A 144,179-nucleotide genomic window follows, 5' to 3' on the forward strand; every position below is an offset into this window, starting at 1 on the left:
TTTCAGGCCAGCAGCACTGGCAGGACTTACACTGTAAACCTGGTCATAAGCCCATGACTGGGGAGGTTCTTGGTCCTAGGTGAGAAGCTACCACTCATGTTTTGGAAAGTAAACAGGTCTCAAACAGTCCTCTAAAAATTCGTTTATACCCACAGATTAGTATTACCCTCAGCCTTGGTTACCGAAGCTTCTCTTTGCGGTGACTGGCACTGAATGCAGAGACTCCTAATGGGTCAAAGAGATAAGAATGAGCGGTTGCCAATGCTTAATCATAACGGACATTTAAACCACTCCCTCCACGGCTCAGGGAGTGAGAAAGAAGAGGATGCGGAAAGAGCGGGACATCCAGGTCACGCTACAATCCATCAGTGATGAAAGGAGCTCATGAGGCTTTTTCCTGGGGAGCTACAGGCAGCCAATGCCTCATTAATGAAGGGATCATATTCCTGAGGGGAAGCCATGGCAAAGTTGTCCTTGTTCAAGTAAATAACCCCAATGCAAGCGCGGGAAGCATCTGTACAGATAAACAGTGGACTAAGGAAGTGGAATTAGGAGGAAGTAGGGAACTTGTAGGAAAGAACGGGCTTGGTGGGGAAGGAAGGCTAAAAGATGATACTGGTCGAAGTACTGTGTGTGTGCACGCGCATGTAAAACTGGAAAAGTCTTTAGCTCCTCTGATGACTGTTAACCTTGATCAGACTCGGGCCACACAATGTTACTGTTTTTCATCTTTTTCCTTTTGTTTGAACCTTCTAAGGAGAAAGCTTAAAACACTTAGATTTATTTTTCTGCTCAGCAATATTAAGCAGCTTATTTAGATTCAAAAACCTCTGCTAGCGCTGGCGTTTTGATCCCCTCCATCCATCACATGCAGACAAATGTTCCTCTACAGCAGCCCAGCTAATTTTTCAAGCTCCTGGTGACACACAGTCGGTATCTCAGTTCCTAACGAATCCTTGCCTGCAAGTCCCATTGTTCGCTGCTTCTGCTTTTCTTAGGATCTCTGATGTCTTGGAAATCAGTGTTTCATATTTTGTCAAAGTCAAGAAGGTGACACAGTTAGTAGTAACACTTTCTTCAGTTTATGACTTGTTCTTATGGAAATTAGTCTCTCTTCCTCTGCTCGAATATGCAACCCTTTATCTGCATACAGAGAGTTCAGCAGAGTCACGGATATTTAAAAATCAATTGACTGGATATGAAAAAATATATGCATATATATGTATAAATAAATACATAAATCTAAGTTTGAAATCATTTTTTTCTTAGCCCAAGGCATAGCTTTTACCGGCATCCCTTCACTAAAATTTCTTTTCAAACTGTTCATCACACGGTTTAAAAGATTAGTGACCTAAAAGCACTCTTACTACAGAGGTCTATTGCGGCTGCTCCTTCTCTCAGTCTCTCTAATCCCAGTGGGGCCACTATGGCTTCCTAGAAGTCCTGGTGCCTCCATTAATCTAACCTGTGAATTTCTACTCAGTTTTCTAATACTGATTTCCTCCCATGTTTAAGATTTCTCAGTTACTAGGTTTTTGTTACAAAAGTTGTATTTTTTTTTTGTTAAAATACAAGAAAATACAAATAAGAAAATTAAAATGAAGAGCTTCCAGGATGTTCACACCCCCAATCCCCTATGAATATGAGTATAAATTACTGTATATTTGCTTAGAGCCTTCTTGGCTTTTGAGGGACACCCCATGAGGCCTCTACCCTAAAAAAAGAACTGCAGGCAAGTGAGGAAAGCAGGGAGCAGCAGAGGTGGTCCCCCTCAGCCCTCAACAGGCACATACAAATGACATTACACAGGCGACAACCGGGCAGGTCGCACCTAGGAATATAGATGTATAGACATGTGGATACACGCATGCAGCATAAGGGAATAAAAGGCCAGGGGGTTGGAGTGGAGCATGAAAGGGGATATGGAAGGGTTTAGAGGAAAGGGAGGGAGAAATGCTGTGGTTAAATTATAGCACCAAGGGAACAAACTTAAAAATAGTGACTAAGCTATCTATCACACATTACCTACCACATGCTCAATTTTATAAATTCACTTGTTGTTAGACAAGCAGTTTAAAACCACATTTCACAAAGAACACAGGCCACTGAAGATTTTTTTTTTTTTATTAAAGAAGAGGGGGAAAACGATCACTAATTCTAAGCAGAAAAAAAAAATGCTTAAAAGCTTTTAAGTGAAAACGCTGGCCAATGGCATGTCATTTGCCTATAACAGAAAGTCCCTGCTAAAGAGACTCCGCCCCCCATTAATTTTTATACGTGACCAAACTGCTTCCACCCAACTTTCTCCGACCTCCTCTGTTCTCCAGCTGATGTCATTCAGGCGTCACCATCTGCACTTGCTGCCCTGCTTCCTGCTCTTCATGTTCTTAATTACCTAGGATGGAGCCACTGAGAATGGAGAGGGCTTCCTATGTGAATAAGTGAAAGTAGCTAAGGCCACACTGAATACCCAGGGGACTGCGAACCACTTTGGTTTTATTTAGAGGCTTTTGTTTCTGATCAGGCTCCAGTTCCCTGCTGGGTATAGGCAATTACATCTGTCTTTCAGTGATGAAAAACTAATTTGCTTATGCCTAAAGTGTACTTTACTGTCTGTTGTAGTTGGGCAAACTAGGAAGAGCTGTCAGAATATTTAGTAACCAAGAGTTCAAATGTCCTCTTTTCCTCTTCCACCTCAACAATACAACAAAGGTTAGTTCTAGATAATTGTGAGGAAACCTTTACTCCTGTGATGAATTTCAGTGGCAACAGCCCTTTGTAATAATTGTATGTGTCCCCAGTTAAGCAGAATATGGGAAGTCTGTGTTACATAGGAAAAGTACCAAGGCAAGATGGAGGAACCAGAGGCTGTGCTTGAAGTGTTTATAAAAAGATAGAGAGATAAAGAGAGTATGTTCTGTGGGTGTGTGGAGAGGTATGGGGGAAGGGGATGTCTCAGCGGGCCCATGAAGAGGCATCTCTTCCCCCTGAGGGACCAGTCACACACCGGTATAGTATAGAATAGAGTTTATTGAGGGCATGGGGAGGGGAGCCAGGAGGGTAGTAGAGGCAGAGAGAGAGAGAGAGAGAGAGAGAGAGAGAGAGAGAGAGAGAGAGAGAGAGAGAGAAAGGCAGAGGAGTAGAGAAGTAGAGGCTGGCCATGACCACGCGGAGAGAAAGGAAGAGGGGGAGGGGACAGAGAGAGAGGCAGGAGAGTAAGAGTAAGAGATTAAGAGAGAGGGTAAGAGAGTGGAGGGGGCAAGCAGCCCCTTTTATAGTGGACCAGGCCTACCTGGCTGTTGCTAGGTAACTGTGGGGAGGAGGATACCTGGCTGTTGCCAGGTAACTGTGGAGGTGGAGTTTAGACAGAATATTAACAGTGCTCTGCCATAAAACCCATGTGAGGCCTAGTTATACCATAGCTCTACAAGGAGCGGTGGACAAGAGCAGTGTGTGTGGTGTTAACACAATTCCTTTCCCTTTGGCCACCATAAGCAGTAGGCATGTACCTGCCCCTGTGTGTCTGAGCTTGTGTCTGTATAAAACAAAGTCATTCGAGAAGGGAAAGAACATGCCATTGTTAAAAAGCATTGTATATGTGACAAGAAACTGGATTGGCAGGGACCCTGAGCACAGCTGCTATGCTATCTTATAGCAGGATACTTATTCTGCTACATTGTATTCACAATGGAGCTCGGTGATTAGGCAGTAGAAGAGGAGGTGGAGCTGGGAGAGAAAGAGAGGAAGGGGAGGGGAGAAAAGGAGCAAGGGGAAGGGAGAAAGAGGAAGGGGAAGGGAGAAAGAGGAAGGGGAAGGGAGAAAGAGGAAGGGGAAGGGAGAAAGAGGAAGGGGAGGAGAAGAAGGGGGCTATCAGCCATAGAGAACCACGGATGGGTCGAAAGCTGTCCTGGGCAGCAACTTCTATCAAAAGGTTAGATATTGGGTAACAACTCTAATTGTGTGGGCATCTTGTTGATTGAGCATTTCTAAATATCCTTTAGATAATCAAAAGCTTTAAGAGTCTCATTTCTACCTGGTACTGTGAGAATGGCAGATATTGGGGTTTAGCAGAGCTTTGTGGATGAAGCATGGGGGATTGGAGGAGCCATCCCCCACTGTGGCATCTCATGGGTGCCAGGGCCTGTGCATCTATCTAGCCATAGCCAGGGTCAGAGCTGAAAATCAGTGGGAACATGGTGGCTGCCCAGAAACAAGCCAGATTGGGTGCCATTTTCTAAATATCTCCCCTATACTATCTATAGGGTAAAACTGGACAGAAGGCTTCACTCTCACGAACACCTGGATTGGGTGACAAGTTTTCATTCTTCCACATGCATCTGTATCTCATTTTCACTTACACATCCTGGAAGGGAGTTCCTAGTGCCTTCTCTTTACAGGGCAGAACTGCTCTTCCATGAGACATGGATTCTCACTCTCGTAAAGATTTCCTTCCTGCACTTGCCCTACTCCCTGCATTATTGCTCCTCGCATCATCACCACCATATATGAGGCTGCAGTAATAGATCTGTTTAAATAAACCATCTCTACTGTCATCTACCCAATCAGAAGCACAAGGTTCAGGAGGTCATAGGTCCTAAAGGTGATAGTCTGCTATTTCTATTTTGTAAAATGATCATGTTGTCACACTACCTTTTAAGTACTTAACGTTTATAAGCAGTTTGGGCTGTCGACCTCAGTCAGAGAAATGTTTTTTTTTTTTTTTTTTTTTGTTGTTGTTGTTGTTTTTTTTTTTTAAAGTCAGTGGACATTCAACCGGCCAAGGTGATGAGAACAAATGACCGTGAGAACTTAGTCCTAAGCAGGACATCTGTGTCACTATCTCCAAAGCTCTGGGAATATTTTGGAAGTGGAAAGGAGGGGACAGCTGGAGGATGAGATGGAATGCTATCTTCCTGGCATGACATGGCTGTTGCTCTCATGAGCTCACAATAGCTGCCACTACCTGTAGAGGACCTTCCAGTCCAAATTCCAGGAAGGACTGGTGTGGGGGTGGGGCGACAACCTGAAGAGCTACTGGAAACTGGTGGTTCTTTGGGTGTGGAAGAGTCATTTTCTTTTTGGTTGTGGTCACTGTAAGTTGCTCCTTCTCCAGTGGATGGCCCAACACCCATGCATACAGAAGACTCAGAAGTTCATAAAAAATAAGAGGACAGCAGGGGGGGGGGCAGCAAAAGGTATTGGGAAGGAGGGAGGATATAATCAAAACACATGTGAGAAATTCTCAAAGAATAAAAGCATAAGAAACAAATGAATGTTTCAATGAAATGCAAGAGGAGAGATACCCTATGGGAAATGTGCTTATGCACCTTACACAAATACTTATGGATATTATATTAATACTATAGTAGTAAATACTCACCAGAACAGTTTAATTATAGATTACTGTCACATTAAAAGTAAACTATAAAATGCAAAATTAGTAGTAATTTCTACCTTGATGGAAATTCTCAAATGTAGACTGGTAATCGATTTTGCAAACTGAAAAAGCAAACTGCCTTACAGGTTAATAAGTCACTTTGCTGCTTTGCCAGAATATAGTTCTAGCTCTCACAGAAAAGACCTTCCTCTGACCCCAAAATACAGCTGTTAGGATACATCTTAGTTCACATAGTTTGCAGATGTAATTGGAGGTTCCTGCCAAAATTACTTCACTAAAACTAAGGATATGGAAACAAACTAACCTGGTTTTTGGACTCTAGTGCTTACTCCATTTTGCAGAACACACACACACACACACACACACACACACACACACACACACACACACACTTCAAGCTAATCAGTATCAAGTTTTCTTAGCATATTATCAAACTCTCTAGCTCACCAAGAAACTCTATGTGATCTTCCAATAGCTGAGCTCTTCAGTCACCTGGGATTTCAATTGTTAAAACTAGTTTGTTGTTCAGCTTTAAATTTGATATTCTGAAAGGGCCCTAGCATACATCCCACCCCTTCCTCTTCAAGCATCTTCCACACAGTCACTATCTGAATCTTCTACAGAAAATCTAGCAACATCGGACAGGCCACGTCCGACTGTGACATCACCACACCTAACCTGAATCTTTCAATGCCCTCTACAAGAGCAGCTTTTCTTTTACCCAGAGTTCCCTGCTCAGTAAATCCGAGACTGGACAGAACAGATGACTGCCACTTCGTTACTCACGTGGGATTTTCCATCTCCAGCATTCCTTCTTCTTACTGCCTTATTACAGCGATGCTTCTCCAGTGACAACAACCGAAAATGACTGTCCCATGCCCAAATAACCACCAAAGGAGTCAATAATCTATGAAGCTCTAAATCTCAAATTCATGAGACCGGCAAAGAATTTGGTTTGAAATCTGGGCAGTCTAGAGCAGAGCTGGCCAGCTGGGCACTAGCAGGAGCACTGGTTGCTTTCTTCTGAATACAGATGTGGTGTCAGCTGTTCCATGCTCCTGCTGCCCTCACTTCCTGACATGGAGGATTGTGATGTGTCCACGGAGGACACAGCATCGGAAAAGAAATGAAGGCAGAGAGGAAGCCTGAGAGCAGCCTATGCTAACAAAGAAAACACAGGCCAGCTGCAGATAAGAGAGAAAGTGTCTCAAAAAGCTAAGCATAAAAACAAAACACTAAAAAACAAACAAAAAAAAAAAAAAAACAAAAAAGGAAAACAGAGAGTTAAAAAGAACATTTATATTCGTCTTTATGCAGATACATTTTCAAGAGGAAATAGCCAAGGTTAGGACAGTACTAGTATATTAAGTTTTAAAAGCACAAACCTAATTTTTAAAACGAAGTTTAAAAGGTTGTTTGGGACCTAGGAGGAAGGACAGGTACCGAGTGTGAAGGCACGGCTGGCTCTGAAGACAGTGGCTGTAGGTGGGAGGTGGTAGGCTGCCATCAGATCTGGCTTACTGCACAAAACATTAGGCAGTGGGGAAGCAGTCTTGGTAGAGCCAGGCCCAGGCAAGTCTTACTCAGCAGTGTTTGCCTGTACCGAACCCTATTAGTGCAAAATCATTTCCTGAGCACTGTTTGATGGCCGCTTCTTTCCATACATGTTGTGTTTGTAAAGACCAGTAAGATGACACAATTTTATCTGTCAATGAATTCCAAAATGCTCTGTAGATTACAGCCAGAGCCCAGTATCTGACCTTACTCACTTGTTTACATGTTTGTGGGAGGCTTGGTTTCGTTTGCAACAGCAGACATGAGGAGTCCAAATTTCTTAAGGCTGAAGATATTTACCATGACAGTTGCCAACCAGAGACAGGAGACATAAAAATGGAAACAACCAACTCACCAACATGCTAAATATAACGCTGTGGAGGCCTTGTTCAGAAGTTAACTCATTATCAACAGAGCCAGTCAGAGAAGACTGGAGAAAGAGCCGTCAAGGGCTCTGAAAAGCACACAAGGGTTAAGATGTCTGACCACAAAAATTGGCACTGACATATAGAGGAAAGGAGAAAGGGCACCTGGCCAATCACTTTAGGCACAGATTTAATGGTGATTTAAAAGATCTTTTCCTCTTTATCGTTTTTCTAATCTGTATAAGTGCTTCATACAAACAGTAATGATAAAGATAATATGTGGTAAGAATCTAAGGGACACTGTCTCCCTTAACTGTGCGCCTGCTTCACAGCTGGGAGAAATACCATTAATGGAATTCTCAGAAACTGTGCAGTAATGCAACCTTTATAGATCCCGTTATTTGATGTTTACTATTTACTGGGTCTTAAACATGAACACTCACTTTCCTGACAAGGTTGCGTGACCGCAATGTGGGAGGTACATTTGAGGGACTTTATCATTGTAGATGTTCATTTTTTTTTCAATATTCTTCAGAAAAAAAGCTAGACAGATTGGTGGGAATTCTAGTCTTGAAAGGTAAACATTACTTTGCTTAGATCAGAAAGGATGCATTACATGCTTGAGCTATTCCAAATCTGCACAGAAAAAAAAAATTATTGGGACAGCAAGATAGCTCACTGAGTAAAGAGATGTTTGCCATGACTCCTGACCACCTGAGTTTGCTCCCTGGAGCACAGTAGGTGGAAGAAGAGACATACTCCTAAAAGTTGTCCTCTAACCTCCACATAGTACTGCAGCATGCTGCCCCCACCTCCCCAAGCACACTAATAAAGGTAAAAACCTTGTATCAATTACTGCAGAATGGTAACATATAGTGTCACACGAATGTCAGAGAGCCTCTTACTGTATCTCCAATCATGCCACACTTTCACCTTCCACTTTACATGTTCAAAACCCAGGAGTGCAGTGAGCTACAATTTACAGAACAAAACCCCTGATATGCATAGTTCTAAGAAGTGTTCTTGAAATGTTGCCCCCAACTCAAGGCACTCCCTGACTGTGTGCCTCTCCATTTGTCTATAGGCAGAAGCAACTGCTCTGTAACTGGTCCCATTGACTTTGTACACACAACTCTGCCACTCCCTGCAGAGTCACTCAGCGCTGCCTGACAGGTCACAGGCCACAAGGCCAGGGCTGGGACGATGTGCACCACTGAGTCCTGCTTTCTCATCCCCTGCCCACAGAAGCTCTCTAAAACAACAATGCTTCAACTGTAAGAAGAATGTACGATAGTGTATAAAACTCGGAAATGTAAAAGCAAAATAGTATGTAAATTAGGCAGAACAAATGAACAAAAATAAGGATAAGTAGAAAGAGGAAGAAAGAAAGAGAGGAGGAAAACTCATCTTTAAAACTGAGGAATTTGTGCTGTCCTTATGGAAAAGGAAAACAAAGCGTATCAGACTCAGGCTAAAATGCTTTACTGTTTCATAATAGAACTTCCCCAGAATTCCTAAATCATATACATAATCCTTTTTTCATCTTTATACATTATAAAACAAATATATACAGTGATTTTTAGCTGGCCCAGAAGTCGTTATGTAGCTGAGGATGGCTTCAAAAATGTGTCACTCTTCACACTATGGAATTACAGATTGAGCGACTACGCCCTACTCTATAGCAGCATCCACGGACACAAAGCTTGGGCACGATGTAACTTCTGGACACCTTCTCTTCCTTGTTCCTTCTCTAATCTCCGTAAGACACAGCAGTGGCTTCTTGTGTGTTTTCTTACTGAACCAGGCAACACGATGGGCCAAATCCACTTTCATTTTCTCCAGTACTATCAAAATTAAAAACAAACAAAAATATTTTAGTTTTCTGTTTATGAAGAAAAATTAAACAACAATCAATAAAAGGTTTACTGAACCTCCCAAGGGGATCAGGACTGAAGTGACTGTGTATGGCGTTCCTGAGGCTTGCTGGGGAGTCAGTTATGTGAGAAAATGTTTGAAGGAAGAGTTGTAAGCACAAGACCAAGGTGACGAATTATTATGTAGGAGAAAAAAAAAGAAGCTCAACCAAGTACAGAAAGGCAAACCATCCTAAGTTACACTACAAATAGTACGCTTAGCTCTTAGTGCCCCGCTCTGCCAATAACAGGCCAGCTGCTATTTCTTCCAGAATGTAAATGCTGAATTCTGCATTGGTCTGAAAACCAAACCTAAAGCAATCATAAAAGAACAAAGCCAGCAAACAGCTGAGTCCAAGATGGGCGCATCCAGTACCATCCACACCCCTCATGTCTTTAGCACCTATGAACTCCATCTCGTGGTAAAATGACAGAGAAATCTTACTGTCAAGAGTTACAGTGTGCAGACACCTACTACCAAGATTCCTATTGAATTTAATCTGATACAAGTTAAATTATCGACTTGAGTGAGAATATGGTAAACTGTTTATTTTATGCTAATGAAATAAATAATTTACATTTTCAGAAGCAATTTAAATATTTTCATTAAAGGATCCATCAAACAAACTCTCTAAAGGATGGTCCTTGATACACACAAAATTACAATGCAAGAAGCAGGTTAAGTTCAATGGGTAACACTGGCAGATGTTTCAGACCCAGCAGGGAGGCCCTGACACTCTGCAACTCAACTGCTTTATTTCCTTTTTACTTATTCATTTTACATCCTGTTCACTGCCCCCTTCCAGGTCACCTCCTCTCTTCCCACCTTCCCCCTCTCCTTCTCCTCTGAGTGGGTGGGGACTCTCTCTAGGTACCCCTGTACCTGGCACTTAAAAAGTCTTGTTAGGGCTGGGCGCTTCCACTGGGACCAGACAAGGCAGCCCAGCTAGAAGAACAATCTCTAGAGTCCTCTCAAGCAGGAGACTCACTCCCAGCACAGCCTAGGTGAGATGCTGGTTGGGGTCAGGGAGACTTCAGGGAGGGACTGTCACAAGACCTACAAAGTTCCTTTAAAAGGCTTTCATGTGATAAATATTGAACATGCTGATAAAAGACAAACTATAAAGGACCTATACTGACATACTAACAGTCTGAAGATCCTGGAAGCATTTCAGAAATAAAATTCCCATGCATGTTTATGTATGTTTTTATGTGCGTGTGTGAGAAAAATCCTGTGACTGAACAGATGGTCTCAAATGTTTCTTAAACACTTCAAAAGTGTCTGACTATGGGGGAAAAAAATAAAGAAAACTAAGCATGAGAGTTGGCTCCAAGCATTCAGCTCCCAACTCCTGAAGAACTATTTTAAAAAGGGCCAAAGCTACATTACAGAGCCACAGTAATAAACACAGCATGGCACTGTCAGAAAACAGACACAGAGACCAATGGAATAGAGCAGAGGACTCATTCAAACCCAAGCAGCTACATCCACCTAGGTTTGATGTTGTTGATGTTGTTTGGTTGTTTTTAAGGTGCCAAAAATATACATTGGAAGAAAAAAAAAAGGGGGGGGGGGGGCCAAAGCAAGGCCAGGCCTGAGGCTCAGGGACACTGCAAAAGCAGGAACAGAATCAAAGAGTTCCTTGTGAGACTGTCTCCTAGTAATATCAGAAGTCATACCTAAAACTTCTTACCAGTAACAGTCCTTACCTGAGCTCATTTTCTCTCCTGGACAGACATTAGCTGGTGCTTGGCCTTTTAATCTAAGCTGGCTTCACCAGAGAAATTGTTAGGACCAAATGCCACCAAAGTTCTCCAGGCCTTTGGGACCATACCTGGGCAAACTTATGGATCTGCTCCACCACCGCAGCGAACAGTGCATGGACGCTCTCGTCGATCAGACTCTGCATGTAGTGCACGGCCTCCTCATCCGACAGGTCCAGACGGAACTTGTCCTGAACCTGGAGAGAGCCAGAGACAACAGCAACTTCTTTAATGAGACAAGTCAGGAATGTGCTCTGAAGAGACAGAGTAAGATGGACACAGACATCATTAAGATGTCATGTCAAGAGTTATGCCCATGAGGAGCTCTGAATGCCTCTCTTCCAATCAGACACTGATTCCTTTTGAAAACAGAATGCTATTACTTTACTACACCAGCTCAAGACCTACTGTGTAACAGAAATAGAGACGACAAGGTGGGAGCATATTACATTATCACCCTGGCCTGCATACACCATTATGGTCACAGTGCACAGCAACTACATCAATCACTGGTAAAATAACAGGTCTTCTAAAAAAGCCTTGACCACAGCAGCCCTTGGATCTTGGCAAGGATTATGTCAATGGGTCTATAATGTCCAAAGATGGGATTGTGGGTTTTTAAAATTGATACTTTAAGGTACTGCTCATTTTCCATAGCATTCAGTACCAGAAGAATGAAGCATACGCATGCATGTGTGTACATGTACCTGCGTTTTTCCTAAAACATAAAAGCCAGTGACTGAAAAACTATTTTGGCTAAAACCTGTGTATACAGTCTACAAGGTCTCTTATTTGACTTTATTATGGTGCTGCTAAAGACAACATCTATCTTCAGAAGCCAAGGATGCTGAAAGTTGCCATAGAAACTGGTAAAGAGGTGTGTGTTTCCAGATAGTCTTATGCCCTGCACACAATCACTGCACGTTACTCTTCTATTATAAATAACTCACATATACTCCTTCAACATAGAATGGGAGAAAGTAAGATTTCCAAGTAGATACAACTACTTAATTTTATATTTTCATTTATTTTGACAGCACTGTACAGTCATCAGATTTGCCCTCCATTGCCTGCTTAGCTGCCACCCACTCCTGTAAACTGCCCTCCTCTTCCCAGCTAGGACCCTAATCTTGCTTCTACTTCCCTATGCTTTCTGTTTCTTTGGTTTGAATATTGGTGCCTCACTGAATTTATTAGGTTTGCTTGTACAAAGAAAGGCAAGGAGCTATTCATGAGACTTAACTACCCACAGACACAGCACATTGCAACATGGAGGCATGCCATGTGATTTGATTCCACAGCCCAGGAGAGAGAGGCAAAAGGAAAGCAGATGCGAAATTCAGGGACAGTCTGGCACTTTGGAGGGCTGATCTGGCTCTCCTTGAGTTTGAGTCTCTGCCCTTCAGATTTTTCTGTGGCAGAATATCTGACAACATTGGTACTCTTTCAAGAACATTAAAAATAATCAGAAAGCAAAAGGATCAAAATAAAACTCTAGCCTACCTTATCAAACTTGCATACTTAAGTACTTCCATGAAGAAAATGTATAATTGGCATAAAATGCTCTTTACGAAATATGAAACATTTTCTTTAAAGAGAAACCTCTCACGTGCAGTCAGTCAGCATTGCTCTCCCTGGCTGGTGCTAGGCCACCTGTCATTGCCCTCTGGCTTTGCAAGAGTCTGCTAATTCATCAAACCATAGCCTATAGCCTCTCTCCTTTGTCTATGTAACTTCCACAAACGGCCTTGACACAGCACTTGCTGTTCTGGCTGTGGAAGTTAACTAACACATACGGGGCCACACTTGCAGCTCTGGTTTTCCTCTGGTCCTTGGTCTTCCTTTCTAGCTTTTCTGATGGACTCACATGCCCAGTCATGCACTCAAGCATGTGCACATGTGCAGCAGCAACTGCAGGGATGGCACCTGTCCACCTCAGTGTGCTTCCACTCACTGCTTCTGTGTTCTCCGGCTTTGTGTCACATTTGCCTATCTGTTAACATACACAGTCTAGATGGTATGGAATAGAGACTATAAATTCTGTTGTACTGATGTGAAGGTTCATTCTAGTGGGCAGGCAGGTAAACTGGCTGAGGTTAATTGAACACTAAGGACTGATGAACACTTGGCTTAGTTTTGATATATTTACTTCTATCAACTCAAACAACCTGAAAATTGCCTAGTTGTAAACTGAAAATTTTACCTACTGCTTCATAACAACTCTGCTTATGTTTGTGCTAGAAGCCCAGTTCTGTTTATTTGTACCTTGTCTTGTAAGTGCCACTTGCATGCTTGGTCACTGTTGTGATCTAACAGTCAGTCCAGGGGTTATGTCAGAACATGGAAAAGACATCTGTACATTCAGAGTGTTTCCTCATTCTGGGACTGCTGGCACTGCTTGGTTCCTGAAAATCTACTTGTGACCTGTACCACAGCAGATCCATTCAACCACTTATTTGCAAGAAACAAGCAACCTCTCTAAAACAGTCACTTTGTCAGCAACAACATTTCTGCAGTGGATAATTACCCTTTGAGCAGTCTATGTTACCACTACCAGATGCTCAAATGCTCTAAAAGTATAAGTGAACCAAAATAGGCTCAGTTATGCGCCACATAGACATACTAGTCAACAATGGGCCACACACCTAACAGTGTCTCCAGTAACTGTAACACTGCTTCCAAATGAAATGGTCAGAAGGAGGCAAAGCACAGGACATAATTAAGCCTGGGGCCCCCATTTGCTTTTGAATTATACAGTTACCCTGCAACGTGATACAGTTAACGGCCTAGCTCCTTTACATGCAAGTGCTATGCACACAACTCTCTCTAAATGATTCACTTAGCAAGTTCAAAAGCATTCCACTCCTCCACTCCCACTAACCTGCAAGCAATATGTACAAGCAATTTCTGAGCAATGGTATAACTTTCCCTGTTTCTACTAACAATAAGACTTAGTCTTTTATTTATAGAGAACAATTTATTAAATGTGAATATAATAAAATACATAGATTAGTTAAAAGTTTTTGTACCATACCAGAATTAGCCTGTTTGACACATTCAATCACACACACACACACACACACACACACACACACACACACACTCTCTCTCTCTCTCTCTCTCTCTCTCTCTCTCTCTCTCTCTCTCTAAGTTTACAGGAAATTTCCCCAATAAAGCTCTAAAACACATTTTCATATTAAGAAGCATAGTGGTTTTGTTTAAACTAAGTATTTGTTTAGTGTTCAATTTTACACAAGGTAATATAGAAAGACCTTTGTTTAAACTACCAATGTTCAAGATTTCTCACACATAGCAGCTTTCAATTAAAAGCAATGTAGACTTTCCTCATTAACTTCTTCCTATTTAGAAAGGTAGATTAAGAAACACAATTGTTTCATTCAGATGAAAGGACATGTTTTAACTTATTTTCTTGCCGAGTTCATTTATTTGTGCCATATTAGAATACAACCCAAAATTCCTTAGTGTAACAGAAAAGGATTTAAAGAGTATCTTTAAAAAAACAGAGGAAAACCAAATCCCCACCAAACCATGGCTTCAGAAGAGCCAGTGCTTGAAACTGCTTACACAGACATAAGCTGTTGTACCAGCCAGCCAAACTCCCTCAAACTGCAAGGGAATCTGAGCTGCCGAGCCTACAGGCTGATCCAGCAGGAGCCATGGACAATCTTACAGGAATCCAGGGTAATTTAATTTTAAAGGTCATCTCAAATACAGTCATCTGTTTATAGCTTCTCGTAATACATATAATTTCTTTGTTTTAAAGTTTAGCAGGAAATCAATTTAAAAAATGTCTCCATTAAATCCTCCAATAGAAAACAGTACCTTAAATTCTGGAATAGGCTTGGCATCGGAATTTAGAGGTTTCTCTTTAATTACTGCAATAAAGGGAACAGGGATGACAAGGCACCACTGTTAAGCGGCCATGCTTATATGCAGATCCATTAATATCTTCACTTTGGTGCCTTCCCCCTCCAACTCTCTTAAACAACTATACATCTGAAAAGCTAGGAAGATTAAAACTCCTAGAAGACAAGATCATCTTTTTCAACCTACCATCCCTAGTCACAAAGCTGAAGCCTGTTAGGGAGTACATGTTTTGTCTAAGTGATGTACACATCTGTTGTAAGAAGTCTGATTTCAGTGCTGCAGGCTTATGAAAAGTCTCCTCCCAATTTCCTTATCAAGGCTTTGTATCTCCTTCCCCAGTGGGCCTGTTCTTGGCCACAGCTAACATCACCACCATTACTGGCAGCTCAGGGTGCTGCCCCACCGTCTTCTCTCAGCTGTATCATCCACCATCATCTAGTGAGTTGGACTGAATGCACTGTGTCATGTTTGTGGTCAGTTTCTCTGAGTACAAGGCAGTTTCCCTGGCACAGGGAAATGGGTTCTACTAATCTCTACAAAACACCAGGATGACCTCACAAACAAGTCAGCACTGCAGGGAGTGAGGAAGAGAATGAGAAAAGCCATGCTCATTTCAGAAAAGCTGATCTACAGACGTCAGGTTCTTAACACAGGCCAAACAGACAGTGAATACAATGGTTTTTATGTACTTTTAATTTTTTTGTTTGTTTTGCTTTGTTTTTCCAGACAGGGTTTCTCTGTGTAGCCCTGGCTGTCCTGGAACTCACTCTGTAGACCAGGCTGGCCTTGAACTCAGAAATCCGCCTGCCTCTGCCTCCCAAGTGCTGGGATTAAAGACTACCACCACTGCCCGGCTATACTTTTAGTTTTTAATTTTCTTACTTTTTTCCTTTTTAAGATTTTTGTTTTGTTACATGACCCACATGGCATAGAATTTGCTATGTAACCCAGGCTGGCTCGGAACTCAAATCCCCTTGCCCCAGCTTTCTCGTGTGCACGTGTGTTCGTTTGCCTGTCTACTTATTTAGCACACTCCCACATCTGTGTGTGATATGTGTATGGGTGTGACTGTGGAAGTCAGAGGATAACTTCTGAACATCAACTTTTGCCTTCTATCATTTAGGTTTTAGGGATCAAATTCAGGTCAATAGGCTTGGTGGCAAATACCTTTACCTATTCAACTTCCTTGCTATACCAAAAGTATTTTTTCATATGATTTCAGTACTTCCCATACATTTTAATATTTATAAAGAAACATATTACGCTAATGTAATCAACTAATAGGATCTATTTACTCATTGCTGGAATTTAATTCACTAAGCTTTGGTTATATTAATAATAAAATACTTAATTTCATCAAAATAATTATTATTTATTAAACTGACAATCTTTATTCGAAGTAATTGGCCTGGAAGAATTATGACAGCTTTGAGTGAGCTGTTCCTATGACTGAGCTTTGTTTGACACACTGACCCATGGCTACCAGGTATCCTGTTTATAGCTGACGATGGTATGCTAACAGGCAGGGGAAGCTTCAGGGCAGTAACCTTTGTAGCACTGCCTATGAAACCACTGTCTAATCCCTGTCTGATAAACACTGCCTGAACCTCATAGATGACCTCTGAACATCCACACTCAGGGAAGAGTGGCCATGATGGAGATCATGAAAACCAGCTTGAAAGACATCACCAACGAGATAGTTAACAGAGCAGACCCAAACAGAACACGGAGTCACCTGAAGCTGCTGCAGTCATCCTTCACAGCTCAACAGTTTCCATGAATCAATTATATTTCCTGATGGGTAGCCTTTATCAGTAAAGCAAAAATAAAAGGACCAAAAAAAACCCAAAAAACCCCCCAAAACAAACAAACAAAAAAACCCAGACATACTCAGTTTATCTCCTCTGAAACAAAAAGAAATTCCACTAAATAGTGCTGACTGGGTAAAGGGGAAAATGGAAAGGCCAGTGTGCCATCTGCCTGAATAAAACAGGAGCCCTTCAAGGGTTTATTTCATTAAATAACTAAATAAAATACTGCCATTCAAACTCTTCTTAGCCTGCAACCTAAGGAAAGAGCTGATCTCCTTCCGGTTCATTTAGAGCTGAACTTAATTCTCCACAGTCCACTCGATTAGACACAGGATCTGTTGATGTCAGTCTCTACTTTCAAATCCGGAGCACCTCTATCTTAGAGAATGCTACTGTCTTTCAGAGATTTTATTGCTCTATGACTTAATGTGCTGCATAGTCTTTCTCTGAAGTTGAATACTGACATGGTCCATCATTTTTTTGCCTTTGGATACACAAAGCACTATTCCGTCAGCTCTTATCAGAAGCTACTACCAGAAATCACATTAAAGGAAAGGCTTCAAATCCATGTCCTTTCCTCCCATTCCTGCTCAAAGTCTAGTAAGACAGCTAGCTGACTGACTGCCACTCACATGTGGCGGCTTCCCCTTGTCATCTCTACAGGTTGTTTACAAAGAAAACAAAAACCAGGACTCTACAGTGACCCAGTAAAGTCCAAAGCAGAGGGACATATGGGACTATGGAAGAGACAGTTTCATCTACATGATACGGCATCCTTAACATGTTCCACCTGCGTCCACCAAGTCAGGCAGCTTGTTGGCAATGGTAAAGGGAGAGCTACCCACATGTGTACAGAGATGAGAGAACTGAGCAGGATTGCCAAAAAAATGAGAGTTTGCCATTCTGAAATGTGAATAAAAGTACAGAGAGGACTGACTCTTCCTTTAATATTAGTCTATGGCAGTGTTTCTCAATCTGTGGCTCAGGACCTCTATCTGCAAAATATCAGATATTTATATTAGAATTCATCATAGTAGGGAAATTACCGTGGTTGGAGGTCACCACGACATGAGGAACTGTACTTAAGGGCTGTAGTATCTGGAAGGTTGAGACCCACTAGTCCAAGGGCTGGGACAAAAAGAAGGCATGCGCTGTTAAAGACTTTACCCATTTTTATACGTGAAATGTGAACTGGGTTACATACAAAAAGAAGTCAAAATTACCTTTTTGACAGTTTTATCTGGCTCAAGAGCAATATCTGGAATATTTGCATCAACCATCAAGGAGAACAAGTTCAAAATCAGATTCGAATACCTAAAAGGGCAAGAAAGAAAAATTAAATTAATGAGTTAGAATTTTAGGTTTCTTTTCCTTATCAAGAACACCCCCAAAAGTGGTGACAACTGTAACTTTATGATTATTATTAATTCAAAGGAAAAGACAGTATGAGTAAACACACACTCGTTACTGTGCTTGCTGAAGTCATTGTTCCATTCTATGGAGTCACTCATGAGTGACTCGTGGGATGATGTTATTTCCCTGACATTGATTTAGCCCTTGATAAATGACAACCTAGTCATAGAAAGCAGACACTTGTCATCAAAAATAACAGATCTTCAGTGTTACAAAATTCTAGTTGAACTGAGAGTATATTCCTCTTTGTTCTTTATAAAGAATATGCTTTCTGAAAATGAGAGGAATGCCATTTTTAAATAAAAACTCTACAAGTGTATTCCATGGTATGAGACCTAGAAACTAGAAATTGTATAATATGAAGACTTCCACTTTTCCTTGAGACAACTGGTGTAGTTACCCACAATGTCATTATCTAGTGATGTTTCCAGTACGGAATGCAAACCTCAGCTCTACATTAATAACTTGTTTCTATTTTCTCACTCGACCAATGCTTCACCACTACTTTATTTTTTTTTAATTGGATATTTTATTTACATTTCAGATGTTATCCCCTTTCCCCCCCACCAGGAACCCCCTATCCCATCCCCCTTCCTCCTGCTTCTATAAGGATGTGCCCCTAGCCACACACCCACTCCCACCTACCCACCGGAGAATTTCCCCACACTGGAGCATCCAGCCTTCACGGGACCAAGGACCTTCTCTCCCACCTATGCCTGAAAAGGCCATCCTCCCCTATATATACAGCTGGAGCCATGGGTCCATCCCTATGTGCTCCCAGGCTCCACCAGCACTTTGTAAAGCACACAGATTTCCTTCTGCTTTCAGTGAGAATCTTCTTCCTCCAGCTATCAGTCTGTAACCTCTTGTCTGCCCTCTTGCTCAGGGCAACCTGGCTCATGACTAATCACCTAAAGACTCCACCTAAAATTCTATAGAACCCTCCAGGAGTGCCACCGTGTGAACAAAACCTTAACACATGGCTCTTTGTGGGATAGACAAAATTGAAAGATCTATCAAAACCCTACAGCTAACATCATTCTTAATTTCAAAGGACTAAATACTGTCGTAGGGTCCAAGGCAAAAATGTCTATTCTCACTGCTCTCATTTAGTTTAGCTGCTCTAGCAAACAAAACCAAGCAAGAGAAATAAATACATACAAATCAAAAATCAGACTGCTATTTGTGGATGCTGTAACACTATAAGAAAGAACGTGGTGAGGTTAGAGGCACAGGCCCTGTAGGCTGGCCACACCAGCCTGTTTCATGCGCTCGGAGGGAATGTAGGCATGTCTTACAATAGGATTTCTGCTGCACTAGGAAAATTCCTTTTGCACAGTTAGGTAGGAAATAGCAACAGAATCCCATGATCCTGTAACTTTTGACTAACCACCAGAGCTCTGTTCACGTTCAAGTACATGTTTTATTTTTCTCCTGATATAAGTCATCCAGTCTTTTTAATCAAACCATGATGAAAGACGGAAGAGTGACACTGAAGACGAAAGGAGTGAGATCAACCTTCTTCAAAGCAGTGTGAGCCATAAGGCAGTGAGAACAAAAGGAAACTTCTGGATGCTCCTTGAACAGCACCCAAAGCTGAGCTGGACAAAGTGCTAGAGAAGGAAGAGGCTGGAGTATCATGACTGTCCCTAAGGCAGGGCTGTGGCTGCCATGCTCCTTTCTACTGCCTCCTGCAGAGAGGAGGGAGGGAAGCTCCTCTTGGTCAGCCAACTCTCACACTCATAAAACGTCAGCAGCTCAACATGTGACAATTCGTGGGCAAGCAAACTATCCTGGGATGCTGACGTTTTATTCTATGTAGCAAATGTGTATTTCAAAACCACCATTATGTCTTTCTGAGAAAGATATGTCGGTAAGCAAACTTCCACAGGCAGCTGTGGCGTGCCGTAGCTCTGGCATCCCTTACCTTCGAAGGTGGAGGAAGGCTGTGTAACATTGTTTTCTGAACTCTTGGTACTGCTCACTCTGTGTACCACCCATCCCTTCCACCATCTCCTTGTTCAGCTTCATTGGAGGAGGAAGGGGCTTGGGATCTCGGCCCAAAATATACCCGAAATCTATATGGAAGAGTTTGCCTGGGTGTGAACAAGAAACTCAGTCATTTCCACAGTAGTTATCACTGTAAACCAGGAAGGAGATACTGTATATAATTTATCAGAATGCCTTTCTGAGAAAGATTAATTAGTTCATTAAATTATTCTATACCTTCAAATATGCCCCGCAAAGCACAGTGTAGTTCAATTCTTGGACATAAAACAAAACAAATAAAACAAGCTTAAAACTATCCCAATTCATATTAATTCAAAAAATAAAATTTCATGTTTAGAATTGCAGAATCAAGGAGCAAACATCCAAATAACTCTGAAAAGAATCAGCAGCAGCAAAGTCAGAAGAAATTGTCTTGAGTATTAAGCTCAGGCAAACTGCTCTTTCTGTCATGGATAACTGTCTATATTCCTAACTTGAAACCCTGACTGTTATGAAACTATTACTATAAAAAAAATCCTTCAAATTTCAAGTTATATGGTTGGCTTTGTCTACCTGATCCCTAGCTGTAGACTGGGAACACCATACTCAGGACTGCCAAGAGCTGTAATTCCTCTAACAAAAGTCTTACACTGTCTCAGAGCAGACACACAGGAATGGGATCATCCCACCTAGTGGAAACCATGAAGCATCTAGTGATTTATATGTTGCATGAAGCAAGGATACTCAAGACTAAATTTAGGGCAGAGCCTTGGGACTCAGTGCTGGTAATTTCTGCCTTAGCACAGCTTGTAGTATACAGCAAGCACCGACTACTGACTGAAGGAATCAACTGGCTTAAAGAGCTGACTAAAACCTTCTCTAGGGCATCCTACCCACTCTGACATGCAATCCATTATGACTGTTTCATGTGGAAATGCATCAAGAGCACCAGCCTTGCCTCAGTGCACTGAATTTACTGCTCGTGAGCACAAGGGACCCTGTGCAAGCCAATATTCCACACTGATTCCTGGTCAAGATGTTGGCCATGCCTTCCTGTTCACTGCTTTTCCTGAGTGCTGTTACAGTCATCGTGTATAGTGCATATATGTGTACATCACAGTCACTGCACACTGATACACACAGTCACTGCGGTTATATATACATTGTGAATATCACATAAGTGCATTCTCCCTGGAAGATGTGCAACAGCAATGGACACAGAACCTTTATGTCAACTATAATGGACAAGTACCTCAGATGTAGAATCAAAAGAGAACATACAGTACCTGGCACTCAGTAAATACTCGAAAGACCAGTTGCCACTATCATTCTAACACACACACACACACACACACACACACACACACACACACACACACACAGAGATTGTCAATAAAAACTACCAAACCAACCAACAAACAAAAAACCCTTAAGGCAGGAGTGATTAAAGTCTTAACTTGTTCTGTAAAGGAGGAAACAATTTAAAATGATAGGATTTATTTAAAATTAAATCAGGCCATTTACCATGCAATAATCAAGTCTCTTCAAGTAGCTCATAAATATTTAAGCATTTCAAATAACATGTAAAAATTAAACTCTGAACTCCTCTCAAAAATAACTCTTGAGGCTGGCACGCTGATCAGCAGGGAAAGTATTTGCTGGCAGGCTGCTGATCTGAGTTTCATCTCTGAGGCCCACATGGCAGAAGGGAGAACAGACTCCAGCAATCTATTCTCTGACCTTCACAGGCATTGTCAGCCAATAAATAAATAAATGATAATAAAATGTTAATAACAACCAATTTAAAGATGTCTGAGAGTCTAGAGTTGATTGTACCTGAGATTACAGATGACAGATATTAGTTACAGATATAGAGATGCCACCCCCCTTTCTGTAACTTTTAGGCATCTGTGATATTCTTGGCCCAGGGAGCGGAATTATTAGAAGGTGTGGCCCTGTAGGAGTAGGTGTGTCACTGTGGGTGTGGACTTTAAAAATCTCATCCTAGCTGCCTGGAAGCCAGTATTCTGCTAGCAGCCTTCAGATGAATATGTAGAATTCTCAGCTCTTCCTGCACCATGCCTGCCTGGATGCTGCCATGCTCCCGTCTTGGCAATAATGGACTGAACCTCTAGAGAAACCTGTAAGACAGCCCAATTAAATGCTGTCCATATAAGAGTTGCTTTGGTCATGGTAACTGTTCACAGCAGTAAAACCCTAACTAAGACAGCATCTTTATGAGAACAAACTAAATGATTAATTAAACTGGACATTTTCAGGTAAAAGAGTAAGGGAAATATGCCTGAACAGCTCAGCTGCAAACACCAAGTCTGAGAAACAACCTCACAGCATAGGGAGCAGGCCAGGGAGGAGTGGATGTTTGTCCTAACTACGGAAAGGCTCACAGAACAAACAGCTCACAGTGAAACAGTTAACACAGAAAAGCAAGCTTCTCTTTTATTGAGTCATCACCCTACGCCTTTCCATAAATAAAGAAATGGTCAAATTATACAGGAACTGATTCGTTTTTTTAATGGCTATTTTTTGTATAAATGGTCCAGTGAGAGAACAGCGTTACAGACCAAGACACCCAGATATCCAGATATCACCAGAGAAGGGAGTGTGCTTTGTTCCAAAGACAGCTTTGGCAACAGCAGAACATACTTGTCCTAAGCAGTTGCTACCACACTAAAAATAGACTATACTAAAACATGCTCACTCACCTTTCTCCCCTACTCTACTTACAATGAGCTAATATTCTATTGTTACTATCCTGAAACTTGGGAAATCTCTACCAGGAATTCTCAATGTATCTGTTTTGCATTTATTAAGACCTCTTAATTCTGGTTATAGTCCAGACAATGGTAAATGCTGCTGATACAGGAAATTTTCTTCTAGACGCTGGAGAGTTATTAGAAGATGTTTTGAATGCCTCTCTTCCCTTCCTTGATCCTGTATTAAACAGATAACTGAGTTCATCTGAATGCCACGGTACTGCTTACTGCTTTGCTATGCCTTATGATTTCTGGGTCTAGGGTTTTATTTACAGCTCAACCATTCTAGATGTTTCCAGCTAATGATACTGACAAAATGGCTAGCTATCCAGATGCTCCTTCAATTATAATGATTACAACTCTGCAAACATACCACGAAATGAAAATGTGAGTAGTAAAATAATTCACTCCCTGAACCCAGCCGGCCAGCCCCACACTCTGGCAGCCACCCATTCTACAGAGGACCAGCTGTTTAGTCCCAGGATCACACAGATGTCTGCGAGCTGTGGCTTTTTGTGCTGCCCAGAAGATGAAGAGAATCATACAACTATACATTCAAAAATGTATTTTTTTTAATGGCTATACATCACCTATGTATAGCCATTAAAAAAAATGGTCAGAGACAGTTTGCATTTTGAAATCACTCAGCAGCATCTGAACAGTGGATCTATAGGAGCTCACGTGGCAGACACCTGAGCATCTTCATAGGGGAAGGACAGCCCAAATCCACCCCCAGTCACACTGTGGATGGCACAAGGTTTCAATGGTATATTCATTGACTCATTAATGTTATTAGAGTCAATTTATTAGTTTATAATATTTTTAATAATAGATGTTTTATAATTATGTCAAACTACTTACACAAGACATCAATATCAAGTTTGTGATATTCATTTCCACTTGAGACACAAACAACTCTCAGGATTGAAAAACATGTTTTTAGAAGCTAGGATTTGGTGGTAGAGTATATGCATAGAGATTTAAAGACTCAAGGCTTAAGTCCAGCACCAAAACAGACACCGCCTAATAAGAAACCTAAAATGGACTTACTTTCCCTCTCATTATGATAAAAGGATTTGGAAAATTCTTAAATATGCCTATTTTTCAAACAATATGACAATCAGCTGCAAAATATGGAATCTGAAACCTGTCCAGCTCAATGAAATAGCATGTTTCTGAAGCCTTTACAATCCAAGGGCATAGGGCATCAGGATAAGGATGTCACAGCTTTCCCTCAAAGTGCTGTTCTCTGCCTATCTAAGCTGAATATGTCCAGGCACTCTGTTCTTATGCTAACTGTGCTACCTAGGAGGGGGAAGAGATGGGATGCGTACAGTACTAAAGACTGTCTTGAGTCACAGAAACATGGATGTGTTCATGGTGTCCTTTCTCCTAGGCCTCACAGCGGAGGTGTCCAAAAATCAGGTGCCCAACCTGATTTTTCCTCGTCAACAAAGTCTTGGTTTGTCTAAGAAGCACCTCATCCAATTTCTTCATTTCTTTACAGGATTACTGGAATTCCAAGGTCTGCTGTTTATCACTGCTTGTAAATGAAGGCTATATTATTATCCTTCTTGTAAGGAAATTCACAGAATGAGGTTACGACTCAATTGCAAGGGTCATATGGCTCTAACAGGGAAACCGTTGTTAAGGTTTACAAGTTCAAAGAGCCAAGTATTTTTATGAGGCTATTAATTTTAAGAAAATTTAAAAAGTGCACCTTATAAAGTAAAAAAAAAATCAAGAAATTCAAGAAGCGTGGTCATAACCACCCACAAGCAAGTGGTAAAGTGTGTACAAAGAAAACTAGTCACCCACAGTAATTATCTCCTCTGTCCTGTAAGACAGTGAATGAGGCGCTAGGGAAATGGGGTTGAGTGACATCACTGATTTGTTGTCGTTCTTGTACAGACATTAATAAACATTTGCTGCCAGACAACCTGAAAGTCATTCTCACTTTGTTCCACTCTGCTTGACATCCCGCTCTCTGTCCGTCTTCTGCAGTTCCCTGCTCTGAAAACTCTAACCTCCTAAGATCCTGTATAATCCCAACTCTATGACTGCCCCTCACTCTGCTTCATAGTTAGTTCAGCTTCTTTCTGTAGACAACCATTTTATCAGTTTCCCCTTAATTCCTTTATTTCTTTCCTATGTGACTATACCTTTCTTGTCGTTTTATTGGTAAAATCAGAAACAAAGATGTAGCCCACCATAGTAATGAACCTCAGGCTCAGGCCAGCTGCAAGCCCACCACAGCCAATGTAGCAAGACCAATGCTTGTTACACGGAGTCTCAGACACAGCTAAAGCCAAGGAACCACTTTTGCAGTAATGGCTTCCTAACAAAGGGTTGGATACAGAAATCCAAATCAGTACAGACATCCCAATTATCTGCTAATCATTTCCCCTTCAACTTGAGCTTCTTATAAAAAGCAAGAAGATTAAACTAAGGAAACCATGAGTAGCAAGGATAGCATACCTGACTCTACAATCAAGTTCCACTCCAGAAAAATATAACCTTAAAATCATACTGTACCTCGAAAAAGAAAAATTAAACACTCCACTTGTTTTGAAATACTGAAGTGTACCTTATCTGATACATAGAAACTATCACACTAAATATTATCAGATTAAATATTTTTCTCATAAGCCATAAAGCTCTTATTAAAGCATCATTCAAAAAATGCAGCAGATAAAAGGAAATAGTAAATATATCAGGTAATTTCTTATCTTTAAAATTATGCATCCAACTACTAGTTAGTTTGAGCCAAAAGGGCATTCTTAGCTCAGTCAGAACACAGCTCACCCCGGAGGGGAGTCCACAGTGCTCATGGTACCTGCAGCACACGTGGACCACGCTACCCCCTCACACAAGCACACACACAGAAGGTTCTTAGCTCACTGTGTTCAGCTGAGAGGCACAGATTAGGTTAAGGAGCCCAGAGTCCTGAGAGTTTTATTTCAGAGACATAACCTGCACTGTTATGTCAGCTTTTTCTTTTCTTCTTCAGAATTTTTTAACAAAGTTAATTACACATAAAACTAAAGAATGATAAAAAAAATCAGGACAGGAGATGTTCTGAGTAACTGTCCCTTTAGGTCAGCAGTGACCAGTGTTAACTGAGCTTTCTAACAGAAGCCTCCAAGCAGATGCAAAGGCACCACTGGCTTCTCAGAAGTGGACAGGCTGGTTGAGGATCTGCAGGTATGTTCCCATTTAGTCAAGATCCCTAGCATCCAGGGTTCGTCTCTGTGCTTTTATTACATTATATATCATAAGCAACAAAGGCATTCTTCAGTTACTTTGATTACTTGCCTCTAGTTTCTAGAAATAAAAACGATTCATCAAAATACTATAAAGTCAAGCCATATTTAATTTATCCCCATGACAATTTCTCCCACAGACTCATGTTTGAATGCTTGATCCTCAGTTAGAACTGTCTGGAAAGGATCAGGAGGTGTGGCCTTGCTGGAGGAGGTCTGTCCACATGGTTAGGCTTTGAAGTTTCAAAAGCCCGTGCCAAGCCACTCCCTCTCTGCTGCCTGCAGATCAAGATGTAATAAGCTCTTGGCTCCAGTGCCATGCCTGCCTGCCACCATGCTCCCTGCCATGATGGCTCTGGACTAAAACCCTCTGAAACTACTAGCAAGCCCCAATTTAAATGCTTTCTTTTCTAAAAGCTGCTTTGGTCATGTTGTTTCATCAGAGCAATAGAGCAACAACTAAAACAAGTCCTACCATGACTGGTTACCCTGACTAAACTATGCTTCATCCATAGGCATCAACTCTGAATAACAAAAGTCCTCTTTTCAATCTTATGCCAATTTAAATTTGTAGCTTTCTGTTCTCTTCAGGATGGTATAATTCAGTAATAAATGAAACTCCATTCTAACCTATTAAAACAAAACGACCTCCCCCCTCCTAAAAAAAAAAAAAAAAAAAAAAAATCCCTTATAATTGAGGCCTTATACTACAAGGTCTTCTGATAACAACTTTCAATTTAATGGTGGATACATGGTGACCCCTGCTGCACAACTAAGGAAATAGCACACTAGTGAAAAGTACTCAAACCAAGAAATGAAATTTAGGGATGAATCTCAACTCAGACTTTTGGTTTCAGCACATTGCCTTTAAACATACATTTAAATTTCCACTTTAAGTGAACCACCTATTCCACACATGCCTAGAGTCCACAGCTAGTTCTTCCTGGCCCATCTATATTCCCTAGGACATCTGTGAATTGAATCTGAAGCCTCTGGCCTCTCCTGTCAGATGACAGAAGGCCTATGACTATGCACAGCACAGCCACTGTCATCGGCAGAGCATCTGCCTGACCTTAGCTCTGCTGGAATGAGAACAGAAGCAGAGACAGTCTGCATCAGTTGTTGAAAGACAGCAGCTACACAGAGAACCCAAAGTTCTGATCTTCTAATATGATCCATGTTCAGGGCACAATGGACCAAAAATAAACAAAGCAAGAGGATCAAAATGAGGCATTTTAGAATAAAACAACTGAAAAATACTTCCTGCAGTGAACCAATAGGCAGAATTCACTTTGTAAAGACTCAGCTATGACATACTTATAGATAATATAACATGAAATTGTCTTGAAACATTACCACCTGCGCCCTAATCTGATAATTTTGAAAGCAGTTTTATGATATTCTTTTAAAATTTTTTTTATTAAATTAATTAACTAGTTAAGTAATTAATTAAAATAGGATCTCACTGTAGAGCAGGCAGGGTTTGCACTTACTCTTCAGTCAGGTGGCTGGCCTTGCTGTCCCAGTGCAGGGAACACAGGTGTGAGTTACCAAGCTCAGCTGGACTTATGTTTGCCAATATTTATTTTTTAATTAATTTCTCTAATAAAGGATACTTAAAAATGCTTACTTCACAATGTAGCTGGATAAAATAATCACCAGACAGATGAATAAAACAAACAAACAAACAAACAAACAAACAAATCAACCATAGTCTTTAGAAAGGAAAAGAATGTTCTTCACATTTCAAAGAAGTCTGGTATCTAAAGCACTTGAAGCACTTTCTAGTGGAAACTGATACATGCTTAAAACTGTAAAAATTCATAATCTGATTTCTAAACCACTGAAACTTAGGTCAATAAATAAAATAAATAATTAATTAAAATAAAATAAAACATTCAAACAAAAAACCCAATCAGGTAGGTGACTATCCTCTCCGAATTAACTTTTAAAATTAACACATCCCAGAGTGACCACTTCACATAATACAACAGGAAAAGGTGCATTATACTACCAAAACTTGCTATTTTATTTCAAGTTTTTTTCCTCTGAGTTTTCTTCTAGGGGTTTCATGTCTTTCTTTATTATTAATTAAGTCTTTTCTTACAGTATATTTTGACATATCATCCTCTTTTTCTTCCCAGGTCCTCCTTCCTCCTTACCTTACTGCCCACTCAATTTCATGTTTTCTTCTCTCATTTTCACAAGAGACGAAACCAGAAAATCAATAAGGAAAAAAATACCAAAAAAAAAAAATACCAAAAAAAAAAAAAAAAAAAAAAAAAAAAAAAAAAAAGGCACATAAAAGAAAAAAACATAGATAGGCATCATGTGATGCGGTGTTAGCAAGATAATTGCCTTGCATTGCACATGGCTGTAAGACAGCTCAAGCCAGGAGTGCCGGCATCCCTGTGGTTCTGGAAGAAAGCTACAGAAGAGACACATGAGAGCTTCTTCTCATGAGAATGCTCTCAAACCCATCATGGCGGTTTACATGAGCCAAGAGCCTCTGTGACAACCAGAGTGTCCTCTGGGCTTGTCTACTAGAGACACCCACCATCTGGCCTTGACAGGAACATGGCAGCCAAGACATAAATTCAATCACAAATAAGTTTCACATGCAATAATTCAAAATGAGTATGTGAAATCCCATTTATAGTATATAAGTTAACATGGTTTAGTATATTAATAATTGGTCAGAATACATCCAACTATTCCATTATGTTCTTGCTATCATAATTAGAGAAATGCTAAAAGGCAGAAAAATATCTTCCTATAAGAAAAATGGCTTTAAATGGTAATTTGAAACCTAGTTTCTGTAAAAGACTAAGGAAACTTTGATTACTTAAAGAAAGGACTACAGGGAAGAGCAGAGATGATTAACTCTATTGCTCCAACCTGCCTTCCTGTTCTCTTAGCTAAGTGTACCTGCCGCTCTACAGGCATGCTGCCAGCTGACAGACAAGGCCCCTGTTCCCACAGCCCTGCTCCCTAACTGGGGATGATTGATCAGTATCCAGTAAGGACCACTGCATCTAGCAGGTATTTAAAACATATCTGCTGATGTAAACAAACACCTTCAATCAACATCAAAAGGACAAACTGAAGTACGTACAGAGTGGCAGAGGACAAGGCGGATGTCAGACAACTGCAGGTCTGCTAAGAACATCCTAATTCAGCTCAGACATAACCAAAGTATGCTCTATAAAGACCGGAGCAAAGAACTTTCTGGAAAGAGGGCACTTGCCTGGAGGCAGCAGTGATTTGACATGTAGACAGAGGTAAGCATGGGAGATTTTATGTTGGTGGCTTCAATAAGAGACAGTGAAAATGCAGAGCTGGCATGTTACTGATGGGTACTGGAAATGAGGAACAGACTTACTAACAAGGGGGAGGCGTGAGGTGGAGCCAGGAGAGACAGTAGCAGGCTTCAGGGATTGGGAAGGAAGGGAGAACAAGGCCACAGGGAGGTATCACAGAAGGGAGCAGCTGGCATACATGGCTATTCCAAGCTGAAGCAAGGGACAGCAGTGAGTTCCTGAACTTCAGGTTCAGAAACTGCATTTAAGAATCCTGATAAGGTCAGGTGGGTGGTGGAACCTGGAATCCTAGTGCTTGGGAGGCGGAGGAAGGAAGACTTCTAAGATCAAACAGACAGATGAGTTAATAAGTTGGCAGGAAGAAGGGAGAAAGGAATGGCTATTCCTTGTCCTCCACGGGGAGAGAAAACCCCGAGACAGAGATAGCTGCAAAAGTGAGGGAACATGCAGGAGCAGGAGAAGGAATAGTTTAGCCTGAGAGGCTCCTAAGAGCCTGGCTGCCTACATGCAAGCTGTTCTCTGCACAGAGGCTCCCTCTGAACGTGCTCTTACTCAAGCAGGGCTTCCCCCTAAGTGTCCTTCCAGTGCCACATTTCAAGGGACCCAAGGAAAATCTTGGGTCAGTGAGATGGCTCAGCAGTTAAAGGCGCTTTCCACCTGGGCCCAGTGACTTGGATCCCCTGGACCACATGGTAGGCAGAGAACTGGTTCTCGACAGTTGTCTCTGACATCCATCCATATATGTTATATCTGGAACATGTGCAATAACATGCACATACACATACAGAAATGAAGTGAATTAAACATTTTAAGAGAACCTATACTTTACCAATAACTGTGCAATTCATTTTGTTAATAGGTTGATTCTAGAATAAAAGAAAAATCATCAGTACAAAAATACATCTTCTATCAACTTGTTACCTGTCTTTGTTAACAGCAGGTTATCCAGGTGGCGGTCTCCGACCCCCAGAATGTATGTAATCACACAGTATCCAGCTGGAAAACAACCACAGTTGGGAAAGATACACTTAGCACCTAGGCTGCACACTGACCACAAGAGTGATAAGTGCTATTTTAATTTCTACATGGCTTTTACTGTCTCCAATATCCTCACTAAGTTAAGGAAACTGCAGCCTCCCTGACGGTTATATCCTGAACACTAGAGAAATTAGTATTTGCAACAACAACAAATCTTCAAGATTTTTTGTCAAATTATCAGGTTTTTCAGTAATGTAAGCTTCATGAACCCTAACTGAAATTCTCATCTAGAACTTGTCACTGAAATGGATATGCCACTGGTGACTATCTAAATAAATACATGTAAGGTAAACTGTCAATCACCCCAGAATGTACAATTAGCTTATCTGGCCAATACTCTAGCTTAGTATCATCTCTTTTTAATCCCTCCTTTAAAACTATCATTATAAAATACTACCTTAAAGAAAAGAGAATCAGTGCTCCCGAGTACAAGCTGCACAGTGACTGACACACAGGAAGTTATAAAGAAACCCCAAAGCACGGCTGTCCTACTTCCTTCTGAGAACAAACACCTTCCAAGGCCCCAAGAGTCCCTCTCCAAGCAGGACTGTTAGATCTGCTCAGCATTAGTAAGAGTATTGTTGCTGACTAAGGTTTTCCACATACATTAGTTAATGATAAAGAAAGGGTCAAAACAGGAACCTTCAGCGGGAACTAATCAGCTCTCACATGGGGGAGCAGTGAGCTGAGTGAGGGAGCCTGTGCCCACTGTGACTGACAGTAGTCAGACTGGCATCATTACCATTTCACAAGTCCATGGATTCCTTTTACCACCTACACCTTTTACTTTTTCTCTTATAAAACACTTCAATCTTAACATGTTGTAATTATGAATTAATATAGCAACATCAGTATGGCCAGCTTTTCTTCACTCATATACACCCACAGAAAAACAGCCCAAAACACTTACCACAGCTTTTAACATAAGTGTCCATGACCTCTGCACTGATGCCATTGGGTCCAGTCTCACTTGGGGCATATTTCCTGAAAAAGTTCTGCAAACATATAATACGCAAGTTTACAACATTTAAACAAGTATTACCTAATCATGAGCAATGGCCAAGTGACTAGTTTATAGTTGAGGCTATAAACACAGCAATGGCAGGGCTTAGTAATACATGCTGTTGCAAGAGCCTAGAGACCTTTTGGTTACTTCCTTCCCATTCATAGTTAACCCCTTTGTACCGGGAGCCTTAAGCACACAACCGGACTTGGACAGTCAGTAGCACACTTGAGGCCCAGGCTTGTGTTCTGAGCTTTCTGACACGGCCCGAGTGTGTGGAAAGATCAGTATCTAGAATATATGAGTGAGTCGTATGCATTGATCAACACGCAAACAACCCCAGAGGAACACTACCATGAGAAGGAGCACTTCTCAGGAGCTCTGCCACATGTATCTTCAAATGCTCAACCTTGTAAGCAATCAGGGAAAGACAGGAAAGTTACACTGAGATCCTGATAGCTAGAAATGTTAGTCAGAAGTGTGCCAGACCTTCCTGATAGGTACTGTTATGCTCATGGGGATGGAGACAGAAAAGGTAAAACTACAGTGAAAGCAAACTTTAAATTCAATAGAATCTGAAAATAAATGACATGTGAACTGCTAAGCTACCCACAAGCACCAGCTGTGGCTGGACTCAGCAGAGGAAATCTTTCCTGAAGCAAACTGTCCTCACAGGCAGCACACATGAGCAACACCATTACTGACTGAGAGCTAAGGGAACCTCAGACACACACGACCCGTGTGGCCACAGGGAAAGGGCACACAGCAGGATCGGATGGAAAAATGCCACAAAGTGGTGCAGAAGACAATTCTTTCTTCTAAGGGACGAAATAAACATATTTCCCCCACAAGACCTCTAAAATTAAAAAGAAAAATAGAAAAAAATTCCCCAAATTAAAAATTTGCCACAATATGGGCACAATTGTACAAAGGATGTCTAAGGACAACATTTGGTGTAAACTTGTTTTAAGAATGAACATTGAAAATAACTAAAAATGTGCATCAATTAATGGCTAAATAAATGACAGTATATCTGCATGCTGGAGCAGAATCCAACTATAAGCTTTAGTCTATGTGGGATTAGTTAATGTGCTATGGATACTGAGACCGCTGTGTGCCACCTACAGTTAGTTCTACGGCTGGAGCGTCCCAATGACTAACAGCATAACCTCCAACTACAAAGTACTCTTATGTCTGAAGAAAATAAAGGCTTGCAGAAAGAAGAAAAAGGAGACTTGAATTTACCAGGGTCCTTCCTCATCAGTTGTGAGGATCACAAAATGACATCCTTACCTGAATGCTTCCCTCTGTGTCTAGAACTTCGGCGACGGGAACTGACTGTATGAACTGCATGAAGCCTACATGGAAAGAAACATTAGTCCATTGAACACTACACTAGGCACACCCAGGCCCATCAGGAAGGCCGATGCCCTGCAGTCCACCTGGGCTGGCTAGCCAGAGAAGCCAAGGCTCTGTTGGGCAAACCTTGCCCCACAGTGATACAATCTTCTGTCTACAGAGCAAGGTCTGTAGCAACTGTGCTAATTTTATGTTGGTCACAGAATTACTAGGCAACTTTTTTCAATTAGTTTGATTTATTTATGTTTCTCTAGGAGTGTTTCTATCCAGCACAAAGAACTATATTTCTTAAACCTAGCAACCTTCCATAACTTTAAAACAAATAGGAATTAACAACAGTAAAAATGTAAAAAATCACTCTAAGAAATGTGGAGTTCTGTCCACTTACTCCACCTCTTATTATCTCCTGAAAGGCAGAGAAGGGCCATGCAAACTCCTTAGACTACCAACAAACACCAACAGCAGCAGCAGCAGCAGCAGCAGCAGCAGCAGCAGCAGCAGCAGCAGCAGCAACAGCAACAACAACAAACCAAAACCCAGACCCAGAAGGCTGGAGCACACAACAGTGAGAGTTAGAATAGGGCTGGTCAACGTGGGATGAGAAGAGCATAAAACAACAAACACGTAAATCTGAGTGAGTGACAGCATCTCTGGATTTGGCAAACATGGCCCATATTCAGTGGCCCTGACACCTTGTGGGCAAAGAGCATCCCTGCAGAGTACAAGAGGGAAAAGTCTGGAACCACTCACTTCAACAGGCATTTGTTAGCTTTCTATACTGTAGTATAAACTGGCACACACGCAAGAAAAGATGCTTTTCTCCAAATGTATAACTTAAAGTTCAAGTTTTACTGGAATTAACATTATAAATGAGAGGACACCATAAAGCTGAGGAGGGAGACCCAAGTTAGACAGGAATCAAAAGCCACAACATAATTGGACCATGTTTTTAAGAAGCGGTGCAGTGACAGGTGAAGCTTTATAGGAAATGAAGGGTCAGATACAGATCCCAACATCTTAAATCCCAGTCTGAATGAGCCTTAGAGAAACGCAACGGTTTCTAACCAAAGCCTATGAGGGGCACAAGCTAAGGAACAGCTGGACACAGCTGCAGGAGCTTGTCAGCAATCCACAACTCAGTTCAGTAGCCTCCTCTTTATCTTTGTCCCAAGAGCAAACAAAGGCTAGAAATAAAGTGCTGCAGAAAAGCAAAGGGGCACAAACCCCTTACCTGTACTTTCAGAATCTCACTCCCAGGAGAGACTGAGAGGAGGACAGCTCCAAACAGGCATGGGAGAGGAAGGGAGGCTAAGTAAAGCATGTAGGAAGTGAATGCAGTTCAGTACCACGAAGACCTACAGTGTGATGTGTGTGCTCAAACGGTACACACTGTAAATGCAGCCCACTACACACTTGCCAAGTGGCTTTGTGGTTCATAGTCTTTCTGGGCCACAGAAACTCTCAATGTACTGTGCAGGCAGCTGTGGGACAATCCTATGAACTACAGTCAATCGGAAGACAGGGAGACGCGTTACTCGGATGTACATGTGCAAGTATCTTCCCAACACACCCTGTATCACTGTAAACAGCAAAGGGGGAGGAGAAGCAGGGCAGGGAAGACAAGGGAAATAGAAGAAGATGAAAGAAGAAATGAATGAAATAGTGCGAACAAGGAGAAGGGGGACAGAACAGGGGGAGGGAGATGGGAAGGACAACCCAACAAGTCTTCAGTTCTCCGAATAAGCTCACTCATGCTCTAACTTTCTTAATTTTTCAATTTAAAAGGCAAAGTTACTGACCGGGTCTGAAGAAGGGCGATCATGATGCAAAGGGAACTCACCATGTTTCGTACTAGTGGCTAACACCTTGTAAGGGGTCAACTTCAAATCCAGGTTTTCTTTCCGTAACAGCTTTTGATTGAAAGATAAAATACATGAAATGAATGTAATGCCATCGGAAGCAGGCTTGTGGACACACACCACTGCACAGTCATACAATAAAGACAGGAGCAATCTTAAGGGCAACACACTAACTCTCAGAGTCAGAATGAGCTCATTTGTTTGGGTGATAAGATACATTTTATCTATTTTGAATCTGTCATACTGTCAGTAAACGTCACTATTATTCCTAATGCTTCACGCTGACCTTCCGAGACAGAAAGTGCCATGAAAGGTGGAAACAAAGACAAAGGAGAACTACCTTTCTCTAAAAGCCAGAGACAGGAATGGCATTTAGCAAAAATATAACTCAGTTTATTACTAAATCTGACGATACTATGAAACTTTGGGGAAAAATGGTGTACGGCCATGTGCAATCCTACTTGCATTAGAGCCACTCTGCAGTGACAACAAGCTTGGTCAAGGTCAGTGGAGACGGCTGAGCTTTGCAGCATTGTAAGTAAAGGACACAAATGCTTCTGGGTCTGTGAACGTGGACATGCTACACTGTAGTTCTAAAGTGTAGTTCCCTGCCAGCATAGACTTGTGTTCACCTTGTCCATGAGGGAGATGATCTGAAGAATAAGCTGATCTTGACGCAAGTCATCTCCATGCTTGAAAATAACTGGGTACTTGCCTCCATCTTCTGTCTTAAAGAACAGCTGGGCAGGCATAAGAGCACTCTGCAAAAGAAAGACACTGACTGAAACTGGGATGGGAGTTAATGAATGAAGATCTACCACATACAGAAGGAAATACCGCCTCTCAGCTACCCACACAGATACAAAGGACCTTAAGCAATGAGCTGGCTGTCAGAACGAAAAGCAGGGTACCATGCAAGGAACTGTGAGTGAGGCGACAGCCCGGCTTTGGAATCAGACCAGAATGCAGAGGAATGCCATGCTGCCAGGTAGCAGCAGAGTGACCTGTGGAGAGTCTTCAAGCTGTTCCCTCCTCTGTGAACCAAGGTTACCCCTCTACTAAGACAGTAGAAAGCCTTGAGGCCCAAGCCTGACACCTGTGGGTCTAACACTGGATACATGTTCACCATGTTTTTTTGGTTCCAGGGACTTTCTGAAACAAAAAGGTCAAAGAATGCCATTCCAAAACAGGCAGATGAAAGTCACTAATGCTGTGTTTTAATGGCAATTACATACCATTAAGTTTGTATCTTTGGGGCTCAAAATCATGTTAAGTTGAGATTGCAAATATCTTTGAACCTTATTCTGAAATAGTTATTTGCTTTTTCTTTAGAATTTTCTCTTGGTTATGTAAAACATCTAGATTAGGTTAGCCATATGCCCAAATCTCTTAAATGAGAGAATCGTGTAACACCTCGCATCAAAAGGATCCTTTTGCGACCTCATCACACCTGACTGGCCCTTTGGGTTTGGTTTATCCCGAGCGAGCGAATGCAGTTTGCACACTGTGTTTCAAGCTCCTAGCGGAATGTAAGGAGAAAGCCACATGTGTACTACAGGGTATAAAATCAGTATTTAAGTTGAAGATTGTAAATTATTCATGAATTTCAAAACCAATCAGATGAGCTGAAAGAAATACTTAAAATCTAAGAAAATTGAAAGGCTATAGCTGTAGCTCACTGTCAGAGCACCTCGCCACCATGCTGCTTAAGACACACATAAGAGACTCAAACTTAAAGGCCACTTCTGGGCAACACAGTGACAATCATACTTAACTTTAAAAAAAAAAAAAAAAAACAAGGAAAGAAAGAAACAATAAAAACTCTTAAGCAATTAAAAAACATTTTGAAACAATAGATGCTACTGGTATGGTTATGCTGTGTGCTGAAGCTCTTGTCATCTGTGTGAGCTCAGCTGTACAGGATGCTCTGGCACACAGGCAGTGCACTCTCACGGCGGTAGTTCTGCTCTGACTGGACACAGTGGAGACCCATCACACTCACCTTGAACAGGGTAGCTGTTTCAGGGATGATTCCCCTGATTTTCACCTGGGGCTCTAATGGCAATGGGATCAGCTCCACATCTGATAAGTTCATTTTTTCATTATCTCCAAGCAATGCCTGAAGTCTCTCATTCTAGAATGAATTAGAAAGGAGTAATGAGGCGGAAGTGAAAGATCATTCCAAGCATTAATATAACAGCATAAAACTGATTCTATTAACATCACTTGCAAAGCACAAAAAAGTACCTGAAAAACTACAGCAACAAGGCCCTGCCCTCCACCCAAGAGACAACCAAGGAAGTCACTAGGACAACCCTCACCCTTCACAAGGCAGTTTCTGATGTCTGGGTCTGGAGGTTCTGTTAGTCTATGGTTCTTGTAGGGAGTCCTGTCAGACCATGGCATTTAATGTCTTTTAAGACAGACAGACAGACACAGACACACACACAGACACACACAGACACACACACACACATTTATATAAATATGCTTATACATATACTTATATATGTTGAATGTAATTTGAGGTAAGTATAAAAGAATATGGTTCCTAAGACCAATATAGTCAACTAACCTGGACCCTTGGGGTTCTCAGAGTCTCAATCACCAACCACTGGCCCTAGGCCTCCCTGCTCATATGTAGCAGATGTGCAGCTTGCTCTTCATGTGGGTCCCAAGCAACTGTAACAAGGGCTATCCCAAAACCTGTATGTGGGATATATTCTTCTAGGTGGACTGCCTTGTCTGGCCTCAGTGGGAGAAGAAGCTTCTAGCCTCACAAGAGACTTGAAATGCCAGGATTGGGGGGAGAGGATACCCAGGGAGCCACACCCACTCAGAGAAGAAGAGAAGAGGAAGATGGGGAAGGATTGTACAAGGAGTGTCTGACAGAGGAGCTGTGAGTGGGATGTGAAGGGAATAAGTAAAAATAATAATAAAAAAAGGAATATGGTTTCTAGAGGCTTTGTCAAACATCTTGCTGTCCTCTGCCCTACTGCTGGAGACACCACACACTTAGGACACAGGACTCACCTTGAGGCTGGATCTGACCTAAAAGCTCTTTCCTGAGGTCTAGCTTTCATGCTTTCAGGAAATACAATGCAAGCTGCCAAGGGAGGGAAGCAATTAAGCAGTTCCTGCCTCACTGTGACACCTATGGGCCACAATCACCAGCATGGCAAGACGTGCACAGAGCTCCAAGAAGCTGCATTCACCCAACAACAGCAACAACTGTCATCCACTGGGACTTAAAGCCTACTCCAAAGGACAGAAACCTAACCAACTTCCTGGGAATAGTGAGGTCATCGATCTTAGAAAATGATCTACGATCTCCACTTTGCTAAGCCAGCATAATTCCTTACTACATTCCAAGTCTTTTCCTTTTACCCACAGAAGTCCACCCCTCAAAGCTTCCCATTCTAGAAAACAGAGGCCACTACAGAAAATCACAACTGGATACAATGCATCGCTCAACTGACTGTGGGGAGCCCGGCCCCAATGGATACATGTACATCAAGATGCTTCTGCATCTTGGCTCAGTGAATGTAGCTGAAAGGGGGATAAAAGAAGTGTAAGGATCAATATCAGGTGTTGGAACACAGTCCAAAAATGGACTCACGTGAAAAGAGTTCCAGTACTTGTGAGAAAACGCCAAAACCTGGCAAGAGACCTGTAAGCTCATTTTCTTCAAAACAAGCAATTGTTCTTGAAATGTGTTTCACATTCCTCCAGCTGTAGCGGATAGGAGTGAGTTTACTTCACATCACTCTACTCACTATTGTTTTTTGTTGCTATCCAATTATGCTTCTATGGAAAAACATGTGACCGCCACATGCTGTTGATCATTGTGGTTGTACAGAGCTTAAAATCATGAGAACCCCACCCATGTGACCTTCTTAACTCTCAGAGCATAAAGTCATCTGAGGCTCTGAGTTCAGTTGGCTACTGCATGAGACTTGAGTCTGCATCCTTCATCAGCTCCGTTCTCCCAGGCCCCACTGCGTCTATAGCTAGAGCTGTAACACCAGGGGGTCTGCCGTACAACAGTCTGTATAAATAAGTGGTTGTATAAATAAGACAGAAACTGAAGCAATATCAATGGATATGTTAACATGGAAGGGGAAAAACAAGATCACAAGGTCCCAGGCCTAGACACAGAACTATAGGCAATTAATTATTTACTGGTGGGAGGAGAATTAGTTTCCTAAGAATGAGCCCCCTTATTGGTTCTGTCCAATGCAGAGTGGCCAGCCCTATGCACCACCAGAGATATGTGTATATGTAACACTTGAGTGTGGGTTGGGTATGAGGGGATCAAGGGAGGGCAATTGGGAGAGCCTAGAGGGAAGCAAGGGAAGAGGGAAGTGATATAATTCTACTAGAGTTAAAAATGTTTGCATAACAAAGTACAAGAGTATGTAAAGAAGCAACAATCGTTTATAAATAATCCACTTTTCAATAGCAATAGCATGCCTTCAAGAAGAACCTCCTTATGTGTTGATGATAATATTTAAAACAGTGGCAGTCAATCTGGCTTGTTCTTATGGGGCCACCATGTTCCCGACTAGACAAGGCCTGAGGCCAAGAGTGGCAGCATGCTCTTGCAGCTGCTCAGCTCTGACCACGGCTCAGGCCAGCCAGAAGCACCGGCCCTGGCACCCATGAGACACCAGTGTGGGAGATGGCTCTGCCAATCTCCCACGCTGTCTCCACAAAGCTTGGCTGAGCCCAGATAATACCCTCCATCCAGTGGTACCTGGTAAATGAAGACTCTTAATATTTAATGGCTATCCAATTGGTACATATATTTGGTAATGCTCAATTAACAAGATGTCCACACAATTAGCGTTGTTACCCAATACCTAACCTAGATATTATAACTACCTTAGACTGCTAGAGACACGAGCACATCCTCAGCCATCTCCTCCTGCTCCCCAGTTCCTCCCTCCCTTCTTCCTCACTCCTCTTCTTCCTCCTCTTAAGACTTGACTCAACTCTTAAACTGTCTTATCTTTGATCTTATATATCTATATCCCTCAGATGGGTTGTAGTCTTTGACAAAAGCCACCAAGGAAACATCTGTCTATGATTATCTTACTGGATTAGGAGAAGGGAAGACACCATGTCCTTCATATCATTAAAGTTATGGCCCAGAAAAAATAACATTTGCAGAGGAGAAGCCTAGCTATTTTGTTTATTATGTGGAAGTTTCCCACTTACAAGAAAGACGGCTGCTAGCCAGAGCATACATAAAAGCAGACTGGTTCTGCAAGGTACCATTGTTCTCTGGTCCACTGTTTTCTCAAAATGTTCATGTAAATGACCTTATGTCTCTAAACAACTAAGATTCTAGGATAAAAGACAGCAATGCAGTGTAGATGAAACTGTGCTTTGGGACAAATAGTTCCAAAACTTACTAGAGTTATAACATTAGACCAAGTAATCCCTCAATCCTCTAAACCTGCCATTTAGTGCCACCTTATGTTAACGTGTTAACTTACAAAACAGGATCCCACATCATCAGTGCTCTGGGCTCATGCAACTGTAACTACCTATGAGAAGTTCATATACAGCCAGGCACTGTGGCTCATGGCTTTAAACTTAGGACTCAAGACGGGGAGGCCGGAGGATGAATTCACGGCTACAGAGCATAGAAGAAACTGTCCCTAAAAAGGAAGCAAACAATGTACATTTGTGTAATATGACAACCCAACAAGACAACGTCAGCACTCAGGATCGCAGGATGGGACGTCACTGTCAGACCCGTGGCCTACCTTCTTCTTGCGGTTCCCACTTTCTCGCTGCACTGCCTTCATCAGATGTACCAGGCGATCTACAAAGGTCTGTTGTGCCGCCAGCAGGGAGCGCATGACTCTCACGGACTTGTCACCCTAAGGGAGCAAAGTGAGGACAATCAGCTATGCTCTCACAGTGGGGGTTCTTTCCTTTCCTCTTCTAAACTGCAAAAAGAAACTGAAAAATATTGTGTATCTTGACTCAGAAGTAACGAGAAACCTGCTGTCTAGGGTAATCACAACCAACAGATTAGGGTAGAAAATTACCTGGGTCCTGAGCAATTGTTAGTGTATATGACCATGTGACAGAACAAGATTTATTCACTCTAAAATACTTCTACTTGCTAAAAAGATCCCAATTCCAAAGCTTCAAGTGGAAATCTTCTTGAAAAACAAATACCCAAATGCAGCAAACATTTGCTGACCAAATGTTTTAGCAAACAGATATCACATGCAGTAATTCCCAGTTCATACAATATTACATAATATACTTTCTAGTTTGTTCTTCACAGTTGCCTGAAAAGTGCAGTGGAGAAAATGGTATCATCCCATTTAAAACACTTAAGCTCAGAGAGAGAGCAAGGCCGTAATGGGGTGAGATCCAGGTCTCATCTGTTTGTTAGCCTGACACTGCTCCAGGACCTGTACACAAGCTTTGTCTAAAAATATTTGTCAAGCTGTAGTTTAGCTTTTTAAAGAGTTCAAAAAGGAAACAGCAGATGCAGTAAAAAGATACCAGGAAATAGCTCAGTAGCACTGTCAACTGTTTTTCTCTGCTCTTGCGCCCTCTGCTGGCCAGACACAGTCACTGCTCTAGAGAAGCAAAAGCAGCAGAAAATGGCCCTGTAAGATGTTATTGAAGTCAGGTAAAATATCTACAAGAGAATTATTACTACTGAGACTAGATGAAAAAGAAAGGTCAGAAAAGTAAAATTAAGGGAGCAGGGATTTACTCATTGTTTGGTTAATGTAGTATCTATTTAATAAAGAGCAAAAAATCTGAAATAACAATTCACCTATGGGTATCAAACAAAGAGGCCATAATACACAGTAGATAATGAGTAACTATGTTCCAATTATTTATTTATAAACATTGAATTTGGGATTTCAAATAATTTTCATGTGTCACAAACATCAATCTCTTTCTTATTTAAAACATAGATTTGTTTTTATTTGAGTGTTTTGTCTGCATGTAAATCTGTACACCACAGGCATGCCTGGTGCCCATGAAGGCTAGAAGGGTGTCAGATCCCCTAAACTGAACCTATAGACTGTTGTGAGCTGTTGTGTGAATGTTGGGAATTGAACCCAGGTCCTTTGGAAGAGCAGCCAGTGCTTGTAACCACTGAGCCAGCTCCCCAGCTCCCTCTTTACTTTTTTTCTCAGCTGGTAAGATTACTGAAGGAAGAACCAGCCAGATCCCGCCACGCAGGTGTAGTGTCTTAGTACCTTGAGCAAGGCTTGGCTGAATCGCCTCATGACATTCAGGTACATCTCGTGAGTCTTTGGGTCCCTCTGCTGGGTGTCCTGATCTTCACACTCCACTATCACATACCTTCAAAAACAACTGGGGTTAAGACGCTTGGAAGGTAAGAGAAACTCAGATTCATCTTGTCTTGTACTTGCATGGTTTCATAGAATAGATCAACACCTGGTTAAACGAGTTAGGGGTAGCAGACACCTTTCAGCTCCATGCTACCCAGGGATAGCATCAATCTGCAAGGCTCCACGTTTTTCTGTGATGCCTTGGAACCATGTTCCACTATGTTATGAAATACCCGGAAAGAGTAATGCCTTCCTTTTTCCTTTGTCAATCAAATTTGCATATCCACCAAGTAACTGCACAACACACTTATTACTCTCCCGTATCACACTTAGCACAATAAAAGGTGTTCTTACTTTGAAAATTTCTCTGGAGCTACTTTTTTTTTTTTTTGACATATTTTTGCAAGATGACTAAAGGTTTAAATTGAGTTTTTTATTTTCAATCCATTCTACCTATTTCTCAAAAACCCAAATAAAACCTTCAACGCTTCTATTCTAAAAGTTGTTTTAGACAGTTAATAAAATTGTTTTCCTAAATCTGAATTTCTTGAATGATTATAAACATCACACATATTTAAATAAGCTGAGGTAAGAAGTAATTTAATACATGTTTTGAAATGTTTTGATAGTAACAAACCATCACACATATCATAGATGCAGTAAATTAAAAAGTAGAACCCCTATGGCACTTAATATTTCTTACTTTTCTATTTATTATGTAAGACTTACTATTTCTTACTTCTCTCTTGTTTACTAATGCTAAACTATAAAGAAACTTTAAATCACTTTCAGTGGGCCCTGATAAACACATTTCCATCAACCTTCTTGTTTATCAACAGTGAACTTGGAGAGAAGAGGCATGGTGGGCAAGTCTAGTTCTAGCACTTGGGAGGCAGAGTACTTACTGCTGGCCTGGGTTACATGAGACCCTGACTCAAAACAGTGAAAAACGGGAGAGTGTATGTACTTCTCAGGATAGCACTTCTGGTTGACTCAGGGTTGCCATGTCAGAATCCAAATATTCACACTCTCCCTCCCGACCCTACACCCCATTGTGTGCGTGTGTACGTACATGCATGAGCGCATGTGTTACTGCATGTGTGCATGCCATTGTGTGAGTGTGTATATGAATGTACACAAATACGTTCAGGAACACGTGTATGTACTAGCAGACATGCATTTGTACGTATATGTGCTCCTGCCTAAGGAGGTCAGAGGTTGATTCTGACCTCTTTAAAAATGAATTTCTCACTGAACTTGGAGCTCACCAATTTGTTAGGAAAACTGGCTGCTGAACTTCAGGCCTTTTCCTCTCTTCATCCCCAAGGATGGCAGTTACAGGTGTCCTCCACTCGCCTGGCTTTCTATGTCAGTACTGGGGATCCAAACTTCCGGCTAAGGAGCAGATGCCCTGCCCTCTGAGCATCTTGTCAGCCCTGGAAGAATTCTATTCTGCCAAGCTTACTCAACTCTACTCCAACTCCAAAAACCACAAGAAACGTAGAAACCGCTTAACTGATAACACTTGTCAGCTGGCTGGTCACATACACAGACTGTTATCCTTTATACATACTATGACTGCAGGAGTCCATTCAGCCACCCAGAGGAGCACTCGTGTTTTCTCCTTCACTCTACCCTCAGCAGGCTCATGCCTGGTGGGAGTACATGAGCTTTCTTGCTGACTGACTTCAATGCCATTGATTTAGGCAAAATCTCAAGAATGGTAATTCTACAATATGAATTTATGTATCTTTTGTTTGTGTAAGGTGTAGTTTCCATTTTATTACATAGCTCAGTTTCATATTTATCCACAGTGATTTTCAAGCCCCAGAACCTTTAAAAAAGACAGTGCAGTATTTTAAAATAATGTATATAAAATCAAACCTTTCTTTAATTACTGAATGTTCTGTCAATAAATCCCTCACAGCTTTAGGATGAAAATTTTCACATAGTAAATAAAATACAAAATCTCAATATAAAATCTCAAAAGTGAAGCTGGACACTTATGTCTCCATCACATGGGTAAAAGGGCTGAGGCACGGCACAGCCAAATCAGAGAGCAGAAGCCTCGGCTAACACACCCATGTGGGCACTGTGTTCTCTGCTGACTCACACACCCAGACCCGTGCTCCACCTGTGGTCCTCCACCTGTCCCTAACATGCCTGTGCTCGGTCACTCAGTGCGGCCTGTTAATTGTCTCTTCTAAATGCACATGATGGCTCTGCACCAGCCGGACTGCCACTATGGGAATTCCACACTAGGGTCCCACTTCTTTAACTCCAACAAGAACATTCTTATTCCTTAACTTCACAACACTCATATTCTCTTTAAAATACCATAACTGTCCTACCTACAATAGCAGAAACATCATCATTCCCCCTTTCAACTACGTCAAATAGCTGTGCTTACCCAAGCTCGAGGCTCCATCCACATCTCTGGATACGTGCTCCTACTCTGGGCAGGCCAGTCCTCTCTGATGCTGCTAAGCACCAACTTTCTGATTTGGCAAATATGGCAGCGTACGCTAAAGACACTTTTCTTTCCTGTCTCTTCATCCTCCCATCCTCTCTCCACTCACAGAAAGTCTATGCACCTTGCTCCTGGACTTCCTCTATAAGTGGGATCCTCCAGGCAGTGGTACTGACAATAGCTCCCCGTCTGTCAGCGATCCTCATGTTCAGTTCTTAGCATTGACGGACATGCCATACCTCAAATGCTTTCAGAAACTGCGGTGTATCTGACGTGACCTTATAGACAGATAACTGCTCCAAAATAGGTAGGTGTTATTTTCTTTCCTGTCCCAAGCTAAGCTATACCACAGCAGCAGATGTGCTTGAGGCCTGGAATTTCCAGGAAAGTGCTGTGAGGAATTGAACCTGATCTAGGTATAGTACATCATTTCTCAACAAGAGTGTAAATTAAAAATTAATAAAGGTATGAAGGACTAGAGATGCTTCTGGAACATCTACAACCACCACTGGACACATGACTGTCTTAAATTAGAATGAATGCCAATTCCCCAGGTATTGTGATGACGCATGCCTATAATCCTTTCACTTTGGGAGGCTGACACAGGTGCAACTTGACTCCTCGACCAGCACAGATTTTAACATAAGACCTAGTCTCAAGAAATAACAAAAGCAATAACAAATCAGATTAGACTCAAACTTCAGTGTTTCCTCCCAGGTACCGAGGGCAGAGAAACAGCTCTGAGGATCACTTAAACAAGGCTAGAGGACGGCTCTGTTCTAGAGGACCGAGCCAGGACACAAACAAGAAAACCCCCATCTTCTATTATGGTATTTCAGAATGCACAGTCACATGAGAACTGCACATAAGACTGTCAGAACAAGAGTGTTTGCAAGCTTCACAATCATTGTTATCACGCTAACCTAAGCCTGGCTGCTTATGCGGCCCCCCCCCCCACACACACAAACTGTATGTGCTGTTTCTTTTCCTATGCACGTAAGTAGCAAACTCACTCACAAATGAGCATGACCACGTCCTCAGAGCATACCACTTGATTCAGCAGCCCCTAACTTCAGTGTTAAATATATACTACAGCTACAGAAGCTTCCAGGGCTTGAAGATGCAGGGTGATCTCCATAATTAAACACATTTCTAGTACTTCAAGCCAATGTTCTGCTGAATAAGAAATGAGCCATCTAAAACACACGGGCATTATCTCCATGGCCAGATGAGGACCAAAAGATCCGGAGTATAAGCATTTCACACTCGGCTTCTCACACCCATACACTAGTCTACAGAGCCTGCATGCTGTTTCCTGGAGAGCTGTCATCTGAAGGGAAAATGTGACAACTTATCCAGTACTCAACATAAGATGACACCAGTAGGCTCACTCTTCTGTGACAATTTCATTTAGTGGTGTAACTAACATTCACGACTTTGAAAGGTCTTAGGACTTAGAGAAAACACGTCACAGCATCCATAGTTGACTTTCACTTTCAACACACGTAAGGACGATGAAAATATAAAACTGCATAGACTTATACATTCTGATGCCAGCATTTTACAGACTAGAGGCAGAACTCCCCTCTGTGTATTAAAACATGGGCGCTATCCATTTTAAAGGGGTTGTATGCATAGTTATCAGCCCCTCAAGGATTTAGGGATAGCAAAAATATTACTGAAATTACTGGAAAGGGAGGAAAAATGGCAAAATAAACCTAGGGTGTTCAGAAGAAAACAGCATGATGAATTAAATGTAAAATTACTTATTTTAAGTGACTGAACTTTAAATTCATTTGTTAGAACAGCTGGAAGCTTAGGGAAGCTCTCCATCCTCAGAGACTTGGCTCACGTTCACAGGAAGCTAGATCACTTTAGGAAAACTTAGAAATAATTTCTCATATAATTACCATACACTCTATAAAATAGGAGTATCAAAGCCAAGCATCACTATCAATGTTTTTTTCCACTAATGAATATTTCTAAATATGTAGCATGCACAATGGAAAGAACAGTTAGCCTTCCAAAACTGGAGAGACTGTGCAGTGCATCAGAGACAGCGTAGGGAACCCCACAGAGGCCGGGTCAAGTGGAAAATGGGGCTGTCTATGTTTTATGCTCCCTGCAATTTTTACCTCGTTTAGTCTTTGACTATTTACTTAGCTTTTCACAAGGAAATGTTTTTTCTGTAATAGTGCGAACAGAAATACACTAAAGAATTCAGATAGGAACGCAAAAACCATTAACTGTAGGTTTCTATTAAATCAAAATAGCAATTTGGCAATATGAGGATTTGTAAGTAAACTCTTAGAAGGAAAACTGGTACTTAAAGCTAACCAGAGTGTTCTTTAATGCATTTTCAAGGGCATCCTAATCTTTATGTGGGGGAATATGTTTTTACAAATATTACATTCAACTACTGAAGTAGACACATGGAGATACTTTGCTTCTAGCAGTTCAGCCCCTGGGCGTGTGGAAAACACACAGGTTCAGTGGAGACCATGACTGATGTCATTAAAGTAATCAATACCAGTTTTTTCTAGTGGTAGAGCAAACCATAGAGGCTTCAACAACACTGTTTCTACAGACCGGGCATCTGTGTTCTCTATGAGTGCTCAGACTCCCTTCCTTTTTGAGAAAGGAAACATCAGGCTTTTCAGACCTAGTCTGAAATAACATGCACTTTTAGTACTTTAAAAACAGCAAAATGCCTTATGATTATTAAAAAAATAAGGAATTTTCAGAATGAACGTCCATTAATTTGTGCCATTTAAGTTAAGGCCATAAATTGAGTATAAGACGAAGTCAGAAATCATTTCATAGTTAACTGAGGTCTCCAGAAGGCTCACCCAGCAGGCTGTGCCCTAAGATCCTCTGCAAAAGTGAACAGGACTCACTTGTCAGTATATAATCCCAGTGATTTTCCCACTCATTCAATGTACTCAATACTATGGCCACACTTCCTACTACCTTGGTACAGGAAGTGGCCTCTTTGTACCTTTGCTTTGCATTGTATTCATGTAAACCATCATGGCTATCCTTGTCTCCTGTAACTACACAGGGAAGAGGAAATGGTGACTCAGACTGCTCTAGAAATGGCAGACAGTCTATTGTAACCGGGGCTGACAAGTTCAGTTACAGCATCCTTCTGCCTCAGCCTTTTCATCTTTAAAATGAGAGAACATCATTTTAATTTCAATTTTCTATTTTTGTAGGATTCTAGTTGTCTGGTAAATAATGTAAAATACACTCTTGCAAAGTTATAAAGTGTTATATACTACTTAAGTAGCAGAAAAGGAAAACCGACCGACCTGGGGAGAGGGATCATAGTCATTTACATCTTAGCTCTTGAAAAACTCGTGTTAGAAAGACTACGATGACACTGACTTCTGTGACCACAGCTGGCAAACAGAGGCAGGAGCACTGCACCGAGGCACTTGGTGATGGCCTTCATCTTAAATCATCTGTGCTTACAGCATAAGAAATATAGTTCAAATGGGTGATACAAAACAAAATTATTTTCACATACCAGTATAAATAATTAGCCAGTGTTGAGTTCTTACAGGCTCTTGATATCAAGAAGGTACATAGATCTTGCTGAAAAAATTAAAAGAAAGAAATATCACCATCTGTTATTAACAGAAAGAAAACAATGAGAGATCCTAAGCTGGACCAGTTTTCATCTGAAGTTACAGCTGCATCCAATCCAATCCATCCATCCATCCATCCATCATCCACCTCTCCCATCCATCCTACAATCCACCCACTGTACCAAACTGACTACAAACTAAGACAGCACATAGAGGATATGGAGTTCCCGGTTCTCTTCACCAGGATATCAGGTGACTGAGAAAGACAACTTGAAGGTGCCGATACCTTGTAGGATACTGTTACTTTTCTGAGGCTGCCTAAGAGGAAGGGAGGGTCATCACTCAGAAGGATCCCCACCTTTCTATTAAGGTTTAGATTATCTGAACTCTGTGAGTACCAGTCAGCCTAGAAAATGTTAGTTTATCAGTCACAAGAAAAATGTCAGGAGGACATTAAAAGCTGTTCAACCGACAGCTGAAAGCCAGGTGGTAAGGAGGGTGAGCCTGGTCCTGTCTCATGACCAGGTGTTCCCAGAGAAGCTAAGGCTGCCAAGCTCTCTATCTCAATTATTTCATCAGCTTTAAGAAAAGCCATGTGATGACCTGCAGGCCCGACACCAATGACTGCCTACTTCCCCCTCTGACCTCAGCTCTTCCACGCTCATGTCCTCAACACGCACACAAGACCTGGTGCATCTTTTCAGATAACTACTAGTCTAGGAGAACTGTTCCCTTCAAAAATGAGTCTACCAGTCTATATGAATTAAAAACACCTGCTTAGTATATGATTCTATAGAAACATACATTTTTATAGTACAATCACAAATACTGATAACTGCACTAACATTCATTAATATATTAAAATGAACATCCTACTCCCTAATAGAATATTTAAACATAATTTATTTTTAAATAACATCTAAGCCCACTTATATGCCCAGAACACCAATAAAATAAATGGAGCAATATCCAGCACATTAAGTGAGGGTAAACATCATAACCATGCACCATAACCCATTACTGAACAAAGTTACAATGGTTTATTAATCAAACCAAGGTCTTAAAGACCAACATAGAAAGCTTACTGACAGCACCAATTCCACCGAAATCTTGAAAAGCTTTTTACTCACCTCTAGATTTTCCCCATCAGAAACTTCCTTTGATTTAGATGCAGGAGGAGGAGAGGCCACCGGAGGAAGAGGGTTGGTTATAATTTGAGAGCTGAAAACATAATATGAGAGATAACCCACATGTAAAATCCTGTGTAGTCATTTTTATCTGCAAGTAAGGAGCTGCTATTGCCATCCTGATTGATTGTTGTTGTTTTGTTTGTTTGTTTTTTGATGTGTATATAACAAGCCCTGGCTGTCCTGGACTTGCTTTGTTGACCAGAACTCTGTCTCCTAAGTGCTGGGATTGAAGGTGTGCGCCACCACACCAGCCTGTTATCCTGACTTTTGAGATGAGAAAGCAGAGCCATGTAAACAAATATGTAACATAGGAAGTTTGCATAACTAGGAGAAGGCAGGCCTAAGACGGTATCACAGGTCTTCTAAGGAGGCAGTGGGCAGGAGACTGAACTCTAGTAATCTATGCATACATGTACACACATGTGGTACGTGTGGGGAGAAAGGCAGAAGTCAACAGTACAAAGGGAAAGGAGGCTAACATGACAACAGAGAAGTTGTTAAAAATAATCTTCCCTGGATGGCCATACCTATCTATTTCTGCAGAAGTGACTCCAGAATTTGACAGACTTTCTGACACTGAAGCTTGACTATCCTTCTTGGTAGGTTCCAAACCGTTCTTTATGTCATCAAAGTTTTCATATTTCAGAGCCTGGACCAGCTGCAGTAAGTACATCAGCAAATCCTAGAAATAAATGAAGTAAGAAGAGACACACTTATTTCCAGCAGTCAGGAAAAACACATGACTTCGGCTTCTTCCATTTGTTGCCTTTGGCACGACATGAAGCTACTGAGCTGCTGGGTGCACCCTTGTGTCCTTATTTATAAAAAGACCAGGACAGCAAATATTGGAGAAACCATCACAATCATAAAGCAAGTTAGTCAAAGAAAGGGAGTAGAGAGTGTGCAGGCCACAGTAAGTGGCCAGTGGGTGATTTCTGTTAAGTAGGGTTGTCTGAACAGCAGAACAGAAAAGTGGAGAAGTTAGGAGGGAGGTTGAGATGGTTGCCACAGAGAAAACTAAGGGGTTAAAGAAGGGCCTTGTTAACAGCACATCATCAAATACACCCCATGTCTACGACTGCTGGAGAATACACTTCACATCTTCAAAAGAATTTCTGTCTCAGGATATCCTTTCTGAAACAACTTTTGTTCTTCTTTTCCTTAAAAACTCTTAAAAGCTCAAAAGCTCTATAACCTGGAGCCCTTCTCCTTCTTTTCTCCTCTTCTTCCTCCTCCTCCAATTACTCTCTGAGATATCCCACAGACCCCTCTAAAGCCCCTGGCTCCCACTACCACACCCCACTATCCTTCTTTTCAAACAAGCACATGGGAGAGACTGTGAGCAGATGCTAACCCTCTGGTTAAAGAAAGGGCTTGAGCCGGGCGGTGGTGGTGCACGCCTTTAATCCCAGCACTTGGGAGGCAGAGGCAGGTGGATTTCTGAGTTCGAGGCCAGCCTGGTCTACAGAGTGAGTTCCAGGACAGCCAGGACTACACAGAGAAACCCTGTCTCGAAAAACAAAAAACAAAAACAAACAAAAAACCCCCCAAAAAACAAAGAAAGGGCTTGAAACACCAGTATCTCAGTTTGAGTCCCTCTGCTGCTCTCTGGCGGTCAGTAGGAGCTTGGAGCTAAACACAACAAGAAGTCGTTCTTCGTCTGAATGTTCTCTAACGTGAAGCCTCCAAGTCTAGGGCTTGCGAGGGAATGCCGAGTGTCTCTAACGTGAAGCCTCCAAGTCTAGGGCTTGCGAGGGAATGCCGAGTGTCTCTAACGTGAAGCCTCCAAGTCTAGGGCTTGCGAGGGAATGCCGAGTGTCTCTAACGTGAAGCCTCCAAGTCTAGGGCTTGCGAGGGAATGCCGAGTGTCTCTAACGTGAAGCCTCCAAGTCTAGGGCTTGCGAGGGAATGCCGAGTGTCTCTAACGTGAAGCCTCCAAGTCTAGGGCTTGCGAGGGAATGCCGAGTGTCTCTATAGATGTAGTAATGTGCTCTTTTCCAGCACTATTAAGGAAATGCTAAAAACAAAAAGTTATTTTTAAAAAGAAAATGTTTTCCAATGATGGACAAGAATCAGCCAGTGAAGCGGAAGAACTGCTTCTCACTGAACTGCCCAGGAAAGAGCGAGCAGGAAAATGCCCCTCCTTTAAGTCCCGTATCCCCATCGAATTGCTGGACATTTGGTAGTGCACATTCAAACAACACATTTTTTTCAACTGTATGAAAATAAATTAATGCTAATACTAAGTAAGCCATCTGCTCTCTCATTATGCTGAAAAATAAAGTCCCCAAGCAGGGTGTGTGTGTGTGTGTGTATAAAATCAGATTTCTACCTAAGTCCATGCAATAGAAATTTCCCTGGAGCAAGGATACGTGTAGTGCTCACCACCTTCCCCAAAGTGTACTGCATGTTCAGAAAGCCAGGCTGTGTTAGAGGCAGTCTCTGTGCTTGCAGACAGACATCACTGTCCGTGCATGTACAATTCTGGCTTCCCACACTCTGCTGCTGTGACCTGCCTGTACTCATGCTGTGCACTCTCTGGAATAAAACAGCTTTGCTTCAGTGTCTCAAACACATTCCACACTCAATTCCTATGCACAACTTCTCTGTGTGAACCACATAAGAGTAAGAATCAACACTCTACCATTCCTAAATAGAATCATTAAAAACAACTAAACTCATAAAGGAATTAAGAGACTTATATTACAATTACATGAATGGTAAAGCCCTAGGAAAATACATCACAATGCAGATTAACATGATAGGAACAAGAGACAAAGGTGATCAAGGAGCTTTCCTGGTTTACACTCACACACTCAGAACACAAGCCTACAGAAAAAGAACCATTTTGCAAACAATAAGAATTAAATGAAATGACCATTAAACATACATCAGATGGAAGACACTAAAAGTGTTCTCATAAAAGTGAAAGCAAGGCTGAGCTGGGACATGATTTGTCCTTGGCTGCAATGAGAGGAGAGCAATAGAGAAAAAGAGGCATAGCTTTCCCAGTATCGCCTTATACCCGGGAGATCTGAGAGCCCAGGAAGTATGTATAAGAACCAGAAAGAGACACAGTGAGGGGATAAAAAATAGGCTTTTACCTAATGAACGATAAATGTGTGAATACATTGTAATAGTAACAACACAACTGTCAGATATAATTTAATCTATAAACTACATAGAACTTTGTAAGAGACCTAAGTATAAAATCATAGTGCCAGGCAAAAAGGCTCAACTTCATAAAGCTGTTGTCTCTTATGTTGACTTAAGTTTAAGATTCTTGTAAAGGTTTCATAAAACTACAGCTATTCTAAACACTGTGGAAGGAATTAATGTCCAGAAGTTAGACCTGCCTGTCCAAAAGGGCAGTTGTAGTTACCAATCGCCAATGGTTTCATTACTCATGTCAACATGAGGCCAGAACACCAAACAATAGCACGAAGAATGTGTCCTCACATAGAACAATGCTACACCTCAACTTCCATGGGAATGAAAGCTCTGGACTCAGGACTTCACCCAATGATTCCCTTAAATGCCCTTTCTAATTAACAGGCAATAAACATTAGTATTTTCTTCAGTCTGTATGTCATTCTAGCAAGTCATGCATCCTAAGGAAGTGAACATGGAAAACCCAACTCACAGCCAGCCGGTAAGAGAAAAAGCACATCCAATTTAGTTATCCAATCCAGTTTAGTTATCCAAAACTAAATGGAGAGGCCTGAAATTATATATACACAAAAATATAACATTCTACAGACAGAGCACACACATAACACACATATATGCATATACAGATAACAATTAATGAAGAACAAGGCCATGAATTTGAAAGAGAGCACGGAGGTGTAAATGGGTGTCAGGGGTGTCCCTAGTCATCCACTAGAGAGGAGATTGTGATGGAGACTGTGTTTTATGGCCCAATGGGTTAGCATAAACTAGTAAGTCATATTTAAGAATACACTCACTCTATAAAACAAGAAAAATTGCCAGGTTAGTCCACCTCACTGGAATTACTAAGGCAAAGTCTAACAATACCTGTGTCAACTAATGTTCCTCTGCAGTGCTAGGTGCATACGGACACTCAGCATGAAAGTTACAATTACTGTGGGTACCCAGAGGATGCAAGACTATCTTGGGATATTTTACAACTGCCAGCAACTAACGTTTAAGGCAGGGGTTGAAAGAGAGTGATGGCCATGCACCTCTGGGCTTCAAGAGCTTACAGGCTCTGCAGGGCTACGACTAATGTGGCCTCTTGTATACTGAGTTGGAACGGATCTGAATTACTCCCTTGCTGTGCTGCATTAGAGCATTTTGCATTAGAACCCCTTTCTCCAGACAGAGGAACAGAAGCTCTAGTGCCAGTGGAAGGCCCTGGGAGAGAAAACCATCACGTGACAGCCTGAATGCACTTCCTCTCACAGCAGCCCTGGCAGAAATACTGTCAGTGCTTCTGGAGACCTATCTAGTCTGTCTGCATGTAACAATAGTTCTCCACCTATGGATTGGGACCCTTTGGGAGTTCAGTGGTCTTTTTACAGGGAATGAGGGGTCTTTTCACAGAAATCTTACATATCAGGTATTTACACTATGATTCTTAACAGCACATTACAATTATGAAGTAGCAACAAAAATATTTTTATGGGTGGGTCACTACAACATGAGGAACTGTAGCAGAGGCACAGTGTTAGGAAGACTGAGACCCACTGGTCTATATACTCCCTCAGAAAATCTTGTATCTCTCACAGCACACACATGCAGGAGTCTCTAACCAGTGATTAGTCTTAGACTAGGTACTTTAAATGTACGGTAGAACAGTCAACAGGGGGAATGTACCTCGTCATCGGCCTGCCTCAGGCGGGCCACAGCATAGCGCCTCACGGTTGGGTTGGTGTAATGAGAGGAGAGCAGCTCCAGGGAATCCTCTACATCCATTGGCTTCCACTTTCCCAGAAGTTCCAGTGCCTGCTTGGCCTCCTGGGGCAGGTCCCAGTTAACACACTTCAAGAACTTTGTCAGAGCCTAGAGTCAGAAAAGATTTAATAGTTAGGAACTATATCCTATTGCCAAGTCAAAGACCTCTGGTAAAGGCAGAGGTCTAGTTGGCCTTGACAGAAGAATCTTGGTCCTAGAGCAGCAGTGCAGAACAACAACAACAACAAAACCAAACAAAAAAACAAAAAACAAAAACAAAAACAAAAAACAGGAAAAAACCAACAACATCAGAACAAAAAAACCAAAAACCTTCCCTGTAACTTTATATTTTCCAAGATAAAAAAAAATTGCAGAACACAATAAATTTTTTTAATCTGTTTTTCTAGTTTTAAAATATTGGTGGCCTCAAGACAAGGGAACAGGTGAGGCAAGTCCCATGGACATTAACATGCCTTGGACAAAACTTAGCTCTGTAATACCAACAGTGTTAAAGGAAACCACAACAAGCCATGGTGAGATCCCATCACTGGTCTCGTTGGTATCTGGTAAGGGTCAGTTCCTTAGCTTTGGTACACACACTCTAAAAGATAAAACAGACACCAGGATGCCTCTCTAAGAAGCAACTCCTTAAAGAGACATTCAGTTAAAACAAAAACCAAAGATAAAAATTCAAAACACTCAAAACCAAACTGCAAGAGAGCTAGGTACAGAATGAGCAATTTGTGTGGCAGACAGCAGGATTTTTCTAGAGGCTTACTTCTCGGCAATACCATGTCCTCAAGTGTGAACATGGCTGCTTGGCAGAGGCCAAGTGCTGACATCACAAACAATACACAACTGACTTCAGAAAAGCACACTCCGTATTTCCTCACACTAAACCCTAAAGCCAGGTCTCCTGGCAGCACCCCAGGCAAAATGTAAAGCCCTTTTTATTCTGTCATTTACAAAGTAGCTCATAAAGAAAGATAGCTCTAATTCTTTCAAACTCTTTCAACAAAATTCTACACTCAATTCTTCTAGAAGTGCCCATTCCATAAGCACAAGGAACTTAGGATGGGAGGTGAAGACAAAAGGATCCCTGCGGCTCCATGGCCAACCAGTGTAGCCAGTGGGTATCTTTCAAGTTCACTGAAAGACCCTGGCTCAAAAAACAAGATGAAGAACAATCAAGGAAGACACCTAAGTTTGAAAATCATCGGCCTGTTCATACACACACACACTCAACACCTGCTCACAAAATACACACACACACACACACACACACACACACACACACACAGAGAGAGAGAGAGAGAGAGAGCAGTATGAAGACAGACCACTATCTCACTCCTTAAACCAAGCAGACAGCATCGTTCTATACCTAGGAACACTCTCTCCCAAACCCAAATCATTACTAGACCCCAACAGTGCTTTTCTAAATCCATTCCCAACCACTGTCAGTTCTTCCGAAGTTCCCCTTATGCTGATTCCTGTAATGCCACAGATCTCAAGTCTGAAAGGCTACCAAACAGTTTAACACTTTGCTTTTCATGGTTTCAGACAAACTCTTACAAGTTCAAAGGTAGAACGTGAACTTGGCAGAAATTATTAGGAGTAATTGACCTATGCCAGCCTTGCCAGGAAGGGATACAAGCAAGATTTATGCTATTCAAAACAGCAATCTTATTGACAGATCATATAATATATCCAGCCACCATGGAAAGCAGAACAGTGGTCCCTCAGAAACCTTGGAGGAGATCTACCTCAAGATGCATTTAAATCACTCTTGAGCATATACCCAAAGGATTCTACATCCGACTACACAGATATCTGCTCATCCATGCTCATGGCTGTTCAATTCATAATAGACAGAAATTGGACACAGATATCTGCTGGTGGATATCTAGGATTGGATATCCTAGATATCCACCAGCAGAGGAATGGATAAGGAAAATGTGATACATTTCCATAATAAGAGTTTTATTCAGCTGTTAAAAAATCATGAAATTCACAGATAAATAGATGAAGCCAGATAAAATTATCCTGAGTGAGGTAACCCACACCCCAAAAGACAAATATAGTATGTATTCTCTTATATGTGGCAAGCCTTTGGAGGTGTGCTACAATCCATATAACCACAGAAGCTGGGTTCAGAGTATGGGATTAGGTGCAGAGATAGCAGGAAGACTAGATTAAATGGGTAGGAGGAGGGGATGGTGGGTAGTAAAAGAGGGCATGTGGGGAGGGGCAGCTAACAGTGAGAGTCATTTAGGGGTCATATGATAACCTACTACAGTGAAAGAACCTATACATATATGTGCATATATACATGTACATGTATTTATGAGAATGAAAGAAATCTAAATGGAAATCTAAATGATGGAGGAGACATTGCCCAACTAGACAGCTTTCCTAAGCAAGTGAAACTTCCAGTGCCAAGAATTGGTAACAACAGGAAGAGTCAAAGAGGACCCAGGAAAACACTAAACAGTGCAGGCACTTGCCAAAGCTTGGTTGTTTTCCAAAATCTAAAGATAAGGCCCTACTGCTGAAGACAGTACTCACTGAGCATGGAGAAGCCAAGCTGGTACCTAACTGGAGACTTCAACTGTGCTGACTAGTGTTCATGGTACTGGAAGGCACTTTGCATGCTACCAGAGGAGAAAGATAAAACACCAACCCAGCTACAAACCCTGTGATCTACAATGACCTGCCTGGATGGTACCCTGGTGTAATAGTGACAGGCCTGTGGGAGTGACCAACCACTATCTCTTTGGATTTAAGCTCACTCCACAAGATAGAAGCCATGCCTGATACTGCTTGGGTCATTAAGAACCTGACACTAGATAGGTCATAGGCCTAGGGGAAAACCAAAGTGACTCCTAATGGCATTCTGTTATACCCAGAGATCAGTGTCTCTCAATCAGTATCAGTCACCATCGTCTTCGCATGGAGAATGTGAAGAGTGAGAGTACTCAGCCCTAAATGTGGATGTCTTCATCAAAGCCCTCCCTTTAGGGCTCAGGGAACCCTATGGAAGAGGTGGAGGAAACACCGTAAGAGCCAGAGGGGATGGGTAACACCAAGGAAATGTAATGAAAATTGCAAGTATCATTTCCTAATAACTAAAATCCACTAAATTGTCTCTAGAGCCTTCCTGAGATTAGAAATGAGAACTTCTCCAGGACCCAAGAGGCCATCCTGATGTGAGACACAGACTGAAAGGAGGCTCTGCATCAGTGAGGGCTGCATCCGCACAGGACACATGGGCTGCCAAGTGATGACTACTCCTGACACGTCAAGGCCAATTTACACTGGTTTGCTCAAGAGCCCTTCCTGCACATTAAAAATACTATTTATTCTCCGCGAGTTATATAAGATCCTTCTGGTCTGAGAACTGCGGCTCCATCAGCATCTTTGAAGACAACAGGACACCTGCCACACAGTTTTAATCATTGACATTCATCTAGAAGGGACTGAACTCAGTGGGAAGTACCTTCTAAGATAAATGATTTACCTTACAAGCCTTTCCATTGAAGGAAGGCCTCTGTAAGGCTGCCCTAGACTTTGGTGCTGTGCATCCTTGAATTAAAGTCTCCATCTTCCCATGCAGATTACATGACCTCAGCATTCAAGCCATGATTTCTTTGACCACACAACTCTTCAGTTAGCACAGCAGAGTTGTAACTAATACACGCTCTACAGAATACGAATCACAGCCCCCATGCTGCTGAGGAGGAAGAGCAAACACTCAGAAGCTGGAGTAACATAAAACCCTCCTTCCCCTTCCATAGATATAAGGATAACAGTGAAGACTCATCCACGAAGGGCTTCCCAAACCATCAATAAATGAAACAAGACAAACGCTGAAGAGCTTGAAATGATCCCTAACTTCATTTTTACCTTTACCTTAGAAAAGTAAACTAAACCAAGTAGAGCACATTACGAGACTGCAGTACACTGATTCACTTCCCAGCACGAGATGACAGTTTCCTGATGCAAAGCTTTCCTAATGCATCTCTGCTCTGCCTCCAATGTGCCCAGAAACCCGCTGCAAATCTTCTATGTTCTCGTCTCTAGATCTTCTAAAGCATGAATGTGAGCATCTCAAGAAGGAGCATGATAGTTCTGAGGCTCTGCACTGAATCCTGATCTGTGTGACAGTAATGTACATGTGCGCAGTGGGTTTGCGGTGGATTTAAAGGTCCCTAGCAATCATCAGCTGTTTAAGAATGCATGTGGTGCACATACCTCCATGCAGGTCAAATGGTCATATACATAAAGTAAAATAAATGAATCTGTTTCTTTAAAATAAATCTTCAGCCCTCACTCTAAGAATACTTCAAGAATGACAAGATACATAACATTCATTATCAAGGAATCATCCAATATCAAGTAGGAAAACTTGAGCTTCAGTCTGTCAAATGACTGGCCTGCAGTTAAAGCTGCTGAGTGCTAACAGTTTAGACACAACAACAAATCGTCAGACTAGAGGCTAGTTCTGGTAATACATCACAATTCTCCCTCCGGAAACCCCGCCCTCCACCTTCCTTATCAAAGGTGCAGTTCTCGTCTCCATCCTGCTAACCAGCTGCCTGACAGTGTAGTAACTCAATTTCCACATTATAAGTCACACTGTTCCTCAATCTCCAAGGTCTGAAGAATTCACAAGCTTGTAATCAGTATAACTGCATTCCTAATCACCCAGGAATGAAGAGGCGAAGAGGGTAAGAAAGAAAGGACTCAAGTTTACTCTGCACACTCTTTGGAACAGGGGCTGTGCTGTCTCATCTAGAATGGTAACCCATCTCCATTAGAACAAGAAGAAATGAAGTACACTGCTCTCTCCTGTGCAATGGATACAAACTGCAGAGATAGAAACTGAACCCAAATCTGCCTTCACGATTCACTCAGACATTTTCTAGGAGTTGACACAGAGGAATACGTGTCTGTGTACACACGTTGTCAACACCAGTGTTCCAGTAAACTGCTAGGTAGCAAGTCTGCTTGACCATCACTGCATTTCTAGTGTAATTTTACTTTCCTTTAATCATTTGTACAAAAGGCTGTAAGTAAATTTGATGCATAAACTATTCAAAAGACCCACCTTTTCTTGATTAGTAAGATAATATCTAAATTTCCAAACAAGATCTTGTTCTTCATAGGTAAGCTGCTTGGTTGGTGGGTAACTCACAATAATCTAAAATAAAAGAAAAAGAATTAGATTTGTCAAACATACACTTAATACATATTTCCATTTCATATAATATTTCATTGGCTTAATATTTCTATAACACAATTATTACACAAGCTGAGAGAAGGCACATAGAGCCACTTAGGGCAAAATATGTGCTGAGGCATCCATTCACAAAGCAACTCATTAGGGCATGCAGGGAACAATAAGATGGCCATGCTCCGTATGAACACATGACTTCAGAGCTTATTGAATTCAACTAGACAGAAAGGAAGCCAAAGTGGCAATGTCCTTCACCATAAAATCAGGGGAAACAAAATGAGTCCTCCTCTTGTCAAATTAGCACACAATTCTTAGTGCTTACATGCCAGTCTTTTTAAGGAACACTTCATAGCTCATTTCTAAGAACACCAAACTGAAAATATTTACAGTTTTCTAGTTATGTCTCCACAGAGACAGAATTATTAAAAGTCTCAAAGTGATTAAAAAAACAAAACAAAACAAAAACAAAAACAAAACCGGTTATTCTGCAGACAGCAGGAAACTTTTGAAAGCATGAAGTTACATAATTCAGCAAACTCTGAGATGAAGTTACTGGCTATACTAAAATGTCCATTGGCTGTTCTTATCCAGGCTGCACGTTCTCTTACATTTAGCTGATCTCTTGTGGTAGCGTTGGGTTTGAGATCGTGGTCAGACGGTCCGCTTCTTAAACTCCGAGCAAGCTTGTGGTGTTTGCTCTCCACTAAATTCTCCTTGAAATTATTTAGACATACAGAGAATGTAAACCTTACAAGAGGGAAGCTGCAATAGTCACAAACTGCAAAGTCCTTCCTCTAAGCCATGTTAAGATGTCTGATGTTTGAGTCACTCAGGTGCCACTTCAGTCCCAAGGACCCACGACAAGGCTGTGAAACTACATGAGTGAAGCTCCAGTAGCAGATGCACACAACTCCCTCCCAGCTTCCTCAGGCTCCCACACACCCAGATCCTTAGATCCTCCAAGTATCCTCACTTTCACTCCAGTATCTCCTCACCAGGCAAAACCTCCCAGGCACTCCGGACCCATGACGTCACTGCAGACACTTCTGCATTAGTCAGACCTCACTTTTAAGATGCCAGTGTTGCTTATCAGCAGCCACTGAATCTAATCCCCAGTAGCTGGAGAGCACTTGTTACAAGTGAACATGTCAGGATATGTTGGGTGTATGTATTACAATGTTAAAACGTATTACATGGGTTTAAGTTGTGTTCATTCTAGAGAACAGTGTGTTCTTAAAAGCTTTGTAAAGCAGCTTACCATTGACATTTGAGGATCAGGAACTTTCACTAACTCAAAACTTGTTAAAATTGGAGATGATTCGTCACCATCCTAGAATACATTGCAGGGTTTAAAAGATAAAAAAGGAAGACATTTCTCCAAATGGTAAGTGGACATAATATGATAAAATGCTAATCTATTTAAATTCAACTTTTAAAACATCACTTTTTGTTTTGTTAAGAATTTTCTTGTCTTCTTTCAATTTCACATTTATTTTTTTACCTCTATTACAAATAAAATCTTTGGAAAATAAGTAGAAAAAGTTTATTATAGTTGTAAAGATATGAAGTCTGGAAACAAATAGTTTGTTTTTTATTGTTTGTGGCTGGCTACAATTTTTAAGTCTTGGTTTATTATGGCAGAGGATAAGAAAACAATCCGCTCTTCAACCTAACTTAGTCCAGGTGTTGCTAGTAGGACTAGTCTCTAGTGTGGGTCACATTTCTGGCCGTCAGAGATTCCAGCAACACCACATCTCAGGGGACAAAACAAGCCCTCACAGGGACAAGAGCATAACACTAATTCTTGATATGTGCTAAGAATTAAAGCTGCCTTATCTTGCTGGTGTCATCAACCCTGAAGAATGAGCTTTTGTTTTTAATCCAACTCAGTCTAATAAATGTCTCTGCCAAATTACTGCAGGAGGCTAATTATGATCAAAGCTCGTCCCCTGTGACTGTGTACCTAGCACTGCTAGAGTTCTGCTGTCCTCAGATTACTGCATCCTCACTATAGATATACAACAAAATCAGGAGCAACTGAAAAAGCACTCCGATGTAACTCAGTAACTGAGCCTTACCCGAAACAACAAATTCCCACAGCTGTTGTATAACTGGCTTGTTCTCGGTCACAACACCAGAAAACACATTTATCAGCCCAACTGTGGCAGCTCATCTTCACTAAGGCTATGTGTCACAGAAGACAGGTGACAAGAAAGTCTGCTTCCATTAGACTGTGCCGCACTGACCCAGCAATCCTTACACTAAGTGTAAATATGACAGGGTGGGTAGGCAGGCATTAATTCATGGGCAACTACCTAGAAGGGGTAACCTTTCAAAATTTCTAAAAATGATTCCAATTTCTACTCTGTTATTATTTCCTCTATTGCATATGCTGCCTTTCAAAAGGTCCCTCACAATGTTTGAAAGTTTTACCCAATTACCAGTTTCTTCACACAGAAGCCCCATTCGAGTAGCAGTGTGGCTTTAGTAAACATGTACAGCACAAAACAGGTCATTTAAAAATACACGGTGAGAAGTTTGCTCAGTCACCTTTTCCTTTCTTTTTGACTCCTGCTTTCTAATAAACTCATACACAGTGTTAACTAGCCTACATCCCTGTCTTCCCGTCTTTCTCATGCACAGAAGGCCAAAATAAGTTAACTTATCCTAATCCTGCACTAAAGCGGAAATAAACGATGGAGGGAAGAAGTAAGAGCAGTAGCTGAGAAGGATCACACAGTAATCAATACCAGGGCAAATCTAAATCCTCTCTTGTCAAAATCATTCACTTAGCCATCTGTAAACTATACAGGCCCAAGTCACTGGAGGCAGCGTTAATAAATGACACCAACATGCAAATGAGCTACTTCTAATGAACAAGGGAGCTATGTGTAAACTGACTGTGTGCTACCAGTGCTCATCTCGTGTTACATACACTAACTCTGTTCTCACCTGATGCAATTTAAACACTATTTCCATAATATTGAAAGAAACTCTACTTAGGAGGTTTCAAACAAGTATACATTACCTATATAAGTATTCTGCATCATTTAAAGGAAACCCTTTCAACCTGAATTTAAAGCAAATAATTTGAAATAGCTACATTCAGAACACTGAGCTATTCTTCCTATAATGAGCAAACATGAACAATACAGGACTGTTACTTCAGTATAGTAAAAACATTGTCTCAAAACTTTGAATAAACTATATACAAGCATGTCAACAACGGCTTTCATAAGCAAAGACACACATATAATTCCAACATACTGTGTACATGTTAAATAACAGACACCTGAACTTACAGAGTCTTGTCAACAAAACATTATAATTTCCTATTTATTGTACAAATGGATAACTGTAAATAATGCTATTACTTTAGTGTCATACTCACGGATTTGCAGACCAATTTTAATCAGAATGTTTTAATCACTCGCATACTAACTGAATTTTGTGCCCAGACCTACATGAGCCAAATGTGCTGCAGCTGTGTGGTGTGGTTGTGTATGCAGAAGCTGAAAGCCGCTGGTTCTGCAACCACACCATGTGTCTAAGCAGGAAGAGCAGTCATTGGCAGGCCGGCCCTTGAGAGCAGAAAGCACAGAGCCCCAAGGAGAATACCTTTTCATAGTAAACAATGCCGTACTCCTTGTCATCGCACTTGACACAGCGAAACTCAACCATCAAGTACATGAAATTAGAGCTTCGTTTCTCACTCTGAAAAAGAAAAATAGAGATATAAATGATGACTTTCAAACTTTCTTAAATAAGGTCTTCACCAAAATTCAGCAATATATGAATCAATCAACTACTACTTAAAATATAACTCTTGTTACTATCCACATGCAATAGTCACACAGCACCGCTGTTTTATCTAGAAGGGATGTTACTCCACAGACCATCTCTAGACTCAATAAAACATCTGGCTTACTCAGCACCTTAGATTTCATGATTTTAAAACTTGAGTTTTGAGAACTAATTTATTTCAAAAAAAAAAAAAAGATGACAGTTTGTACTTGTATCAACGTTCAGCAATTTCACCTTTAAGTTACATAACTAATTCATTTCAGGAATTATGATACATATAGGAAAGTAGTCTTTTTTTTTTTTTTTAAAGTTTGTAACCAAAAGTAAGAGGTTTAAGTAATTTTAATAAAACTTCCACAATTTCTGAATGTAGCAGCTTTTATCAGGACCCCTCTTCTAGCCTCCGCTGTCACTGCATGCATACAGTGCACAGACATATAAGCAAGCACAACACCAAGGCCACTTAAATTGTTCAGCTCCATAAAGTGCCATCTACTGTGAAAAGCAGAGAGGAAGGGCAACACAGCCAAGATGGGAAAGCATGCCCAATGCTATCTCTACACACAAAGCACTGACATGGAAGAAAGCATATGTGTTCTGAATGAACTATTTTTCTAATGGAACTATTATTAAAAGTGCACAAGCTAAGTCTTCCAGTAGTCCGTGTTGTGAACATGTGACTACATTTAGAAAGGATAGCAACTGTACAATCAATATAGGTGTTATGCACGGCCAGATTAATTTAAGACAAGAATGATGGGGTGTCACACTCAGTCTCCAACGTCTTTCTCTCGACTCCCTCTCCTCCTCCCCTGCTAAGAACCCATGGAGGGTTTAAGTCATGTGATGTATACACCACAGTGGTAATCATCAGCTAGAGAGTGATACTTTCCTCTCGGAATTTGATTCATAAAGTTGTTTTCATTCTCAAGACACAAATTCTTACATCAAACCTTGGGTATGCTTAAAACAAATCTACAAAATACAACCAGCTTTAGCAAATACAACTTTTTAAAAGACTCAATGAGGTCATCTTTTAATTAAATATTTATAATGGCTCAATACACAAGGTCAAAAAAGGGTACATTATGTATAATGGAGTCCTTACTGAGGTTACACCACCCAGGGAGTAGTAAACGAAGCACTGAAACAGAGGTGTGGGCTGGACAGAGCAGTTTTTAAAGAGGGCACATGGTGACCTCAGAGAGGAGACTATTGCTGATGGAGACTCAGCAAACAGTCACAGGAACTTGACCAACATGGCAATACACATGAGGCACTGAGCCGTCACATATGGTAAGTAGGTAGCCCTGCTAATGGTTCAAATGACATCAACACTTAAAAGGCCAGGTTTATTGCTTATTAATATAAAATTCAAAGTAACTGAAGGAAGCCCATGTCTAACAGACAGCTGACAATAAAAAATTATTTTTTAAAAAAGAATGTTAGCTTAGTAACCTTCAGAATGTATTCCTGATGTATGAAAGGAAGCAACTCACCTCATTTATCATTTCTATCTCTCTAAATGTTAGTCTGTCCAACCAATCCACTTTCACCATGTGTCCTTGCCGATGAGCCTTGGTAAGCTGCAGAAAAGTACAACAGGGTTAATCTCAACACAGATCCAACAGAAGGAAGCAGGACAGCAACCACTCAACCCTGCTGTGAAAATTAGGTGTTTGTAATTCTATGCATCCAAGGCATTTTAGGCCACAGTGGGAGAACTCCCCATCGGCCTCACAGGATGGGTCACTCACTGTACACAGGACATTAAAAATAATTCTAACACTACTTAAGACAATATAATATACATGTATGCTTATATTTGGAGCCTACTCTCGAGATATCTAATCAAGTATATACAAATACTTCAAATTCTAAAATGACCCAAGATTCAAAAACACTTTTGGATTTTAAAGATCTAAGCTGAAAGATGCCGAGCCTATAATATCACCTCTACATAAGCCCTTCTGCACATCCAAGTCCACATTCACAGTGGTCCCACACATCAGATTACACACGTGAAGCAATCCTATACATCCAAGTCTACATATAAATCTACATAGCTAGGACATCACGTTCAACATGTGAAACACTCCTACACTTCAGATTCCCACAGAGAAAGCACTATTACAAATCAAAACTATACCAGAATAAGAAACCAAGCAAGAGGCAAACCTTTTTCTAAAACTGAAAATCATTTAAAAAAAAAAAAAAGTTTTAAAATCAAGCCTGCAGTCTCGCCAAGAGCAGAATGAAGTCCTCCCCCAGTGTTATTTGCATGTCTTACAATTCTTATGTTTTGACGATCATAGATGAAATTACAGTAAGAATAGATAGAGCCTCTAAGGAATAACACATCCTCTTTCCTCTAGTCTTCCCACTTTTAATGTAACATGCTGAAAAAATGACTTATACAAAGGTAATTCTTGGGGACCAATAAATCACCACTTTAAGGTTTACGTACACACACATGAATGTTGTCTTATTTTAGGAAACAATGATAAAGGATTTAAATTTCTAACATTGCTGATATTTGACTTCACTGAAGTCTTACACACTAATCTTGGCCTAGTTTCAGAAATTACATCATACTGTTTTTATCAATTCATAGAGAAATCACCACCAACTGCAAGGGCCTCGGATTAGAATTCAACGTGTTCCTGACGGTGCATATTTTAAACATCAGCTTTACTTGCTTATCAAAGTCCCTTTCAACAAATTCCTAAAATGAAGCAAAGCTGGGCATCCAAACCTTCTATGAGCCCATCTCTTAGCTCATCGATTTCCTCTCCCCACCCATGCCATGGCAGTACTCCAGTAAGAACAGCAAATGCACCATGAATTAGTACCCCACTCAGAACTGAGAGCTGAAGCCACCAGCACTCTTTGTCTTGACAACATCACACCCACGAGTCCACAGTATTTCAGAAATTAAATGTGTTATTAACCTCATGCAAAACATTTCAGGTTCTGGGGCTAAAAAGATAGCCCAGTGGTTAAGAACATTTGCAGCAATTGCAGAGGATCAGGGTTCAGTTCCCAGAACTCACAGAGTAACTATCATCTGTAACTCCAGTTCCAAGGGACTCAATGCCCTCCTCTGGTTTCTGTAAGCAACGACCCTACATGTGGTGCATTTCTATGTACGCAGGTAAAACATTCATCCATATAGAACAAAACTTTTTAAAAAGTTTGAGGCCCACTGTAATACAAAAATACTACTGAAGAAAGAACCATCTTGCTTTGTATCCTGACGTGGAAACTGAAGTAGATTTCCTTCTTCTCCATTATGCACTGGGAACTTTCTGCAGCCTCTACAGCAGCTGCATTTATGTTGTGACTAATACATGTCACTCCCTACACATGCCAGGCCCTTTTTTCCCTCTTAGCTGTATACCAAATATGACCTTTCTCAATCTTCTGACCAGCTAACACAGAAGCAAAACTAAATGTGATAAAGCCACCACAGAGGCCAGGTGTAAATTACCTTCCAGACCTCAATTGTGGGAGCTGCTTAGTAAGTACTAGGCCATATACACTGTAAAATGCTGCAAACAGAAACAGCGGGCATGGCTGTATGCGTCATCAGAGAAATATAATGATGAATTCCAATGTGAATGGGAAATCAAGAGCTATTTGCATATGTTACAATGACTATTCAATAGCTGCCTATATTATATCTTGATATTTAAAAAAAATTCTAGATATTTCTCAGCTTAGTTACAGAAGTTCTGCAGAACTGAAATAGTTGCCACTACAAATGGCTTCTGGGCATTTACCGATTTCCCTATAGTATAAAGTAAGCCCAGTCAGAGGTTTATACCATTCACTTCATTATTTCCCATGGTCTGAAGAAACTGCCCTCTTGAGAGACACATGGCTAGATCTGGAGCAACCAGTATGGCTTCTGTGAAGGTTGCACATCATGGTGGGAATGGTGGGTGTGTCTAAAGTCTGAAGAATTATAGCAATTGCCTTAGTTACTTTTCTATGCTGTGCTAAAATACAATGACCAAGGTGACTTATACAAGAAAACATTTAATTTGAGCTTTAATTGGGTTTCAGAGAGTTAGACTTCATGATGGTGGAGCAAGACCATGGCTGCAAACCCCTCAGAGCTTACATTTTGATCTGTAAGTAGGAGTCAGAGAGAGGTAACTAGAAATGATGTGGGCTTCTGAGATCTCCACACCTGCCCCAAATGACACCCTGTCAGACAAGGCACTCCTTAGTCCTCTTCAAACAGTCCCACTCACTGAGGACCAAGGATTCACATATATGAGACCATGGGCGAGCGATCTCACACAAACCACAGCAGCAATTACTGTATTTCTATTTTTTATCATTATCATTTAGAAGACATCTAAATAGGTAAATGAATCAACATGGGTCTCTTTCCACAACTGAAATGCTAGGGCCAGGAATGTATGTTACTATCTGTAGAACAATGGATTTCTCTGTGAGCTCTGTTAACCAATAATAACTTTCCTCTGTAAGATAAGCATTTTAAGAAAACAACTGTTGAGCTTGCTCATGTGATTAAAGTCCATCCCTACAGGGAACAGGCAGTGAGATTATCTGTAGTGCATTTATTAGTGTATATAATGACGTCTCAACTGTTTATCTCTTGGGACTAACTTTCTAACAGTACTTTCAATTGGTTCTTTTCTGTGTCCACACATTGCTTAAGAATGTGGTATCCTTTGTAAGTAACATCTAAACTGCATTAGGTCCTCATGTAGGTAGAGATTTGTCATCCTTTCAACTGTTATTGTCCCACTGTGGGTCACTGAATGATCTAGATTGTCACTCAGACAGTTTTCATTCTTTCAATTATTATGTCCCAGTGTGCTGTCAGGTAATGATCTAGACTATAACTGAGACAGCTGTCACATTTCAACTGTTAAAGCCCATTATGTGGTCACTGAATGATCTAGATTATAACTGAGGAGTTTGATTGAAAGCACTCTGCCTTGCGGTCAGTTCTTTTATAAGTTCCTATGTTGTGATGTGAAGAGCATGTGCAGTCCAGGAAAGTACAGACAGCAGGTAAGAACATACGCACCCTCTCTCAGTCTACAACCCACATGCAGGCAGCAGACGTCAGGACAGTTATTTAGTTCATCTCGTCTTGTCTGTGCATCACTTTCACCTTCTGTCCTCTGGTTCCTGTTGCAGTAAGCCTGAGATCCAGACCTCAGCCTCTATCCTCTCTACAATCCACAGGGACCAGATGCTGCTGTGAAGTTCCACGGCTTTCCTCCTGTCTGCTTCAATGCTCAGCTCCCCATACCTTCAATGCACATGGACCAAGAAACACATTCCATCTACTTGATACCGTCTCTTTGCCTCCTCTTAATCAAACTGGCAGAAAGGAAAGCACACTGCGATGGCATCAAGCGGAGCTGTAAAATGAGAAGCAGGCAGTGGAGAGCATGCTCTGCACTAACCTTTCAAGTCCAAAGACACAGATTCAATATAAATCAAAGGCCAGAGCCCAGTGGTCAGATCCAAAGCCCTAGGAGGGCGAGCAACCTATCATAAAATTCTTACACTGGCAAGCTGAAAAACAACACTGACGGGAGCAGTGTAGACACTGGCCATCACTACCAAGAGGCTGGTCCAGACTGTGAAAGTTAACAGTCTTTAAGTCTGGTCTCTTACTATGTTCACATATCAGCTGAAACAGAAGTAAGCACTAGTTGAAAACGTTTAGAGATGGAGGAAAAAAAAAAAAAGGACAATAAGCAAGATGCAGGAACTAGATTTTAATACATATATTTTTTTCTGTACCTTATTAAAACTCTTGGAAATCCAAATTATAAAAAATGAGACCCAGCTGGGCAGTGGTGGCACATTCCTTTAATCCCAGCACTTGGGAGGCAGAGGCAGGTGGATTTCTGAGTTCGAGGCCAACACGGTCTACAGAGTGAGTTCTAGGACAGCCAGGGCTACACAGAGAAACCCTGTCTCAAAAAACAAAAACAAAAACAAACAAACAAGAGAGAGAGAGAGAGAGAGAGAGAGAGAGAGCCAGCCATGGGGCTGGAGAAATGGCTGCTCTGCCAGAAGTCCTGAGTTCAATTCCCAGCAACCACATGGTGGCTCATAACCATCTGTAATGGGATCCCCCTTCTGGTGTGTCTGAAGATAACTACAATGTACTTAAATACATTAAAAACAAAACAAAACAAAAACAACAATAACAAGCAAACAAAAAAACAAAAAGGAGACTTAAGCTGAGCAAATACAATGTTATCGCCTCTTCTCATAGCTATCGTTCCTCAAAGAAAAATTAGGCAGGTTTATAAAAGAGTCTACATCATTAGAAAGATGTATTCCTTTCAAACCACACTGAAAGAACTGTTTTTAAAGAGATAAACTTGGAAAGCAGGCTTTCAGATGTTACTTATTCATACTGTAGTCAGAATGTAACTTCCACAGCTAAGTAACGATTAAGTCCAGCTTGGAGGTGACACTTGCTGTTTAATAATTAATTACTCAGCACCATCTTTTCATGGGCTCTTTAAGTGGTTGGTCTTCATTTCACAGTCCCATTATCCTTAGGCAGCCAGTCTGATAATATGTTCTTCTGACCCTTAAACTGAGTCTTTCAAATTTTAGTAGACCACAGACTATAGATGAGATGATTCTAATAAAATATCTATTAATTGTTTAAGTCATAGAAAGTAGCTAAATCAAAGCTCACTCCTGACAGACTCTTAAAGAGAGGACAGACATAAGAGAAGTTTGTGAACTGTCCTGTACACCCAGTAAGAACACAAGCAAGACCTAGAAATCAGTAGCTGAAATGCATCTTTATTCATTTGGAGAGGGAAAGTAAGCTCAAAAGAGTATACCAGACCTATGACACCTTTTTCACTTAAAAGAGCATTACACAAAATAGATATGCTATGAAAATACCAGAGACTCACATTTCCAAACCTGATGCAAGTCTAGACAAAAGGCCACACGGAACGTGATTCCAAGCATACAGAGTGCACAGACAGAAAGTAGCCCGCAGCCATCAGAAGTGCAGGGCGGGTGGACTGAGGAATGACTACTGACTACATGAAGCTTTTAGAGGTAAAAATATCCTAAAGTCATATAGCAAGGAAGATTATAAATGCTATAGATCGTACACCTTTCAAGAGTGAAGACACGTGAATCATATCTCAAAACTGCTACTAAGGTGAATTTAAATGGACAAGACAAGCCGTAGGATTCACAACATCAAGGACCTAGGATCCGCTCTGCTCAGAGCTCTGCTTGTCTTTGAAGCCCATGTACCTTGGCAAGGCGGCTCATCTGATCTTCTGAGAGCGTGCTGCTTGTTCTGCCGGGAGTTCGTGTGGGTTCAGAGCCATCTGCCTCGACGTTAGGCCAGACTTTCAAGTCATGCATTCCTTGGCGAAACATTCTACAGTAAGAAAAGACCAGAGTAGAAGTGAACTAAGTCAGTTCAGCATAAGGAAGTGTGTGTCATGCACACCTGCTAGGCTGAGACCCTCACAGTTTGTTCGACAATGAGCTACACTGCTAAAACCACAAGCCTCTCCAGGCCACGAATTTCTCCCTTAGGGAATGAGAGACGTCTATAAAAATGATCTACAACCCAATGTACCTGTTATCACTCTTGAGGGAACTCCTTGCTGGGCAGACTTAGGAAAGTATGCACCTCTCTCTTACATGGTTCTAGTGGCAAACCAAGGTAAAATTCAGAGCATAAGTGGGCAGTCACCACAGAAACTCGGTGTCTGCAAGGCAGCTAGACAGAACAGATGACTTCCCCAGTCACACCGATAAGAGGCTCATTTCAGTTAGTTTGCCAGTCTATATAAACCAACACCTCCTGATAAAATGAGGCCACCATCAAGGCAGAAATGCACATAAACAGCTGGAAAGCACACGAGGGCCCAGAGACGACGCTCCTACACCCTCCTTCCAGGAAGAGTGCCAACTCAACAAGGCCAATCAAAAGGGACCCCAGTGAATATCCACTGTTGTTCTGAGGAAAATGGTGTCTGCTGTTTGGAGAACAGCACTCAACAACCACTTCAGCAGATATCTTAGAATAGCAGACACTGCATTTTTAGCCAATAGAATAATCCCATAAGTACAGGATGGAAATCAAAACTGTTAGTTACATAATTTGTCTATAAGCCTGTCTGGTCTGAGTAACAGCTGTATCACCTATAGCATGTGTAGCTGTGACCGTGAATAAATAATGTGACTCCTTGGTTATATCAGTTTTCTCATTATTAAAAATATATTTTCTTAAAGGTTATTACAAAAACACACACATGCAACCTCTTGTAAAGTTTCCTTTCTTTTAAAATCAAATAGATCAGACAGCATAGAGGCAGGAGGATTACAGATTCTAGACAAACACAGGCAATCTAATGAGACCTTGTCTCAAATAAAACAAAACAAAACAAAGAACAGAGCAACCTTAGAGCAGTCTCTAAGGAACTGGGGACAGTGAGGTAACTAACATCACTCTTAAAAATGTGTGTTCACACACACACACCTCACAAAAGGACACAATGTCCCTTCCTTCTGTCTACCTCTCCATTCCTCAGTGAGTACTCTGGCTGAAGTGAACTAAACACAAACAACCAGAGATGGCAGGAGGTCAGCTTACTAAATGATTTATGCAACCTGGGATACATCAGAGACCTTTAGAGTACTGGTGATGATCAAGTGATCACACCCCTTTCTCTGGACACTAACGGCAACTTGCCAAAAATTACACAGGCCCCAGGTAGCGAGGCAGGCAATGTACAGAGCCTTGCATCCACGTGGGCAAACAGATTAACAGGCAAACAGATGACACAGAAGAGCAGCACAGCAGGCCCTCCTTCAGCTCCATCAGAGTCCCGATACCTGCTACCACTGGCTGGCAGGGCCATGCCACTGTGGCAGCCACTGCCATGACGTCAGAATTCACCTGCCATTTGCCTACGGTCCTACCGACCCAAGTAATGACCAACCAGCTCTTAAGCTACTTAGAAATCTCCAGAGCTAGATGTTCAAGTTAAGGAGCATTTGCTGCAGCAGAGTCACTTCTTCAGGCTACTCTAGTAAGTACATACCAGGATCCTTCGGAAGAGGCCACTGATGACACTGTATTGCTAAAGAAAACTATGGCCCCAGCAGTGTTTCCCCAAGTCACAGAACTGTGGTAGCACAGGCCATGGATAAACAACATGGACAGATTTTTCCAAGCTTTAAATATCTTAGTTCATTTCCAGCAAACAAATTTCACTCCTAATTGGTACTACCAACTTCTTGGAGATCTCTGTATTTAATTTATCTTTCAGGCACACTTTCTACTTCCTTTGAGTGGGAAGCAAAAAAAAAAAAAAAAAATTCAATGAGCTACACAAAGAATGACAGACATGCTTTGCCTGGGTTCAGTGAGTCTGCCTGATCCTCTGCTCCATGGACCTTCCCCTAATCCCAGATTTAGCCCAGGTCAAACATCCAGTGTCCTATACTCTCCAGCATCTGTCAGGACCCGCCTACTCTGCCCACAACCTCCAGGCCCATCCCACAAAAACTAAGCCACTGCCCCCAGCAGAAGCCATGGGGTTAGGCCGCTGGCTGGCCTGCTCCTCCCGGCACATTTCTTTTCTTTTCTTTTTTTCTTTTTTTTCTTTTTTTTTTTTTTTTTTTTGGTTTTTCGAGACAGGGTTTCTCTGTGTAGTCCTGGCTGTCCTGGAACTTACTCTGTAGACCAGGCTGGCCTCGAACTCAGAAATCCACCTGCCTCTGCCTCCCAAGTGCTGGGATTAAAGGCGTGCGCCACCACTGCCCGGCCCCGGCACATTTCTTAGTCTGTTTTGTGACATAGCTCTACAGTGAGCCAACACAGGTACTATTAGTAAATAAAATATTCCCTAGGCTTATGAAATATACTTAGATGATCACCATAAACCATGAAGTATATATGATTTCATTTTACAGGAGAAGAAACAGAGACTATTCACTACCTTCCCCTAGGAGACCAGATACTGAAAAAGAAAAAGATCTGATCTAGGTAACTATCTCAACCTCCCTCCCTCACACTCCACTACCTTACTATGTTGCTTTTCTTAGGTTCAGCATATAATGAGAGAATTCTTTTAAATTATCAGAGAAGACGGATTATGTAAAGTAGTCGAGACATGTATAAAAGACAAGCTTTTGTGGTTGAAGTTAGTACATAATGAATAACTCTGTCCACAAAAGTTTATAGATTTAAATATAAAGGAATAAAAGTGTAAATCCAATCTAGTGCGTGTATATATATACACACATATATATATGTGTGTGTGTGTGTACACATGTATGTACATATATACATATATACATACATGTTTGTATAAAAGAACCAACCAAAAAATAAGAAACATAGTATTTTGAAAGTAACTGTTTAACATAGTACACAAATAGACAATTTACTTCATATACAAACATTCCTTAGACATCACTAAGAAATGAAGAGATAGAAAAAAGGCACTTTTAGCTGAGCATGGTGGTACTTGCCTTTAATCCTGAAATTCAGGATGCGGAGACAGGCAGGTCTTTATGACTTCAAGCCCAGACTGATTTATACAATGAGTTCTAGGCCAGCCAGGGCTACACAGTCAGATCCTGTCTTAGCAACATCAAAAAAAGATTGTTGTGTGAAAATTGTATTTAAAAAGAAAATGGGCAAAAGATACCATTGAAGTCATTTACAGAAAATAGTGAAGAAACCTATTAAAATGATAACTCTCATTTACAACTAATGATGTGTAAATGAACACGTTTGAACCTTAAAACAAACAAAAATTAAGGCAGCATCTGGCAGCAGCCAGCCAGTGACAGCAGTGACCACATTCCACCAGAAGGCATTACAGCTTTCAGTTTCACGATCTGCAGCCCAGGTTCTCACTCCTACAAACTCCATCTTTCTAACAGAACCGACATTAGCACTCTCTTAAAGGTAGAATAATACAAAGTGTGTTTCTTTTCTTTTAGCTGCTGTGATGGTTAACTGATTGTCAACTTTGTAAGATGTAGAGCCTCCTAAGAGACAAACCTTGGGACGTGTGTTGAGGCAGTGTCTAAAATTGGATTAACTCCCATGACCCATCCTAATGTAGGCAGCAACGCTCTCCAAGCCGGCACCCCGGACAATGACGACATGAACAGAGGGAAAGCAAACTGCTGACCTCTGTTTCTGACTGCAGCTGCCATGGGACCAGCTGCCTCACTCTACAGCCATGCCCTCCCCACCCATGAACCCTTCAACCTGTGATCCCCTCAGGTTCTACTGTCATCAATTTGTCACTGATTTAGCAATGAAAAAAAAAAGTAGCTAATGCAGTGTATCCTGTACAAAATTCACTCAGATCCAACCTCAAAAATGTGCACTAGTAGGCAGAATGCTTACCCATATTTTCCAAAGAGTGACACGGTTGTTCCTCCCACCGGCACAGCTCTTCCCGGTCCATACACATCCCATATAGTCAAGGCCACTTGGGCGTTCCTTGGCAGGTCAGGGTACTTCACAGGGAGTTTCAGCCACTCATTCCAACTATGAGAACAAAGTCATCAGAATACATACATATATCTTTCTTTCAAATTAACCCATAAAAGACGGTTCAGACAGATGAGAAGGCTCTAAAAAGATTAGGTTTATATGCTAAAAAATAATGTGAAAACCCTTCAATTTTGTTTGATCAAATAAAAAAATATGAACTTTGAATTTTGCTCATGAAAAGTAACAGGTATGTGAAGACATTTAATCAGGACACTCAAAGTGAGCAGTATGACATATGCCTATAATTCCAGAATTTAACATCAAGCAGGATTATTATTGTTAGGTCAAGACCAACCTAGAGAGCTTCAGGAGTTTGTTTTAAGTGCAGCTCAGGCTATAAAATGATACCAAAAAACAGAAAAAAAAAGTTATAATATCACTATGATGTATGGGAACAGAACAGCAGAAAATAAAAATAAGCAAATCAGGAAATATATTTAAACTTTTAAACCAAACTGTTGTTTTCTCTAACAACTCTCCAGAACACAACTTTACACTATGAAAATAACCAAATCATATTGCAATTATAAAATGATCAATTATGTTATGTTAATGCATTCCTGAGATAATAAAACAACACTCAAATAACAATAACCTCATGAGCCAAAACCAACTTGCTTTTCTAACACTTGGAAAGCACCAACTTGCACATCTGTTTTATCTCATCAAGTTTGTTTTTCATTAAATTTTTTTTACAATATAGTTAGATCATTGCACTTCGACTTATTTCACTGGCACTGATGACACTTAGCTGTTAGCACTTAATGCTCCCTAAGAATGTCTGCAAATAACTTGCTAATGTGTGTTTGTTCAGAATACAGAAATAACCAGCGATTTCTTATGCTATACTCATTTTTGTAATATTCTTCTGCATTTGAAATGGGCTCACTTGATAATTTCCACTCCTTCGAGTACATGGCTTTTAATATTCCAAAAGAATCCCACACAAAACCATGAATACCCAAAAGGCAGACAGAATTCTATTTACTGGTGCTTACCCTCAAAGCAACGTAGCTGTAGAGCAAATACACACATCAATAAGAAACAACAGAATTTTCAAAGACAACGAAAATGTATTTATTGCAGCTGCAAATTCTGAAACTCCAGGAAAATGAGAGATGTCATCAATTCTGATTAGAAGCAAAACATTATCAAGTCTTTTTTTTCTATAAAGTTCTTTAAGAAACCAAATTGCATGTTTAAGAGATGCTTCAGATAAGCAAATTACTACTCACATGACAAAACAGACTGAAAAGGAAATACTGAACAGTGTTATTATTTGCAGATGAAGAAACCACAGCAGTTGACAGACATGGAGTCAACTAACATGAGGTAAAGCTAAAGAGCAAAACTACTGTCAATATCCAAATTAATCTGTGGAAGTTTTTATCTTGCTTACATTCTGAGAGACAGTACCTTGATCCTTTCCTCAAGTCTTCTGGTCTTTAACTCCTGGTCCCAAGATCTCCTTAAATCAAAGCAACTACAGTTCAACCTGTTTTACAAGCTGCTCTCTAGAGGGAAGTGGTCTTTCAGCTAACACATGGAGAAACTACTCTAGACATTCCAACATCTATGAAAGGATCAATTCAAACGCCAAAGGCTGTGCGTTCTCAGCATCATTTTGTCATCCTCCTTCCCATCCATCAGTGCTTGCCCAATCCCTGATAATCCCTCTGCAGATTACAAAACCTGAATCTGGATACTGGAATCCCACCATGAGCCCCGTGGACTTAATTCTCTGGACAGATGAATACACTTTGAAATGGAAATTATTGAATTAATATCCACCTCCACCCTGTCTCTCTTTCAAATGTTTTAGAAAAGATGTCATCTAAACAGTTTAAAAAGTTTAAGGGGCTGGGGCTATACCTCAGTGGTAGAGTGCCTACCTAGCATTCACAAGTTGTGAGTTCAATCTCCAGCACTGTGTAGGAAAAGAAAAAACAAAACAAAAAAAAACCTGCCTAAAGGACAGTAACAACAACAAATCTCTTCATTTGAATTACAGAAAACTAAAAACAAGACCTTGCGTTCTCTGTGCACATCTACATTAATTGTGATTAAGGTCATAGAACAACGTTCAGGAGACAGTTCTCTCCTTCCAAAATGTAAAGTCCAGGCACAGAACTCAGGCTGTCAGGTTTGACGGACAGTGCCTTTATTCACTGAGCCATATTCTCCTTCACTATGAGATCTTACGGAAGGACATGACGGAACAGGATGTATTAAGACAGACTTGGATACGTGTGGGGTGAATTCCTTATTACTAGAACTCACACAGGTCACAATCAGACATTTAGACACTAGTACCTCATAGTTTCTCTAAATATATTATCTAAAAAAAGGATATGCAAAAATTAACAGAGCAAGAAGTTCTTTTATGAAGTAACTTTTTTCCAGTTTACAGACTACTTCTGGTAGGTAATGAGGTATACAGGACGATGGAAGTGTGAAATGTTTAAGTGTAAAGTGTTTATCCATTATTTCATTTTAGGAGTTAGGCAATAGTTACACCTTACAGATACTAACAGCAGACCGTACAAAACCTGTTAAATTTTCCTTTAGTTTCCGTCTATTTTTTTTAAATGCCTACTTTCTTGTTACATACTCCAAATATTTTTCTCAAATCTATTTTCTACAGTTGTCTTAGATCTTTTAGTGATCAATACGGTTAGGTTTTACCTTTGTTTGATAATTTTACAACCTTGTGAGCATATAACAGCATAAACAATGAATCAAAGATTTTGTAAATGAGAAGAGAAGTTGTCTTTGTTCTAAATTCATTTTGTCAGTGTAAGGAACAGAAAATATTTTTTTTTTATTTACCAAAAAAGAAAATGATATTCACCAAAGGCACTAAGACAATGACCTTCTACACTTAAATATATTTTAAACTGGAGAACTCCAGTCCACTGTTTTAGATGTGATGCTGATACTACAGTAATATTTCTGCTTTGTTTTGCTTATTTTGCTTTTTGAGTCAGTGTCTGACTATGTAAACCAGGCCTTAAATTTACAGAGCTCCACCTGCCACTACCTTCTGAGTGCTGAGATCAAAGTCATTAATCACCAATGCCTAGCCATATTAATTTTCGATATACTTGTACAGCTGAAATTTTCCAGAATAAAACGTATTAAATAAATGTATGTGTATGTGCGTTGTGTAGATATAAATATTTATACATAGCTGACACCAAAAAGAAACTATAGAAATCCTACTATTGAAAAACAAATTTGGATGTATTAGACTAGTACAGTTCAAGTTCCCTCTCTCTGAAAAGCCTTCCCAGATTTAGAATGCTATACCAATATATAAACAGCATGTAGGATCAATGACAGGGTGAGTGTGCACATGGCTATGCTTTGTCTTCCATACGCTGTGAGCACATATCATTCCTTATGGGCACATGCTCGGAGTGGGAGAGACAACTCAGCAACATAATTGCTGCTCTTGCAGATGACCTGCATTCAGTTCCCAGGACCCACACGATAGCTTGGTCAAGTAAAATACTGACACAGACATAAAAGCAAAAAATAGCAGACATCTAAGCATCTGTTAGCCTACATGATTGTGAATTAAAACTGACTAAACTTTAAAATGCCCCATAAAGTCTATTAGATAAGAAGTATCAGGACATTAGATCAAGGATCCATAATATACAAATATACATATATACACACATATATATGTATACATATATGTATACGTATACATATATATGTGTGTGCATATATATATATATATATATATATATATATATATATATATATATATACCTTTTCTGAACTTATAAGATCCACTTCTAAAGAACCAAATAACAGGTTGTCCATTTCAAACCAAACCATGACAGACAGACAGAGTCCAGACACGGTTCTGTTCTCCTTTATGTTGTAAATGAGTAAAGTATTTCCTTTTCAAAATGTCAAACATGAAGTCACTACTACATAAATACAACTATGTGTACATGTGTAATATGTACTTCCAACAGTCTACCTAATGTTTATAGTAATCCCTGAAAAACTGTCTCTACTTATAACATTAGTAAGGCAATGAAAAGTCACTCTAGAATCTTTCATATGGTAAATAAAAAACCAAACCAAACCAAACAGTAACAACAAACCCCATGCCCCCAAAACAACTTACTTCCATCTTGTACTAAAGGCCTTGTAGGATGTTCTGACTGGTAAGGCCAGAGGCTTCCCTTCAGCAAACACTTGACAAGTCACATAGAGATCAGAGCATGTCTCTTGGTAGAGCCCGGAAAACTTTAACATCGGATCTTCTAGGACAGCTTTGTAGCTCTTCTGTTCTCTCTTCCCTTCCAAGCTCCCTCTGAAAGCACAGACACAAAGTTTACTTTAACATACACAGAGAGATATAAAGAGCTAATAAGCTGATTCTCTGTTAAAATAGCCATAAACTACCCAATAATGCCTTTCTATTTTTAAAAGTAACGTCACTTTTATATATGATAAAAAATTCTGAAAATCTTAACATTGCTAAACTCATTTTATCTTCATTAAAGATGTCTCTTCTTTGGGCTTCTTCATTTTAAGCCCTGTTGTCCTCTTGATCCCGGCCTTAAGACTAGCTTTCCTGATTCTAGCACTTGGGAGGCAGAGGTAGGCTGATCTTTGAGTTCAAGTTCATCCTAGTCTACAAAGACAGTTCCAGGAAAGCCGGGGTTACACAGAAAAACCCTGTCTCTAATAAACAAAGTAAAATAAATACTGATTTCAAATTGTCAACTTATTTACCTAGCCTTAGCTGGGGATTACAACCCCATAGGAAGACACTATCAACTAACTGGACCACCAGAGTTCCCAGGGACTAAGCCACCAACCGAAGAGTATACATGAAGGGAGCCATGGCTTCAGATACATATGTAGTAGTGGATGGCCTTATCTGATATCAGTGGGAGAGGAGGGCCTTGGTCTTATGGAGGTTTGATGCCCCAGTGTAGGGGGATGCTGGAGTGAGTGGGTGGAGGTGCACCCTGTCTTTTTTTTTTTTTTTTTTTTTAAAGAAAAAAAAAACTGCCTGTGTTCCTTTTTTGTAAAAGAGAAAATTTTACTTTTGCTTGGGTATATATATATATATATATATATATATATATATATATATATTTTACTTTTTTTCCCGTACTATATAGGCATACTATCTCACTATTTCATAATACAAAAAAAGATACTGTTTTAAGCCATACTGGAATATGCATGGACACTGTCAAAGAAGCAGGAGCATTTCTTGGGCATCAATATTATACCAGAAATCTAATTTATGCTTTTAAAGACCACATTCTCATTTGATAAAGGAAGATGCTGAAACTCAGAGATCACACTCATTACCTGAGATAGAAAAGTTAACAGCTGAGAATGTGGAGCAGAGCAAGGAGTCCAAAGTCACCTGTCTTCCCACCATAAGAAGTGTCCAGCGTGGCCTCTCAGTCTCTTACACAGATGCCTGAAGTAAGCCTAATTAATGGCATGTAGGAGACAGTAGCAAAGGAAGAAAAGAATAGCACACACAATGTGTTCTCTCCAGGTAGGAGTCTGAAGTGCTCACCAGCAAGAAGGCTCTCACCAAGAACAGCCCTCAAATTTCTCTCCCTATCCCTGAAAAATGGCACCGGTCAGTTCTGACATTATAGAAACTACACAGCAAAACTGCTCTTGTCTGGAAGGGTGAGCGTCCCTACTTACGCAAAAGCTTCTGCTATTCTGAAGTCAGCATCTCTGGGAACTCTTCTTTCCCACTGGGATTCTCATTTCAAGACGCCATGCTCTTGATCTTTATTTTAAACCTTTATTTTGAAGGTCTTACTAAAAAGTCTCTTCCTCCCATCTTCTTGATTCCCTCTGTAAATGACACGGCCTCCCACTCCCTCTCAATGTCTCTACCTTTCAAATGTCAAACTGTCCAAAAGTTCGTGTCCTGTGTAATTAAAGCTGCACCCATGTGCTCAGTTATCCCACCTTCACGATTTCCGAACTCCCTTCCACTTTCCCAGCCCTGCTCTAAAGAAAACACCTTCATTTTCTTCCTCTCATTTAGGCGAGGAAATTTGTTTCCAATGGCTTTTCTGGGTAAAATTAGATCGCAGCTTTCCCACAAAAACGGAAAATGCAAACTGCTCCGCATCCCTGGCGGGGCTTCCGTGCGGGTGATTCTCTTCAAAGAGCAGCCCCTCTCCCGAGGAACCCCCGCCCCTCGCCGCCCTGCTTCCCCGCTCAGCTCTCACATCTTCAGCTGCACGTTGATGTCCAGGTCACAGCTGTAGATGTAGTGAAACTTCTCCGCCTCCCCCATGACCAGCTCGGGAGACGAGACGCCACAGTGACAGACCCGTAAGGGAAGACACCAGGAAGAATCTGCCGCTGCCTCAAAACATGAAAACTTCCTGTTCCGCCCCTCCGCCCGGAACCGAGCAATCCCCGCTCGCAACGAAAGCAAACGCGACGGAACAACCCCTGGGCGGGCTGCTGTACGCATGTGCAAATGGAGCCCAGCCATCTTGCTTAAGGGCAAACGAGGAGCCAGGAAGCATGGTTTATATGGTTACATTCCAGTCTTCCTGCTTTGACAAAACTTTGTATTTTTCTTTTTCTTCTTTGTTTGAGGTTGGGGGAATTCGGCTGAAAATTAATGTAATAACGTTCACATGGTGCAATCCAAATAAAGAAGAAGCACAACATTATTTTGGCCAATTTATATTTGATTATTAATTGGCCGTTTCCAGCAGAAGTCCTTTTTGTGTCATGAAAAGGATAAAAAAATAAAGGACTAGACAAACACTGAGAAAGACCTGAGTTTCATTTTGGCACTACCAATATTTCTGTTTCAGTGCTTCGTATTGGGTATATTCTGACCAAATGTGTAGTTCGGCACAAAACTCTACAGCTCTTGCTAGAAACTGAAAATAACTGAAATTCGATTCCCCCCTCTCCCGCCCCCTCCCCCCCCCCCCCCCCCCCCCCCCCCCCCCACCCCGGGCGGGTTTCTCTGTGTAGTCCTGGCTGTCCTGGAACTCACTCTGTAGACCAGGCTGGCCTCGAACTCAGAAATCTGCTTGCCTCTGCCTCCCGAGTGCTGGGGTTAAAAGCGTGCACCACCACTGCCCGGCTTGAAATTTGATTTTTGAATCATCTGAGTGTCTGTAAGTTATTCTTGTAACATTTAACATGCTCTAACAATTTGCTCTCCATTTACAATGGTACTTAGAAATTCTTTGAAAGCAATTATAATTTGACATACGTTTCTTTTTTTCTGTCCCTTCAGAGTCTTAATAAACTGACTTTAATAAGTCCAATTTACTATATTTAGAGGTTATTCGCTTTCTGGATGTTTTTCAATTTTGTTCTCTCTCTCTCTCTCTCTCTCTCTCTCTCTTTCTCTCTCTCTCTCTCCTCTCTCAAAACACACACACACACACACACACACGAAGTACAGATATAAAATTTACCCTTCAGGAAGCTGGTTTTCTCCTTCCACTTGTGGGTGGGTTCTGGGGATAAGAACTCAGGTTGTGAGGCTGGTAGGAAATGCCTTTACCTACTGAACCATATTGCTGGTCGTGTATAATAAATACCACATTTTAAAACAAAACCCCCAACTTCATGTTATTTAAATTTTTGAGTGATAAGATTAAAAAACAAAAAAGTTTGAGAGAAATGGAATGAATTAAACAAAAAGAACAATCTGACTTTTGTCTACATATAACTGTTAGCATTGTCTAAACTCCACCCCCAAAGTTAGGTGGCAGCAACCAGGTAGGCCTGGCCCTCTGTAAAAGGGGCTGCTTGCCTCCTCCTCTCTCTCTCTTGCTCGCTTGCACTCTTGCTCTCTTGCACTCTTGCTCTCTTGATCACTCTGACCCCTTGCCCTCCTCTCCATGTGGTCATGGCCGGCCCCTACTTCTCCTTTTCCTCTCTCTTCTCTCCTTTCTCCTCCTCTCTCCCCTCACTCCTCTCTCCTCTTCTCCCCCCTCTCTCCTCCCCTCTCCTTCCCTTCCCCTCCCCCCTTCTCTCTGCCTCTCTCTGCCTCTACCACCCTCTTAACTCCCCTCCCCATGCCCTGAATAAACTCTATTTTATACTATACCAGTATGTGGCTGGCTGGTCCTTCAGGGGGAAGAGATGCCTCGAATGGGCCCAATGAGACATCCCCTTCCCCCATATCTCACCATACACCCATAAAAACACATTCTCTTCCTGTTTATTCTTTTATAAACACATCAATAACTACCACCAAATACTTATGACTTACAGAAAACATGTTTTCATCAATAAAATAAGAAATTTGTAAACACCAGAGCTGTGCAAGAGTAAAACAATAGCCACAAGTACTCTATTTTTGGCATACTTTTGACAGAGATTATAAAGCTGGTTTTGAATCAGGTTGTTTAAACATTAGTGTTTTCTTTTTTTGGTTGTTTTTGAAAATGTGTTTATGTGTCCATGTAAGTATTTGTCATGGGAATGCTGGTACCTATGGAAGCCAAAAGAGGTTGCCATATCCCCTGGAGCTAGAGTCACAGACTATTGTGAGCTGCCCCCATGTGGATCTTGGAGCTGAACTCAAGTCTTCTGGAAGAGCAACAAATGCTTTTCATCACTGGGCCCTCTATCTAACACTATAAAATCTGGCATGTGAAAATAATAAAATTGTCTGGATTTAGAGATTAAATTCCTCTTGGAATAAAAAATTTAACTTATAAATTATAACATAAATATACATATGCACATACATATACCTCTCTCGCTCTTTCACACACACACACACACACACACACACACACACACGCACACACATCACCAAATAAATATAATTACATATAAAACTCCCAATCAGGAATTTAGTAGATTACAGTTTTTTGTTGGAACTCTATAGCCTGTAGTATGTATGGCATTTAATACTGACTGTTCCTACTGAACTGGCTCTTTGAAATTTAGCAACTATTACACAGGGCAACTTCCACTTTTCTAACCACTCTTTTCTATTTTGATTAATATGACATATTGGTAGTTTAATTACCGCGGTATTATTTGGCTTTAATTTGCCTCCAAATTATTATTTTTTTTATTTTATTCTAGCTTTATCCCTCTACAGGTAGCTTATAACAATTAAAATAACAGTAATTGAACCCTACATAATTATGGACACAACACAATGCTAAATGTATTAATAATTCAAGAAAAGCAAAGCCAGTTTTAAGGATTGTCTTGGTAATCCATTTATGTATGGTAAGAGTCCCATAAACTCAAGCCGATAGTGTCTCTTCTAGACTACACATAAGTCAGATTATTGGTGGATTTTAGACATCTAATTGGCAAGACATATCCATAGGGAATATGAAAGCCTCAGGCATCTTCACTCTGAAAAGAATTATTTTTTCGTTTCACTCATGAATATAACACGCACTAATAATTATGCAACACAATTTGTACTGCAAGCAGCTACAATTGCCTGTCTGTAGAGAAATAGCTTACAGCTGTGAATGCTTTCTTTGTTTAATAGCCTGTCCTATTGACTGTGTGATCTGGCATTTAATTTTCCTTTGGAGGTGCAGTTTTTATTTTGTTTTTGTTTTCCATTTCATTTCAATTTCATGTTTAATTATTCTAATAGCAGTTTTTAATAATGGTTTAGAAATTTGTTCATTGTGATCTCTTCCTCCAATTGCTCATGACTCGCAGTGATAATCAGTTTAGCTTTTTCCCATTTCCAAGATCCAATTTATTCTCTCTAGCTTATAATTTTAAAAAATGCAATTAGAGCTTTAAAGGCAACTATCTATTATTGAGCTTCCATCATGAACAAATTATGATACTGAAAGATTAAGAGTGCCTCACAAATCCCTTTTCTCTAATTAAAATTTTCTTATAAGTTTTCTAATACCCTTAAGTATTTTAAAATTCAATAACTTGATAGAACATACAATAGTGCTAAGAAATGCTAAAAGCCTTACCCTAATTTAAGATGTTGAAAATTTTTCAAGTGACAATATGGAAAAGCATTGACTTAATAAATATCCACCAGTCATTTTAGTGAAGGATCCCCCAAGGCCCAGGGGATACCATTCAAGAATACAATTTACATTAGCTATAAAAAAGGAAGGATAAGACATGACTTATTGTGAAAATATGAAATCATACTTAAATGCAAATTTCTTTGCAATCATGTTATATCATGAAGAAAAAACTGTCTTCTCCTTGGCACAAGTAAGGAAAGAAGATCTGAATTTTCATCCCTTGTCAAACATCTCAGCTTTGAAGCAGGAATAGGATGGCATTTATTTCCCTAGAAAGTTCTGGGGATCCATCCCATATACAGTCACCAAACCCAGACACTATTGTGGATGCCAAGAAGTGCTTGCTAATAGGAGCCTGATATAGCTGTCTCCTGAGAGGCTCTGCCAGAGCCTGACAAATACAGAGGGAATACTTGCAGCCAAACATTGGACTGAACATGAGGTCCCCAGGGGAGGAGTTAGAGAAAGGACTGAAGGAGCTGAAGGGGTTTGAAACCCCATAAAAAGAACAATAATATCAACTGACCAGATCCACCCCCCAGAGCTCCAAGGGACTAAACTACCAACCAAGGCGTACAGATGGAGGGACCCATGGCTCCAGCTGCATATGTAGCAGAGGATGGCCTTGTCAGGTATCAGTGGGAGGAGAGACCCTTGGTCCTGTGAAGGCTCAATGCCCCAGTGTGGGGGAATTTGAGGGCGGGGAGACAGGAGTGGGTGGGTGGGGAAACACTCTCAGAGAAGCAGAGGAGAGCAGATGGAATGGGGGCTTGTGGGGGGGACTGGGAAAGGGGATAACATTTGAAATATAAATAAAGAAAATATCCAATAAAAGAAAAAGAAAAAAAAAAGATTTTGGTTATGGAATTGGGAAGATGGCTCAGCCAGTGAAGTATGTGGCATGCGTCTTGTCATGCAAGATGAGTACTTGAGTTTGGACCCCAGACCCTATATAAAATGTTGGACACAATGATTTGTGCCTGTAAGTCAAGTGCCTTGGAGGTGGAGGCAGGGGATCCCTAAAGCTTGGTGGTTAATCAGTCTAGACTGCTTGGTGAGCTCCAAACTACTGAGAGGGGCTGGCTCAGATGAAATCAGGCAAATTCAGATGATAGAGCCTGCCTCTAAAACTAAAATCCATCGTGTTTCTGAGGAATATGCCTAAAGTTGATGTCTGGCCTCCAAATGCATGCACTTAAACACTTACACACACACACACACACACACACACACACACACACACACACACGAGAGAGAGAGAGAGAGAGAGAGAGAGAGAGAGAGAGAGAGAGAGAGAGAGAGGAGAGGGGAGAGGGGAGAGGGGAGAGGGGAGAGAGAGGGGAGAGGGGGGAGAGGGGGAGAGGGGGAGAGGGGGGAGAGGGGAGGGGGGAGGGGGGAGGGGGGAGAGGGGGAGAGGGGGGAGAGGGGGAGAGGGGGAGAGGGGGGAGAGGGGAGGGGGGAGGGGGGGAGGGGGGAGAGGGGGGAGAGAGGGGAGAGGGGAGAGGGGAGAGGGGAGAGGGGAGGGGGAGAGGGGAGAGGGGAGAGGGGAGAGGGGAGAGGGGAGAGGGGAGAGGGGAGAGGGGAGAGGGGAGAGGGGAGAGGGGAGAGGGGAGAGGGGAGAGGGGAGAGGGGAGAGGGGAGAGGGGAGAGGGGAGAGGGGAGAGGGGAGAGGGGAGAGGGGAGAGGGGAGAGGGGAGAGGGGAGAGGGGAGAGGGGAGAGGGGAGAGGGGAGAGGGGAGGAGAGGGGAGAGGGGAGAGGGGAGAGGGGAGAGGGGAGAGGGGAGAGGGGAGAGAGAGAGAGAGAGAGAGAGAGAGAGAGAGAGAGAGAGAGAGAGAGACTGAGAGACTGAGAGACTGAGAGACTGCAAGAGTATTATGGACAGAACTCTTGGTGCCTCCCTTCTCTAGATATATAGGAAATACTATAGGAGTGACCTCTAGTACTCAGACAAGACATCAGGAAATTGGATTGAAAACAATCATGGAAAAGATCTTGTTATTTCCACTGTTGCAGTAATGTTTTAATTTTTTTGTTGAATACAGATTTTGCTTTATTAGATAGGTGTTTGTGTGTGTGTGCGTGTGCATGTGTGTGCTGTAAGAATGTGTGAAAATATGTGTTTGTAGGTGGCAACTGTATGTGCACATGCAGAGCTAGATATCAATGTTGAGTGTCTCCTAGTATTGATCTCTACTTTTTTTTTTCAAACAGGGTCACTCATTGTAGCCAGAGAGTCATTGGGATTCACCTGGCTCCACCCTTCTAGTACTGGACTTGAATACACATAATACTGTGCCCAATTTTATATGATTCCTGGGGAGTTGAGCTCAAATCTTGATGCTTGAACAGCAATTACTTTATACAGTAAAGCATCTCTTAAGCCTCCAATTCTGTATTTTAGAGTTATGAAACTTGCCCTTATTTTTTGACTTAGTTAATTGACAAAGATCATTTTCACTGGTTGTTGAGCTAAGCATATGCTGTAAACAATATTGTCACTAACATCCTTTTTGATAATGCAATGCTCCGTAGCCTCCTTCTGATTATAATTTGCTTTTCCATGTTCTTTTTCTGACTCAAACGTGGCATATCTTCTCATTTCTAACACCCAGAGCTTCCAGAGACAGGACCAATTTTATCTATATCCATGGACATTATATATTTGTGACTAATGATTAACTGTACCCTCTTTTCTTCTCTCTGTACAGAACACCCTGATAAAATACAGGCTCTGAGAAGTGCAATGTGGCCACATGTGGCTATATCAAGTCTCCAGCAGTACAGAATTCATGGAGAAAAGTCACGACATAGCTGGTGGTTATAATTATAGATTCCTAGATCCCAAGTTCTTCTGACTGTACAAGTGACTTTCTGTGGCAGAGGTAACATTGTGTAAGTGCTGAATTTCATCATTTTCTTTGAGTCATCTGGAAGACCACATTTCTCAATCCATAAGGCTCAATCTGGAACGTGACATCAGGAGAAATGAAAGAATATAGTATGCAGTCTTGGCCATCAAATCTCAGTATCATTTATTTTACTTCATCTCTGTTTTGAATGCTAGGTGGATACAGAAGTCATGTAGTGATGGGTAATACTCTAAAGTATAGGAAAACTCTCAGTCTCTAAACAACTGGCTGGTATATCATACTTGCTTTTCTCTGGTTGGTTCAAAATTGGAAGATGGGAAAGGGGTAGATCCAAGAAGGCTGGTAGTTACTAGGTCATAATCATTTTAATCAGGCAGCTACCAAGGCTTTGTTTGGCATCCTGGACTGGTTGGTGCAGAGTGGATCAGAGTCATTATGTGTACTTTCTTCCTTTTTAATTTGCTATGTCTCTACAGAACAAATTCTAAAGTTCTCAACACGATGTGAGCATGAGTGATTACCATCTATGCACCCCCTGCTGAATTTTAAGCACCCTCTTCCTTTGCTAGAAGAGCTTGAATTTAATTTGTAAACAACTGTGCTCGGTCTCTCTTCTCACATAGAAGGATGTCACGATAAAATGAAGACCATATGGAGAACTTCAGACGTGATTTGATAATACAAGGTAAAAATTAGAATTGGCAGAAGGGAAGAAGTTGGCGTCCTTATGTGTTTGGCGCCATAATGGAGTCACCAAATAATATTACATTTGTTTGCATCTGAATTTTTTATGAGGTAAATCATGATTATATTTCAAGTTAAGACACTTTATTTTTTGTTACTATAGATGAAAGCTTACTAATCTTAAGAGAGAATTAAAGAATATGTAACACCTGACACTGGCTGTCTTCTTTAGGTACTTGCTTTGGGTTAATGAAAAATCTCCAAACTTCATGAAGACCTGATCTTTCAATTACTATGGGCCTTGGGATTATTTCCACATGATGTAATGCTGTGGTTCCAAAATTCTTTTGCTGGTTCAAAGCACTGATACAAAGGTGAATAATCACTAGGTCATGAGGGTAGAGTCTTCATGAAAAAGATTAGAGCACTTATAAGTAAATATAGAACAGGCCAAAGAGCCCTCTGACACTCTTGTTATGAGAAGGCATGATGAGAATTGGTAGATTGCAACCTGTAAAACAATTTACTCCTTACCCTGATCCTGTGATATCATGTTTCCAACATCCATAGTTATGGTGGGTAAGCCAACAAACAGTAGCAATTTATAACTAAGATACCAGAACACCCTGTTGCCTACTTCAGTTCAGAGCACATGCTGAAGATAAAGCAAAAGGAATGGGATAGGACTTGAAAAACAATTGCATTGATATTGTTTTATTTAATAATTTCAATAAATGATTGATGTAACTTGTTTTCAAAAGATTTTTTAATTTATTTGTATTGGTGCGGAGGTATAAACATGTCTGTAAAGGACAGAAAAATGCATCCATATTACTGACATGTGACTGCACATTTTTTTTTGTTGTTTTAATTGCCTTCCCTGTGAGTCTGAACTCAGATAAGATAGAGGCTGTATTTTGGAGTCTTTTTTTTTTTTCCAGCAGAATGTCTAGCTTGTGGCAGATGTCCAATAAATATCTGCTGAAAATTGTTAATAGATGTCAGGTGCAATAATAAATATGCATGCTGTTCTGGAGTGGAAAATACAAAGATAAATTAATTTTGGCTCCCAGCCATTTACCTAAAATGACAGTGCAGATATATTCATATCAACAAGTGTAGAGATTTCAGTGATAACTCAGAGTTTGGAACAGTTGTGTCTGAAGATTAAAACGTAATATAAAAATGAGTCAATTATTTAAATAAGTAACACATTGAGAAAGGGAACAGACTTTAGGAAGAAGATAAAGCATTTATAGGATGTATGAAGAATGGAATTACCTCCTCTCAAAGCTTATTAGAAAGTTGTGAAGGCACTTAAGAAATGTGAGAATACATCTTACAGATGTCTTCAACAACCTCAAAAAGTATTGTGATGGCTATTCCTGCTTGTCAACTTGACTATATCTGAAATAAACTACAATCCAGGAAAGGGGGTACACCTGTGATCCAGATCTTGAGACTGGAAGACACAAGCTTCTGACCCCAATCTTAACATGGGATGACACAAGTTTTTGATCCAGATCTTGAGGTGTAATGGCCATGAAATTTTAGGCCCAAGCAAGGTGGTATAAGCCTTTACTCCTAGGAGACAGAGGCAAGCAAGTTTCTTGAATTCAAGGCCAGTCTAAGACAGATCAAGTTCCAAAGGCATGGTGGTACAGACCTTTAATCTTGACCACACCTTCTGCTGGAAGCCTACATAAGGACATTGGAAGGAAGACTCACTCTTCTCTGCCTGCTTGCATTTACTTGCCAGTACATCTCCTGGAACCTACTTTTTCAGGATTTTATCTTATACAGAAGACCAGGAGAAACACTTATACTCTTGAGACTGAGCAAATACATGGTTCTTGGATTTTTGTATTCACAGGTGACTATTGCAGACTGTAATTCATTCTAATAATTTCCTTTAATATATAGAGACATTCCATAAGTTCTGTGAGTCTAGAGAATCCTGACTATTAAGTTTTAAGGAAAGCATAGAGAAATACAAAATCAAATACTACCAGGACAATCCACAGCTTCCAGGGCTGCTTGAACCATAACTATTCAGGGCCTAGAGCATCTCAGAGAAGCATCACTTGAGTGCAATATATGGGAACTATATTGAAGTTGCAACTCTATAATTCCATAATTACCAGCATGACCATGGGCAATTTACTATACTTGGTACAGGATTAAATTTCTGAAGCTGCAAATGATAAGAAATCCAAATTAATATGCTCAAAGCAGTTTGATCTTTGTTCATGAAAAATGAAGACCCCTGTGCTTATGGAATAAATACACACCTACAAGATCATGATTTTTATCTCTGTAAGAATTTCTAGTGGATCACATCTGGTGGACCACACCTAGAGTAGAGCTTTGTTTCCTTCTGAGGAAAAATACTATTGATTGCTATTATTTGAAGATGCTACTACTATACATTTGTCTACATAATTAAACACATTTGCAGTCCCACAGTTGACACTAATGCAGAGTGGAAAACATCAAGGCTGGATTGTACAATCTTTTAAAAATCTTTTATTGATTCTTCATGAATTTCACATATTTACCCATATCCTCCCTTCCTCCCCCTTAATATCCCTCCTCCACTGTGCAATCTCCCCAAAAGAAACAATATAAACCAAACAAACTAATGAAAAAGAACTTGGCATGGAAGCTTAGGTGTGTCATAGAGTGTCACACAATATACCCTTTACAAACAATTGTTCATTGCCATTAGTCATGATCTGGTTTGAGGCCTCTGGCTTCTGCTGCACTATCAATACTGGATCCTCACCAGGATCCAAAGAGAGGCAACCAAGCACCTGCCCTGTAAGAAAATATGTGATAGAGAGATGGGAAAGAGGAAGTATGCCATGGAGAAATGGGAGGGAATTTGAGGCCAAGGGGTTCATGCACTGTGGAGAGAATTGGTAGATATAAGGATCATACATTCTAAGCAAAGGTTAAACTCTGGGTCTTCCCATAAACAAATGCCCCTTTTATGTTTTATTTGATACCGTGCATTTACAATTTTGTGCTTTATGTTTATGTACTCAAAGTTTAAAGATTTTTATGTGGTTCTTAAAGTCTGGAGGCTATAGTGCATTTATGCAGAAATTTCTGAGTTGTTTAAGTTTTCTTAAGATGGTTGTTACAGCACTGGTCATCGTGAGGAAATATTAATTAATCAATAGTATATAGTAATGAAGAGGCTTTTATGAAACACAGATGAAGTTCATGTGGTAGTCAAATATGATCTGAATATGCAAGAAAGGATGTTATTCAGAACTGTCATACTCAATGGCCCCCATAGGCTCATCTAGTTGGATGCTTAGTCACTAGGGAGTGGCATTATTGGAAAAGGGTGTAGTCTTGTTTGGAGTAGGTGTGACTGGTTGGAGCAAGTGTATCACTGGACCTGGGCTTGGAGGTTTCCAAAGCACACACCCAGCCCAGGGTCTTTCCCTCTCTTTGACTTCTGCCTGAGGATAAGTATGTGGTTCTCAGCTACTTCTTTAGCATCAAGCTTACTTGTGTGCTGCTGTGCTCCCTCCATGATGATAATGAACTATCCTACTAAAGCTGTAAATAAGACCCCAATAAATGCTTTCTTATATAAAAGTTGCCTTGATCATGGTGCGTCTCGTCTTCACAGCAATAGAACAATGACTAAGTCAGAAAATATATTCATAATTAATGGCAATATTGTTACAGAGGTTTCCAGGACCATAGTCCTGATTCCATCTCATAACAGTTGACACTTTCCAAATTTTCTGTTTACTATGTTTTTACATAATTATCACAAAGGGGGAATCCAATATTTCAGTACTGGGTAAAGATAAAAATGTGATCTGAATATTCAAGAAATGATGTTATTCAGAACTGTCATACCCAAAACCTGAGGAAAATATCAGTAATAATTCCATTAGTAAGCAAAAACATGGCTCCATGCTCCACAAATTTTTTATGAAGAATCAATGCTGAATAACACTTGGGTTTTGGTTTATGATAAAAGAGAAAAACTTGAAGAGCTGTATTCTAGTTTGACTTGGTGTCTCTAGGAACATGGAAGTCCAGGTGCTTTATTGTCTCTTTGAATTTTATTGTTCTTATCTCCAGCCAAACAAGCATCCCTTTCTTCATGGTAGCAGTATTTACTCTGGAAATCCTTAAAGAGACACATAACTGAAATTGGAGACTCTGAAGTGAAAATTTTCACTCTCCCTCCTTTTCATTCTGTACTTTCTTTCTCTTAGCACTTACATCCATTATTACTGAATTCTGTTCACTTGGCTGTGCTGTCCTTGATCTGACTCAGGTCCCGTTCACCTGCCTTTCCCCATTCCACACCTTTATGGAGCCTTCGTGAATTGTGCTCTGAGATGAGAATGCAAGGCTCTGCCTCACTTCTGAGTGGCTTCTCATCTCTATGCTGTTCTGAATCATGATCTCCTGATCAAAAATGTCCTCATACACAGCCTGGTCTGTCTTCCTTCCTTCCTTCCTTCCTTCCTTCTTTCCTTCCTTCCTTCCTTCCTTCCTTCCTTCCTTCCTTCCTTCCTTCCTTCCTTTCTTCTTTCTTAACTTATTGAGGGCCAAGAGGCAAATGAGGTTTTCCTCCCACATTCTTCATCAAGTTGGCAGTGGCTTCTCTACTGCCAGAGTAAGAAAATGGCCTTAGACCGAGATTTTGATGAAAATATTTTAATTCCCTTTAGAAATCAAAGGAAAAGTTATGATAAGCATTTGGAGTGGCATTTATTTTATACTGACACACTCATCCATTAAAATTATTCAATGTTTTCATATAAAGAAGTGGGTGATCTGCCTCAGGCCACTAAGTCATGTATGACTTTGCTTTAAATCTCTACATATTCCCCAGCTTTGTGACCAGAGTCAACATGTCCTTCCCTAACTTACTTACTCAAGGATCAGGAATGTGAAATGTGCCTTATTCCTTGGGACTCATTCACTTAGGCCTCTGTGTTTCTTTGTAATCTATACTGTAGTATCCGAAGTTGAGCCAACATGTTTTGAAAAATAATTGCCTGGAGTTTCTCTCTCTCTCTCTCTCTCTCTCTCTCTCTCTCTCTCTCTCTCTCTCTCTCTCTCTCTCTCTCTCGTGTGTGTCTGCCTCTATCTTTGTCCCTGTCTCTGTCTCTCTCTCAACTGATATCTACAACTAAGAAGCAGCTCAGATTCTCAATGTGGAAGACAATCTCTGTGCAGGTACAACCTCTGATTGATGGGGTATTGGAAGGAAAGACAAAATGATTTTATAAAGTCATTCTGAGATTCAAATCATATAAATGGTCCTGCTAGCTTCCTTTTGGATAAAATTTGGTATCTCAGAGAGTTCTTCTGTAGGTGTTAATTCTTCCACTGCTCTGCAAACCTTTCTCCAACTCTGGGCTCAATCTTTTAACCTATTTAACTTGCAAACTTAGCCTCTCACATAAGGAAGAATAGAAATTAAAATTACTTTTTTCTTTAGTTTGTTAAGAATTAAATTTATTGTATTTCTTCTTGGGGGGAGGGATTTTAATTTGGTTTTCTCCAGTGGGATGCCCTGGGGTTATGTAGTTTACTATTCATCTCAGTATTTAAAAGATTAACAATTAATAAACACAGGGATTTGTAAATTCTCACTGTCATCCACCAAGAAGCCATTACTCAAAAGATAAGCAATTTAACATCAATCACTCTTTTTTTGAGTGTCAATGTCTGCCCCTATTCTTGGATATTTAGTGAATACTAGAAAGCAAAACTCATATCCTATGCTGAAGGGCATGTGCTGGAAAAGCAAATGCATGTGTAACAATAGCAAATAATAAAATAAAAAAGTTCCAACAGACACAGCAGTATACCTTATGAATTCTAAGTGTTCCACACGGGTGCCACATAAGTAAGCTTATGACTTATGTATAATACTCACCTGAAATATGCATTTACTTTGCATGGTTGTAATCATCTCATCCGTAGGACATGCAAATCCCTCGTTCAAATGAAATGGAAAAAGGAGAAATCCCTTTCTTGAGCTGAGATTGTTTCTGATGCTGAAAAAAGGAGAATCATAAACAACAGAAAAGGTTTCATGGAAAAATACTTTATTTTTACATTTTTTTGTTTTTGTGCATGATTTCATTAAATGTCTTTACAAAGAATCATCCATCTCCAGTTGCAGCTGCCAAGATTTAAGTTTTTCAGTTGTCTCACAAAGTGCTAGTTTCTAGATGGAAATTTTATACATTTAATTTTTGTTAACTGATGCCATCTCCTGACCCCTTTCCCCACTATACTCTTTAGCCACTGGTATTCTCCAATTCTTCTTTGCTACTGACTTTTCTAACCTCTCCTTTCAAGTCTCTTTCCTGCCTCCAGTCTCCTGAGACCCTTTTTTATTTCTTGGTCTTTACCTATATTAATTCCTACATGGCCACACACACTTAACAGATAGAATCTAAGAGTTACATGTGAGAAAAAAGATGGGGGTTTGTCTTTTTGAGCCCGAGTTATCTCATGTTTCCATCCCCACAGAAAGATGCTCAAGTCATGAGGTGACTATCCAATCAAGGTAGAAAATATTAGTCTTTAGAAGGGGTTTATTCCACAGAAAAACCTTTTATTCTGTACAGTGAAAAAAACTTTCAGTAATTCTGAAGTTGACTGTGAATCTAAGTATGGAGATGCAGCCTAAGCATATTCAGATCACATAAAGCACCTACACACCAAGTGCTATCAAAGATCAAAACAGCAGTTAGCTTAATGTCAGCCTTAGAAATGTCTTTCCATTTCCTTATGTGGCTGTAGATTACTTTTAGCTCAAGTTATAAATAATTAAATATACTAAGATGGTTTTTATTTTTATCACAGGGCTTTTGAGCAGGGAGATACCACTACTCTTGTAGAGAGTCCCAACAGAAATTATACAGTAGATATCAAAACAACATATGTAAACTACAGATATCTAAAGAGACCTTGCTGGTGAACACCTATAATCCCAGCATCCTGGAGGCTGAGGTTGGAGTATTTCTGTGTGTTTGAAGTCATTCTTGGCTACAAAGTTTATTTAAGGCCATACTGGGACAGACAGTTATACTCTCTTACATCCATTACCCTCAGGAGAAAGGTGGGAAAGGAAAATAGAGCTGATGGAAAGAATGTCATTGAATCTGCTAACTCAACCTAAGGTATCTTTCCAGAGCTCTTTGAAGAAACTTGCTATCAACCTTAAAATCTAATCATTAAGTAAAATGTTTCATTCAAGTTCTTCGATAGCAAGAACACTCTAGACTAAAGATCCTTAGTGGGGTGGCATTATATTACACTTCTGCAGTGGCAAGTAGACATGTTACAGGTGTGTGTGTGGTGGAGAGAGGTTAAGTTGGAACTAGTTTTATAACCATAGGGGTATTGGTCAACCCTCAAAAACAATATTCACCTCAGTCTTTAGCTAATTTGGGGAGAACAAACAGTTCATAGTCTAAAAGAGTTTATTAACAACATCTGTCTATGGCATGTTAGCAAGAATGGCTCTTGGAGGTAGCTGTTTACTTCATCACCATGTCTAATTTTCTCAACCATCCCTCATTTCTCAAAACATGGGACTTATAAAGCTCATCCTCACTGACAACAAGGAAGAAACTATCTTTCTTCTCAAGAGTGGATCTAGTGTATAACTTAAATTACCCACACATTTCCCTTTGTTGGCATGTCATTCATTGAAGGCTTCACACTGTTGTGCAAGATGACTTTCAGAAAGCATAAAAACAGTGTCTCAGTTTTAATTTTATTACTGTGAAGAGATACTATGATGGCAACTCTTAGAAAAAAAATACTTAATTGAGGGTGGTTTACAGTTTTAGAGGTTTAGTTCATGATCATTCTGATAGGAAGCATGACAGTATGCAGGCAGGCATGGGTCTTGATCCACAGACAGCAGAAAGAGACTGTGTCAACACTGACCAGACTTGAACTTATAAGACCTCAAATCTTGCCTCCACAGTAACATACTTCCTCCAACAAAGCCACACCTACTCCAACAAGGCCACACCTCCTAGTAGCACCATGCCCTATGGCCAAACATTCAAACACATAAATCTAATAGGACATTCCTATTCAAACCAGCACAAACAGCAGATTTTATTTACATATAGAAATGAACATATGTTAATAATTATCTTCTGCTCATTAATCAATGAAAGTACTGGAATCAAACAGCTGTCATAAATACATGGAAATTAGAAATATGAATCCAAGTGTGATTTTTGAGAAGGCAATTGCATTTGTCCATAGGAATTATTTTGCATTGTAAATTAGAGTTGCAAAACATTAAAATAGATCAAAGTCAACAGAACACTAACACCATATAATCTTGAAATAGTCAACACTTTTCACAGTTCTTATGCAGGTAACAGCTCCAAATCCCTCCATCACTGTTTGCTGGCTTTTCTCTTCTGGGTGGCTTGATTTGTGTTTTCCCCCTCAGTTTTAAATTTTAAAGTCTTAACTCTCAGTTATTTTATAATGTAACCTTATTTGAACAAAAGGTATTAGAATTCCATTGTTAGAATGTCATACAGAAGTCCCCTATTTCAGTATGATGAGTGTCCTTGGAAAAGAAGGAAATACAGACTCAGGCAATCACAGAGAAAGAATATTATATACAAGTGATAGCACATTAGCCAAGGAAACATACAGGTTATAGGCAAACCATCAGAAACCAAATCAACACTAAATAGATTCTTCACCATAATTTTCTGAAGGAATCAATCTTGTTGATCTTGATCTTGGACTTTTAGGTACACCATGGGTGGTATTTTGTGTACCCATCTTAGATGACTGATTTATTGTCCTTCCGTATGTAATAATACCATCTTCTTTCAAGGAATTCAAGTTGTAGTCTCTGTCCAGAACATTCCCCAACCCAGGTAAGTTGTATTTTTTAGTCACCTAAGCCATGTCTACCCACCTTTCATAGTTATGATTCATCAACTCTTTATCCCCCTGTAGCATCTGCCTGTCAACACTGTAAGGATGGGCTTCTGTAGTTAGTGTGTTGCTTCCTATACTTATAGATAGTTGCAGGTGGCTCTGGTCATTTGTTGAAGTGATCTGTTACAAAATATTATAATTAGTAAGTTACTAAACACAGAAGCATTTCTCCAGTGAGAGATACAGAGTTAAGTTTCTACAAGTCACTGGTTGTGGGGTGGTGGGCTGTGAGAGGCAGCTGGATACCTTGTCAAGCACAGGCCTCAAACCACGGATAATACTCTAATGGGACAGTAGATGTTTGGCTTTGCTCCTGGGCCCTGATTCCTTTCACTTATCCACAGCTCCTCCCAAAGAAAGGTTTGTGGCCTTTGGTCACATAGCACAGGTAGAGGACATGACCACAGGCAGCAGAGCCTCAAGAGAGCTCCATATTATTGAGATACCTAAAGACCAGAGGGTGTAGCCAATTAAGCATTCCTTCCCAGACCCTCCTCCTACTCACAAAAGGTATTTAACCTCAGGCCTGCCCTGAGGACATGGGTACAGCTTCATCCACTTTCCACCATGACAATAAACCTTTTAAAACCATGGACTTCCTCTAGTCTTTGGGGCCCACCTTGGAGAACCATAGAGGGGGCCTTCAACTAATGAGCCACTGCCTAATCTCCCGTGGAGGACTTCTCTGCATTCTAGCCACAGAGACCCACCAACTCAAGCAAGCTATCCAAGCCAGCCATGACCCAGCCAAGCGAGTCGCCTTGACCAAGAGTCTCTGCCCTGCAGGGCACCACAGGCGCTTCTCGCCCTTGTCCCCTTCGGCTGCCGGATGGTCCTACCTGTATGCCGCCCCCCATCTCAGTGCGTCTGTGGTCTACCAGCAGCGCTTGGGTGCCCAAGGGCTGAGTCACCTGCCAGCTGCCCTGGCCCAACAGCTCTGCCCCTGCGGGACCTTAGACTGAGATATCTCACACCCAGATTAGAATTCTTCGACTTCTCAGAGTCCTACGTCTGGGTGCTGCCCTGTGGACTAAACTCAGTCAAATTCCTGTGCTTCTGCTCCCTGAGCCTCGGTTCCAGCTGCCTGGAGCAGCAGATATGCAGGGAACCACAACTCATCCCAACGAAACCCACACCCACTCGAGAGCTACAGCCCTACAATTGGTCACATTATTTTCATTAGCCAATGTATAATCTCACTTCCTGAATGTGTGTATTTAAAGGCAACTTGTTTGATATATATTTTCAATTAAGTAAAACTGAATTTTTAGCCTTTAGCATTATAATTCATTTCCAAAGGTATGGAATTATGTTGTCTGATTTTGTGTGTCAACTTGACACAACCTGGAGAAAGGAGCCTCCCTTGAGAAAATGCCTCCATAAGATCCAGCTGTAAGGCATTTTCTCAATTAGTGATCAAGGGTGGGAGGGCCCACTGCAGGTGGTGCCATCCCTGGGATGATGGTCCTGGGTTCTATAAGAAAGCAAGCTGAGCAAGCCAAAAGAAGCAAGCCAATTAGTAACATCCCTCCATGACCTCTGCATCAGCTCCTGCCTTCCTGACCTGCTTGAGTTCCAGTCCTAATTTCCTTTGGTAATGAACAGCAATGTGAAAGTGTAAGCTGAATAAACTCTTTTCTCTCCAACTTCCTTCTTGGTCATGATGTTTTTGTGGAGGAATACAAACTCTGACTAAGACAGGAATCTAATGTGTCTCCTCAGTAAGGTATATGTCAACCTACTTATACTTATAAGCACCCAATAGTACTTAGTAACTTCCTTAGCTACCATTAGTAACTTCCTTAGCTACCATTCTCATACATTTCAGTCCCCACTTTTCCAGGATGCCATTGATCTGAGTGAACTGGAACTTAAGTGTGGTGGCTTAAGTGAGAATGTCCTTCTATAGGCTCATATATTTAATGGTTAAATGCCCATTTGTTGTAACTGTTTGGGAAGAATTAGGAGCTATGGCCTCATTGGAGGAGATGTGTCACTGGGGTTGGGCTTTGAAGTTTCAAAATCCCATGACATCCCAAGTACTTCTCTCTCTGCCTTGTGTTTGGGAGTCAGACGTAAGCTCTCGGCTATTGCTTTAGTACCATGCTGACCATGGTACTAAATGATCCCTACCACAATGGTCATAGACTCAAACTATGAAATTATAAATTCCCATTAAATTTTTCTTCTGTAAGTTGCCTTTGTCATGGTGTTTTGTCACATCAGTAGAAAAATAACAATGCTACTACCACATTACTTAGCAACCCACAATTGCATTCTGATGGAGGTAACTCCTCAATTGAGATGCATTTTTTTCCAAGTGCGTCCAGATTTCTGTCAAGCTCATAAAAACTAACTGGAATATTTGTGTTATAGTTGGAAAAGGCACCTGTAGTTATCTGAAATCCATGGCTAAGAACTATATAATTAATATTTCTAACCAAAGAAAATCATATCTAATATTAAAATACTACAAGATGAAAACTTATTTAGGATCATTTTCTTTGACACTCGAACCTTCACAATTTGTTGACAATTTAAAGAAATAGTAATACTCATGTGTTTTCCTGTTGATTTGATGAGGCAATAGACTGTTTAGAATTATAATTGAACATGGACAATGACAGAAGGAATGGTCATACACTAAGGAAGATTTAGTAAGGCTTGAATACTGAGATTCCTCTGTGATCCCATCTTCAGAGACAAACAGGTATCCTTCTGGGCACAGAGAGGATACCTTTCAAGTGAAGCTCTCTCTATATGTTCACCCAGACATTGTCTTCTTTAATGGATGTGAATGTGTGTGGGCATGCATGTGTGTATAAATTAATGGGTCAATATGCTATTTTTACTGTTGTTTAAAGTGTAACATGAAACGTAGGTTCCTTACTTGTTACTTGATGGTCCATAACCATATTAGGGCAAAGCATTCATTATCTAGGTTATAGGCCCTTTTTGTCATGCGAATGTCCTGCAGTCTAGCATTCTAAAGGGAAAGAGCAGCCATCAGTGTTTTGGAATATTGGAAAGGTTCAGGATCAGTAATGGTTAGATCTCTGAAATGTCTTCTACACAACAGGTACCCAGGTCTAGGGAATTCAAGGACACACTTAAAGGGTTCCTTATCAAGGGAAGAGGCAGTGAAACAAAATATTTAGCATCCCAGGACTTAAGAAAATGGACATACAGTTGCCAGGATGCACAAGACTTCTGAACTACAGCAAATATCAGCTACTTCGTAGTAAAAGGAGGCAAGAAACCACCTTAGATGGTGGTAGTTAGCTTAATTGTGTGTGTGTGTGTGTGTGTGTGTGTGTGTGTGTGTGTGTGTGTGTAAAGGGTGGTCATCACTATCTAAAACTGTCTGTCATTTGGATGTCTCTGGAAGAACTCAGCACTATGGAGGAGAAAGACTCCTGTGTGGAAGTTTCTACTCTATAACTCATTCTGCTCAATGCCTTTTCCTTCCCACCTTACTGTCATCTCTCAAACTTTTCAGAATCCGACACGCTACTCAATAAAGAGTCACACAGGGGATGGAGGAGTCTTTCCTCTCCACTTTCCTTTCCTGTTCTTCCTACCTCTCTCTTGTAAGTTTATTCTTGCTAAATGAGCAGTGAGAGCTCCAAATTTAATGTTTCTCGGAATCAACAGTAAAGAGTTCTGTGTTGCTCACAGTGTTGAGAGTTTTTACCTCATTGGGGATACCAGCCTTTTCACAATGCTGATGCGTGGTTTTTTGCCTTGTGTTAGTTCTGTGAAGTTAGTTCTGAATGTTTTCATAATATTCCCCTGGTAGTTAGAAGTGGGAAAAGATTTATTTTAAAGGGAAGAAAAATAGATCATTATTTCAGCCCCAGAGTCACAAGTTAAGAAAGGAAACTTGGAATATGTGAATGCAATACTCCCAACTCAAACTTTAAACCACCCCGGGCTCTGCCCAGATCATTTCAATTACAGAAGAGAGCTGCTGCTCCAGAGTCATTTATATTGTTTTCTAAAGGAAGAAAAGGCAATTTAATATTTAGACTCTATTATTCAAATATTCTTTACTCTGGAATTTGAAAATAATAAATTTTATCCATATTAAATTTCTTCTAATTTTAATATTATCTAAGTGCAAAAAAAAGCATTCTTTTTTTGTCGGATTTTACACACTTCTTCTCATTATGGCATAGTTATTATGCCTTAGGATGTAAACAGTTTTACCTTCAAATAAACCATACACTTCTAATACATAAAAGATATTTAAAAGGTTCACTGATTTGCATGCTCCCTTAGGATGTCCTTATCAAACTGTGTTCAACAATTTTTTTCCCATAGAATGTTCGGAAATCTATGTGGTATGCATTTTCTCATGGTACTAAAAACTATAATGTTGTTAACACTACCATCTCCAAACAACCATGTATCCAAGAATACATGTTAAAGCAGTTTTCAACTTTCCTAAGGCTCTGGCCCTTTAATACAGTTCCTCATGATGTGATGAACTCCAAACATAAAATTGTTTCATTGGTACTTTATAACTGTAGTTTTGCTACTGTTATGAATTGTAATTTAAATATCTGATATGTAACCCAAAGGGGTCATATCAGGTTGAGAACCACTGTTTTAATGTCACCATTACTATTTCAGATTAAAAATTGAGTATTCACATTTCAATGGGAAAACCAGATGTCATACAAGAAGCATCCATCACTAACTAGGGTAACTGGGGAAATTCCTGAAGCTAAAGCAGTTTCTACAGAGCTGGGAGACATGCATGATGAACTATGTAAACATGAACTAGAAACATGGTATTCTCACTTTCAACATAAATACACTTATACCCACATGTTTTCACAGTGCACTGAAAAGCCCAGGATGTGAAAGCTGCTTAATTTCTCAATGGGCAGAAACAGTGGTGTTAATATGATTGCAAACTGACTTCTGATCTAGCCTAAGAAAAGAAGTAAGGTGTTAGGAAAATGAGCCCAGAAAGGTGGGACATAAACACACCTCTGTTTCTCTCATTACACTTCAACAGCTGGACTCTTTGCTAAAAAGACTGAGGGTCAGGGGTGCCGCAGCATGAAGAATGCAGGACAAAATAAGCATCTCTTTTCACAAGGAGAACCAGACAAGCTACAATGTGAATGTGAAAAGAAAACAGATACGAACACTGATACAAGCGATATCTAAGAAACCTGATAAAGACTTAAAAGCAGCTGCCATTGAGTGCTTCAGTTATGAATCCTTCTCAAGTATCTAAAAACATAGGAATTCCAGCAAAAGAAGTAAAAAATTATGGGAAATGAACAGAGTAAACTATTAGAAATAAATAAATAACAATAACAGGAGTGGAAGATTAATAGATGGATTTAGAGGTAGAGAAGTGAATCTGTGAACCTGAGGCTAGGGCAGTGAAGTGTGCTCTACTTGATCAAGGAGAAAATATACTGAAAGATTAGAGTATCAGAGGTCAGAGCTAATCTTTAAATCTTCAGGATTTCCTAAAGAGAAGAAAGAGTGAAGAGTTATCCAAACAAATAAGGACTGGCATGTGCTCAAAGTTGGTGAAACATAAATAGCACAGGTTAAATATCTGGACCTATTCCAAATAAGTAGATCCAAACACTGCCTCCTGCATGTGCTTTTTCCTGACAGTAATAGGCACTAGAGCTAAAAGGGCAAACAGCTTTCCGGGTTACAGAGCCAGAACCAAGGAGTGCTGTTACCAAAACCCTGTTTATGAAATAGAATTTATAAATGTTCAGTTTCAGACCTGGGCCTTCCCCTGAGGCTTCTCCTTGTATAATACAGACATTTTGTGTTTCTCTCTCTCTCTCTCTCTCTCTCTCTCTCTCTCTCTCTCTCTCTCTCTCTCTTTCTCTCTCTCTCTCTCTCTCTCTCTTCTCCCTATCTTCTCTCTGCATTTGTGCACCTTTTGTCTCTTTCTCATACCATCCCCCTACCTCTCTACCAACAAAGACTCCCCTGGCTTCAGTTCTTGGGCCCAGTATACTCAACCAAGAACAGCTTCCCAAAAATCTGTCTTTAATATAATCTAATCTGGTTTGAATTGGCTCATGTCACTGTCAGGGAAACAACCTATCAATAAACAAATGTCAGAATGAGTCAGTTGGCTTGACCCTTTCCTGAAGAACTCAGAGAGAACAGAACAGTCCTCTTAATCACCAGGTTAGAACCCTAATTAAACTCCCTGCAGCACTAAATCCAAAGAGAATGGAAATTCAGAATTAAAAGAGTGAGGGAATGCATTATTTATAACTTCAGAAGTCAAAACAGTAAATTCTTCTCTACAATTTTAAAGATACAGAAAGTTCCCATTCTTACCTAGGAGGTATCCATAGTTGATCAGAATTTTTATAAGAATGACCTGTATGTATTTTTAAGTTTGCAGAAACCGATTTCATCAGACCATTAAAATAGTCTATTTTCACACTCCACATAACTGTAACTGAAAGAAAGGTTGGTTGAATGCCCATTTTACTAATTCTAGTTACTAAGATCTTTAAGGCTCAGAAAACCCTGAGACCTAGGCCTGGGGAAGAGAGAGGAGGTGCCATTATGCAACCATTTATTTACCTTGACTTATTTTGACACATGATTTTTTCATTTCACAGACAGATGTTCTCTTCTTTTATTTATGTGTTTTTAAGTTCTCATCTTATATTTAATTTTTTTTTCAGTTCTGGCCACAGATTGGTCAATTTAAATTCTAGTGCTAAAGCCCAAAGAGATAGCTTTTGCTCTGGTCAGGCTTCTCCAATCCATTTAACTGCAGTCCAGGAGGCCGGATTACAGGGTACACACACATCTAAAGGACACTTTCTGAAAAGTAAGGGTCTCTCAGGAGATAGACTTCCTGGTCAACATGGCAGTCTATTAGGCTGTGTGTGCTGTAATGCCAATACTGGAGAAGCCGAAGCAGGAGAATTCAGCGCTCTATGATAGTATAGGTTAAAATGCAAGCCTTATTTTAATAGTATGAAAACAGTAACAATAACAGCAACTACAAAAGGAAGACGCTATTACTATTGCTGTCCATTGTTGCATCTTCTCTTTCTTGCTTGCTTTGGTTTTGTCTATGACATTGGTTTTTTTTTTTTTTTTTTTTTTTTTTTTTTTTTTTTTTTTTTTTTTTTTTTTGATTTTTTCGAGACAGGGTTTCTCTGTGTAGCTCTGGCTGTCCTGGAACTCACTCTGTAGACCAGGCTGGCCTCGAACTCAGAAATCCGCCTGCCTCTGCCTCCCAAGTGCTGGGATTAAAGGCATGCGCCACCACTGCCCACTGCCCGGCTTTTTTTTTTTTTTTTTTTTTTTTTTTTCCAGACATGCAACCATTGACAACCTGCTGATCTTGTCTATCCCTGTTCTATGTTGACCTTGACCTATTGTTCTCAATTTTGTCAGGATAGTGTTACTACATTAGTATGCATCATACTAGTTTTCTTTACCTTTTTGTGTAACGGATCATATTCTAACTCATTTACAATCTACCAATAGACAACTGCTGGGAGAGCCTGTAATGTTGTCTACATGATGCATCAAGAATGTGATATACTAAATTATATTTCTGAGAAAGATTAAGAAGCTAGTAACATGCTCTTTTATCTCCTGTATTGCTTGGACCAAGGCGAGGATTCTTTTTAGTTCCCGTTTCTAGCACATCAACACATGCTCCCATCTCTGTTTCTACCCTTGCCATCCTTAGGAAAAATGCTTAATGAGATGGGAGTAGGTGGGAGAAGGTGTTTGGGTCACTCCAGAGGTTGTTGTGAGTAGCTCCATATCTGTATCATGAGGATTAAGTACGGGCACTTAGCTCTACTCCTCTGCAACATCTTGGGACTGAAATGATGGAAATTTATCCATTCTTCAACCCTGAGCCATTAGAAGAGGAAGATTAACTGGACTCAAGAGCTTTTCATCTCTCAAGTATAAATGGAGTTATGGCTATGCAGAACAATGGCCTTTTATTTTCATTGTATTTCTACAAAACATTTCTTTTCTTTTTTAAAGGAAACTGATATAAAATAATATTCTCGTTGACAAATAAGGGATTCCTAAAGAGAATATAAATGCTCTCATGGCACACATCCAATGTTATCATACTGACGGTCAGGCCTGGGAGTAGATGCCACTCAGGGAAGCCTTGGACAAGGCTCAGTAGCACATGGCACCATGTAGCTCTTTCTCATGATGACCCTAGTTCAGAAAGCAGAGGTGATTATGCACACTGGGATTTTGTCGGTTTTGTTTTTGTTGTTGCTGTCTCAAAAGCCACGGAAGGCAGCATTTTGGAGTGTTTCTAATAAATATTGACCAAGAAAAGTACAGGTAGGCTTAGCTGCAAATAATTTCTAGTTGTTTATAGCATCTTGTTGTATGAGAAAACTCACTCCTGCCATTACAATGACAGGTGGCTATAACATCACCACATTTTGATTTACATGAAAGACTTTCCTCAAATTAGATGAGAAAGAGAAGATATTTTGTATTTAGACATAAAGCCTAGGAGGAGAATGGAAGAAAAAAAATCAATATTTAGTAACAGAACTCTTGGGTTGATTATTAAATAAAACTGGGGGAAATGTTATAAAACTATATCACTAGGTTGTAAAACTTCCAATGAAAAATGTCTAAAGCCATGAAGGCAGGCTGCAACATATCCTGCTCTGAAGTCTTCCTGAAACAATAACTTGTTTTTTTTTTTTTTTCTTAGAGTTTTCCAAGAAACATCTATTGGTCCTAAAAATTATGATATTTAAGCCATTCTTTGTAAAACCTAAACATGAGTACTAAAATTTTTTCTTTAAATCTTTAAATATCAGTATAGGGCTGTGAATGACACATCCTAACACAGCGAATTTAGTTCCTTTTAGCATATTGAGAGTTTTAGCATCTAATGTTACTGCATTTTGATCACTTGAAAAAGAACCTTGCACTGGATAGCAGCCCCTCATTTACTACTTCTCCTGTTGCCCGAACACCTCAAATCTACTTTTACAAATAGCTTTACCTACTGTGAGCTTTTACTATTCTTTGAATTGCATGATATGGGACTCAGTTCACATGGGCTGTTACAAAATATAAACGCCGTGCCTTGTAAGCTAAATGAAGTAATTTCTCACCATTCTAGAGACTGGGAAGCCCAAGATCAAGACACCAAGATCTGGTGCCTAGGCCTCTGCTTCCTCCCTCTCAAATGGACTCTCTCTACGTTGTAAAAAGGACTGAGTTCTTGAGGCCCTCTTTTCTGAATGGCACTAATCTCACTCATGAGCATGAGCACAGTGCACAGTTCCCACCAACTAATCACAGTCAAATAGGATTTCAGATGGTAAATTTGGCTTGTGTTCTAGTTTGCTCTCTATTGCTGTGGCAAACACTATGACTTTAAAAGAGAACTAGGAGGAAAGTGTTTATTTGGCTTGTACATTATAGTCTATCACCAAAAGAAGTTAAGGCAAGAGTTCAAGATAGAAATCTAGAAGCAGGAACTGAAGCAATGGCCATGGAGTGATGCTGCTTACTGGCTTGTTCATCATGGCTTGCTCAGCCTGATATCTGATAGCATTCAGCATCATCAGCTCAGGGTTGACCCTATCCACAACAGGATGGCCCCTCCCACATCAATCACCAATCAAGAAAGTACCACTATAAATTTGCTGACAGGACAATTTGTGGAGAAATTAATCCTTTAAGGATTTTCTTCCTCTATGACTCTTGTTTCTGTCAAATTGACAAAACAAACTGACATAGGTGGTAAGGCAATTCAAACTCAGACCAATTCTTCATGACTTCTTCCAATAAATGCTGTATTTTCAATTTTATTAATGTGTCAGTATTCAGCTACTTTTCATACCTAAATGATGTCTCTACATGATAATATTACATTTGTTTATTTACCCAATACTTGGTAAGAATTTATGTTGCCTGATCGTTAGCCATTGTAAACAGGCTGCTATGAACAATGGTATACAAGCTTTAGTGTGCATGTGTGTTTTAAGTTCTTTGGGGAATATTCCCAGGATGAGAATTGCTGACTGATATGGAATATGTATACTTAACTTTTTGGGAACTGTGAATCTGTTTTTCCAAATGACTGTACCAGTTCACATTCCGTGTGATGATAAGTTTTAAATTCTCAACTTGCCACAACCTGAAACGAAAGCCTCAGCTGAGAAATTGTGCAACTCTGCTTATACATTTTAAAATGATTATTTAAACACGTTGTTGATTTTAAAAATTATTTTTAAATACATGGTTTAACTATAACTTCTGAATTCATGAATCAAGAGACATGATTTGCAAATGTTTTCTCTGATTCCATTTTACTTTCTTGGTGGTGTCTGTTAAAACACAGAGATTTTAAATTTTGATGAAATTTATTTTATTTCTTCCTTGTCTCTGACTTTTAGTGGTGCATCTAAGGAAACATGGCCTAATTCAAGGCCACAAAAATTTTACTCCCAGAATAAATTTTCTCTCTAAGAGATTCAGTTCCAGCTCTGACATTTAGTGTATGGTCTATTTTGAGTGACAGTTTTCTTTGGGTGAGCTATCAATTCAACATCGTTCCTTCACCTGAGAATATCAAGCTGTCCCAGTATCATGTCTTGAAAAGATTACTCTTCTTTTCAGAATGAGTTGGCACCTTTGCTGAAAATCAGTTACCAGGAAGTACCACTGTTGATTTCTACAATCCCAGGCCTCTTACTTGATATACATGGTCACTCTAATACAAGTACCTCATTGATATGTCACACTGCTGGGGACTTTGTAGTATCCTTCCTAAATTTGAGTGAAAGACTATTTGGTTGGCTTGTCCTAGCATTATAAATTTGCTTAACACAGTTTTATAAAATCGTTCCATTTGAAGGGAGCTTGGTGAGTTAGGTGCCTCAGGCAACACTTTTAACAAACAAAAGTGCCAGAGAATTATTTACTGGATGTGTGTTTCTCGGGGTTTCCTGTATGCATAGCTGTGAGTTTGGACACAGTGTTCATATGTCACTCTGCTATATTTGCCTTTTCTTTGAAGAAGATGAGTTATCAGAGACTGTACTTTTGTCTGAATCTCTTCTTGAGCAAACTATCACCTCAACTTTAGTATGGATTATTCCATGGATTATTTTGTGGTTCCTCGGTATTGTTTAAACCAAGCACTGTACTTTCTTTTGTTAACATTATTGTTTTAACATTTATGCAAGTGGATACATACAGTTTAGATTGAAAATAGAACATTCAAGTGTTCTATTGTGATCCATGTGATCAAATTCTTACATGTATTTGTTCCTTAGAGGGGGATTTAAGATTTTTTTATGATAAGCAATATTGTATGTGTGTCCTCATGTTTTGAGATGACAATGCATCTACTGGAGTCATGTATCAGGGCAGTAGCTGGGCATCCCTCCTCTTTCACTAGATACTGAACTGCTCCCAACAGATCTTCACATATCCCTTGCCTCCAACATCCTCCCTGGCATTGATTTTTGTTGACTTCTTCATTTTCACCATTCTGGTAGGTACATAACATAATCTTCATGTCCCTGATCATCATTATGATGGCTTTTAAAACTGAACATTGGTTTCCCCCACCGCCACCTTGCATAAATGATTAAAATGATACATTACTGAGTACTGTGTGTGTGTGTGTGTGTGTGTGTGTGTGTGTGTTGGGCTCCTTGTAGCATGATATTGCTAATTCTTATTTAACATGTGGTTAAATACGACTCTCTAAAGGACTGGCTATTCATGTTGTTGTTGCTCTTGTAGCTTCTGTTGCCCCCTTTACCACCTCTACTACAGCTGCATCAAACAGTTACTCTGTGCCTGGAATTCCAACAAGAATTACTCTAATTCCAACAAGAAATTTTCAGAGACAGACACTGACTGAGCTTGGGAGTAGAGGTGTTTCAGCTTTCAGTTTTGTTTTTCATTCTGGAGTGTGTGTGCATATAGTATGAGGTATCTTGGTAGCATTGTGTCCATGCTCAAATACAGACCCCACCTTCTGCACATAGTCTTTAGGTAATGCTGTATGTTTGTAGCATGCTTTCATTTGGCCTATGACTGTCAACTAAGGGCAAGGGTAGAATTGTCTACTTCTGGTATCATGTTGGTGCACAAAAACATCTCTGCCTTTTGATTTCCAATTGTTGGATTAGGATGTTCAGGAAATAGTGTATTTAACATCCATTTACTTTTGTGTGTGGTGTACAAAACTTTCCAAGCAGACCTTGAATATACTCTGTAGCCCATGCAAGCCTTGAATCACAAGATTCACCTGCCTTCCTTTTCTGTATAACAGAATTACATCACCAGATTGGAACAGATAATTTTCATTTTAAAGATGAGAAAGCCAATTTTAAAGGGGGTTGATGTTTGTAAAGTTATATAGGTACAGAGTAATATATTTGTTTTTCAACTTGCTAACTTGTTTTTTAAAAGATCCATTTCCTGAAGATGCTTTTTTTTATTCAGCCCCCCGCTCCCAACCCCTGTCCTTATTTTCTCCATACTTATTCTGCTGTTCTCACAAGCTCAATAACTTCCCAAATTTATCAGGAATATTTCAGGTTTTCCACTTTTAAATACTTTAAGATAATTGGGATTTCTTAACGACACTCTTGGGAGTTTGCTTTGTAATTGGTCATTATTCTCAATGATGAATCATTTCGTCCATGGCTTTAAATTATATATTGAAGAGTGAATTATGTCAAGTAACTTCAATTCAAGTTATTCAGCACGTGCTCCTGAGGCAGAGTCTGTGTCTCTTTGAGTTGTGTTGGTGACTACAACTGACTGCTTGCTGCAAGCATTCAGCATCTCCATTTGTATCATCTATGCATGTCCAGGGGGAATCTGAACTAGTGTAAACTGCTGCAGTGTTCTAGATTCTGTGTTGATGCTTCCAGTATATTTTATGCATAAAATAATTGATACTTGATTGGTGGCTTGTTCTGGCACTTTACATAGTGATAGCAATCTGGGATAATCTGTCTTTCTTCATCTAGTCTATTCAACAACCAGGCTGCATTTCACATTTAACCTCCCAGTGTGGCACATACTTTGCTTGGTCCTGGGGTAATTATGTGATGACTAATACTTAATGAGTTTCTGGCATAGGTGCCTCGAGTACTTCTTCAGTCTCTGAGAAAGTAGTTGGTCCAGTTTTACAAATGAGGAAACTAGGGTTTAAGAAATTAGACAATAGGCTCAAGGCGACAAAATTTGTGAGTGCTGAACACTTGATCAATTACGCAGTAAGCAGTTGCTAGTTAGGTCAAATTAATGTGCTGGGATACCTTAGTTAGAGTCTTAAAAGAGAACAGAAAAAGGAAAAAAAGAAGTACACCAGACTGATGAGAGAAAATAGGTCTGACTTGACCTTCTGAGTCTAATGCTCTGGGAAAGGGTAGATTCCTGGGAAGGTGTCTAACCCGTACATTATAGATGTAGAAAATTGAGATTCAGGCCCGAGCTGCCTCACGTTGGGCACCAACATCTTGCAGACCACTCTGTCAGTGTTGGAGCCCACACTGCCAAAAGCCTTGGGGGCTAAATTGTTCTGGCTCATACTGCCCCAAGCTGCTCCAGTCCGAGGGTTGGGGTTCAGTAAGAGAGAGAGTGAGGAAGGGTTCGAAGAATGGAGACCAGACAGAGTGTGATTCAATCCCATTTATTCTTCAGTCTCTCTTCCTAGTCCAAGTCCAAATCTTGAGTTCCTAGTCCCTAGTTCCTAGTTCTAAGTCTAGTCCAAGTGTAAGTGTCAAATAATAGTTGCCTGTCTCGAGTCCAAGTGCCTAATACTTAATAATAATAATTTCTTCTGTCTGCCTCTCACCTTTTATATGTCTCACTTCTAAGCCACACCTTTAAGTAATACCCTTAGATCTGGTCTCTACATCTGATCTCTAAGTCACGCCCTTAAGTCACACACCTTTAAGTCTCACACACCCAAGGAAAAATCCTGGGTATCTAAAATAAGATGTTATCAGAGTGTGCTCAGCTGTTGTAGGCTATTGTAATCAAGTCTCTTGTCAGGGTGTATGGCTCAAGATGGCTGCAAGGATGATAGCTGCCTTCTGTCGGCTCCCCACAGGGGAGCCAATGGTAAGCTTAATTACAATGCTGTCTGTAACAAGACCACCTGTTAGCTTTAGTTGCTGTAGATTGGGGGACTAGAGAGCAGGGTCCTGGTTGCTGAAATGCCAGTGAATAGGATTATCCAGCCTACCTGTCTTCAGCTCCTTTAGGTTTTACTGTTGGTTCATCAGAATCATTAAAGGACTAGTAATGGCCCATAAACAAGTACCTTAATGTCCACCTGTTGGAAGCCATCCTCTGACCCACAATGCCTTGTAAGGGATTCTGAGTAGATTCTTTTTTTTTTTTTATTACTGTGATTAGATTTAGGATTTTTATTAAAGGTGAGGTATGACCAAGAGGATTAAGGCTTATCAACAAGGCTCCTTAACATTGCCTAGTTTCCTTTTTCAAACATGCCTTTGCAAATCTTAGAAAAATGATTCTCTTATGATGTGGCTAGAAATCACACAGCTCTAACTCCGTGTGGACCCTGTGACTACAGTCCCTACAATGTCAATTAATTTTGCTTCCTGAAGCATATTCTTTCATGTACAGTTTCATCCATGCTGTGTGCTATGCCTGGAGTGATTAGAGGCCTGCTAACATGGATAAAAATAACAAATTAAAAACAGAAAAAAATCCAGCAAAACATAATAGCTTTTCCGGAGCAAGGCCAGCACTCAGTCTATTTTCCTTCCATTTTCTATGTTTTAATTTATAGTGTAAATTAATCGCCTTTCTCCCACCCCTTGATAAGAATGGTCTTCTGCACTCTATTAACCCCAGGTTCTGGAGAGAGGCAATTTCCTAACAGGTGAATTAGCACTAGATAACATTACCTCAAATGCCAAGTCATTTAATGTGTAATTGAAAAAAATAATGTCTTAGGACGGAGCAAGAGTATGGCAGCTTCTAAAAAAAATTACAAAGAATCTTTACAGACTCCAAACTCCCATCTCCCTAGGGTGATTTCTGTGTTAACAAAACACAAAAATGGCCCCCACTACCAGGACTGGAGGCGGAACCCTGAGTTCCAATTACTCTCGTAGCTGACAGTTCACTGGACTGTTGAGCTGCGTTTTTGCACCATTGTGTGGAAGTGGTGAAGCCAGACAGCTGCGTGTGTCTCTCTCTTTGATATGCAGTAATTAGACTGTTCCACTAATGGAAGGTGGGAGAAAATTTCTACAGAAAATGACTTCTAGTTGTGGGGAGGGAGTCACCTGGGGAAGAGGGAGCCCCTGGAACAAAGGAAGAAAGGGTTGGCTTTTGTCATGAGTACTGGGAAAGATTTCATGTGTTAAGGCAGCAACACAAAATGAAAAGTTGGAATCTCAAATCAACTCAGGCATAACTGTGTTTGCTTCCAAATCATAAAGCAAACAAGTGATTCAGAAAAGCTCATCAGTCAATAATGAAACCTTGCAGGGATGGACACAAGAGACTCTCCCCCTCTTCCCCAGTACTCCAAGAATTCCACATTGTCTCTGCTAGGTGAATTCATTATGGATCCATGGCAGTGACTTACCAAAGGACTGGCAGCTTGATGCTGTCCTTGAACTGGCTTCACTGAGAACTCAGTTCTTTTTGAATTGTTATTATTGCATTAGTTGCCCTGTAACATGCCCCTTGATTGAGTTTTTGGATGAAGGTTTCTGTTCCAAAACCCCGTAAGGTTAAACACTCAGTCCAGCCTCTCTTCTTTTGTTCTTGCCTGACACCCACAGATTTCTTTATCCCCTCTCTTCCCAATCACGTTTGCCTCATGTTAACTTTATAGTTTTAGACATTCAGCTGAATTTGACATTTTCCCTTTTTCCGATACTTTCCCTATTCTCTTCCCAGTGTGACTCAAAAATGGTGATTCTCTATTCAGAGGGCTGCAAATGACTGACAATCTATTGCAAGTACTAGTATAACCAAATGTCTCCCTTCTCATTCTGATCTAGTTTTGAATGTTTGGCTGCCCTTTGCAGCTTTTACTTGCCTCCACCCAAAGACACAATAAAGAGAATTTGGGGAACATTTTTAAATTGTCACTTAAATATGTTGTTATAGTAAAGGAGAGTTTTTAATTTCTCATGTTTTCATATTCCTGCATTATACCTGATTTATACAATTAAATATCTATATAATGGTTCTCTGATATTTTGTTTTTGTATATGACAATTAAATAAACCCCACAGTTTTATCAGCATTTTGTGATGACTGTAATTTGCAAACAAATCTTTAGGATGTAGGTGTGACAAAAGACTGTGGGGTTGATAGTGCCTTTGAGAAGTGAGTTGCCTCATTTAGGTTCTGACAAAAAAGTACAAGCTCTTTGTTCCTGAGATGACAGAACATTTGAAGTGAGGATACATGAGAGTTTGTCACTGTGAGACTATGATGTAGACAAAAAGGAAGAATATTCTTTACAATTTTTAATATACCAGTTATATCTTCAGTTTTTCTGCTCTCGGGAGATGATAATTTGAAAGGAAATGAAGAAAAGTTTTACAGTTTGTTGTAGAACCTCAGATATACAGTCTTTTAAAATCACATTTTAGTACTTTTCCTATTAGTATCTAATTACAGTGCACACTAAGACCAATCTTGAAGTATTCCCCTGTTGGAAGATAAAAATGAGTGTGTCGTGACACCTTGGCTGAGAGCTCATGATTTGAGATTCAGTCCTGGTCCTTTGTGTCAAGCAGTATAATGCAGTTTGAAATTATTTGTGATTCTCTACCTATTATTACCAATGGAAAAACAAAAAAAATTAAAGAGGAGGAGGAGGAGGAGAAGGAGGAAGAGAAAGAAGAGGAGGAAGAAGAAGAGGAATAGGAAGAAGGAAAAGAAGGAGGAGAAGGAGAAGAAGGAGAAGGAGGAGGAAAAGGAGAAGGAGGAGGAGGAGGAGGAGAAGGAGGAGGAGGAGGAGGAGGAGGAAAAGGAGGAGGAGGAGGAGGAGAAGGAGGAGGAGGAGGAGGAGGAGAAGGAGGAGGAGGAGAAGGAGGAGGAGGAGAAGGAGGAGGAGGAAGAAAAGGAGGAGGAGGAGAAGGAGGAGGAGGAGGAGGAGGACAAGGAGGAGGAGGAGGAGGAGAAGGAGGAGGAGGAGGAGGAGGAGGAGGAGGAGGAGGAAGAGGAGGAGGAGGAGGAGGAGGAAGAGGAGGAGGAGGAGGAGGAGAAGGAGGAGGAGGAGGAGGAGAAGGAGGAGGAGGAGAAGGAGGAGGAGGAGGAGGAGAAGGAGGAGGAGGAGGAGGAGGAGGAAGAGGAGGAGGAGGAGGAGGAGGACGAGGATGAGGAGGAAGAGGACGAGGAGGAACAGGAGCAGGAGGAGAAGGAGGAGGAGGAGAAGGAGGAGGAGGAGGAGGAGGAGAAGGAGGAGGAGGAGGAGGAGGAGGAGGAGGAGAAGGAGGAGGAGGAGGAGGAGAAGGAGGAGGAGGAGGAGGAGGAGGAGGAGGAGGAGGAGGAGGAGGAGGAGGAGAAGGAGGAGAAGGAGGAGGAGGAGAAGGAGGAGGAGGAGGAGGAGGAGGAGGAGGAGGAGGAGGAGGAGGAGAAGGAGGAGAAGGAGGAGGAGGAGAAGGAGGAGAAGGAGGAGGAGGAGAAGGAGGAGGAGGAAAAGGAGGAGGAGGAGGAGGAGAAGGAGGAGGAGGAGAAGGAGGAGGAGGAGGAGGAAGAGAAGGAGGAGGAGGAGGAGGAGGAGGAGGAGGAGGAGGAGAAGAAGAAGAAGAAGAAGAAGAAGAAGAAGAAGAAGAAGAAGAAGAAGAAGAAGAAGAAGAAGAAGAAGGAAGAAGAAGAAGAAGAAGAAGAAGAAGAAGAAGAAGAAGAAGAAGAAGAAGAAGAAGAAGAAGAAGAAGAAGAAACAAAGAAAGGACAATCTGAAAGGGACCTTTTCAAAAGTGAGATTTTCATCTCAGTGGCTCAAGCATGCTGTCTTCAACATTATCACTGCTATTAAGATTATTAGTGCCACCACCATTGGGCCCTGAAGACCTGAGAGCTCACCAAAAGAACACCTTTTATCTTTGTTTTAGGGAGTCATATATTGTTGTATTTACATTTAAAAGGAGATTTAAAAAAATGCCAAAACCAAAACCTTTTCAACCAACACTTGGAAAAATGTATTTAAAACTGTTTATTTTACTTTTAGTGAAATGCCTGACTTTGTACCACATGTGCCATTTATTAGTAAGGCATGTGTCACATAATTGATAATGGGCTGTAGATATTCCATTACACACTTAGTAGAACTGCTTCTTTCTGTGCAATACTTCTATGAGTTGGGTTTTTGCAAATAGGGATTGTTTTATTTGAGGCAAGCTTTTACATAAACTTTAACTGACCAGCTTATCAGGTAGAATGCACGTTGGTGGGGGTGGCTGGTGGAGTGGCTTAGCTCCTAAGTGCACCGGCTGCTCTTCCAGAGGCTCCAGATTCAGTTCTCAAAATGGTGTCTTACAAATGTGTGTAACTCGAGTTCCAAGTGGTCCAGTGCCCTCTTCTGGTATCTGTGGACATCAGGCATTCATAAAAATATACTTTGGGACTAAATAATTATTGACTACTAATTTTTTAGGTCTGTTTCAGAAATTTTATCTCTATTTTTTCTTATCTATATTTTTAAAGTTTAATGCTACTGAGTGTGCAATCTTTTTGCTTATTCATGTCAATAGGGTATTTGTAATGAGCCCTGTGCATGCAGACTGCGGCTCCGTTAACTGATGAAACATGAAGTACATGAAACTCTCTTGCCATGTCTTAGAAGAGAAGGAAATCGGGAAAGAGTAGAAAGATAAAAGACTAGAAGGTGAAGAACCCACCTTCTATGGCAGGAGAGGACTGTGATTGGTGGTAAGTGAACTTGGCACCAAAGTAATCTGAGTGAACATGTGAATTTGGAGGCTATGTGGTTCAGGGAGTAAACAGTGATTTGAATACCCATGTCGAGATTGGGAAGGTGGGTTTGCTGCCACTTTGTTAGGAGATGTCCTCCCTGTTCCTTTGTCAGATCCACTTTGCTGACCTCAAGTTTGATGTCCAGTGCTATAAGCAATATTCTTCTGTGTGGTGACTGTCATGATTCCTACGCAGGCATGTTCCACATAGTTTACTCACAATTGCTAATGCTATGAATTGTAGAACTTTGTATGGGCCTATGAATGTCACACAGGACCTCATACATGCTAGGCAAGCCATTTGTCCCTTAGCTATAGCCTAACCTTTGCTCTTTGAGACTGTGTCTTGCAATGTAGTTTAAACTGAGTTGGGATTCACTATGTGGCTCAAGCTGGCTTCAAAATAATTATCCTGCCATCATCATTGTATTCTTGGATTATAGGCTTCTGCCACTATCCTTGGCCATTAAAATATTATTTTATATATTTATTAATGAGGATGTAGTGAATCCCAAATTGCATTATAGATAATTGTATTATTATTATTATATTTTATTATTCATTTATATTATTATCTCATTTATATTCATTTATATTCCTATATTTTCATATTTATTAAATTATTATTTAGAGTTGACCTTAAGTTTTTCACCAACTATAAAGTGCAAACTAGTCATGAGGAATACTTTCAGATATTAAATAGTAAATGTTCACATGTTTATTTCCCTGTGTGCCAGTCTGTAACGTTATCTGTAATTGAAAACCTCTGCCAGGATTGATAATTTTACTAAATGTATTTTTGATGTTTCATTCTGAACATAATTAGACTTGAGTTATAAAGGCCCAGTACTTAACATCTGGAAAATAGCATTCTGATTGTAGCAGAGACTTGGGGGAAAAAACCCTGCTATGTATCCTGTCAATATTCATTTGACAGAGACTTTCCTTTCCTATTTCAAGAGAGTTTCAATCTGCCTACAGTTAGCTGCCAACATTTTGGGATGAGTAGGGAAAATACAGTCAGATGTCTAGATGTTCTTCCTACATGAGACAACACAGTCAGCTCTCTGACACAACTAGGTGCCTGGAAGATGAAGTCAGCACATCTGGACCATGTATTTATGAACTTTTAAAGGAGATAGATAGGTGTTGCTTTTTATATAAGTATTAAAACAATTTGAAATAACCAGCTTTAACATTAAAATGTGCACGATACAGTTTAGAGGAACATTGAGTTGTTGTCTACGTTACATATAGTCTTACGACAGAATGTTGACAATTTCATCTTAGGAGGTTCACAAATGCTGCTTCTGAAATGTCCAACTCTAATTGAATACTGAATTCTGGTCATTTTATCATTTCTATGTCTGTGGTTTGCTAATATATATACTGATAGGTTTTCTTGGCTTTTGCCTTTCTAGGGTCTCAAATTCTTACTGAAACTTTGCTAAGAGCATCTCATTGTCAGCGAGTTCAAAGGACCAATAAAGAGAAAAGAATGCTTGCTTTCTGTCTTTAGCTCTGGAAATGTGGATTAAAGTGACAAACATACTGTGAACATCTATAAATAGTGTCCACATATGGTAAAAATGCATTTTAAAAGTTCATGTCTAAATGTTTAAACATGCAATAAATGTGTAGCATTATGAAAATATGTGGTAACGCAGTTACATGGGAGCTACACAATAGCTCAGTATTATAAGCCTAATATGTGTTGTACCAGGGTAGTAGTCCTAGTCTTAGGTATACAGATTTTAAATAGAGCAAATAGAACCAGGCAGCAAGAATAGAACCTGTCACCAAGCTGGGGTCTGAAGGGAAGAGGGCAAGTAGAAGTGGACATGGTGAGAATAGAATCGTTAGTCCATGTGTTAATCAGCTGTCCACCACTGTGATAATTACTAAGGCAAATAACTTTTTTTTTGTTTGTTTTTGTTTTTCGAGACAGGGTTTCTCTGTGTAGCCCTGGCTGTCCTGGAACTCACTCTGTAGACCAGGCTGGCCTCGAACTCAGAAATCCGCCTGCCTCTGCCTCCCAAGTGTTGTGATTAAAGGCGTGCGCCACCACCGCCCGGCGGCAAATAACTTAAAAGGAGGGAAAACTTATTTGTGTCTAGGATTGCTTGGCTGTGCTGCTTTGGACCTATGGCGGCACACTGCCTCATGATGAAGTAGATGTTGAAGGAGATATGTTCACCTCACAGCAGACAGAAAACAGAGAGAAGGGCTGGTCTACCATATCACTTCAAGGACTCATCTACGATTACCTCAATTCTTCTCACTAGACCTCAATTCATAAAGGCTCCACCACCTCATAGAAAACTATAGACTGATGATCAAGACTTCAGGGGATACAATGGGCCATTGCAATACAAATGGGCCATTGGGAGGCATTTCAGATCCTAATTATAGCACCCCACAGTGTTAGAGGCTAAAGAGCTGGCTCATACTGAGAAGAGCTTTTGACTAAGAGAGTGGGAGCCCACAGGCAAGGTTGAGTTCTGTACCATAGAGTTTGGACACATCTTTGTACAAAATGACTAAATGCTAGAGGTTAGCAATCTTGTCCTCTTTCCTTCACGTTCCCTTCTCCCAGTGTATATTTGCAAAGCAGGCTTAAAACTTTATTGTCTTATAGTTAGTGTCGCAATACTCCTTAAAAGAAGTAATGTAATTATTTAGGGAACTATCTCAGTAATCCCTCCCTAGTTCTACATCAACCCAAGCTACAAAAGACACACCTATATTGATCTGAGATGTAAATAAAACAGAAATTGAAAGGGGAGAGAGGAACCGGCGTTGGCGCAGCAGCTAAGGCGGCCGCCCGAGTGCGTGGGGCCTTCTGCTCTCTGTCTCTGCGTGTTCGAATCCTGCTCGCTCATGTCCCCTGCGTCTCCGCCCGAGTCTCATGGGGAAAAAAAAAAGAAAGGGGAGAGAGGAAAAAAATGTATGGGAGAAGCATTAGTGGGGAAGACACAGCTGAGGCATGACAGGTAAAGCAACTAATGGGAAGTGGAACAACGCATAATCTCAAGGCTACCCGAACAGCTTTGATACCATTTACTCTTCTAAAGCAGAAGCCTTTCCCAGTCATCAGCAATCTGAATGGTGTTTTAGTAGGAGCTAAGAGACAGCTTACCTTCATTCATGGGTTGATGTGATGCAGAATATAGGGAACATATACCTGAGAAGATGACACATAAAGACTCAACACAAGGGGGTATCAGGAGGGGGTGGCATCCTTACCCATCTACTTCTTATCAGTAATGGGGAGAAAATTAAGTGAAGGCTTTGAACATGCATCGAATTGCAAGCATGATTTGAGTCCCTCAAATTAAGTTACGGAAATTGTGATGCCTTAGGGACCTGTGAACTGGCATATTGGCATTGGTGTAGTGTTGGATCTCCTTGTTTTTCCAGCTCAAATTATGAATGCCTTTTCCCCTTTAAGAAATAGATTTAATGCAACAGCTGAGCTCTGTGATAAATTGTCTGAAACTAGTGTGGACCATCTGGCTGGCATGAATGGTCTTAAATAAATCGAACTCAAAGTAAGAAATATAAGGAGACACTAAGTTTCATCTTACTTGAGCTTAAGAGAATGCAGAGTTTAAAAAAATATGCACTGACTCTCAGAGACTGCTCATTGCAATATGGAGCATTGACTCGCCATAGATAATTATGACACCCTGACTAGTTCTAGACTGTCAAAGCAAAAATAGGACTGTAAAAGAATTCACAGATCTTAGAATGCCAGACAGCCTCCAGGTTACCAACCTCTCTGCTCTGATAAATCACAGTCACAGACTCAGTTTTTATTTGGCAGTAATGGAAATTTAGTGATTTCAAGCCCCTGTTTCTTGAGTTCTTTCTCTTATAGGTCCAAACTTAAAAGTACCTGTGCAGCTTTTGGGCCCATTCATTCTTAGGCATTTATTGACTATTTGCTATATGTCAGACACGGTGACACTGCAAGTACACAGATAAATAAGATATGATGTCTTTCCTTGTACGAATGTGGTCTAAGAAAAAGATGCCAGCAAAGCACCAAATGGAGCAGTAAGCCAGCCACAAAGCCTTGAGCAAGGCTTTCTTTCGTGTGAGCATAGTAGGAAAGGACACCAAATAAGGCTGGGGAAGATGGGGTATTCTTTACACAAGGGGCTTTTTAAATAAATGTGCAAGATGATCCAAATTGGGGATTTATGATGCCTTCTAGAAAGTAAGAGGAGTTTCTTAGAATGTGATTAAAGCCTTGAAGCATGGATAGCCTAATTTTATCAGCGGATATTGTATTTCTCATCTTTGTTCTAAGCATAAGGGATGTATTCTGGATGTATTGTATAGGAGAGAAATAAGAGGATAGATAGATAATGATGATGATATTCACATATAAGTGGAGATGTGTTTTAATTTGTATTCACCGTAAGTAGGTTGGAGACTTGTTAATGAATAGAAGTTAAACTATTACAATAAATAAACCTGAGTGAAAAAGTTTAGCAGTATTCACTGGCTTGTTTCCTGATCAAGTGACTCCAATGTCGTTGGTATTCCTGGGAAAATGGAAGCTTTTCTCTGCATGAACATTCAAAGAATCAAACACTTTCTGCCTCTGCTCTTTCATGTTCAAGAATCCCTGGTCCAGAGTATACTTAAGCTAAAGAATAGAGTGGGGAGAGAGGATGATATAGGTTCATTTCTTGATGGATTGTTCAATATCGTAATGAAAATTTATCAACACAATGCTAGATTAAGAGAGTGACTTTAAGAATTGACTCTTATCTCAAGGCAGAATCCTCACTGATGGGACCTTTATAAAGGAGCTTAAAGAAGGGAATTTGTTCCCTTCCCTCTCTTTCTCATGTGATGTCATAACATTAGGCCCTTATTATCTTCCCACAAATTGATGACTTAGCCCATTTTACCCTTTGTCTTCTGCTATGCTTAGACTCAATGTCTTTTTCCTCTGAAGGATCTAGCAGCAAGATGCCATCGTGGAATCAGGCAGTAGCCCACCCAGGACATTAATTCTGTCAGTACATTGAAATTAGACTTAACTGCTCCCCTTCTAGAACTGTGAGAAATAAACTTCTGGCTTGTTTATTGTTGTTGCTGATGTTGTTGTTTTGTTTGTTTTTGATAAATTATTGAGTCTTGGTAGCAAGAAGAATAGACCAGAATATTTTTCAATGGAGCTTATACCCACTTACTCATATTTTATTGGGTAAAGATAATTTTTACAGTTTTACTGAACTAATCTGGACATGTGTTCAAGGAGGAAAATTCAGTTGTGATTGGCATCAAGCTTTCTTTATAGATACAAAATATAAAATCAATAAAATTCATATAATCTACATTATTCTCAATGGGTCTAATATTACAAGATTTATCAGTATAGTATATAAATTCTTTTCTGGTGTGTAAAAATATTAATTGAACATGCTTAGAGTAGTGAAGTCAGACTAATGTTCATGTGATAAAGGCCAGATGATTGCATTTGAAGGCTAATTCAACTTGCGCCCCAGTTGTATGTGGTTTCTGCAAAATGAATAGAAAACAAACAGAAAACAACAGTATCCTGCACCAATACAAGTGCACAGGAAGGAAATCAATTCTGTTCTTGAATTATTTAATTCAATATACTTTGGTAATAAGGAATAAGGATAAAGAGAAAAAGCTTAGGATGAACATTTTGGGGTGTTTTTTGTTTGTTTGTTTTCTTCTTTTTTTTCAGGTTGACAAAGGTAGAGTCATCTAGAAAAGAAGAACTTCAATTGAGAAAATGCTTTCATCAGTCCAGCCAAGTCTGGGGATTTATTTTTTTAATTAATGTTGATGTGGGAGTGTGGACTCTTGCCACTGTGCATACTGCCACCTCTTGGCAGGTTTCTCTGGGTTGTAGGAAAACAGGCTGAGCAAGTCATGGGGACCAAGCCAGTGAACAGCAGTAACTGTACTTCTCCATGATCTATGCTTCAGTTCATGTCTTGAAATCCTTACCTGACTTCTCTTCCTGATGGATGGTTAATTGTAAGGTAAAATAAACTTTTTACTTTCCAAATTGCTATGATCATAGTGTTTATTACAGGAATAGAAAGCAGAGCAAGAACATGACAAATAAGGATCTTGAAACCATCTGACACCAGGAAAAGCTCAAGTTTTTCTCTGGGAGGTGTTATTATTATTATGTTGTGAATCTAAAATGTCCCCTGTAAGCTCATGTATTTGAATAACTGACTACTGGCTGGTAGTTATGTTAGGAAAGGTTGTAGAACCTTTAGGGCAGGAGGCCTTGTCAGACAGGCCACGTCAGGCAGGCCTTTAAAGAAAACATTGACATTCTGCTTTCAGTCACATCTTTGCTGACTTCTCTGCCAAGATATCCCCAACACAAGTCATAAACTTCTGCTTCCACAGACTAGCTATTCCCACTAATATGGCCTCTCTGCTACTCTAGACTATGGACTCTGAAACTAGCCTCTACCGCGTCTCCCAGAACCCTTTCTCTCTTAGGTTGTCTCTTTCAGGTATTTTGTTACAGAGATGATAAAAGTAACTAATAAAATATGAGGATAAAAAGATGTGTGTGTGTGGGTTTGTGTGGGGGCATGTGCGTGTGAAGTAAGGAAAGATATAGGTTTAAGTGATCTTTGAAATTCAAAAAAATTGAAGTTTAAATGTTTGAGGCTTAGTAATATGGAAAAAAGAAGTCAATGTATTCTTTCTGTATCATGGAAACAAGAATATTTTGGTTTAAAATAATGAAGGTCTGAATACTAATTGATACCATCCAAGAATAGTAGAATAGATTGTTTAGCAAATTAAAGATGCAGATCACTTGAAGTGCCTGCCCTCATGTCAGGCCTGCCATAAAGAGAATTTCCTGAATACACTAGATGGCACCTAGAATGTTTTCCTTTTCTAGATGAAATATTTCAATTTTCAACATTTCTGACAAGATATATGGAATTTTTTAAAACACAATTCCACAGTGTTCTGGACACCAGCTATTACAATGATATGCAATTGTAACTCTTCAGTTCTGACACGTGTAGCACTTGTACATGGCCCATAGGTTAAAAGCTTCTATCACACAAGACTGCCCAATAGGTCATCCGCCATCTCAGAAGATCAGAAGATCAATGGGCTATCTCCTGATTTCCCCTGACCATCTCATATAGCTGTACTTTTCTATACTCTTTCAGAGGATGCTAACCCCACAGGGGCACATGAAAACCAATGTGTTCATGTGTTCACCAGTTGGAAGTCCCAGAATCCAATGGATTAGGACTATTAAGGGAAGTTTTATTTTAAGGCTTTGTATATTAAATTGTTAGTCATTTGTGATCATTTTTAGAGGTTTGGAGACATATGGAACTGAAGATTTTAGTCATGAAATCATACTTTGATACTCTGCAACCAATCTCCAAACTGAACTACCTTGAGAACTCTAGTGACTAATCATCTCATAAACACACAAGAGGGACTCATAACTCCTGACATTCTATGTCCCACGAATTCTTGTGTTTTGAACCACAAACTAAGAGAAATTCTAATAAAAGAGAGCCTTAAGATTGTGAATACTCAAATGATTCTAAGGGTTTTTAATATTTCCTACCAAAGAAAAGAGAGAAAAAGATCAAAATGGGCATTTTATATTAGAAACAGTATCACACTAGTATCTGTTCAATTGGGCATTATCACAATGATTTTTCCAGATATTTCAGGTTAACTAAAGTTTCTAATTGGACAAATGACAGAAGACTGTACCATTACGTTAGCTGGAAGTATGGATGAAGTCATCAACATGACTACCCTGCCCTTTCCCACACACAGGTGCAATCATTTAATCAGCATAGTTTTCCATGAAATCAAACATTGAGGAAATTATAATAATGTAAAATTTAGAATATAACGAACAGGAACAATGCCATTCTGTCATTTCAAGCAAACAGTAAATATATTATACTCATTGTTAATGAAAATATATGCATTTTAAAGCCAAATTAGCTGCACGAACCATGGAACCATGGTAGCTTCTCAACACAATAAGAAGTTTCTGAAGGTTAGAGATGATATTTAAAAGGGTGATATTCTTGATATTGCATTAATGTCTGTCTGGGTGATCTGTATAATTCTGTTTGTCAATATTTCTAAATGACTAGTATCAAATGTCATAAAGTCATGCACAGATAAATTTCTACTCAATAAACCAGTGAATGTTTTATGTACTAAAGAACAGAGATCTGTTCTCAGAAACGTCAACCTATTGTGTTTGATATGCTGTCAAACATGAGTACCCAATGATCCAAGGGAGCTTCTGATGCATTCCTCATTATTTTCCCCTATACATTTTTACTGAAGCAAATTTTCTTTTTGGAGTATAGATTTTTTTTTTAAAAAGAGGAACTGTAATAGGTTGAATGCATAGGCAAATTCAAGAATCTAGTTGTCAGCCAATATGGTGGTGCATGCCTTTAATCTTAGTTTCTGAAAGGCAGAAGCAGAGGCAGACAGATTTCTGTGAGTTTAAGGACAGACTGGTCTACATACAAAGTTCCAGGCCAGCCAGGGGTACATAATAAAACCTTGTTTCAAAACAAACAAACAAACAGACAGACAGACAGACAAAAAACGGTTTAAAAAGAATCTAGTTATTTAGCAAGCATTAAGTAAAGCAAGCCAGTCATTGAAAAACAAGACAAAATAATGTCATGTATCTTTAAACTCTTTTCTTTTGAAAAGTAGAACTTTTTTCATAAAAATATGTGTACATATGTTATTAATTGTAATTGTTATAAATAAAGAACTACTATTAAAGGTATGTTAAATTCAAATATTGTAACTGTCACTTATAAACTCACAAAAGCTATGGCTATCTGCATAAGACCTGTAGAAGATTGGACTAGTCAACACTTTATTTAGGATAAGGGAGAAACCCACTAGGTCCTACCACTTTCTGAGAGACTATAGTCAATTCACAGTTGTTGCAGGAGAGGGAATCATTTTCTTTAGTAGTAGAGCCACTGATAAGTTGTCCTTGTTCCAGTAACAACCCCTCACTCACACCCGAGGCTAAAATTTCTAATTAAACTCAGTTGGCCATGCAGAAAAAGAGGCCATGAAAGAACAAGGGGGAAATGTAGAGAAGGAAAGGAAGGTTCTGGCACAAGAGGGAGGGAGATGAGAGAGGGAATGGGGCTTGAAAACAACTATATTTTTTTATATAAATGTATGAAACTGTTGAACAAGAAAAACAATTTTAAAAAAAGCTCTTAGGATTGTATTTCCTGACCTAATAATTTTAACAATCAGGGGGACGTGTGTTATTATCTTAGCTTTTTTTTTTTTTTTTTTTTTTTTTTTTTTTTTATGAAATGAAGAAATTGGATAATCAGAAACAGGATGAGAGATTATTTGGATCATGTAATGAATTACAAAATTCTTTCATAGAAATTCAATTGAATGTCATCCACCTCAGATTCACTTTTGGCTGACTTGTGAGATGAGATGACTTGTGAGACAGTAATGAGTAGGTGATGATAGAAGTCTCAATGTGAACCCAAACTAACGAAGGTCCACATTAACATATTATTTACTTTTAAGATAGTACAGAATGTAAAGGTAACTAGAGTTAGCTAGTTAACTATATCCAGTTAACTAGAAGATTAGGATTCTTCACCAAGGAGAGTGGAGAATTCTATCAGATTGGAAAGAAAAGAGGATAAAGTAGACACCTCTGCAGGAGTTTGTTGTGGAGATTAAAATTTAAGACGCTGAAAATGAAGAAACAGGTTAGACATTTCAGTTTGAGGGATGCAGAGGAATTCAAGAAGCTGAAATGGACAACTCAGCCACTACATGGTGGAACACTTATCTCTATGTTTGGGCTTTGGGAGTGAGTTCTTTACATCTGGAACCCAATGGGGAAGGTTGTTTGTTTAAATTCTCTTATTTTCCATATGTTCTAACTCCACATCAACCCCGGGGTTGTTTTCTAAGGTAAAGTAGGAGGAAATAGAATAAATTCAGTCTATTTTCACTGAACAGGATCTGGCAATCAAGGAGACATTCTCCTGTATTTCTATGTAACTAAACTCTAGTGTTCATTTTAGAGTTTAAAGTCTACTTTGATAGAAAGTGAGGCAAGATACTTCCATTCTAAACAAAAAAAAAATCAATAAATGAATGGAATAATTTCTTCAAAAAAGAATGCAAAAACAGAAAAGGCAGCCTTAAAATTTTTTAAAGTAGAAAAATACTGAGGTGTTTATGAGAAACTAAGTTTTCATATTTTTGGAGCATGTTAATTTATTAGTAAGCACTAGATGTCACTGGTGTACAGCATTTGAAATTGTTTCATGCCAAGCTAATGCTGTTTGTTGTGAGGCTAGAATTTGAGGTTTTACTCCCACACAGACTACTTTCTCTTCTACCTGGAGTCAAGAGGGTATAGGACAGAAAGCTTAAATTTCTTCTCTGCCTTTGCCTTTGACTTGTAAAGAAAAATGAACATGGCAGAAGTGTTCCTGATTAGATCTTCGGGAAAAAGGATGATGTGTGCTTGCTGGGTGCATCAGGAGAGATGAGGTTCTGTCACTCTATAGATATAGTCCTGGAATACCAACTTAAAATTGATTGTTACAGGTATGAGCCGCTGTTGTCTATATGCCTGGTTAGTGCATTTGGGGCAGCGTGAGCAGTGTATCGTGTGATCAAGTTACTTCATCACACTGGTGATTTCAGAAGTAAGAACCCTAATCCTTTTGGATGAACAAAACAAATAGATCTCACAAGTCTTATCAGATTACCATCGGTTGATTCATCTTTATGAGAGCTGGCTGTCTGGTTATTCATGATCTCCGTCTTCCCATCTGGACATTTTCAGATGAAGTCAACAGTGATAGCATATGGGAAAGTCTACTACTGCAGCCCCGAGACCAATATAGAATACATCCTCAAGTACAGCAAAAAGATAGATGTGAAAGCAAGGAAGCAAACAACCCTTGGCGATTGTAGACACTCCAGACGAGGTCCTGGAGAACTGGCACTTTGCCTAAAGTGTGTCCTTCATCTCTGTGTCCCAGACCTATTATCAGCATCTAGGACTATCCAGCAAAACAAATCTTCCTTTCTGGGAAGTAGGGTGCTGGTGATTTGCCAAGGCCTGTTTTGCAGTCCCATTAGCTTGTCATCACTGAGTAAACACTGATCTCACCTCAGCGCTCCTTTAATCCAGCCTTTCAGTAGCTTCAGATTTCTCCCTGAAGCTTAACCTGAAATAAGTGCTTGTTCGGAAGCATCAGTAGATCTGATATGAAAGGGACATTGGTCCTAAAGAAGATTAGGGTGAGGTCAGATAATCCAAAAATGGTTAAAGGGAAAGAACAGAGTGAATAAGGGGGTAAGGGTAATAAAAAATAGATTGGGTGCTGGGGAAGTACAAAGTATTTCTGACCTTTGAGCCCCACAGTAGCATTTCTCAGTCAGGCATTATTCATTGCTAGAGAGATGTGAATTTTCTGATAGCCTAACTGTTTTGGTGGTTGTAACACCACACCATAGGTGCAGGTTAGTTTATAATCAGCTGGCATTTATTTCTCACACATAGAGAGGCTAGGAGGTTCAAGATTAAGGCATTAAGGAGATTTGATGTCTTGGTATGACCTGACTCCTTTTTAGTTTATTGATGGCTTCTTTTCATCTGTGCAAAGATCCAGAAATCCAATACCCTAAAACAATCCCAAACTGTTCAGGCATAATGTGGAGAATATAGAGCCAGAGATCTCTTTGGGGTGTCCTTATAAGGATGTTTCTCTGATTCCTGAAATTCTAGCCTCTACAACTTACATGCTCCAAATGTCTACCCCTGATACCTCTTACACTGTAAATTTAATTTCAGCATACATATTTTGGAAAGTGAAGCTTTCTGATCACATCATTCTTTTTTTGTCTCCTCCAAATTAATATGTTTCAATGCAAAATGTTTTTAGTCCATTCTAGGAGCCTCAAATTTCAAATCATTCCAGTGCTAACAGACTAATTTTCAAAATTTCATCAAAGTCAGACATCCATGATATCCAAGGTGCAAATTGCTCTTCTGTGTATCTGTGAAATCAGATATGAGTGGACAGACAGAACAGATACTGTCACTTCCAAAGGGAGAAATAGGAAAGTAACCATTGAAGTGATGGGTGAATGATGGTGAACCATAAAGTTTACTTATGCCTTAGAGCCAGTGGGATAATGTTAGCAACACAGTGGTACTCGGTGGAACTCTGCCTTCATTAAGAATTTGCCTCTCACATGTGCATGGTTCTCTTAGAGCTTGAGTCACATACTCACAAATCTTGAGAATTCTGTGTGTTCTCGGTGTGTGTGTGTGTGTGTGTGTGTGTGTGTGTGTGTGTCTGTGCTTACTGTGATGTTGGGGGCTGGTGATGAACAGTACAGACTTTCAATTCATTGCTTAGATAGTTCATCAGCCAAATAGAAAACTGTATTGCTTATAAATTCTAGCTACCACATACTACTTGGAAACAAGCACAAGAGATTTTAGTTCATTCCTATCATACGTTGTGAAAGGATAACCTTGATGCCCATTACACCAGAATGTCCTGACATCAAAATGTGGTAACATTTTTACCCATATTCTTTCCCAGAAGTTAGGGATTCTCTACTGTTCACTCTGTCTTTATGAGTCCAGGACTGCCCATAAAAGTTTCTTCACATAAGTGCTGGTTTTTTCTTGTATGAGCCTCAAAAGTCTTCTACCCTCTACCTATTGCCTGGTTCCAATGTTGCTTCTGTGGTTTTAGGCCCTTTCTCAGTCATCTTCCCATTTTTGTGTACAAATCTGTCTTAGTCTATTAAATTATAACAAGATATCACAGATTTGGCAGTTTTTAAACAATACAAACTTAGTTTTCATTTTTTTTTGTGGGTTTAAGAAATTCAAGATGAAGTTGTTGGCAGATTGGTGTTGGGTGGTGGCTTATTTCCTGGTCAACAGTTAGCTTATTCTTGTGTCTTCATGGGGCCATAGAGCAGGAGGGATTTCTCTCGACTTCTTTTTACAAAGACACTAATTTTTACTAATTCCATTTGTGAGGGCTTAGCTTTCACAAGCCCATCTTATTATCTCTGATTGCCTCCCAGTAGAGACTTTTTTATAAAAGAATTTTGTATATATACTTTATTTGTATATTCTGCCTGCAAAGATGTATGAAAGTCAAATGCATGCCTAGTGCCTCTGAATGCTTGAAGATGGCATCAGATGGTATCAGATCTCCAGGAACTGGAGTTACGAGTTGTTGTATGATTCCTTGTAGATGCTGGGAAGCAAAACAAATCCTCTGCTATCTCTCCAGCACAAGGAGGACTGGAGTTTAGTGTATATGTATTGGAGAACAAAAATATTCAGATCATAGAAATAAACAGTCATTTTTGCTGTTATCTAAGACAGAGATGAGCAGAGAAATTGTAAGTGAGTGAATGCCACAGGGGTCATTTGTGAGAAATGACCAACTGACACACCCATCTCTTCTGTACTCAGCTCATTTCCCTTTTGTTGCAAAGCTCACTTTCTGCTCTCTTCCAATAGAAATTGGCTCCTTTTTTTGTGTGACCCATGTTTTTCTCTCCCCCATGGTTCATTTGGGTTTGACAGTTTCTACATGTTCTGATTCAAGTCAAGCATTATCAGTCACAGTTTCTAGAATACAACCCAGGCCAGAGTTCTTTTGGATTTGATGAACATAAAAGGGCTCTCTTTTTGAAATAGACCAGTAGGAATGATGGAAACCTTAGGTATTGGGCACCTTTGTTCTTTCTTCTTGTTTCATACAGAATGCGGTAAAACAAGCAAGATGTAGAGTTGTGAATTGAATAGAAGAAGTGAGAAACAGCTCTATATTCTGAATCTCACAGGAAATGACCTTGTAATTTCATTGTCAGATCACTTAATTTTCTGTCATTGAAAACCATAAGGATCTTAACTGATATACTTAAGAAGTCCAAGAAGTGTCTAAAATGGTATTGTTTATATTGTACATTTGTACATATTGTAACTTCCATCTGCACTATAAGTTGTCAGCCCAGTTTAGTAGAGATCACAATTGGTATCTTTTCAAGAAAATAAAACTCTAATGCAATATTTGATTGTCTCAATTTATTATCATTTTATGACTTGAAGCATACATATTAGCTTTCCCAGAGAGAGGTAATATTTAGGACAGACTGAAATAGTATTTTCAGCAATTTGACACATCCTAATGAAGGAATTTAGTGAATATGTTTCTCACCAGCCCCTGGGCCTTTTTCTTAAAGGTTGTGATGATTTGTAGGAAACGAGGTTCAGTAATGTTCTTCTGTTTTCTTCTAAAAAAGATCAAAAGTAGAAAGGAAAAATGTAGTTCTTGGAGTTTAAGCTTAATTAATATGAGTGAAGGAGGGAAACAAGAGTTAAACCTGAACTTGAATGTGCAAGTTAAGTTTTGTAGACTTTTTCTCTACCTCCATCCCTCTTACCTCCGCAGCAGAAGTAGCAGGGACCTTAGTCCAACATCCTTAATTTGTACAAGAGGAGACCCTAGAGGCTAATTAAACAGTTGAACCATGTTGTGGCCCGAGCTGCCCCATGTTGGGGGACCAGAAATGTCCTGGACCACTCTATCAATGTTGGAACCCACACTGCCAAAAGCCTTGGGGGCTAAGTTGTTAGAGCCCGTACTGCCCCAAGCTGCTCCAGTCCATGGGTCGGGTTCAGCAAGAGAGAGAGTGAGGATGGACTCGAAGAATGGAGACCAGACGGAGTGTGATTCAATTTCGTGTATTCTTCAGTCTCTCTTCCTAGTCTAAGTCCCAAATCTTGAGTTCCTAATCCATAGTTCCTAGTCCCTAGTGCCTCCAAGTTCCAAGTTTCCAGTTCCAAGTTCTAGTACCAAGTGCCTACTCCAAGTGTCTAATGTCTAATAATAATAATTTCTTCTGTCTGCCTCTCGCCTTTTATAGGTCTCACTTCTAAGCCACACCTTTAGGTCACGCCTTTAAGTCATGCCCTTAGGTCTTGTCTCTAAATCTGATCTCTAAGTCACACCCTTAAGTCACACACCTTTAAGTCTCACACACCTAAAGGAAAATCCTGGGTATCTAAAGCAAGATGTTATCAGAGTGTGCTCAGCTGTTGTAGGCTATTGTAATCAAGGCTCTTGCCAGGGTACATGGCTCAAGATGGCTGCAAGGATGATAGTCGCCTTCTGTCGGCTCCCCACAGAAACAGTCTTACAAAGCATATCTGTCAAGAAAAAGAATTCTCAGTGTTCTTTAGATACAATAAGTTGTGTTTGCATACTTGTTATAAGATAAATTGTTTGATGTTATTTAAAATGATGGGTTTTCTCCATTAATGAGGTAATGAGGATCAGTATATTTATACATATACATGATCATGAAATCTCTGGACAAACTTAAAAGTAAACCCCTTATCTGTTGTTTACTGTTTTCTTGAAGTGGCATATTTTCCTGCTACTGTGTACACCTCATTTTTCTTCCTTCCCTTCTGCTTTTGTTGTTTCTTTGCCTTTATGGATAGAGCTTTTCTACTCTCAGTCTGGCTCAACACACATCTCTTACTAGGAGGTACACAATTAGTAATGATGAGCTGGGGTTATGCTAGGTCTTTCTGAGCTCTGATGATGTATTAGTTCTTTTTCTTGTGGCTTCCCATGTGGCTTACAGCAATAATACAACTGCAAGATAAATGGCCACTAATCTGAAGGAAAGTCTCTTGAAGCAAGTCTCCAGGTTCCAAGTTAGACTTGTCCCATCTACTCACTGTAGGCCCATGTGAAGACAGTCAATGAATGTTGATCCAATTTATCAGAGGCACAAGGCAAGGCTGAATATCTAATATCCTGGAGGTCAGACTCAAGGCTCAATAAGGTCTTTAGATGCTGGGGTAATAGCCTAAATCCAATAAGACAAAACTTACAGAGAATAATGTGAGGTCTTGCACTTCAGTCAGTAAATTCAATTGGGGGAGATGTAGCTTAACATTAGATCTAAGAAAAAAAATCTCTGGGGTGTCTTAGCTGACTATAAACTTGATGTGAATCCACAGTAACAGGATTGTTGAAGAGGAAGTGAGTCTTGGTTGAATCCATTAAGTTTAGTCTCTACTGTGACAGCAGCCATCAACTTGGCTCTTGGTTCTTGTTGAACAAAACCTGAAATTTTATATTTTGTTTTGGGTATTTTACTTATAATGGCAGAGACATACAATGATGTATTCAGTGTAAGAGAAATGCAACTGGTACCATTCTTTCCTTTACTTATTCATTATATATCTTCTTAGTGCCTATCATGATTCTGGATCTTATCTTGACAGTAGAGATAGAAAAGCAAATAAATAAACATCTGAAGGATCTCAGGAAAACAGCAAAGAGTAAATATGTTAATATGCATCTTTAGGAAGCTCAAATAACCAGTGTTCATTTTATGTGTGCTCAAACAGAATAACATCTGGGCTGAGACTTCCCACTGATAGAGTTTTGTTTGCAATTTTGACACACAAGCACAAGTTGATTGATTTCATGCAGGTCATAGAAGGAAGTCGAATCTAGCAAAATCGCAACACCATAAGTCTTAGAATTCTCAACAATCAAATTGGCATACCTATATCCATGTTGTTTTTACAAGATGATTTTCATTTTTCAATTTTCCTATGAATGGAATTAATAAGTGAGATTAAGAAGGTAAAGAAAGTGTATCCGTATCTAGGGAAGTTCCTATTGGTCTCCTGGCCCAAGAATTCTGATCAAGTCTATGAAAATGGTGTTGTCTAATTATCAATATTTAGAATTGTTGTTAGAGTCCTAAAACTCTAAGAGAGCCCCAAATTCTAAAGTGGCTTTTGTTGATCCTGGTTGGAAATAGATAAGCCACTGTCAAGTGACATTAAAAATGTATCTGGTTTCTGGATAGAGAAAGATTGTATCACTAAGAGATATGCAGAAACTGTCATTTTATTAATTTTGTAATGATGCACTTGGGCTTCGTATATGCTGGAAAAATTAAAAGCTCTATTGAAGTATAAAGGGCTGTGGGCTGCAGCATCCCACTATTTCTTCTGGCCTCTGCTTACCTAGGTATAGCTATCTTTATTCTGAAGCATCCACACATCCTTTTGCAGATGTCACGTTATAATGTCTGGTCTGACTCCTCTGGTCAGAAATAATTTTTCTTTCTTGGCATTTCTATGGATTTTTTCATATTTATTCTCAAACAGTTATTAAATTGTATTACAATTCCCCAGCTCAAACTCATTCATCAGTAAATATTTGTCAAGCACCTGCTCTTGCACAAGGAGAAGTAATTGGACCTGATCTTGAGGGACTTTCAGGACAATCGAGGATCAGATCAGGATAGAGGAGCCTCCACAGGGTGGTGCTGGAGTGAGTCTGTGGTACAGCTCTGAAAAGTACATTCCCTAGAGACAGAAAAAGTTTTTGGGGACTGATGATCAGTGAAGGTTCCTGGGGGATCCGGTACTTACTCAGTTTGCTTATACAAGGAAAGCTGGCTTCATAGTAATCACTTTTACACACACACACACACACACACACACACACACACACACACACACACAAACACACAAAAACATACACAAACATACAAACACACAAACATACACAAACCTATGCATATACAAACACACACACACACAAACACACATACACACATAAACATACACAAACTCAGACATACAAACACACACAAACATACACAAACCCATACATATCCAAACACATACAAACATACACAAATACACACACAGACACACACACAAATACACAACCCCCACACCCACTAGAGGCTCAGATTTTCAGGGTTTATGCCACAAATCATCAAATATTGTATTACAGCAACTATGGCTGCAATTTAAAATAAAAGTCTCATTTAAAAATATAAGTCCCATTGAGTCTAAAGGTATTGTTGTGTTAAAAAATAGTTGAAAAAAGCCAGTCAATGTGACTGCTCTTAAACATTAATATTTGAAAAATGATACTTTCCCCCAAATACTGCTTGTCCCTTTTATTTTACTTCAAGGTCAGAGTCAGTTTGTTGTATTATCTTATTAACAGTGTTCCTCTAAGTCAGCCAAGTTCTTCTCTTTCTGAAGATCAGTTGTTCTGTAGAAAAATCCCTCCTAATTTGTATAAACATAGATATCAAATACAATCCTAAAAATAAAAATCAATGCTTGAATAAGTGGTGTTTTGGGGTGCTTTTTATATCAGGTGGTTCCCTCAGTTTTCTGTTTTCTGAGAGATACTTTTTCTTGATTTCTTTTGCCATTGACTTTTTCTTGATGAAGTTTAATTGTTCTTTTCCAAGATTAATTGCTTTGCAAAGCTCTTGAAATACCTCATGTTTTTTTCTATTAATAAATAAGAAATTAAAATTATTTTATTGAATGGAGAACATTATTTTAGTCTTTGGGAGGAAAGGAGATTTTAGGAAAGGAGATTTCAGGGTCCTTGACCCCAAGAAGTTAATAGTCTTATAGATGTATTAACTAACACAATTTTTATAACCATGCATGTTCTATCTACCTAGAATTTCCTTCAGGAAGTCACAAGAGAATACATTGAATCAGCAAGTTAGGAACATTCCCTAAATATTTCAGTTAAGCTTTAGATATATTCTTCATGAATTCTTTTTTTTTTTTTTTTTTTGTCTTTGGGCATACTTAGTGTAAAAATCTGGGGTTCTACTTTTGGCATTCTGTTTATAGGGACTTATTCACCTGGCATATCTGCTGAACCTCTCTAATAATTCCACTCATTCGGTAATTATATCTTCCAGTGTTAACTCTTAGCACTCTCTTCTCTAACTCTGGCATCTACAATGTCACAGAATATTTAATAAGAGGGATACATGTCGCCTTAAGAATTACAAGGCCCTCTAACTTTGGCTCTACCAATACTTTTCTGGTGCAAGGATGTCACCTAATTTTTGCCTCGGTCTCTGTGTGGTGGTTTGAATAAGCTTGGCCCGGGGAGTGGCACTATTAGGAGGTATGGCCTTATTGGAGGAAGTGTGTCACTGTGGGGGTGGGCAATAAGACTGTCTTCCTAAACACGTGGGAGCCAGTCTCCTCCTAGTGGCCTTCAGATGAAGAGGTAGAACTCTCAGCTCCTCTTTAACTATGTCTGCCTGAACTCTGCCATGCTCCCACCTTGATGATAATAGACTGAACCTCTGAACCTGTTAAATTAAATGTTGTCCTTATAAGAGTTGCCTTGGTCATGGTGTCTGCTCATAACAATAAAACCCTAACTAAGACATTGTTTCCATGTCTGAAAACTAGAGAGAAAGGGCATCCTATCTGAGGACCACAGAATGCAAAATGTCATACAGGAGGCTGTATCATGATGATACTAGTAAGCTACATGAAACATGATACCAATATCATTAAATACAACCATATTGAGTCAATCTTTACACTTTCTTTGGATTTGTATAGATTAGACACCCCCTCCCAATTTTTTCAAAAATCTCAGCTTTCTGTATTCCCTCATTGTTGTAGCAAAATACAAAACAAAAGCAACTTCAGAAAGAGGTGATTCTGGCCCACCATTTGAAGGTATGGCTCATAATGACTGGGGAGGTAGGACAGTGGGAATGTGAGGAGGCAGCTGGCATATCACAATCAGGAAGGAGAGACAAAGTAATGAATGCTGGAGCTTTGATTCCTTTCTAGTTTTTTGTTTGTTTGTTTATTTGTTTGTTTTTAATTCCTCATGGAGAGTCCTCTGAGAAAATAATATCGACTCTCATGGTAAGTCTTCCCACCTCAATCAAGAACTTCCATTACAGTTATGCTTAGAGTGTATCTCTTAGGTAGTTCTAGACTCTGCCAAGTTGCCAATCAAGATTACCATCATACCACCCTTTCTCTGTCTTCCCCCAAACCATGAGGAATTTGGGGAGCAGGCACATGAAGACACTAATAAGGGAGAGACAGCCTACTCCCTTCCCCCTTTGTTTTCTGTCTTTAAGAAAAAAATCTTTTTTTGTTCTTGAGGTCATTTGAAGAAGGTAAATGTATTCTAAAGCCACTGGAATGTAAAATGTGTACATCAAGGAAATATAAGGCTATTTGAATGAAGGTATAAACTGTGATACTGAAAACAGCTTGATTGGTGCTTGAGGGCTGGAGCTCAAAGTAGAATACAAATATGGGAAATTGCACAGGGTGTTCTGCTTGGACAGTATGGATTTATGTCACTTTTTAGAACCTTCAGGAGTAATTTTGTTTGAACAACAACAGGATCCTTCAGAAATGGTGGAATGAGCTTATTCCTAGGATTGGATTTCTCAAGCAAGCAATGTGTCATGGTTTCTCAAGGGTGCACTGACCTTGTCTGGGCCAGAATGATGATTCAGTTTGGTGCCTGAGGACAGTTTCAAACATCACATAATCTGTTGCTTGTGTGTATTTCTGTCTTCTCAAGAATCTTGGTTCTGAAGTTATGCTATACCAGCTGTGAGACAATCTCAGTATAGTAAGAGAAGGCAATGGGAGAGATTGGTGTGATTATATTTTGTTAACACAAGTGTTTCAATTGAAATTCTATGATTGTATTTTTCATGTGTCTGAAGTTTAGAAAATTTGGGGTTTCCATACTTGAGTTCTTTGTTCTGAAAGGAAGAAAGGAAGGAAGGAAGGAAGGAAGGAAGGAAGGAAGGAAAGAAGGAAGGAAGGAAGAAAGAAAGAAAGGCTGCCATGGGAAATATAACAGATGCAATAGTGTTGTTATATACCGGTCAGTCCTTGATGGACTCACTCACCATGCACAATATTTTTACTACCTAAAAAGGCAACACTAGAAACAGCATTTATGACAATGAATGGCTATAACTGAAAATTACAAAGTAGGAAGTTATTTGTATAAGTCAAAATATAATCTCTGTATTATAAAACACAAAGTTTTAAGTTGTCTGGGGGAAGATTATGACATTAATAAAAATATTAAGAGAAAGCTGAAATCAGAGGTTGTGCCCAGAGAAGCTTACTAGTACATTATGTGATCAAAGAACTAATAATCAGAGTAGGAGCTGTCTTTTGGATACGATGGAGACCTGTCATAGATTAATGAAAGTGCCTCTCTCTGTTGCTTTCAGGTAAGACATACAGCTTGATCCCAAATTCCATTTCTATGGAGATCATTTCACATAGTATTCTCAGTTGAAATGATGGACATGCAAAGCAACCCTTCTGAAGTCAAGTTAGCTTCAATCCCAGACCTTGTGATAGTTACCTCTGCTGTCTGATCAACTTCCCAACACCTGGTGGGTTTTCCCATTACCTAAAGAAGGGGAATTATCCTTCCTTCAGCTATCAGCAGAAGGGAGTCCAGAGCTGGTAAAAAGAAAGCCTTTATATCACCAAACTAACCTGGGATCTCCCTCCCTGTGTTCTTTTTGATGTTAAACTTTCAGGGAGATTAGTGAGGAAACATTTCTTAAGAGTCCTTATTTCATACTTTGACATTTGATGCCAAGGTAAAGGGCAGGTTATGAGCCCTTTGCTAGTGACCACAGATCCTTGAGGCTGTGACCACAGAGGGGCTGACAAGATGATTTAGCAGGTAAAGGTACTTAGTGCCCAGCCTGATGACTTGAGTTCAGTCCCTGGGGTTCATATGGTTAAAAAAAGGAACTAACTCCTGCATGCTGTCTTCTGACCTCCAGCCATGTCATGCGCATGCACATAATGAATAAATAAATAAAATAGTAAATTAATTAAACTAAATCATAAAAAATATGGGGATAAGAGAGTGGGTGGCTTGGAAAGCTGGGGTGGAAACCAATAACTAGAGTAATGTTTGTAGAGAACACAGTTGAGTGGTTTTCAGTACAGTGACTCCACTTGGTGACACATCTTGATGATATTGGAAAGTGAGCCATCAGTGTGCATTTATACGATGCAAATCAGCATTGTTGTTGATGTTTTGTTTGTTTGGTCTTTTTGTTGTTTTTGTTCATTTTGTGTTTGGTTGTCTAGATTCCAGGAATAGTGTCCATGAGGAAAGCAACACAGATGAAGCCTAAAAGTCCGCTTTTCTTTTTCCATTTTGTTGTGAATAGCACAAAATTTGAGGAACTGCCTTTCTCCTATTCCAAAACTATTGTGTAAAGAAGTCACCCCTGATGTGGCCAGCCAGTGAGGTTCTATCACTATTGTTTTGCATTTACTCATTCCCAGACAGTTTCCTCTTGGAGAGCCAGTTTTCTGTCTTTTGTTTTTTAAATTATGTGTTAATCATGGCTCTTCTGCAATCATTCCTCAAGAATGCTATATGGAGGGCACAGAGGAGAAGTTAAGTAGGAAGGTTGATGTGTAGACAAATGAGGATATTGGGGAGATAGAAATCTGTTTATGCCATAAAATTAAATGTCAAAAAATAATTCAAGTCAATTGATACAAGTAGGATAAAGGTTATGGAATAGGAAACACTCTCCTTGAGGTATACAAAAAGGGACAGCCTTTGGACAGGTAGAAATGTTAGGAAAAACATTTCAGGTTAGGAGAATAGAGAAGGTAATATACTTGGGTAAGAGATAGTGGACTGACTTCTGGACATAGAGATTGAATTGGACTGGAAGTTAGAATGTACCAAAGAATTAACTTGTAAGCTTAAGTTCTGTTGGGATGGCCATTGAAGCAGTTAATAGAGGAGAGAAATATATGCTGATAGAATATATACTATGTTAAGGACTCTTGAATAGAATTTTAAAACTGCAATTTTAAAGTTGGAAGGAATGTAACTTGTCTTGGTTCCTAAAATTTTTGTATAAAAAAATTAGACAGAATTTTAAAAAGCAGATCTAAATTTAGAATCTCAGCCTTTGGGTAGACATAGCAGATTGCCCCTTTAACTTGATTTCCTAACTCAGGAAAATTTTATGTTGTTTGTTTGTGGGGATCACTGGCAATCTTACTGCCTTCCAACACAGTGTCTGGCCCATATCAGGTGCTCAGCACATTTGTTAGCTGAAAACATGTGTGAGCCTTTCAGAAGGTGATGATACATGTTATATACATTGGAGGGGCCAAGAAAGTGTTGAAGAAAATACTTGAAGAAGTGGCAAACAGATATGGGAAGCTAATTTCTTCAGCTCAGTAATTCTTTAAAGAAATACCAGGAAAAAAAAATCAAAGAGCAAACACATGCTCTTTTCTAGTTCCAGGAATAGATATTTACAGCCAGGAAGAAGTCATATGATTTTGTATGTAGTCTATATATTGCCTGGTAGAAATCACTGTTGATTGGTGGAATTGCTTTACTGAACAGGTATGAAAAGGCAAGAGATGTTCAAGGATGTCTGAGGAGGAGTTTGTACTCAGTCCTGTCATCTACTAAGACTCAGATCTCACAAATTACTCTGTAGTATGTTAAGTCTCAAGTCTGGCACAAGTGCCAGCTAGAAGCTTCATTACAGGTTTAGTTTAAGCACAGATGGATAATAGTGAGATGCCTTGTGAATGGTTTTCCAAATAGAAGTTTGAAATTGCCTCTATTACTAAGATTTGATGGAAATACTTGGCTCGGAATAGAAGGTGTAGAAGGTCGACATGAATCTCTGTAGAGGAAACTGCTGTTGTAGTTGTAATCAGTCGGGAATAAGAACATATTATACAGGCAAGAGCTCTCTTAAGGGAGTATTCCATAGTTCTGGTAATTGATCAATGAGTATTGAAATTCTGGATACTGGTCAGTAGGTATTCTATATTGATTAAATTTCACTAAATGTATAATTGATTCCACCTTACGACTGGACTGTTATCCTTCCATGCTGGTCATTCTATTACCCTTTCTTTGGTATATTTTAAAGTATAGGCTGGGTGGATGGTGTAGATCATGTTGAATGTCAGGAACTCAAGTGACAATTCTAATTTCTTTATGAAATTGCTGCAAGGTTTTCTTTCTATTTGAATCCCATTGATAGTGGGAATCTGGATTAGGAACAAGTTGCATCTCAGCTGCAGGGTTCCAGGAAAGTTGCTTGATCTTTTCTGTGTCACTTTTCAACCCACTGCTGATACCTGTCATATGTTTCTATGACTCTCTTCCACATCGAAACACAAGGTATGTCCTGAACAGTAAATTTCCCTTGCTTTGTTTCTTTTAGGCTTCTTTCTTTTCTTCCACAAATTTCTACAACACTGTAGAAATTATCTTCTGACAGTTAAGTACTCCTGTGTGAAGTTGTGTTTGTTTGGTAATAGAACAACCAGACAGCCTGATTCAGGGGAGAAGTCAGACAACTTCTCTGCATTCTTCATGAAGTCTGAGATTGTTAATGAATTAATATTCCTCAGAATGAAAACAGACACCCTGCATACAGTAGCGGAATTACATCGCAATAAGCTCAACATTAGGCAGAGAATGGTGTAAGTGGAGAAAAAAATCATTTAATGTGCCTCACCTACATACATCAGAACATGGTGAGAGCTGGAGGTTTACTTCTGTGACTGTGTGGCTGATGGGTAGCTGTGGTTCACTGAGGATGGCCAGGATTGCAAGAGAGTCTTTGCACTGCAAATCACTAGCCAAAGAAAAGGTCAAAATTCAAAACTTGAAGCACGATGTCTATTGATATCATTTTGTGAAGTTATGAAGTCAAAAACCAGCAAGCAGAACCATTGCAAGTTGGGGGTCATTTGCATTGCATTAACCTGTCTATGTCTTATTCTGTTCCACTTTCGTGCCTTTTGCATTTGTCTGGTTTTACATTTCATTACACAGAAGAGACAGTTAATAATGAGAGCAGCCGACAGTACCGAGCACTTAGCATGTAGAGTTGAGTCTGTCTAAGTGTTTTCCATCCATGCTTTTATTTAATCCATATGACAACCCTCTGAAGTAGACGCTGTTACTGTCTTCATTGGATGTTTGACACTGCTGATCCAACTAATGGGGACCCAAGTCCATTTCTGTCTTTGCCACTTTGGGCATATTGATTTTAATAATCATACAAGCATCTTCTTACCTTTTTCCACATCCATTTCTGTTCTTCATGACTATGGAGCAAAGATGATCCCATTTCTCAGATGGTTCTCTAGTTAGTAGTTCTTATTTCAAGTGTATTGTAAAATGTCTTGATTTTCTATTTTGTTATCTCTTATGCTCATAAAATTATTGCTGTTTCTCTCAGTAGTCAATCAGGAGTGTTTACTGGAAGGGTATATATGGTTTGCCCTTGGTTTCAGATAGTGTTATATCAGGCTTTATTGGTTGAACTTTTTCTTTATTGAGAGAAGCTACTTTTAATTTACAACTCACCATAAGGAGTTAAATTCCAATTTTATATAAAACAGAAGCAAATTTATGTATGTGTGCATATAAATATTTACATATTACTTATAAAAGGATGTACACATCAACATTATTTATATAAAATGAAATCACATGCATACATAATATAATGTATATAATCATACACATATAAATGTAGTCATACATGTACATATTTTGAGGTTTACCTATTTATTACATTGTGAATTGTACCTAAAGCATCCTCGCATAAGCCCCAGAATTATGCATGGTGACTGACTATCCTGGCATCCTATCATCCAGCCAAGTAGGTACAAGACATTTACTATCACAGGAATACTTTTGTTTGTTTGTGTTTTCAAGACAGGGTTTCTCTGTATAGCCCAGGCTGTCCTGGAACTCACTCTGTAGACCAGGCTGGCCTTGAACTCAGAAAACTGCCTGCCTCTGCCTCCCAAGTGCTGGGATTAAAGGCATGTGCCACCACTGCCTGGCCACAGAAATTTTTATAGTCATATGAATTCAAGTTTGGGAGATGTTGAGATCTCCTGGAAGTAAAGTGTTGAGTGCTCAGTAGACAGGAGAAGTTGAGTATGAGATCTCTAGTGGCTTTTGGGGGAAAAAACTATGCAGAGTAAAAAAGGTAAGGTCAATTCAAGTTCAATTCAAGTTGATACTGATACAGTGAAGTCATTAACACCAGCTCAAAAGTATCTTGTGGAATTGTTTTTCATTGTACTGTTATCACCCAGTGGACTTGGTTTTGTTTGTATTCACATTGTACACCTGAATCTCATAATTTCCTAGTAATTGGTATTTTTCCATAACTTTCATTATTATCAAAGGACAGGAGCTATGTTAAAAAGCTGAGACTTGTCAGTCGTGAAGTATTGCAGTGCCTTGTTCAGAGTTGTAGTTCAGAGAAGATACATGCTGGGATGTGAGAGATTACGCACAGTAGCCAGTACTAGGAGGATGGGCCAGGCTGAGAGTGGGGAAGTGTTTCAGTTGCCCTGGACAAGTAGGGTACAGGAAGGAGTCAAGAAAAGAATATCAGCAAGAAACTGGGTCAAGAGGAATTGTCTGCTTGTAGTAAATGCTAATGGGGAAACCCTCAAACTGGGCACTGCTGGTACCCCAGCAAAGGGGCACTGGGCATAATCAACAGCTTGCTTTAATTCTGTTCATTTATTTGAAAGTTAGGTTCAGGCAACTAACTCACCATTATTCTTGACCTTGTTTTTTTTATCTATTGTTGATGGAACAGAGAGACAGGATGCAACTTGGACAGTTGTAGAGTACATGGACCATGATATGAGAGGAACTGGTGTGGAAGAGATGAGGTGGATCATGTCCAGACCCTGAAAAATCTCAAAAATTGAGATTGAACTCTTATCCTGAGACTGGAAGGAGTATGGCTAACTCCCTCCCTGTTTCTGTGCCTGCCTCAGAGGACAGTAACCTGGATACTCCCAATCAGGTGGTCACAGGGGCTCATGTAGCTCGGCACCTGGAATTCTTCCCCATGCAAATGAAGCATGTTAGTAGTCTTAGCCTTCAGCCAATGGACTTTTCCCTCCCTGGATAGTCTCACACCCTTCCCCCAAACTATATAACCTTTGGTTACCTCAAATAAAGGATAAGCATTCAAACCCACCCACAATAACAAAATACAAACAAGCTAAGACCATCTCAGAGAGCTGCTTCATCAAAGGTCACCTAAAAGAGTGGCACTAAGATTAGTGGTAACACTGATTCTCAAAGAAGTTCTCTGTCCTCATCTCTCGACTCTGGCACTCACTTCCAACAGGACTGAGATCTTGCTTATCTCAAACCTCATTTCACCTCCTCCTGGGCTAGTAGGCAGCTGAGTCTGATGCACTGGCAAGAAGAGATGGACTGTGAATCCCACTAGTCCCAGATTTTAGCCAGTCCTTTCCGAGCTGGTGTATCAGAGGCCGAGGCATCTGGACACTGATAGGAGAGGTGAAACCCAGAATCACAGGTAATGAACATGAGGAAAGGCGTGTGTGTGTGTGTGGGGGGGGGAGGGTAAATTCTTTGGGCTTTACCCTTTTATTTTGTATATCAAACTTCTGGGGTCATACTCACCTGTTTACCTCATGCCAGGACATAATTTTACTATGGACTCTCATGTAAATGATTCTGAACTCTTCACAGCAAAAATGTGACATAATAACTTGATAGCCATATTTGTTGAAAGCAATGCTGCTATTTAAATCCTTCCTCTCTCTCTCTCTCTCTCTCTCTCTCTCTCTCTCTCTCTCTCTTTCTCTCTCTCTGTCTCTGTCTCTCTCCTCTCCCTTCCCCATTACCTTTGGACCTTCAAGGAAAATGATGCCAGTGTTTGTGTAATATTTTTGTTGATGGAGCACTTCAGGAAGATATTTTTTTAATTTAATCGCTCTTTCCCAATGTACATGAAGCT

The 144,179-nt window shown here is 40.1% G+C and overlaps 1 protein-coding gene across 1 annotated transcript; it reads right to left on the reverse strand.

Annotated features, from left to right (window-relative positions):
- Positions 1–8,783: 8,783 nt before the first annotated feature.
- Pik3c3 (phosphatidylinositol 3-kinase catalytic subunit type 3) lies at positions 8,784–81,254 on the reverse strand. The gene is made up of 25 exons (XM_034518535.2): positions 81,079–81,254; positions 78,981–79,169; positions 74,684–74,827; positions 70,552–70,681; positions 64,758–64,844; positions 63,073–63,168; positions 60,713–60,784; positions 60,063–60,167; positions 59,326–59,418; positions 54,141–54,326; positions 49,829–49,983; positions 49,242–49,332; positions 48,051–48,118; positions 41,956–42,061; positions 40,486–40,602; positions 36,714–36,845; positions 35,344–35,472; positions 34,693–34,762; positions 32,787–32,851; positions 31,401–31,485; positions 30,374–30,448; positions 20,034–20,202; positions 17,917–18,007; positions 11,066–11,191; positions 8,784–9,161 (listed from the first exon to the last, which is right to left on the reverse strand). The coding sequence occupies exons 1-25, from the start codon at positions 81,144–81,146 to the stop codon at positions 9,147–9,149; spliced, it is 2,664 nt and encodes an 887-aa protein (XP_034374426.1). The 5' UTR covers positions 81,147–81,254; the 3' UTR covers positions 8,784–9,146.
- Between the last annotated feature and the right edge of the window lie 62,925 nt (positions 81,255–144,179).

The sequence above is a fragment of the Arvicanthis niloticus genome, chromosome 14, assembly GCF_011762505.2.
Source record: "Arvicanthis niloticus isolate mArvNil1 chromosome 14, mArvNil1.pat.X, whole genome shotgun sequence".
Lineage (NCBI taxonomy): Eukaryota > Metazoa > Chordata > Mammalia > Rodentia > Muridae > Arvicanthis > Arvicanthis niloticus.

Bases quoted from the DNA above. Each gene is read 5' to 3' on its own strand.
- Pik3c3 (XM_034518535.2), bottom strand. From the start codon at position 81,146: ATGGGGGAGGCGGAGAAGTTTCACTACATCTACAGCTGTGACCTGGAC. The intron at 70,682-74,683 runs GTAAGCATTCTG...TTCTTACTGTAG, and splicing joins TCACTCTTTGGAAAATATGG to AATGTTTCGCCAAGGAATGC. The intron at 60,785-63,072 runs GTATTCTCCTTG...AATGTATTCTAG, and splicing joins GCATTGTTTACTATGAAAAG to GATGGTGACGAATCATCTCC.